At 40.8% G+C, this 144,179-nt stretch overlaps 1 protein-coding gene across 2 annotated transcripts; it reads right to left on the bottom strand.

Moving 5' to 3' along the window:
- Positions 1–3,614: 3,614 nt before the first annotated feature.
- On the bottom strand, positions 3,615–91,103 carry pard6gb (par-6 family cell polarity regulator gamma b). Of its 2 annotated transcripts, XM_034160938.1 has the most exons (3): positions 90,801–91,103; positions 80,691–80,913; positions 3,615–5,192 (listed from the first exon to the last, which is right to left on the bottom strand). In XM_034160938.1, the coding sequence occupies exons 1-3, from the start codon at positions 90,870–90,872 to the stop codon at positions 4,135–4,137; spliced, it is 1,353 nt and encodes a 450-aa protein (XP_034016829.1). In that variant the 5' UTR covers positions 90,873–91,103; the 3' UTR covers positions 3,615–4,134. The 2 variants fall into 2 exon arrangements, with proteins under 2 accessions (XP_034016829.1, XP_034016828.1); XM_034160937.1 differs by lacking the exons at positions 80,691–80,913; positions 90,801–91,103 and adding an exon at positions 45,889–46,151.
- Positions 91,104–144,179: the final 53,076 nt, after the last annotated feature.

A 144,179-nucleotide genomic window follows, 5' to 3' on the forward strand; every position in this document is an offset into this window, starting at 1 on the left:
AAAACTCTATTCAGTTATATTACGTGTCATTTTGTTGCCACAATTTTTTTTTAAGTAACCATTGGTCAAATAAAATAAAAAAAAAATAAATAAAAAAAAAGAGTGTTGCACATCATGTCCAATCAACTGAATTTACCCCAGGTGGACTCCAATTAAGCTGTAGAAACATCTCAAGGATGTAACGTTAAAAAATGAAGAGATGTGAATACTTTCTGAACGCACTGTACATCTGCTGACTATATTTATTTGCACTTGACATTTTTTAACTGTTTTTATGTTGAACACTACATTTTTCTTCTACTTAACGTGCTATATAATAAGATGATAATAAAAATAATATAGATTCAGCAAAAAATATTTACTTTTAATTTATTTAAATTCAAATTTGATGGTGTGTGATAGCTGCAGTAAGCCATTTCATGCAAAAAAAAACACATTTTTTTTTTTTTTTTTTAAAGTTATAGTTATTTATTAGCGAAAAGTCAGTCTGACACTTCGTTAAAAACAAATATGATTACAAAGGCTATTTATGTTTTTGAAATGCCATTTTCATTGTTGATTTCGGCCACCAGATGGCAGCCAAAGCTGCTAAATGTTTAAGAGCTTCAGTGGCGTGATGCAGAATTTCTGAATTAATTTAATAAAGGCATGAGCAAAAAACAACTTACCAACAAACTGAAAGTGTACGTAAGTAAATGCATTATAAATTCCATTTGGAATCGCCAGCGAATTAAGTTTTTTGAAGAGGAGCTGTTCCAGTTAACCTGCATTAAAATAAAACACACTGGGAAAAATTAGTCTAACAAATAACAAATTGGATTGGATCACTGGGATTCCTCTCAGCATTATTTTTTTTACCGCAAATAAATCTTCATATTTTAAATCAGCATTTAATCAGTAGCTCAGTGCTGCCAAGTTTTTAAAGGTTCCACCCAGGTTTCCATGAGAAAAATCTGTGCCACATATGAGGAGCAGACTTCACATTCCTGCTAAACCTTTAAAATCTACCCAGTGTTGCAGTATTGTGGGTCTGACTGTGGTGCAGGCTGCAGGCCGGGACCCAGAAATTTGACGTCAGTGATCTGTCAAGTCTTTGATGGTTTCTCAGTTAAAAAAAAAAAAAATAGCTGGTAAATGCTCAGTAATAGGTGCCACATTCCTGCTGCGGTCTAAGTGAAAGTGTTGAACTTCTCTCTGGGGAGATGAAGGTCTCGTGGTCAAGCAGTGGGCGTGACACCAGAGGAACCTCAGTTCAAACCCGTCTGGCCAGAAAATCACTGAGGGGCCTTGAGCAAGGTCCTTAATTCCCAAGTAGTTCCCGTTATGTAGTGGGCACCTTGCATGGCAGCATCAGTGTGTGTGTGTGTGTGTGTGAATGAGCTTCTGACAGATGAAAAAGCGCAATATAAATGCAGTCCATTTACCATCTCTCCAGCAACGTTCAAAAGGGTGGTGGCGTAACAGCTTGAATGTTGGACTGGGAAGCCAGAGACTCGGGTTCACTTCCCGATCGCAGCCACGCTCCCGACTGGCACTCTTAACATCAGTGCTGGGGAGGAGTGAGAGACACCTGCCATGGGCCCTTCTGGAAATAAGTCCTTCATTAAGACTTTCCTTGGTTACCCACTTTAAATAACAGAACCTCAACCTCAAATTTGTGGGTCATTGACCTTTGAGATCAAGAGTCACCTGGGAAAAGGTTATGGCATTAAGAGAACAGGTCACTGGACAGAGGTGTTTGCTGATGCAGATAAGACTCGACGACGACTCCTGGAGGAGTCATCAGTCCGTCACAGGCTACTGGGTGATTCTTTAACTACGGGCACTATTGGCGTTGTAAATGTAATTTCCACCACACCATTGCCTTACAATAGAAAGCGCCTTGGGGCAACTGTTTGTTGTGATTTGGCGCTATATACATGTGCTCTGATGTCACTGTTTATCTCCATAGAAACTACCCAAACAATCTTTCATACAAACTGTTTAAAGGGACATTACATTGTGGTGGAAATTACAGCAATAGTGTGGGACAACTACATTTTGTTTAAAAAAAATCGCAACAGTTGTATGACATTGAATACCCCAATTATGTTTTGATTATTTTACTGATATTTTATTCAGAGATATTTTAAAACATTAGAAAAAACGTTTCTTTACCATTCATTTTTATCATTGAAGATCAAAAGTCTGGGTGTGGGACAAGCACAAAACAGCAATATTTGCATTTAATGATGCTGAAAAAAGGTGAAAAAGTCATCATAGACTACTAGAACAAATTTCTTAACACACCTTCATTGTAAAGATAACTATAAAAGTGTGAAATTTCCCCTTTTTTCTGTTTTTCATACAATATGATCAAAGGACATAAGTGCCCGTAGTCTAAGAATCACCCTACTTCCTCAGCCAAGACCAGCACCCGTTCACAACAGAGGGGCGTGAGATGATGCAGAAGAAGCATTTTGGTCAAGCACACAGAGAGGCAGTGGCCAACCTGGAACTGAACCCTGGTTTACCTGCTATACTGTGAAAACACCAGCAACTCTGCACATTTGTAAGTCAGTGATGAAAACAAACATTTCAATTAAAGTGTGCAAATATTGACATCATAGCACCTTGGAAACATGTTATCCATGTTTTTTCATGATCAATTTCTATGTTGGATAACTTGTAACTCAGAATTAGCTAGCGCTGGCATTCTTTGTTGCCATGAAAACACAAAACTATAACCCATATCAATTATATTTTTTATTGATATCTTAGTGCCTTAATTTTATGGTTATTTGGTTATATGGTTAACATCTTGTGAAGCACCGGGCAAAAGGTGCGCTGAATATTTCATATAATGTTTGCTTGAATGAGCTTTACTTGTTAAAAAACTGTGCAATCTCACCAACCCTGCATTTAACATGTGCAGTTCACTGGACTGGGTGTGGCAAGGAGACACCTCTTGTTTGATAGAGGTAGGCCAAAATATGCAGAGCATCATGGGAAACTGTCAATATCAGAAACCTGGAAGAGAATAATCAACTGCATTTCAGTGTTTTATCATTTTCATCATAATGTACTAATGTGGCATGGTACTATGGGTCATATGTTCAGAGTCTCTGGAAGAGATCAGGTTTGTGTGTCTAACTAAGAGCACAGCATCAAACTGTAACACTTCCAATGATTTCACGTGCATGCACATTGCATAGAGATATACTGCATTGTGGGTGAAGACAAAACGTGTTTACTGTAAGCAGCAAAGGTAAACAACTCACAGCTGCAATCCCAGCAAATTATTTAGGTAATTTGCATACTTTTTTTGATAACTTCTGCAGTGTTTTTTTTTTTTTTTATTTGTTTCATTTCATTTTCATTCAGTGCAGGTGGTATGCAAGCTGCTGGATCAGATGGTAAGTCTATGTATTTATAAGTTTACATATTTTATATTTATTTATATATATATTATTTTCAGGGAGGTGCTGCCAGCTGCATACAGCAAAGCACAAAGAAGAAAAAAAATGCCATTGACCTCTAGTGGTGAATCCAGTCTATTGAAGATTACTAAGTTAATTACACAATTCAAATCTCAAAATCTAAAAAAGGAGAAAAAAAATTGCAATATTATACTATTATAAGACTTAGAATAATTTATTGGAACAGATACAAGATTTGATCACAATCATCAATGCATAAAACAACTATTAAAAATCATACTCTACACAGCATTTATCAGAAGGTAAGAAATATAGATTTACTCTTTAAAAAAAACATCCAAAAGCAACCCAAGTTGGTCCCAGTAATAAGAATGAAAGAATCTTAAAAGTGGTCACTAAAAAAAACATAGCAGGTTGTAGGCACATTCAGAACTCTACAGTGGACTCGCCTAAAACAGCTATTTGTTCTGATGCTTATTACATACATAGGTACAAATATTCTTGATGTAAGACAGAAAAACTTTAAGAATACAAAAAATATTTACAAAATCACCTGTTTTCTGGCTTGCAGATTACCATCATCAATTATGTTGTAAAAACAAACAGAAGTTACATAATTATCAAGGAAGAAACGGAGTCAAGCTCAAGTTCACCCAGCCTGGTGTTCCAGTTTAAGTCTTTGAGCAGCTGGGACGTTTCTGTGCATTTGAAAGTATTATAGGGTGATGACTGTGCCATCCTCCTCCACACCTCCCCGGGGCAGTGCCAGACTGTGTCGTGGATCTGTTTTCATGGAGCTGAGGATTTTGTGCAGGCTGCCGTTACTGTGGCGGAGGGCGGGGCTGCTGCCGTGATGCTGAGGCTGTAGGTGGAGGAGCTTGGGCTGTGGGTGTGGCTTATGGTGGAGGTTCAGGTCTCTGTGGAGCTGATGACTGAGGCTGCTATTGTGGAGGAGGTGCGACCCCCCGTTGATGCTCGACTGGGAGTGGAAGGACGCAGTGGAGATCACCGATGACGGACGCGTGGGAGGGCTGGGAGGTGCTGCAGAGCCTGCAGCCATTGTTGGAGTCAGCTGGTGTGTGCGAGACACGCTGGACGCGATGGACCTCTGAGATGGCCGCTTCAGGCTGCTCTCAATGACGATATCGGCCTCCTCGTCACTCTCCAGGTCATCTGGATACCCAGGTGCTTCTGGTGGCGTGATCCCCGCTGAAGCCACCGACAAACTCGGGTAACCTGTGGACCCGCTGCTGTCTGAAGACTGGCCTGAGCTGCCAGAGATCCTGCTGCTGCGGATCACATTATTGCGTTGGTTCACAGGCTTGACCGTCACGATTAAGTTGTGGCTGTTGGCGATCATCATATCAGTTACTTGATCTAAGGACTTCCCAGTCACTTCAATGCCGTTCACCTCCAGCACCTCATCATTAACCGCCAGCAGCCCCGTGCTCTCTGCCAGCCCACCAGGCACCAGTCGAGAAATGAAGATGCCTGGAACTTTCTCCAGCCCATGCGGGGTCACCCTGACACTCGTTCCGTCTCGAATGTAAAAGCCCAGAGGTTTGTCTGACCCGTGACGATACAGTCGAACCCGGCGGTGAGATTCTGGGAGGATGTCCACGTCAATAATGGAGGAGACTGGTCGGAAATCCTGCGGCATGCCGATGCGGATGTGCGGGCGCTTGCGGTTGACGTCGTTGTTGCGCAATGCCACCACCGCCTTTTTCCGGCGGGTTATTGTGTTGGTGCCAAAGTTAGCATAGTCAACTTCTTCTGCAAAACAAGAGAGAGAAACATTTAGAAATCAGATTAATCTCTATTTGTATTCATGTCATATGAGGTAAAAATTCTTTCATATATTCGGCATACAAATATTTAAAGGTGCAAAGACTAAAAGAAAGTAAAATATGAAGTTTGAGGATGATTTGTAAACATCTGTATTCACAAAGATGTCATTATACATGACGCTCAAATTTTTTTTAATTAAAAGTTGCACAAAGCCTGATGTTTAGAAACTTTAAACCTCACTTGAAAACTGATGTGAGTGTGTTAAACTGATTCACATGTTGCAGAGAGCAGCACATGAGTGCTGCTAATAAATAAAAGCTTTTACTGATGGTTTTAGAAATCATGAGTGCAGAGCATTTCTCAATGCACCGACGTATTTACCCACCTGACCGTTACAAAGGCAGCAGCTGCACACATTCACAAAGCACACAAACGTAATATCGTTGTCACAAAACATATAACTAAGGATGCAAAAAGAACTCTCAGAGCGTAAACCTCCGCCAACACTAGTTTCCAATTCCACAAAATTTTACCTTGGAAAAAATTTTCACAGTCAAAGTCCTGTTAGAAGTGGCTTTTTATAAGCAAAATTAGATTCAATCAAATCATAGTTTTTTGTGATGTTAAGTTTTTGTTTTTCCCCCCCCAACTTTCAGTTTTTTTGAATTCTTTTTCAGATTTTCACAGAACATTGGTTATCTCTGCTATGCACAATTTGTCATCGCTTTCTGGCGCTTGGTTTCCGAATGAAAACTGGAAGAGAAACAGGCATAAAATTGAAACCTCCATCCAATTTTGGTGGTGTAGGTAAATTCATAACAGAAAAATGAGAGTGACTGAGGTACTTTTGTTTGAGATATAATGCAAAATGTTCACAAAAATGAGCTTTTCAATATTAAATTCAAATGTCCATAAAATCCACAATCCAGATCAAACTGAGATCAAATTTTGTCAGGTGATAGTGATTGTCAGTCTGCACCTCATTTTCAAATATGAGAGTGATTGTGGCACATTTGATTAAGATATAATGTAAAATATACATTAAATGGTGACGGACAAAGACTGATCCAGATCTGATCCAGAGTACAGATTTTGTGGCCTTTTGAATTTAACATTGAAAACCTAATTATATGTATATTTTACATTATATCTTAATCAAACATTCCCCCAAAATAGGCAGCGAATCAGATGACCCTAGTCATGAGATCACATCAGATGTCATGTCCCACATGGAAGTGTCAGGAAAAAGATGCCGGCATTGATAAAAGGACTGACAACATCTTTAGGAATATTATTCTGATGGAGTGAAAAATTCAGAACTGGTTCTTGGTTCCCATCCCTACTGCTGACTGAGATCAAATAGAAGAGAAAATAACATGGAAAGAAGAGAGACTGTTAGTGTGGAAGTCACAGGAAAAGTATGGCGGCTCCAACCAGAGATTTTGAGCAATCAATGAAACAATAAAAACCTTTATAGGGAAGTGGATCACCACTGCTATGAGAGAATGATTTGATCCAAAGAAAACAGCTGGTGCTCTGCTTGATACAAGCAGGACTTGAGGACAGTGTGTAGCTTTGACAATGAGACAGCGGGAGGTGGAGGGGAAAGATATGGTGAATAAATACATAGATAGGAAATATGGACACAGCAAAAGCATGAGGTGACAGGAAGAGAAGGTCCTGCACTTCTGTCTGAATAACACTGAGTCATCTCATGCCGTTTGGGACACCTTCCTTATGAAACAATTGCGTGGGTGTGCACCTGCGGGTGAGCACACTGTAATTTTTGGCCTTGTCTTCAAAGTGCACAGCAGAACGGGAGGACACAAAGTAAACTCAGAACCAGATGGCTCATCTTTCGACCAACCTCAGAGGCCTGTGGACGTCAGCCATACAGCTCTTTCTAGCTTAGTCATCACCACCATGAGCACAACGTTAACTAAGCAATAGTGATGAAGTGAGATAGGAAGGTTCTGAGGAGAAAGAGGCACGCATGAAGATCTGTGTTTTTATTTGGATGATGTCTACTGCATTGGCAAATTGCAATGTCTGCAAAAAACAAAAAAACACCGCGATGGACAATCAACTGGGGGTGGGGGGGTGTACTTGCAATTACTAATTTATGGTAACTGGCCAAAATACAGTGCACCTCAGCCAATTTTCCCAAGCAAGTTTTGCTTGGCTGTGTACAAAGAAGCAGAGTCCTCCCATTCTGTAAAAATCTAGAAAATTCTTTTTTTTTTCCCCCAGAGTCAGAATTCACTTAAACTCCCTGCATAGGTCCAGCTTGAGCTCAGTCCTGGTGCATCTCCATGTAACTCCAGGCAGGAGGACTCTTTTTGATATCTTGGAATAAGGAAAATTGGACACAGAGTTGTGCAACACTGCCGAGCCTGCGTGGGGCAGCGCTGGGCCAAGTGGCACGACACTAAGCCAGAGCTTGTTCACCTCCGCACGTTAGCTCGTGGGCACCAGGTACAGCAGTGACGCAGCCATTTCACAAAAAAAATAAAAAATAATTACATTCACATCCTACGTTCTTGCATTTTCTGGCATTCATCAGTTCTCACTTTGATCTCTGGAGAAATCCTTGACCTGAACAAATAAGGTTTTTTTGTTGTTGTTGTTATTATAGCAGGGGCAATGCAGTTGGTGTGTATGCCACTACGGTGTCTGCAGCCATTGAAGACTGACAGTGGAATCATCCATCTGACCAACACTAATTTGCATAATGTCTTCTCACCATCAAGAAGAAAGAAGCAGCTCCTGGAGATCAGCAGTGACACACTGCAGCACAAATGAGAAAATTAAGACTAGAGGGGGAAAAGTGTTAAACATCTTTTCACTATGTGAAATAATGCATGGTCTCAAGCGCTCACAAGACAAAACCAGTGTTGTGCCAAATGCGCTGCATATCCAGGACAGACTGTGGAATTTATTCTGGATTAATTTTTTTCCTTCAGAGCATCATCCAATCAAATGACTTTGCACTGTAAATGACTGTATGATATTCTTCCTTTTCTGTGAATGACAACATAGAAGCTGCTTTGATTGATTCCAGACAAGGCTTGTGCTACAGGACTGGAATTTCTGCCACTAGTGCAAGTTTTCCTGATGGGAACCATATTGGAGGGAATCGCTGTGGAGTCTCATGCCAAGTCTTTGGTGTAACAACCTCCATCCACACCCTCACCTCAAAAGCTGAAACCACGGTGGTACCACAGAACACAGCACATCACCCGTGCATTTAGGAAATTAGATATCCTAAGTGTAAGACTATAATTATGTCATCTGTCTTACATTATTAGTATTATTATGAAAGATCCCTTAGGAAATCTGTGTTTGTGTAATTTGTTGAAAGAAATCTACAAAAAAAGGCAGGTATGTTTGATAAATCTTAGGGTAGCAACTGAAGAGGAAAGATTGAGGTTAAACTGAACAGGCTGAAGTTTGAGTTTTTAGCCCTTTGTGTTGGTGCCACCGGCCACAACTGGAACAACAATGATCCTCTGTTCCACTGTGAAAAAGATAGAAAGTGAAAACATGGCCATGTAGTTAAACTTGTGGTGGCTAAGATGGTATCAGGGAAGGCATCTCAAAATGGCCATTACCTTCTTTCCTGAACTTCAACACCATAGCGGAAGTCATATTTGTATCCTGGGAAAAAAATAAGATAACTCGGTAGTATTCTGAGGCTTTAGGCACGTACACTCTAAAAATTCAGTTAGTGAATGAACAAACAAATAAAATCAAGGAGTCCATCCCCTCTTAGTTTGGTAACACTATAACTTCAAAACAACAAACGCCATCATCTTGCAAGCCTCCACCTGAAAAGGACATAATGTTGCAGTTCCTCAGCTTCCCCCGGTTCTTTAGAGTTACCACAATGAATCCAGTACAGATCAGCTTTTTATTTGGTGCAAGACCCTTCCTGACGCAACTCCAGTTGCACATGGAGAACCACACACAGCCTCTAGTCTTCCCAAGTAGTCTCCCAGCCAAGTCATAATTAGGACCTACTCTGCTTAACCTCCGAGATCTGACGAGATCAGGTGTAAACAAAGCAGAATAGCTGCTACTAGGACATATAGTGAAGACATTTTTTTTTACAATCTAGTGAACTTTGATGCACCAGATTACTCAAAGATTCAACTTAATGATTCCTTATGTAGTACCCCATAGATGTATCTGCTCCCTTTTGCACAGTCAGCAGACGCTTGATGGAGGATGGAAAATTAGGAGCAGGTGTGGCTGTCTAACAGAGAAATGTACATGTAATGGCACTTTATCATAATTTAAATAATTTTTATTTTAATGCTAAATTTCTTTTCACTTTATATCTATTATTTTAATCATGATCCTTTTAGTTATGCTCTTAATTTCTATTATTATTTGTGTATTTTCTCATTTATAAAACACTTTGAACTGTCAGTGTATTAAATGTGCTATACAAATGAACTACAAGTACAAACAAGTAAAAACAAGCACTACAAGTACAAATACTACAAGTAAAAACAAATACAAACTTATTTGCTGATCGTTTCCACAGTGGCTACATTCGACAACATCAACAACAGTCAAACCTCCAGACAACCCTGTGGAAAGGATTTTGAATAAATTGATCTGTGAGACTAGACTACAACTGTAACAATTATCTGCCAACCAACTTGATAATCATTTTGATTCCTTTTTCAAATGTCCAATTTCTGTGATTTCAGCTTCTTTATTGAATGTTCTGTCTTTTTTTTGAACTCCACTCTGACAGCAAGGTGATCATCTTCAGATCTGGACAAAATAAAGACATCCGAGGAGGTCATCCTGGTTCTTGGGGGGGGGGGGGGGGGGGGGAACTGGCAGATTAATCTATAATGAAAATGATCTTTAGCTGCAGCCCTACAAAAACACTGTTAGGAGATGGCTGAGTGATGTATGGTATGAAATTTTGTCAGTGATAAACTTATTTTCTTGTTTAACAGCAGTTACACTGTAAAACTGCTGAAGGAATTCTGCAGCAGGCACTTCTTCCTTCTCTCTCTCTCTCTCTCTCTCTGCATCTCTAAACACGTGTGTGGCTTTGAGTTACATGTAGCTTGAAATCAGGTTTTTTTGGTCAGTTTCTTTCATTTCTAAAGTCTTGGACTGGTGCCTTCTAAGACCACCACAACTTGTAAATTAAGGCACATATGTACATCATAATTATCTCATTTAAATATTTCCATAATACTTCACATTCAAATAAGCGAATAAGAAATGTCAGTAAATTTACTGTTTTTGGGAGAACACGAGTCAGGTAAGAGGTAAAAAAAAGGCTGGAGCAATGCACTGTAGGTTACTGACCAGCAAACACTGCTATCATATTATGTTCTAGGAAAGGAACCTACCAAGTAAAGCTCTGGGGTTTAGAGCCAAAATGCATTTTAATCCAGGACAATGCCAGAAATATTACCCATGTAAAGTGAAAACAGACATTGTTCAGCTGGTTCAGGCTCATAAATGTCACTGGTGACTTCAAAGACGCTCTAAGAGAAGATGAGCTATCAGGTATCGGAGCTTTCTGCTTAATAACTCCTAATTCCGTCTCAAGACCTACACACACGCGACTAAATGACCATGTTCCAGGCAATCACACAAAGGTTATCGTAACAATTCCTGACAATCTTAATCCCTCCTACACTGAAGCATGATGGGTAAGCCACCATGACCCTGCTGACCAAAGGCTGTCAGGTCACATCAGACTGCAAGCCTATTGGAAAGGTTTAGACATTACTCAGCACTTCCACATGGTTTCCTAATACAAAATCTATTCTACTGCTCAGACTGTGCAATTGAAAAAGGAGAATATAAGTGAAACCCGTGCATGTACTGTGTATGCACGCACCAGCTGTTTGCATTTATCCTAAACTTCAATTTGTTCAAAAGGGAACGTCAGGGAAATCCCACTAGAAATCCAGCTAATAGGCTAAATGCTGACAGAGATGGAAAAAAAACACTGAACCACTTAAACAACAAACATCTGCGGTAAAGATGATCGGTGTGTAATATGAGCACTCCAACACAATATAGCGGATAAAGAAGAGAAGCGTCTCAATTTCTTTTCTTCTGCCACTGCAAACATCCAATCAATTATTCATCAGTTTTGCAAAACAGAGGAAAAACTACGCAAAAGCACATGTTATATTTTGGAGAAATGTGACTTAAACTGAAGACAAAATTCCACAGTGTCAGAAATCTTCCAAATAACTCACATCGGGTCAGGGGATAGAGGTCTGAGGTGAAACACAGGCTTTGGGATGACTTCTACATTATGTTCGACACTGATGTAGGTCTGCATGACATTTGTGGAATGTGGGGGGTAAACATAGCTGGAGATGTCTCCGAACAGGTTGAAGACATGCATATCCTCTCAAGACAGGGCGCGACCATTTTTCAAGCCGGTGAAGTAACGAGATCCCCATCGTCATGCTGCTAATGTTTTCAGTCTGCTGGGCAAACTGGGAAATAATTGTGTGTATTACAATTTAAAAGTCTGGAAACTGGGACTGAACACATTCTGACTCAAAAGTCTAATCCCTAATGCCATACATGATTAATATTGATATATTATTATCGCTTACTGAGGCGTTGCTGGGCCCGTAGCACAGATTTACATTTACGCTACCTGTAGATACCTGCCCGCAGTAATGGGCGGGTATCCCAATACCTGCCACCTGTGCATAAAGTGATGTCATATCATGGGCAACCCAAGAACTGTCCGCAGACGATAACATGAAAAGGCGAGAAGTATGTGTTGGTCCCAATATGGATATTCCGGATGATTTTATCATGGATAGTCCGACAATGAACAGCAGCCAAAGCAGCCAGCTTGATGAGGACGCGCTGGCAAATTTGGAGAGCAGCGCGGTACCAGTCAACACGACAGAAGTTAAAGTGAGCCAACTTTTTATGTACGCATTTGCTGGGTGTCGTGTGTTTTGAAATGACATTAAATATCGTTAATGTGTTTCCACGTGTTGTGTATCTCAGTAAGTGATAATAATGCAAATAACATGCAGTTCCTCGTCTAACTCGGGCGAATATCTGTCATTGTGGGCGACTGGGCATGGACGTTGGGCCTCTGAAAATACATACGGCCCTCCAAAAGCATGTTATTGTATTATTATTTACATAATGTATTGTAGTGGCACAGTGGTCAGCAGTCTTATCTCACACCAAGAAGGTCCTGAATTCAAGCCCACCAATACCCAGGTTCTTTCTGTGTGGGATTTGCGTGTTCCCTGTGTAGGTTTTTACTAGGTACTCCAGATTCCTCCCACAATCAGAACAAGCACATTAGCTTCTTTCTCTCCTTGTAGATGAGTTGGTATAAAACCTAAGCCAAATCTAGATGTGGACCCATACTGGATCCCCTGTATGGATTAAACTTTGAACAACTGAGGATCAGCCAAGAACAAAGTGATTTGATTTTTCCAAAGGAAGGAAGGCAAGGTTTAACATTTTGCCCAATGATATATAGGCAGAGCAGGTAGCTCGGTGGGCTAAGGAGTTTGGGTACCAATATACAGACACTGATTCAATTTCTGTTTACACTTACTTGTCTTTTTCCTTGGACAACAGATGAAAGATCAAAGAACAAGACACTTCACCTGGGTTGTTCCCAGTACACCCAGTTGTAATGAGGTGCAAGCCTTGGCTCAGGACGTAGCCTGTGATGGACTGGTGTCTGGTCCAAGTGACAACTACCAGTTGCTATCAGAGTAGGGTTTTCCCCTCTCTACCTTCAGAAAGATCTTGAAGACCAATCTCTTCCAAGAGCATCCACTCTCCTAACCCTCTAACACACCAAACTCTCTTACTTCACTGCCCACTTTACTTTTTCATCTCTTTGATTTGATACAGTAGTGAGTACCTAGCACTTACTCTGTTTTTTCTTTACTTAAGCTTGATTGTTTGTTCTGCATGTATAAGTCATTTTAAATAGAAGCTTCTGCTGAATGAGTAAATGCACTTCTTATATAAGGACTATTTGTAGGAACTGGTTAAAGATACACCTATAGTTACTATTAAGCACTAATAATGAACGTTTGACCTGGGCCTGGTTTCATAAAAGCAGTCTAATCTTTTGGTCTCCTAAACTTACTTAGTCGACTAAGGTTAGTTGCTAAACATTAGCTGTCTAACCTCCGTTTCACAGAGACAGCTAAAGTTGTAGATTAGCTGTCCAATGGGAGTTGACGATTTTTAACGGGCATAAGCAGCCTCGCAAGTGCTATTGCCAAGAAATGCCTCCAATGCATGAGAGTATTGTTTACTTCAGAGTTGGATGTCTGCTACAACCACAACAGAGTCTGCCGCACCTGAGGAGAAGGCCCCTACATTCTCCAAAGCGGAGGAAGCTCTCCTTTTGGAGGAATACGAGTGACGTAGGGGTGTTCTTGAGTGTTCCAAAGGAACAACATCGGCTCTAGCTGCCAAAAGATGTGCTTGGGGGGAGATCACAGTGTCCCTCAATAGGTAGCTGGACAAATCACCTGATGTGCAGGATAAGTGCCGAACTAACATCCTTCACGATTCGGCACAGTCAACTTGGAGATGTGGATGGTGTCGCCGATAACCTGTTAAAAGGTCCCACAGGTGTAAATCCTCAGCGCAATCAAAACCTGAAGAAGGGCTGGCAGGGCGTTGTTCCTCCTCATTTGATGGTTGATGCCTGGAGCTATGATGTCCACAATGTAGAGGATTGTAGACGGACAGAAGTGGTATCGCTCTTGAACCTCGGCGTCTGTAAACATCTCCAATGGATTATTCCAGTCCCGGAACACCCACTCCCACCGCAAGGCTCTCCTTCCTTCTTGCTTCATCAAGTGGTGGTACATGATAGCTGCCTTTTTCTTTTCTTTTTAGGTAAGACACTGAAGTTTTGATGGCTAAAAAAAACAAAAAACCATTAGCCTCCTCTGTAGCAGGCTAAAAATTTATTTGGCTAACCTGAAAATTTAGCAGATTAAGCACTTTGTGCAACGACAAACATCAAAAGATTAGTACGGTAAATGAGTTTAGTTGACTAAACAAGATTAGACCACTTCATGAAACCGGGCCCAGGAGTGATCTTAAAAGATGAAATTCTAGCAGTCTTGAACCAGTTTGAATTAAACATACTAGAATAGTTGTTTATTACCCAAAGGTAAAACGATTCCAACTGAAATGGTGTCACAGATGCAAAATGTAAGGAAACTCACTTCTTGATTTAAAATGTGACACTGGTAGGTAAAAAGTCTGGTGTTTCCAAACTTTTGAACAGTAATGCAAAAAAAAAACATTTAAAGAAACAAACTCTCTTTGCTCAAACCTATTCATTTGTCATATCAAATGAGGAAAACTATTCTTGCCGTCTACTTCAACCCACCTCTTATTAACCAAAGCTGTGAAAAGAACAGCCTTTAAAGTCCTGCTACTTTTCCATCATCTCCCATAAAAAACAGGAATCTTAAAAAGTTTTATGATCAGCCATTAGGGCCACTCCACACACTTGTTCCTGGCATTTCTTACAACTACTGACTCAAAATAACCAGAAACAGAGACGGAAAAGATGGCGGAAATCATCCTACACAAAACTGTACTTACATTTAGATTCCGGCTCTTCTAATCCTTTTTTATGCTTTGGTAATTCAGTGTACAATGTGATCTGATTACACTGGTCGTAGGATACCATTAGCAGGGATTACCGAGAGGAAACTGTCATTGCGTGCATGCGTGCACGCGTGTGCTCCTGCATGAGCATTGTTGTAAAATGGTACACCGTTACAGACAAATGCAAATATTTGCTGCTCCTCCACCCCATAGTGTGAATGTGCAGCACCGGAGCGGCAGCATTGCTGGAATGCTTTTGGTTCTCCCAGCGGCAAAGATGACAGCACAGAAGTTCAGGCTAATGTTGTTTAACGGGAGTGTTTGGGACTCGCTTCAGGTGTGACATTTCACACATGATTTTGCAGAGACTGCCCCACTACGTTAACCATGTTCAATGTTTATGGTGAACCCACATTGGCAGAAAGGGAACACTGTGAACACTAAGAGCACTGCCAGCATTGAAACAGTTTTTAATGATTAATCAGCACTGTGTGTGCGCTACTGTGCAGATATACATGGTGACGGCATGTACATGTTAATCTGTATGAATGGAAATCACTGTGCTTTGTGGGCATGAATTATAAGGGAACATATTTCATAAAAACAAAAAGATAGTTTAAAAGTACAGCCACAACACAAACAAAGCTGATTAGCTTCATTTCTGCAAAGGACATTCTGTTTTTTTTGGGAAAATTGGCATTTCATTAGTAAATATGCATGCTCTGTACATTTCTGGCAGCACTGATGGACACAATGTAACGGGTAGAGTACTGGACTGCATGAGGTGCGACCCCCTGGAACAGCAGTGACATGAAGGGCCAACATGGTGCAGGTTTTCCTTGCTGAACCATTAGATCAGGTGATTTTACAGAGGAGCGCTTCCCCTCAATTTAACGACTTTATCATCTGTGTAATCACCTGCTGCTGATTGTTTAGCAAAGAAAACCTGCACGGTCTTGGCTCTTAATGCTGTGGGCCAGCAACACGTCCATCTGATGTTTTCTGATGATGTTCAAACATTTATTTGTCCATCTTGATTATTTTTGGAATTTAAACGCTGTCCCCAGGGAAACACTGTGTTAACAAATGTGCTCCACATACAGGAAAAAAAACTGACTTATCTTCTGTTAGGACTTATACTCTGGAAACATGGTAAATCTATTTTTATTTTTTGTAACACTAGCAGCCATGATCAGTCACTTACAGTTTCACAAATGCTAAGCAGTTGAGCGCTATTGTCATATGACAGAAAGATCTCGACACCACTGTTCAGTCCAGCATCTTGAACACAGAGCAGCATACACTCAAACCACTACTGCACAACGCCACTGCACCCTGTGACCTCCATCTACAACTTACCGAGCTACTATGCAAGTGACATTCCTGGACCCCTCTGCGTCCCCAACCCCCATCATGTCTTTCAGCCAAGCGTGACAAAGTACTTCGGAGACTATAATCACTGGAGAGACGAGGCACAGAGAAAGTAGTGAATAGTGCTGGACCCTGCTGCCTTTTGCATTAGGTCACTGGAGGCTGTGGCAGTGGGCTTCATTCCTGGGACCCACAGACAGATACACACATACACACACAGCTGGAAGATCCCCACTTTCAAAACCCACCAGGAATATGGCATCAAGCAGAACGGGAAAAAACAGCACAAGACAGAGCAAATCCATGCAGGACAAAACGAAGCAGCAGCAGTACAGTAAGTACAGTATGCACCGAATCACTTTCTCTTCTTTTCTTTGTGGCCGTTAGCTAGTTATAATGAAATACAGGACCTGACCCTCTTATGTTTTCTCTTCAAAGCTTAAAGTCAGACATTGGCTGGTTTTAATAACTCTCCAATGGTTTTCCAGAACAAAGATTGAAATTCAGCAAAAGAGCAGAAGAACAACTCGCTACATTTATTTCCCACGTATACAAAATGTAACTACCTCGAGATGCAACTAAAGCAGCCAAGTGCAGTGCTGAGTTTTCCGGAGATGAGCTCAACTCCAAAAAGCTTGCATAAACTTGTGCCATTTTTCAACATATTTAAAAATTTTAAAGCTCTCTGTGAGACTCCTGGCCGTCTTGTGGTCCGCTCAGTGCAGGCTCAACACACTGGCATGTAATTTTCACACAAAGTATGGAAAGAACTCATCTGAAATATCAGGATTTGAGGACAGAGTGTACGCCTCACCTTCCCCCCTTCCCCATGCCGACCTGAGCCAAACATGGGCGGGAAAAGACTTTTCACTACTTTTGTTGAGTGGTGTGCCTGCTGGGTAGGATTCAGCACCAAAGATATTAGATTAGAGAGAACTTTATTGATCCCTTGGGAAGACTCCCTCAGTGAAACTGAGGTTCCAGTAGCATTGTATTGCAGCACACAGGGTAAGAAGCATACAGAGTATCAAAAGTGAAAGTAAAAAAGAAAAACAGATGTAAATATAAATACAAATACCAGACATACTGATCAACACTGGTTTACTGGCTAGTACTGTTCCTTTAATTCCTGACCTCTAAGCAACCAGGTGAGTGCTGCTCTGGGGCAATACCTGGTGACTTGTGTTACAGTTAATTGTTTTGTCTGTAAAATATGTTCCATGTATGTTCAAAAGTCTAGAGAAGGGGTAATCAGCTTGTTCCAGAAAGGGCCGAGTGGGTGTAGGTTTTCATTGCAACCACCCACCAGGTGATCTCACTGATTAACATCACTTTGAGCAGATGGAATCAGTTAATCAGTGAGATGACCTGATGGAGTTGGTGGTTGCAAAGAAAACCTGCATCCTCTCGGCCCTTTCTGGAACGAGTTGAATACCTCTGGTCTAGAGTATATGCACAAGAGTTAAATATCTGCACTTGGAGATCATCTTGTAATAAAATATGCGACACATTTTAATGGTCAGGCCCAGTTTTCCCGAACAAAACAAAAATAACCGAAGAAGCATCTTCCAAAGGGAGGTACATATACAGTATAAATGTAAGGAAAGAACCCAAAACAATCACTATTCTTGGAAGTCTTTTCCATTCTAAACTGGAGACAGCCGGGAAGTCTGTGTTTAGGAGCTGACCGCTGCCAAGACCTTCAGCTAACACCAACATGGGGAAAAAAAAAAAAAAAAGAGAATAAAGAAGAGCACTCTTTTTCACAAGCAAACATATTCACATTTTGCAGGGGTGGTTGAGGCAGGGCTGGGTGGAAATTTGGAGAATCACACGAATGTATGAGGTTATAATAGACAGCTCCAGTGAAGGTTTGGGTAGAAACTTGCTGGTAGGTTCTGTGATCTTAAATGTATTGTGTCTGGCACCTATAGGAGGGTACAATCAAATCAATCAATGGACTTTTACAAGGCACTTTGAAGAACATATTCAAAGTGCCTTAACCTATATACAGATGAGAACAAAATTATTAAGCTCACTAATGAAATTTAACCAAAATTTTCCCACGTTTTTTTTTTTTTTTTGTTTTTTTTTAACACAGCAAGGAATTTTCAACACAGCATTTCTAACATCATAGTCTTATTTTGGATGCTTCCATTTTACTTTGGACATAGAAACAAAATTGCACAAAAACTACCAGGGTCAAAATTATTAGCCCCCTCAAGAACTGACCTTTTTGTTGACCCATAGCACAAACAACTGCTGTGCAATGATGTGCTTTAACTTTATAATGCTCACAGCTTGTAAAATCAAGTTAAAACTGACGGTATCTTCCAATGTACACACAGTAAAAAAGCTTCAGTAAGAGTATGAGATGTCGCTTGAGAAAGAATCATAACAAAAACAAAAGAAATCAGTTTAGACTTGAGAAAAAGAATTGCTGATGCTTTTCAAGTGTTTCCATAGAGTTCCTAAGTGTCAATAACTGGAGTAAGAAGTGTCATTAAGAAATTCAAAGAGAGCCACACAGTACAGAACAAGCCCGGAAAAGGTAGATAGATAGAGGGAGACTCTGAAAAGAAAAGTACTTATCAAAACTAGTGAGTGATGTGTCTAAAGACCCCAGAACTACTGCCAAGACACTAGTGAGTAACTCAGCCAAGTGGGGAACTGTAGTCTCAAAGCAGACGATCATTGTAGCCCTGGTTAGGATTTGACTGTTTGAGGTCGCAGGCCACATATGGGTAAAGAGGTGGAGTGTAGCGAGGCCGTATGAGCTGGGTAGGATAAATGAAATCCGAACAGACACGTTCAGCAAACAGGCTAACCTCTGTTCAATTAACAATTAAAGAAAGATCAAAATTAATAGGTACGACTACATCGATGTGCGGCCCCTTGAATCGAACTAAATGTACTATGAACCAGTTGGTGATTTGATTATTTTGGCTTGCTGCTACTTGCGCATCATCAAACTCTCGTAAAAGTTTCAAAAGTCACGCAAGACTCTTGAGAGACTGGGCACAGGAACATTTAACCTTGCTAGGTAAAAAAAAAAAAAAAATATCTGGTAGTGGTAGGCGGTACAACCAGATAACTGTAACTGTTTGAACTTTATGTTCAGTTCACAATATGTTAATACTGTCACACCAATTCAGATTAGGAAAGTCATGCCGGCTATTTGTACTATGCTAAAACAGCAGACTTCTTCTACGCTTCACATTTCTGTATGTGGTGCCGACACCCCCCCCCAGTTGGTGAACAAAAGTCCAGCAGAGCCAGTGCCCATACTATGTTGCAGCACAGAAGCAGAAATTGAAGAGCCCTTTTATTCATGAAATATGAATTTGGAGGTAAGCAACACCACTTTGGGTTATTCTAATTCATCATGGAAAATCATTGGTCTCATGAAACAAAGAATATGACTGAACGCTTCTATCTCACCAAATCAAATTGTTCCATTATAAAAAAGTACTGTTCGTGAATCGTATCATCGCCCATGTATCTTGATACGCATCGTATTGTTTTCTAAGTGATGCACACCCAATTAACAGCAACAACAACAGCTGTATAGTTAAAAAGACTAGGTCTAAAACTTTAGCGTTCATTGTTGGGTTGCACTTCACATTCTGCTTGCTCTGTCCATTCCTTCCTCCCTGCAGTTTTTTTTCCTCTGGCAATCACTGCAGCGCACAGGGGCAGGCAGCACATCTGGGACAATGTTAAATGGAGTGACTTGTCTCTGCTCAGCTCTGGCCCGGTCTGTGTGGTTGAGTTTCGAAGGTTTAAAATTCTCTGCAGGTATCGCCTGCACCCGTCACATAAATACAGCCGACCCCACACACCACTAGCAACTTTATTCATACAGATACAGATGTCGGCCAAACTTAAAAGGGGGAAAAGAAGGTGGGTGAGCCAGACGTACAACAGGGGACGGGACTGTGAAACTTCAAAGACTGGCGATGAGAAGAGTGATGGGGTAAATGGAACTGGCATTCCTCTCCAATCCATCGAGTGTTGAGGAAAAAGTGCTGGTGGGGGTTCACCAACCTTGCTATTCTATACTTTCTCTTGAATATATTTAACTACTGCTTGTGGTTGGAATCCAGCTGCCTCTCTGCTGACCACGTGTATATTCCCAAAACAGAGACGACATGCTGCTGATTTACACACCACAAAACTTTCACTGCCATCTGGCTCACAGATACCAAAGTTGCCCTACTATAGAAATTTCATTGCTTAGTACCAATAAGAAGACATAATGAATTTCACTATAAATTGCAAAATAAAAAATAATGGATCCTTTCCTTATAAATATATACTGGATATATAAAGTTTTAACTAGGAATATGCACATTTTATGTAATTTCAAAGGAAATAATTGCAATAAAAACTCAAAATTTAAATATTAAACACATGCCACATTCTCAACCAACACTGAGGACATTTTAAGTTGTACTTTTTCATGAAATTCCTCATCTTGTTTTGGGAAGTCTATCTTTATTTGTTTGGTCCTGTTAGAATCTGCATCGCAGATAGTCACCGCACCGAGTTTGGTCTGCTTGCTGTTTCTTCCTGTAAAAATACCAAACTGCTGAAGAATGTTTTTATCTTTACCAACTTTTGCCAATGTCCTTGTGTGAAAGCAGCTCAGTAGACTGGTTTCCGTAAACTTAACCAGGTCCATACATGAGTAAAGTGACTTCAGGCTGTGTTGCCTGTTTTTGTGAGACACTTTCTTATCTTTTATCAGGTGTGGTTGACAGACAGCAAGCAGGCTAGGAGGATTAAGATTTCTCTCTCTCAGACACACACACACGGGAAAAAGAAATCTGACACAACATGAAAACTGCAATTGAGTAATTTGTCTTTTTTAAAAATAAATGGAAATTGGGTCAACTTGCCTTCATGGATTTATAATATAATACTGGACTGGGCCAAGAACATCCATCTCAAATTGGTCTTAATGCATTAACCTATTCTCCACAATAACAAATCAATTAATCCTTTGATTATTTTCTGATTAGTTGTTGCATCCATAAAATGTCAGAAAATGGTGAAAAATTTCTAATGTTTTCAGAGTCCAAGATGATGCCTTCAAATGTCTTGTCTTGTTCATAACCCAGAGATATTCAGTTTACTGCCACCGGAGTAAAGAAACTAGTAAAATAAACCAGTAGGTATTCACATTTAAGAATCTGAAATCAGACCATTTGGATTCAAAAAGAAAAGATTCAAAACAATTAACAGATTACAGGTGGCCACAGAAAATATGATCTCTGCAGATGAATTGTATATTTCAGCTTTATACAAGCGCACAAGTGCACAAGGCTGAAACCTGCCACAACTCAAACATTTACTTTGGGAAAGAGATATGATGTGAGATTTCATAGCTGCTGCATTTTGTGGACATTGCTTCTGTAGAGTACCATCACTGACCCTTTTTTCTGACACAATAAGGGTCAATGACAACAGCCCCCCACCACCCCCCGGTCTCCTGGTGAGGGCCTCTCGCTCCGTACATGTGACTGTGTAAATCCTTTACAAGTTTGAACAGGCCCCAGTTCCACTCTCAGCGGCATCCCTTACCCAGCCACACACCATCACAGAGATCTTCCCTTGTGTGGTGACACATATCCTCATCTGTTCCTGCTCCTGCATTGCTCCACTAACTCCATTTTCTTCTCTTCTCCGTAGTCAACCTACCCCTATCTAATATAGGCACACAGAGTCAAAACGGACTGTGGGAGTATTCCCCACGAGCTGTCAGTGTCCATTGTTTCTGTAAGTCTCTAGGACACATTTCATATCAGGACAAGAGTCAGCGCTCATTCGTCCCCTCCTCCATTCTTTTCCTTCCTCTCAAATCATGAACTGCTGAGCTGGCCTGACTCAAACACCAATTCATGGCCCACGTGTTTGGAAAAGAGGGGGTGGGTGGGATAAGGGCTAGTGTCTTCTCATGGTGTCTCTATTCCACCCAGACCTTTGTGAGTCAGCACAGGAGTGTATAAAAAAAAAAAAAAGTAAAAAGCATATTGTGCTTAAGAACAAGAGCTGAAGGTCAAAAGTCTGAGCAACTCTGCAGCATCATTCAATCATAGTGGATTTAATGCCAGACAGCAAACCAGACTACTAAACTTGCTGAGATTAACCTTTATGTGGTCTGACTAAAAAGTTATTTAATGCTGAAATGAGATACAGGAAACAGGCTTGAGCAAAGGATATCCAGTGCTAACATAACCCAACATCATGAGTACAGTAATGAGAAACACTCATTCTGAAATAATACCAGTCAGTAAGTAAAATTTATTTATATACAACCTTTCATCGACAGAATCATGAAATACAATACTAACATGCATCATGCAAGAAAATGCCAGGACTACAGTAAAACATGCACAATAATCCTAGAAAAGTTAAGATATGTAAAAGGACAAAATGATAAAGAAATACTACCCAAATGCCTGTCTGAACAAAAATGTCTTCAAAAGTTGTTGACAGTATACATTTTATGAAGACCGACGGGTAACTCATTACAAGGTTTAGGTGCTACAGTTTGAAAAGCACCACGTTTTTTATTAGTGGAACTCCAATAATCTTTGGGCTGAGGACCTTAACAGTGATGGGACCTATAAGTTTTTAAAAGGTCTGAGATATACTCAGGTGCTTGACACTGCTAAACTTAAAATGTTAAAATCAAAAGGTTTTTAATGATTTCTAAAATGGAAGCCAATACTGGTGTTGTTGTGTAGGTCTGTAATTTACAGGTGACGATGGATCAAGATGAGGTTTGTTCAGCTACGGTTCAACAGCTGCATACATGAAATGATTAGGAACACACCCAGTCATAAAAAACAGATTTAGTCAAGCTACCAAATAAGAACCAAATGAGTTAACATCATTTAAACATCAAGGGGACCAGATGATTGTTTTATATTACTCATAATGTCAGAGTAATATCCTCCAAGGACACAGAGGAAAAAGAATCAAAACCTTCATGGCTTTGAGAACCTATAATTGGGTGGCTGGACAATGGAGAACAGGTCGAGCAAACCTTTCTTACATTTTCCACAAAGTAATTAAGAAAGTGAAAAAACAAGCAAATAACAAAAAAGGTGCATATTTCCTTGATTTAACACCCATGCATTTATTTTTTCAAACCATGTCCCAGTGCCTAAACGACGCAGACCTTTATTTAAGGCCGGTGATTATTAACAAAATGCTGCTTGCTGTCTGCACTGTAATATGGTGTTAGGTTTCACACATAGCACTGGGTGTGGCGAACCAAAGAAAACCGCTTAGATCAGGGCACTCTGTATCGCTGTGTACCCTCTTCAAGCCAGTCTCCGTAGCCTGACATGCACCAACCAAAAACTGAAACTACACACAACGATGGAGACCTCAAGGGCTGTGACTGGTCGCTTTTCTGGTTTCACTCCTTCCTCTCCCATCATATTTGAAAAGTTTTTGCATTTAGATTTAGATCATGAATCAAGAGAAACATTTGGCAGAAAAAGTCCGCAAATATGACCAACTTTACAACATGGAGTCAAAAACTACAAAAACTGCAATTCATGGAGGGAAATTGCACGCAACGTTGGTTTGGAGGTTGATGCTTGTATAAAGAAGTGGAGCTAGTTGAGGGACAAACTGGCCCAGAAAAAAGGTGGTGGTGGTGGTGGTGGGGGGAGACAAGCAGGAACCATAGACTGTATATATACCAGGAACAGTGGCGGTGCAGGCGGAAAGAAAGTCCCGCCTTGTTCTCCATGTCGCGCCTCCTACTATTCCAGCAGTAAACTGCATTACGACACCCACCAACATGATGAAGAACTTTGAAAGGGTCACGCCCACATCATTGCGTGGCCACGGAGTTGCAGAAGCAGAAATCAGGCCCGGCGCTCATGTAAGGCAGGCCCTTATTTTTTTCAGACAAAGTTTTTACCCGGCCATCAAATGAGGCAGGCCCCTATACAAGGCCAGGCGTTTAATCGATACGGTACATGCATAGTACAAGAAACACAATTGATATCAAAACAAGACCTTTAAGTTTCTCTCATTAGATGATACCACATTACTGGTATATACAGCATGGGCATCCTTTGGCATATCATTAAAAACTGTTACAACATCCTTCAAATAAAGCCTATGAATCTCAAACTTGGACTTCCATAAGCATTCAAACTTTTGACATTCATGGTAAAAACTACGTATATATTTATTAATCCAAGGGGGTGATTTGTAAGAAGAAGACAATTTTGATATCATGGGTGCCACTTGCCTAATACAACAGTACATCTGCCATTGAACATCTGGACAATATGTTTCTCACATCGTCACAATCTGGGCACTGATGAAGAGTTAAATAAAATGGAGAATTTATCCACCACACACCAAAGTAATAAATCACCTACAAATGTGAAGTTCCATGGCATAATACCCACAGCAAAGCAGAGCTCAAAGAAAACACAACTGTGATCACTTAGAAGAAAATATTTCACTTGACATAAAAATATGGAGAACATGTGAAAATACCATGTCAAAAAGTATGTTATATTAAAAACATACAAACAACCTTCAGAACATCTTAATCGTTGAAGACAATTACGCCAAACTTACAGGCACAATAGTAATGAGTTACACACTTTAGATCCTACTTATTCTGTCAATATTACGGCACACTTAGTATGGGCTCTTACCAAACTCACAGGCACCTAGTGATTTATGGCAACTGACTGTACTGTAGCCAATCAAATGTGCTTGTATATTTATGTGTATGCTGTGGATAACAGTCAAACCAATAAGAAGCATGAATTTCTTATGCTTTTAAACTATTAATCTATGTGTGGCTATCCTTGTAAGATGTTACGTTAATTATAGAATACAATATAGACAAGAACCATGAAATTCATTAAAAAGAGCAAATAGAATATTTCATCATTTTAAAACAGTGGTTAAATCTGCCAACTGGCCACAGAAGGTTAATGACTAAAAGCCTGAAGCTCTGTTCCGTGCACCTAAAAAGCCGAGTAAAGAAAACCACCCAAATAACATCTGACTTCATCAGTGTGGTTAACCACAAGGGGTACCAATGAGAGTAACATCCCTGACGAACCAGTCAACTGCCCCTCCAGAAAGACCACATCAGGTTATTTTCAAGGAAAACACTGCAACCATCCTGCAAAAGGTTTCTCCTATCTACAAATAAGCCTTTGCAGAATTACCCAGTAGCAAAGGTCTGATCCAGCTCTTCCCTAAAGCACGGCCCATGACTCAGAACGAGACCCGTAATGTACAAAAAAAAAAAAAAGTAGTTAGAAGATTCATGCTGTTCATGACTGTACAGAACTGTCACCTGTTGCACAAGATATACTTCAAAGCTCAATTCTGACCACACTCCTCCCACTGCCCTGCATGCCACCACTGATGTTCTGTCAAAGCACCTTCAGCCAAATACTACTGTGGCACTCAGACTGTATAATCACCCCCTTCTGCAGGCTGAATACTTAACGAACAGAGTTATTTAGAATTATGTGCAATATTGTCAAACATCTGGTGCAAATGTCTTCCAGTCATTTTGCCTAAATTGTGGTACTTCTTGTAAAAATAAATAAATAAACAAAAACAACTGTTCACTGTTTCTATACTCTGGCAAAATAATTTCCGTCAGGATAAATAAAGTTGATCTTATCTCATTAATGATCGGCGAAAATAAAGTCCAAGACATTTTCAGTGATTTGAAAATCTTCACGTATCCATCCCTTCCTTTGTCCATTTAGTTACTGTTAAATTACTACAAGCACATTTTGACTGTCATTTCAACAGTATTGTGGTTGCAGAGACACCAAACGACAAAAAATTGCCACTACCAAAATATTTACATACCAGACTATATGTATTGGCTTCAAGTGCTGCAATGAAAATATCCATCACCTTCCCAACCTCTTCTGTACGCAATTCAAAACCTGAGTATGCTTGTTTGTAGGACAAAGTGTTCATATGTTTTGGTAATAATCTCTTGCAAGAAGCCTTGATGCTCAGTAGCACTGTTAAAAACAGACATTCTGTAAAATTAAACTACACAACTATTTGCCACAAATGGGGCAAATATTTGTGCAAGCCTTCTGATTGAAGTTAATGGTCTGTATACTGTTTTTCTTTACTAATTTATGACCACAAAAGCATGCAATGTAGCATAAATGATTCCTTTCTTGGAAACCAGCACAACACAAGCTGGATAAAAGCGAGCTCTGTGGTTCGTGGAGGCGACCTTTCCATTAGCATTTATGTATGGGGTGGACGATAGCTGTCGTGATGCAAAGCAAGGACTGTTCATTGTAATTATAGAATCTCCAAATATCCCTCTGTAGGGTCATGCTTAGGAAAGCATCCTCTCATGGTTTATCAGGTCTTTGCCAAAAAGCTGCATATTGCCACAGTCATCTGGCTTCATGCAAAATCACAAGGCCATTCAAATGAGCAGCATGTCATTTAATCCTAAGTATAACGTCAGCTGAAAGCTTAGCAAGGATACACCAGAATACAAAATATGATAAACTGTACATGAGCTAGAGAAGGACAAGGAGGGAAAGCACCTTTCATATTCAGGACAACTGCATTCTTTAAGCGCCAGCGCACACTTTCACAAAGTGAGCTTAAAAAAAGAATCTTCTCCAAGTCCACATAATCCTCCACAAGCTTGCAGCCGTGTTCTGTCACTTATATGTGTGTGAATTAGCGTGAGTATTCCCATGCTGGCACGTACCCACACGTAGTGCAATGTCTGGCCTTGTCCCTCAAGTAACGCCTGTAATTAAGGAGGAACTGCAATGTGAAGTCTCACAGCAAACTGTTTCTGCACAAACCAGCAACTCCTCCCTCAAAAACCCACTAACACCCACCCAACATCCATATCCCAAAATCCTCACGCTCTTCCTCCAGGTTGCTGATGGTTGGGGTCTAAACGTGGCTTGGGAATTTTCCACTGCCTGCTCATATGGATTTGTTCAAGACAAAACCTGATAACTGATAAGATGGGCACTCAGCTTCATCCACACATTGTTCAAACAGTGAAATAAAAAAATGAAAATCCTCATTTTGTCATGCCAAAGCAGAGCAGAAAGGACATCTTTTTAAACGCTGATGTATTTTGTCGCAGCAGGCAACAACAGCAGCAGCATCTCATTTCTTGTTATGAGACAGCACTGATAAAGGAACAGCAGTGACGAGAACTTTATCGATCTTCTTCATTGTCCTCGTTTAACTGGTTCAGCTGCTGAGATGAGGAAAACAAATGATCCTCTGAGTGGATCCAAAGTGGTGCAGACTTTTCTAGCAGACAATGTTATTCAGACAGTGATTTCTGCAGATACTAACATGGCATGTTTAATGCCATAGGCACATTTTTGTATGATCAAAGCTGTCCAACTTTGCCCGACACACAAATGTCACTCCAGTATTTCTCAAAATTTAATGGGAAACATCAGCACATGTCTTTCGAATGCAGTGAATTTGGATTTTTGGGGAAACTGGAAAAATTCTGAATGTGATATTTCTATTAGAGGAAACATTTAATGTCTCAGTTATCCATAAAAATCCATGAGTGTGACATTTAAAGGTGCATTATTCTCAAGTAAAACATCAAATTGAGAGAAGAAAATAGAGAAGCCCCATGTAGGTCCTAAGTCCCATTAGCACCGGGGCTTATCCATGGATTCAACAGTGTGAAGCGGATGAAAGCCTCAGACCGCCCCTGGATGAGATGCCAGTCCATCTCAGGTTAAGCAGCTCTTATACCTGGCTGGGTACAGCACAGTTTTCCATCGTTGTGCCTTTGCACAGCTCATTTGTATCTCGGGGGGGGATACAATGCTGCCTGGCACAGATCGTAACAATCTGGGGAAGCTCACGTCCGGTTTGAAAAAGTTAGAAATTTTAAGGTGTTTTGTCTCCCGACCACCTTGTACATCTCTGAGCAGACATGTCTCATGTCTGCATCCCATTTTCAGGCAGAACACAAAAGAATCACTGGGAAATATTAGGAGTTGAGGATGTAGAGTGCCCCACACCTTCCCCGTGGCATACTGAGTTGAGCGCAGGAGGCACCCAAGGGGACAGGCGTCCAAACTGCACAGAAAAAGGAAAAAAAACGAACAAGAAACACTTTCCCCAAATTTGCAGCATGGTGTGCCTGCTTGGGAGGACTCTAAGCCAAATGTAGCCAGGTGGGAGCTGCTTTGGAGCAATAAGAGATGGTACACAGAGTTTTACCTCAAGCTGTTATGACCCCAACTTGGCCAGGTGAGAAAGCAGCTTTACTTTACCAGACAAGGCTGGTATCCATTTTCAGCTGGATGGACTGTGACGAAGGAATGGAAGCATCTTGTCTGAATGGCATGGACAGGGAGTCCGTGCCATTCAGTGACTGGGAATCAAATCCAGGTTTATATTGGTAGCCCATACTGTCCCGCTGACGTACCTGCATTATTCTCACGCATCAAAATAAGGTTTGAGATATATATATATTTTGCATGCTTTTTTTTTTTTTTTTTTTACAGCCCATTGTGTTCTGCGTCCTTATATCACGGTCCGCCACCGGTCGGCATCACCGGATTGCTCTCATTGCCTCCGATGCACTTACTGAGTCTGCGGGCCACTCACACCGCCCTCCTGTCCGCTGTGCGGAGCTGCGCCAAATCTGGCAACAGGTCCAGAGACTACGCTCGCTGTTTTGATGTGGATGTTGACCGCAGCCGCAGAGCTCCGTGGCCACCGAGAGAGGACTTGGATTCTTTGCGGGTCCCGCATCCGTACCTCCGAAGGCAGTGAGCGAAGGGAGTTCTGCGTGTGTCTGTTTATAATCTTCTCGCCCAGAAGAAAAAAAGAGTGTTTATACAGGAGAGAAAAGTGAGAAAATGTTAATGCCTGTTTGAGAAAAGTGTATAAAGTGTGTAGTGAGAGGTTTTACAGACTTAAAACAACTATAATAATTGCAAAAAATAGCGCTGACTACTTCGTGGATTTCGCTTATCGCGGGTTATTTTTAGAACGCAACTCCCGCGATAAACGAGGGACCACTGTATACACACACACACACACAAAAAACCCTGGGAAACATGCACATGATAGCCGACTTGAGTTCTAATAATAGTCTAAAACAAAGCCTTCCTCCCTGACCCATAAACACAAGACACAAGCAAACAAACACAAGAACAAAACCCTCACATAAAAACAGGCAAAGTCACAATTCTTTTTCATCCAAGTTAGGGGGAAAGCGGTGGTCTAGTGGTTTAGCGTTGCGCTTGAGGCTCCTCGATTCAAACCCCATCCGGACCAGAAAAAAAAAAAAAAAAAAAAAAAAAAAAATCCACTTAGGACACTTGGGCAAGGTCCTTAATCCCCAACAGTGGGGCAGATATGTACAAAAATTGCCCAACATGTTCACGTGCAGCAGAAAGTACGCAAATTTGCATACAAAATCTTTGAAGTATGCTGATTTTAGATTTTGCTGGATCCAAGAGCTTTCTCCAAGGGATCCAGAAGCAACATGAGAATTAAAGATGGCTGCCAATATTATTGGTTCATTAGATTGCATACTCCAATCTTTGACACCTCATCACCTTTGAATGTCAGTCGGACAGTTTGTCAGTAGGAGTCAGGATAGCTCAGTGGTTAGAGTGTTAGTCCACTAATCCAGGTAAAATGTAGGCTCTCCTGGGAAACCAGTTCAAAAGAACTTAAGCAGAAGTCCTGTGTAAACATGCTAACAATGTGAACCAGGTTTTAATCTGTTGGTTTTGATGAAATCCAAATTACATGCAGCAGCATTTTGATGGCAAAGAATATAATTGAGTACATTTACGGGTAAATTAGGCAGATATTTTACACTTAAGACTGGCTGACATGCCTTAACTCACAGCACGTCATTTTTCTCAATTTTCAGGTGGCTGTTCCTATGTGAAATGCTTGTTAAAGAGTCCATTTCAGGTTGTTGATAATACAATAATATTTTTGAAGGCAACAGAAGCTTTGAATAACAATAGGCCTGACACTCTTCATTGCAATAATTTCTTATGTTCTTTATTTTTCAGGACTTATCAGGTATCTGGTGGCAGGTGGAATGTAGAGTAGAATTAAATTAACTGTATTATGAATTAATAGCAAATGTATTAATTATTCTATATTAATAACTTATTAATTCAGCATATGAAAATACTCGTGTACCAAAATTCAGTAACCTGTGTCCCAAGATAGTGACTATCAATGTTTCAACATAGCAGCCATACTGGAATTCAAGATCGTAGTTCAATGGTTAGACCTCTTGGATCCGACAATTTTTGAATTCAGCAATTGAAAATACACCTGTATGCAAAATTTTACACTTTCTGTCCGAAGTGAACATCTTTTTCCACATACTGCCCCACTACAAGTTGCTCCCAGTGTGTAGTGAGTGCCTTCCATGGCAGCACCCTGACATCTGTGTGCGAGTGTGTCTGTGTGAATGGGCGAATGTGAGGCAACATTGTGGCCTAGTCACACGGCAGACGACGATTCCTGAACGAAGGGAAAAAGTAAAAAAAAGTCACATTTCATTGAGAAAAGGTGGATGAAAGAGCTTTATCACTGAACAGCCTGCGAAGCAAGAGCGCAAAAGGGACGAAAGAGGAACTTAACAAAACCGAAGCTCACGATCGACACTTTAAAAAAAATGTGCCTGGAGTCACAGCTGGAGCAGTGTGTGTCTGCATCTCTGAGTTCCAGGACTCGGCTGCTGGGACGGAGCTCATAGCACCTGAGTCCTGGAGAAACTGCAAACAGAAGCTGTGGAGATCTGTGTGCACGTCAGTGGACCACCTGCTCTGGTTCCTCGTCCAGAACAAGAGAGGGATCATCTCCATCATCATCAGAATCCTCACTGTCTGTCAACACGCTGCGCGCTCCGGCTTGTTCCAATTAAAAAGAAAGAAAAAAGTGTGCTCTGATCACTGCTGTATCACAGTATTGTTCTATATTTTATAACAGAAAACTGTCAAAAGGGAGAATATAAATATAAAGATGATTGAATATCAGAGCAGTAAATTAATCAGTGTGTGTGAACGCACACACTGACTCACATGTGCAGTTATTCCACCAGCTGATCACTGATCCACAACGTGAATTCTACCTTCCAGAACAGCTCTTTATATCATCATTTTGATTCAACTACCAGTTGCCACATGTACAGAAGGACTGGATTGTCATTCCTACACTCATATTGTTATATTTAATACAAAATAATAAGCGCACGCAGAATGCTGCATTCACGTACAGTCGGAAATTGCACAACTTTTTTGCTGTTTCAAATTCAACAGTTGCTTGTGGCAAAATAATTAATTATATCCACACAAAAGATTAATTCTGGCCTATGTAAGGTGCCTGAGCCCATTGAAGCTGACCCCCCAAACAAAAAAAAAAATCCAAGCAAGCAGGCTGAGTTTGTCAGGTAATTTCCAACGGTACATGAAGCAGCAGCAGCCTCAGTGCTCACAAACCGGCTTCTGCACTGTGTGAAAACATTCAGCTGCTCCAGTGAAGTCAAATTAAACAATAACGTTACAAAAACTAAACAAACGATTAAAAAACTTCAAGAACAACAGCAAAACAAAACAGACAAATTGAGGTTTTCGTTGCCCTTCATTCAACTTTTTCAACAGTTTAAAAATCCTGACGAAGTGCCAGCTGCAGGAACTAAGCTGCACAAAGGTTAAACGATGCCAAAGAAAGTCAATCAAAGTCCAGATTTCTTGTTTCGTCAGGGCTTTGTTGCCCTTCGTTAAGTGCCGTGTGACTGGGCCATTGAAAAGTGCTATATAAATGCAGTCCATTTACCATTTACACACACACACACAAAAATAAGTAGTCTGGTATTATTGAAAAGGTGGATGCTGCTGAGGGTGGCCATAGCAGCTTAGGAGGTTGTTTTGCCTCTAGAGAATTGGCAATATTCACCACATCCAGGGTACAATTACAGAGTTCTGTCTCTACAATTAAAATGCAATGCAAGGTCAATTTCTACTTAGCTGGCATCTTGGAGAATTAAAGGAGCTCTGTATGAATTTTAAAAACTAGCAAAAAAAAAAAAAAAAACCAAACATCTGAAGTACTTGAGTAAAAAGACAAAAGAACCCACTCACAGTAACAGATTTTGGCATAAATATCAGAAATAATGTAGACTCAAGGTTTTAATGAGGTTACAACAAAAACAAGCTGGGAAAAAAGAACATCAAAAAGTGCAAGATGGGAGTTCTACTTCTAGGAGGACCCTGAGACAGACACTCCTGTCCCATAAGTGGAAACGTCATTGTGGGGGAGTAGGGACACAGTTCAAAGCAGGGTCGTAAACCAAATGAAGGCAGGGACTTAGGAAACACAAACAGCAATATAGGTTTGCCAGACACAATAGCCCTTACAAGTTTAATTAAAACACTAGGCCTCCGCCCTCAGAATGAGATGATGTGTGTGTGGGAGGGAGGCAGCGAGCATAAAGACAATCACACCACAAGGATTAAAAAAAGGTCATGCATGTGTATTTATAGCTATGTTGGGGAAAGAAACAAAAAATCTGCGTGTAAAAGAGTGTTTATAGATTACAAATTACAGGTAAAGTTCCACGTATCTCCATTCTAGACAATTCAAAGGCATAATGACCCTTGTCTGGTGACCTGCTTTGTGGATGTGGTGTGGATTTGTGCTGGTACATAATTATTGGTAATTGCTTTACTGATCTAACATTTGCAAGCAAAAAAAAAGTGCATAATAAAACACACAAGAGTTAATATGCAAAGTTTAACAACCAATAAAAACAAATTAAAAATCAAATAAGCAAAGAGACACATATCGTACAATATATATATATTTTTTAACCGACACTTGTTAAAACCATGTTAACTGTAAGCAACAGAAAAAAATACAAGTCCAAAGAACTGGACTTTCTATGTATCTACAGGCAGATCATTTCAAAATGGACCAGAAACAGTCTGCCCACTGCTCCTTAATTTTAAGAATACCAAGTAGATCTGCATCCTGAGAGCACAACGAAAAATGCAAGAGGGTGCACGTGTACAACCATTCAGAGCCTTATAGGTCAACAACAGAACTTTAAAATCTGCACACTCACAGGAAGCCAGTGCTGGGAAGCAATTTCCTTCTTTAGCAGCCATATTATGAATCCCCTGAAGGTCAAAGCACACCAAGATTTTAACTCTTTTGATGTGATGGCTAGTGACGATGTTGAAATCATATTTTCACAATCTAACAGGACCAACAACAATCATCACAGTCTTCTTTGAGTTCCAAAGTAAAATTAGATGACATCCAGCTTTTCATTGCAGTCACATATGTCTCAACTTTGGCAATCTGTGAGACATTACCTAATACAGACACATGTACATCTACAGGTCATAGGAATAACAGTGAAAGCCAATCACATCCAAGTACAATCTGACCAAGAGGTGCAACATAATGAGAGAGCACCAGCAGTGCTAGACCAGAACCCTGGAGCACCCCGCACTTAATTGTGAAAAGTGTAGAGCCGTTTAAGGTGGCCACAAAAGATTTAGATAATCGACTAGTCACTCATATTTTTGCCATTAGTCGACTATTCGGATCATACGTATATTGCGGTTTAATGCACCAGTATGCAGCAGCTCTTATATAACCATCATTAGCTTCAAGCTTCAAGTGTTAAAGGTATTTGCTAACTAAAAATCAAGACAATTAAAATGAAAGTCATTCAACTTTTACTTGGTAACAAATTGTTCATGTGCTAACTAAAATAAAGAATTAAGATCATAGTTCATTCAAGGTTACTTGGTAACAAGTCATTCATTGAAGAGGAACATATTTTTTTAGCACTGTAACGTAGTGTTATAGAACATTAGCATTATCACATTTCCTATTCAAATATGACATCGCTGTTATAACATTACAGCAAACACATATGTGTTCTAAGGCTAATGAAATGGTCATTGTTAATGTTAACGTTTACAGCTACGTTAGTAGCTCACTACAGACATTGATGTTAGCGGCTAACTAGCCAGTTAGTTTACAGAGACGACTCTCGCTTTGTCAGAATCAGCCACAATGTGTTTCCTTCTTAGATGCTCCTGTACTCGCCGTTGTACTGCTGTGGAAGGCAAGTTCTGCCTTGCAGATTTTGCACTCCAAGTTTTTCCTCTTTAATTTGGTTAAAATGCTCCCAAACTTTTGAGCTTCGTTGCTGGCGAGCCATGACATGGGTTGGGCATAACTTCTCCGGTGACATCACGGCTGACCCGGATTACCACTGCTGCACATGTGCGTCAAGAACAAAGTCAGCGGATCGTACAGCAGCGGTATGAGAGAAAAACAAGCTTAAAAAAAAAAAAAAAAAAAAAGATTACGTCGATTATTAAATTATCGTTACTATTTTGATAGTTGACGTAATCGTGACTAGTCTACTAATCGTGGCAGCTCTAGTGCCATTAAAACACACTGCGATCAGCCTGACAAGTAAGATCACACACGTGAAAGGACTAAAACAGAATGATAAAAACTGAATTCTCTCCGGCAAATACAGCAGTCAGCTGTATCACAGACTGCACTTGGACCCAATGAGCAACACATTTTTGGATTGATGTGTTTGGAATGCTGACTGCAAACGTAAGATCCATCTCGCCATCCACATATTTCACAGCTTAAAAAGAAAAGAAATTGTAAATAGGCCTATAATCAAAGCAGTTTAATGCTAACAACATTCCTGACTGGTAAAGATCAACAGCATTTAGTTCCTCTAGCGCCCATCACAATCTTAGATTTTGTACACTGTCAATTTAGTACCAAATGACATGATTCACCCCATGACACAAGCCGGCTGAGGAGGCTTTGCACAAGGAGAGGCAGCTGCACTCAGACATGCCTGCCTGTTCCGTCCTGTTCCTGGCAGGCACCAGACATCTCCATCACACTTTAACTATGGCTGGCATTGTCTGAAGACGGAGAGAAAAGGCCACACACAGGTTTTACTGAGAAGCCCACACAGGCTACTTAAACATTTTACGGCACAGAAACGTTTTCCAAAGTGAAGACATGGATTTATTTGGCATGGCACAAGAAAAAAGTGCACTCACAATAGCACAAATACACAGCATGTGAAAAACTTCCACGAGTCTAGACCATAAACGCCTCATTTGCCTGTTCTGCTGCCCTATGAATGAAACACAGAATCAAAGTAAAAGTGTGTGGAAACAACTCTGTAAAACCTAAAAAAAAAAAAACTGATGGAAGGCATTTCGGGCTCATACGTGACTTTTTCTTGTCTGCTTGCACAGGCTTATCTCTTTCTCACTGCAGTCCTGTCATTACTTTTAACTGAAACAAGAGAATAGCATGAATAAAGGATAAAGACAAACTCAACCCTGGCCAGCCATCCGACCTTATTATTTTTTCAAAAACCATATGGATTTGAATCACGTGTGATTACATCAGACATGCTTGAACCCTCGTGGGCATGCAAGAGTTTTTTCACGCCTGTCGGTTACGTCATTCGCCTGTGGGCAGTCTTTGAGTGAGGAGTCGTCCACCCTCTCATTGATTTTTTCATTGTTTAGGAATGTCTCAGAGACTGCTGCTTTGTTTGATCAAAATTTTTTCAAAACTGTAAGGCACAACTGAGTGGACACCATTCGATAAATTCAGCTGGTTTTCGGCAAAAATTTTAACGGCTGATGAGAGATTTTGGTCTGGTAGTGTCGCTTTAAGGACGGCCCACGGTGCCTGACGGCGAGCTGCGCTTTGAGGTGGCAGCATCTCGCCGTTTCAAGTTGAAAACTTCCACATTTCAGGCTCTGTTGACCCAGTAAGTTGTCAGAGAACAGAGAACTTTCAGAAGAAGTCGGCATGAGGAGTTTATTCGGACATTCCATTGTTAACGGACATTTGTAATGAAAGAACGTGCGGGCAGAGTCGCATGTCGGGCCGGACCCGACCGCGGGGGGTCGCAACAGGAAAAACACCTCCGTTGGAAATCTTAACGGGCAAGTTGGAACATGCCCAAGCTGTTAAACAATTTCTCAGTTACTCACTTGTTGAAAGCCATCAAAAGCCGCCTGAATTTTACAAATGGTTTTCAACACGGAGGTGTTTTTCCTGTCGCAGCGCACACAGATTCGCCGAGTCGTCACGGAAAGGACTCGGCGAATTTGTGCGCATGTCTTTCATTAAAAAATGTCCTTAAACAGTGGAATGTCCGCATAAAGTCCTCATGGTGGCCTCTTCTGAATCTTCTCTGTTCTCTCATGACGTCCTGGGTGAATTAAGCCTTAAATTAGGATGTTTTCAGGTCGAAACAGGCCGACGACGGCGCCTGGAAGCGCTGCGCGACGTCCCGCTCCGTGGGAAGTCCTTACACCGACAGAAACACCCCATAATCTCTCATCAGCTGTTAATCTTTTCACCGAAAACCAGCTTAATTTCTCGAATGGTGTCCACTCAGATATTCCTCACAGGTCCAGAAAAAATTTTGATGAAGCAACGCGCGCCGTCTCGAGCAGCATGTGAAAAAGGAATTCAGGCGAGAGGGCGGGACCACATCTCACTCAAGGCCTGCCCACAAGGAAATGACGTCACCGACACGCATGAAAAAACTCACGCATGCGCACGAGCGTTCAAGCATGACTGGTGTAATCGCACGTCATTCAAATCCATATAGTTTTTTAAAAAAATAAAAAGGTAGGATAGTTTTCTAATAGACCTCGTATTTGTGTGTTTATCTATTATTTTGCTTTGTTATTTGTTTTGGTATTAAGTAATTACTTTACTTAAATGGTTATATTCTGAGTTTGATATACTTTTAGTCTGTTATTTGTCTAAACGCGCATGTCGAACTGGGTTGAACTGGTTTTACCATTTAGAACAAGAGATTGAAGTTACAATATAAATCATATGTCCCATTATCACGTGGGTTATGGGCAGGGGGCTGGACCACCCTTGAATGCCCACAGGGACCAATAAGGGAAGGATTTTGCAAAATGAGGTCCGCCTTTGTCATGCCCATGTTGTGCTTTATAAAAACTGTTTTAGCCCACTGATCGAGGTTCTGAACGAATGGATCTCCTGCGAGAGAGATGTTCTTCAGAATCCAGGCCTGTTTTTCCATTGTGACTTTGAATGAATTTAAAGTGCGAAACAATTTGACTTTGTAAGGGACAGTATTACAATAAGAACCGGGTAGAATTAAAAGTAGCAAGCTGGCGATCATGTAATTGTAAGGAAAACCAATAAAATAAAAATGGCAGTGATGGACTGACAATTGCTGGTTTCTCCTTCAAAATGTAGCCATCAATGTATGGGTCCTCTTAAGCCCTAGGGCCTATTTCACCAAAATCACATACCCATACATTATGATTTATTTCTCAGCTTGTACAAGGACAAAAATGCAAAACTTTGGATCAGCTAAAAGACAGGTCCCTAGGGATGTTGTGGATGCAAAAAATTGAAAGTAATAATACTTGGTAGGAGTAAATGAGGTATTTTTTGCACAAAAATGAATTCTGATTTATGTTTTTATTTGCTTGGCGTTTGAGCTGTGGTTAGTTGATATGTGACTGAAGTGGAGACTTTTGTAGAGGAGACTTTGCTTGACATTTTGATGTATAAAAAGTGTATGTTGGTGTCAGCATTGGTTAGTTATGAGCGTTCAAATGTTCCAAAACGGGGCCCCAAATTTGGAAACGCTCAGGTTTAAGAGGTTAATGAGCCAATTCACTTCACCATTGCCGTTATGGCAAACCTTGAGGCCTTGCTGAAGAAACCACACACACACACTTAATGATTCTGATGTTCTGTGCATGCACCAGAGACAAGAGTATAAAGAAGCAAAACAATGAAGCAGTGCCTTTTCAAGGACAAAAATAGTTGTGCCGGTATGCGGAAAGCATTCCTTGTTTCAGTCATGGCATTTAGTTGTTTCGATTGCATGCAACTTTGCAATCGACTGAATTGCATCCACAAAGCAATGAAACACGCAGACACAGTACAGAATATATTCTGATGTATCTATATTAAAATCAAGTTATCTGTTGTAATCTTGTATTAGTGGTCCAAATTAGCTTGCACAGGTAAACCCAAAACATTTGGAAATGTCAAGAAAAAAGGTGCATTAAAAGCATAATGATGCAAAGTTCCATCATTGAATATGGATATGATGTGAATGTGCACATGCAGAAACAGGACAAAAAGTCAATCCTGCATGTTTCCAATAAACAGAGGCATCTTCATATGGTGACACGGAATGCATGACAGGAAGAATTTATCTGTCAAGTGTTCCTGTTATAATGTGTAATTTGTTGCGTCTCTGTACACAGTCTGTCAAGATAGGTTCTGCAAAAACACATTTATAACTTTAAGTATAGGGCCAAGAGTTTTCACCGGCACCACTATAATTTTATTTATCAGTTTTCAAGTAGGGGATTCATAATATGGCATTACCAATACAATCAAAATTCACACTGTTTAGAAAAAAAAATTAATAAAAACTTCCCCTGAAGGGAAAATACCAAGAGAACAGATGACTTTGAACTACCTTCGCCAGCACCGGTAAAGACCAATACAGTCTGTGACAGTGATGTCACAGATCACATGGGGACTTCCCCAGACTTGCGTGAAGCATTATGGGAAGCACACGATGCCAGCCAATCAGAGTAGAGAGGTACAGCCTCTCTGGCTCGTCCTCCAACATCGTGGAAAACATTCCGCAGCAGGTATGTGTAAATCTAAGACGGCTCTCATATATGTAAAAGCCTGCAAGAAATAAACACTTCTAAAATAAAAAACACTGTTTTTGTAATCTGATAATAACTCTGGAGTGATTTACAAGACATTTCACGGATGTAAGCATCCCATCAGGTAACTTTCGGTCTTTTAAAAGCTCATGCATGCATGCACGCACCCACGCACACACGTCCTACTGTAGACTGTGTTAAAAAGAAAAACATTTGTTATGGAATTTCCAAGATAAATGTTCTCTTGATTAAAATGCGTTGTAATTTTACAACATGTTTCAAAAATAAACCGACATTATAATACTTGGATTTCAGGAGAAACTAAATTTGCCAGTTTAGTGAAATGTGGGTGGCCCTACAGCTTTAAAGAACATAAGAAAAACATGTCTGCTGAGCATGGATCCTCAGGAAAAGGCTGTGATGCATTAAAGTCTTGCATCGTGTCACAGCAGCTACAGAATTAAAAAAAAAAAAAAAAAAAAAAAAATCCACACCTTTTTGCCTGCTGGCTGCATTGCTTTATCTCCACATAAATACGCAGCCAAAGGCCTTTGGCTGCACTCACAGTTCTGTCCAAATGTCAGAGGTATTCTGGGTACTTTTATTTGTGCTGCAGTGCCTCATCTCCTTGATTATCTGACCCTGCAGCTTTCACAGGTGTGGATAACCGCTGGGGTAATGAAGCTGTAATCGCAGTCACTCAGAATTCTAGATATGAAGTAATGTAGACACAACCGTGTCTCCTCTGTTAATATCAACTATCAGAACATTTGTCAAACTGGGATTATCTCTTTGTTGAAGTTCGATCTGTGTGCATGCCACTGGTACCGTCTACAACAACAACTAGAATCTCACCCAAAACTAATCTCACAAAAAAAAGTTTTTTTTCTTCCCAAGGATGACAAAATAGCATACGTGCATGGACAGGGAGGGGGGAAAAAACCCCCCCCCAAAAAAAAAAAAAAAATCAATGTATATGCCTTATGTGATTTTTTTTTTTTAACTCGATCTTGCTGTACTTGTTTTAGATTGTGCACATGCTTACAGCAGACTGTCATCTACATTACTACAGTCATTACTAGTGCAGAAAATGAGCAGTTGGCTGACAACGCCTCACAATTTTCTTTGACTAAAATTTTCTGACTGCAACAGTCTTTTGTCATGTTAACACATCTACACACTGACTTCTTTTACATTGTGTTTATTGTTTCTAATATCAGTCAGCGTCTATGACAGAGCAATAAAGTACATAATAATACAGATTTACAGCAGTCTTCTCTGTCAGGATTACCTACATCCTAATTTGCATGTTTCTGCACACGTGTGAACATTTTAGAACAACTTCATATTTCTCGGGTGTTTTTCAGCAGTGTGTCCGGTCAGGTGCCAGCACAACAATCCAAATCTTTTTTGTTTGACTGAACTATTACAATCAAGCACCCACCACACACTCAGTCACACAAGTAGCCCAGCTCCAGATGCTGAGGTGGCTTGTCAACTCCACGCCGACCACAAATCTTCTAAAGAGGCGCGATAAGGTGACTTTCCGGACAGCATTTTACAGTTTCTACAGTTTTATTTATTTCATAAATGCCCTGATAGTGGGAGTTTTATGGAGGATAGGTCATAAGCCTGATCCATAACTGAATCCTTTGTTTAATCCGAGGGTTATATGTTGCTTGTTCTGCAGTACCTCTGCTCTGTCACAGGGCTCAGTTTGCCAATAAATACAATCTATAGGTCAACACAATGCAGCAAAACCTGTAAGTTTTTTGTAACCATAAATGCAATCAGCAATCTGTAGGAAACAATTAAGTTTGTGATTTTACTGCAGTTTCATTTTGGCATTAAATTATCAAACACTTATGTCACTGACCTGTAATTTAAAAGTTTTTTTTTCCTCCAGCATATAATATATAAATATTAAAGAATTGGTACTGAATTCTGTATTGCAGTTAAAAAGACTCAAGTCAATGCCAACTGACCTGAGTCTCTTAATAGAGACTCAGATTAAATATTTGGACTCTGTAGCTGTTTAAACGTTAACGCACCACCCAGCACATGGACATCACAAGTTTAAGTCAACCACAAAAACTGCTGTTGACACTGGTAGAATTTAATATCTCCTCTCACCATTTTTTTGTGTGTGTCTTCATCACATTTTTAAGCAGCTCTGACTTCAGCACAGTTTTCCTGAGCAGCAGCCTGACGTGGCTCTGGTGTGTCCTGGGAGGAAGTCGACACACTGCTCAGCATCCTTTAGCATAAGTCAGGACGGCTGATTTCACTCGGTGGGAGATTTGAAAATGCTCAAAATTTTCAGAGTTTTACTGGACGGACCGGCTGCTTCAGTCACCTTGTGATCAGTGCAGACACCTCAACATAAGTTGTCATAATCAAACCGTGGAGCAGAGGGCCCTGAGATATCACTCATTAACCACAGAGTGCATATAAGGTTTATCCAGAGTTGCACCTAGACTGGACTAGTCTGTCCTGAGCTGAGTGTGGACACTTGATGGTGCTGGGAGAAAAGAAACAAAACTTCTCCCATCTTTTGCTAATTTGTGTGCCTACTTGAGTAGACCTGATGCCACGGTCTGTCACGGCACAAAACGGAACCACACTCGGCCGGTGTCCGCAGACCGAATGGTCCCCCCTAAAAATCGGTCTGCCCTGCCTTCACTGCGCATGTGTCATTAGCCGCGGTTCAGGGATTATCAACTGCACTCCAGTCATCATCTAGCTCAGCGACAGATATCTGAAGCTTTTGTACAACAGTCATTCCCACATAAATTCAGCATTATTTCATCATAAAAGATGGAGGAAGCGATCAGAGCGCCGTAGCTACACAAGCTGCTAGCTGATGCATTCACTACGCGTCAGTCATTTCAAAGCATCACCAAGTATTGCCTCATTTCTGCTAAAACTGACTTTAGAATGAGTTAGAGGTTTGACGCATGCGCAGTGGAGGCAGGACGAACCAGTTTTTAGGAGCGGCCCTTTCGATCTGCAACACCGAGTGTAACAGCAGTTTCACTCCTTCATATGCAGACATTTGTGGCCGTCTAGCGCTAGAAACTCTTTCACGCCTACCCTTTCTTTATGTCTCTACTTGTGTATGATCTTCAACTTGTAAAGTCCTTTCTAATGTACAATGAGCATTTGTTTCCAAGGTGTAACATTGCCATTTTAAAGAGACATAAACATACGATATAAAAACCTTTATTGGGATGCTCCCATCGGGAACAGGCTAAATTAATGTTATTTTTTAAGCACTAATATGCATATGAAAGACCAGTCCAATTTAAGCATGCTAAAATGTTCTCAGAGTCAAGACTGAATCACTGTGTTAAATTGTGAAAGTCTTTTCTTTCATCTCGGGTGGCTGGGCAACACACTGAATACCCACTGGTGACCTGTGCTGGTGGGTTGGTACTGTCTGACACAGTCATTACCGCATTCACATGCTTTCTCTACAGGCGACGTAATGGTGGCAGGTCTGCTCATCGCAGACATGAGGTGCTTTCACAGTGGCAACACATTTCTCTTTGTCCGGCCACCAACAATAGCCTGCAGTGAAGCTGAGGATGATCACACTACTGTAGCGTCAATAGTCACAACAACACACATTCCTTACCCGCACATCACCATGACAGTGTTTTAACACCACAACAAAAACTAAGCACCTTCCTACAACAAAGAGAAATCAATCTGCTGCTTTCAGCAATAAACAACATCCCAGGTGACAGAGACAATTTGGACTCTACCTTCCGCCAGGTGTACAGTTGTGCACAGCACAAGTGTCACTGCAATTTTCCACCTGACAGAGATATCATTTTTTTACCCAGCACCCATGTCATCTAGATGACAATACCACTGATGCTCATGTAAGCGCCTTGGTCTTAAAACGAGGTCCTGTCAGGCACTGAACTGGCACATTCAAATCATCCATCATAAGAAAGCTCTCAGGAGCCTCAGACCACCAGTAAAACATCCAAATTATGTGCACATCCAATTTGAATCTGTTTCCATGTTGCAATTCTGTACAGTCAAAAGTCTCATGAAATCATTTTTAACCCCAAATCAGTTTCAAGTCTCACTTGCAGTTTGAAATGTAATTCAAATCACATTTTTTGCAAATCTGTTTTGGTATGAATGCTCATATTGAATTCTGGGGTGTGTCCGTGACTTTTCATGCTACACAAAGTTCGCCAGAGCCGGGGGGGCGGACTGCAGAAACGCAGCGGTTTGGGTTGAGAGCGGATTCTGCCATGCTGAATTAGCAACCAGAGAGAGACCAGCCAATGTCATCACATTTACAGCTGCCACAAATGACTATTTTGATGGTTGACTAGTCAACGATTATTTTTGCGATTAGTCGACTAGTCGGATCATACATAAATTGCAGCTTATCGCATTTTATCGATAGATACCATTATAGATTCCGCTTATCAATCCGATTCCTCCTATCGATACCTCCTGTGAATTTTCTGTGTGCTAAAAGTAGGCTTTACAGGTTTTCTATGTCAACATTTTATTGAGTGTTAAAGTAAATAAATATGAAATTGGTCACTGGATCCTTGATCTCTGGACATAGACAGAAAAAAAATCTGTAGTTTGTCAAAAAACATTTCCTTTCAGACATTAACGGCAAGGACGTCACTCCATACATCTGAGCTGAGCTGGCTGCTGGAGTCTGCAGGTCTGCAGCCATACAGTCTTGGGCCAGGACGTCTCATTTTGGGAGGAAAAAAAAAAACATTTGATTGATTGCAGTTCTTGTTTGTATTATAACGTTTGGAAAGAGGTGTCATTTGATTTAAATGGTGATTTGCTTTGAAGTTATTAATTCCAAGTGGACTTTATCTTTCTAACTTGACCTGGCGGCGCAGCGTTTGGAGCAACGGAACAGAGGACAATTCTCTTTTCTTTCTCACAACAAGACAAGACTCCCAGTTAGTCACTTTAATCCGCACAAAACTGACTCACGATTGACATATATTTAATGGTTCTGAGAGGGGATAAAGAAGCGGAGTTGCCGCTTCTAAAGAGGAGTGAAGCAAAGATCCAACGAAGCAGTGGCTCGAAGCACTGCTTCATTGGTTCAAGGGTCAAAGCAAATGACTCGTCGACTACTAAATTAGTTGACGATTTCAACAGTCGACGTAGTCGTGACTAGTCGAGGCAGCCCTAGTCACGTTGCCGCTCTACTCTGATTGGCTATCACTCCTCCTCCCCACCAAAAAAAAAAAAAAAAAAAGAAAAAAAAAAAGCAGATTTGCAGGATACATAACATAAAAATAGGAAACCTCTTAAAATAGGCCAAGGTTAGCCATCTTTAAATTTGTCCGAGGTCTGTGCCCCAAGAATGTTCCCTGTGAATTTAAAGACTCTGGCAGTACTAGGATGCTGACCACAGACGGACAGACGCAAAGCCTTTGCAATACCCGATGGCCATATTTTGATGGCTTTGGGTAATAAACTGAAAGCTCAGTCCACCACACTGTGGGAAGCTTTATAGTTCAACCACTGAGGAACACTGACAACATCCTGGAGTGTATGTGTTCATTACACAACCCGGCCAGGCGCAATTCCAAAGAAAAATGGGGTATGAATAGATGTGAAGGGTGATAGATTCATTGGTATGCTCCCTAGCTGGCTGGCAGACAGACAAGACCCACTCCAGAGTTTTGGATCAACGAGAAAGAGATTGTGAGAGTAAGAGAAGAGGACTGGTTCCCATTCAGGGTACCGTGGTGCTAACTTTGAATAAATACACAATCCCATGCATGCACGCACAAACGGAGGCAGCTCAGTGAGGAGTCGCTCCCTTCTCATGCAGATCTTTTGTCTCTCAGTAATGTCTGGTATGCTGGGATACAGGCTTTGCTCAATGACCTGATTTCTACAGGGGCTGCCAAACCACCAAACTGTGTGTATGTGTGTGCGCGTTTGTGTTCATCTGCCTGCAAACCCTTCCTTTGGATAAGACATGGGACTTTACCAGGCAGACATAGACTGGTCCAATAAGACAGCAGGAAGCACACAATACATCAATGACTTGCATGAAGTAAACAAAAAAGGCCTTTAGTTCTCAAAGCAGAAACAAGCATGCAAGTGGATAAGAGGAAACCTGTTTTGATTTCAGTCAGCACAGTAATTATGACCCAAGGCACAGCTAATAGGGCACTGCAGTCTCATCTGAACCCTGCGTGATTTGACCACTTATGGGGACCTGCACTCCATTGTGCATAACTTCACACGGGAAAATGATGTAGTTTTGTTTTTGGCTGCAATCACCATAAGTGTTTTTTTTTTTTTCAGTTCCCGGTGGAGAAGGGAAGACAAAGCAAGTGGGAGATATTGTGTCGGAAAGTGTTAGCGTACACAGCTAACCAGAGTAGCTCCGTTCTCTCGCCTGCAAAACCGCCTCCACATGTTTGTGCTCCGGGTCATAAACAAACCGCAACATGTCCGCTTTCCACCGCATCGTCACTTTTTCTTTGCGTGTAATTTGCCCAAAAACCCATTGAAAATGCCGTGTTCCCCCCTCCCCCAGGAAGTAGAGAAATTACATTATATGTATCATATTTAATCTTTTTAGCACCCGCCCTCAAACTAGACTGCGGTACCCTATTTAATAATTATTTTAAAACAAAAGTGGAATGTTATCGGTTTAGCATTTGCACAATATTTGATGGTATGACAACTCCCCCATAACCACCCAAAGTAGCCACCAAATGCAGGCTCAAAAGCAGCACACTCTGAAATCACTCTTTAAATTAAGTTGCAAAGAAAGACGCTTTTAAAGTTTTTTTTAAACCAGTTTCATTTGTAACTGTTGATGTGTGGTGACACCGCTCCAGGCACTTCCCCTGACATCCTACCTTGTTTCTGGATGAAGATCCTGAGCAGCGGATGAGCCGTTGACACTGCCTTGCAGAAATTGTCATCATTGTTGATCGGTAGAAGGTCCCCGTGGATGTCCGCGTAACCAATCATCACCTCCATGTTGGCAATGCGGTGAATGTGCAGAATGAGCTTGTAGAACTCTTCAAACTTTCCGGGCTTGAGCCTGTTGACGGAGAACCGGCGGAATTCTGCTCCATACTAGAAACAATGAAAGAGAAAATAATTAAAGGCCATTCACTATAACAAGCAAAGAGCAAGTACAAATTACGATGTCTCAACCATGACATTTTTCCAACTGTAATAATCTCAATTTTTCCTTTTTTTGATAACAAATAATACACAGTGCTGGTCAAAATTAAACTTGGTTTTCAATAACTTAATTTAGACCATTGTAGAAAATGCATGTAAAAAGAACGAAGTTGCATAGCCATAATATTTAATACAATGTCCAATTACTGAACAGCAATCACTAAAATAAATAATAAAATACATGCAGGTCATAGTTACTGGCACCAGTTTGATTAATTAAAATCAGCTCCAAAACAAAATACTAAAACAAACAGTTGTTCACCTCAAAAGTCCACCTGATCTGAAATAGCCAATCAATGACGGTGTCGCAGACCGAATGGTCCACCCCTAAAAATTGATCTGCCCTGCCTCCCCTGCGCATGCGTCATTTAGGAGCTCAGTCACTCGTCTGAGACAGAGTCTCTTCACCCAAAGCGATCAAATGGATTAATGGAATTATTAACCATCAGATGACAAAGTAAAACCTCTAAAATCAGTTTTAAGCAGAAACGAGGCGATACTTGGCGACGCTTTGCAATGACTGACGTGCAATGAACACATCAGCTAGCAGCTTGTGTAGCTGCGGCACTCTGATCGCTTCCTCAGTCTTTAATTATGAAATAATGCTGAATTTATGTGGAAATGATTGTTGTACATAAGCTTCAGATATCTGTCGCTGAGAGAGATGATGACTGAAGCGCAGTTTGAAGCAGAAATGAAGTGATAATCTGTGAACCGCGGCTAATGATGCTTGCGCAGTGAAGGCAGGGCGGACAGTTTGGTGTGCGACACTGGCTTTACTGCAGCCATCTGCCTAGTTTGAAAAACTGAAAATCTTTTGCTGCCCACCCAAATTTGTAAGCACACTTTATTCAACACATGAAGTAAGACAAGTACTTACATTTAAAGCAAACACGCATTTAATTTTAAATTTTATTTCAAATTTGAGAGTTTTTTTTTTTTTTTTAGGTTTTATTTATTTTAAAATGACCTCCCATATGCAGTACATTCACAGCACACCAGGGGGCCACAGCCCACACTTTGGGAATAACTGCTTCACTGCACAAAAGGGCTGATGATTTCTAGTTTTTTTTTTTTTTTTTTTTACATTGGCAAAGGATAAAAGATCTGCTTGCAAGCATCAGAAATCAGACATCAAATCAGAAGCTCAGACATCAAAAACATAAGTGCAAAGGTTACAAACATTCATTCTTACTGAAATTACTCCTGGCAGTGATAGGGCGAAAGGCGGGGTAGACCCGGGCTGGACGCTAGTCTATCGCAGGTCCGACACATATAGACAGACAAACGCTTTCACACGCTCACTCTCACCGACAGTCAATTTAGAGCCATCTATTCACCTAACATGCATGTCACTGGAAGTGTGAGGAAGCTGGAGGACCAGTAGGGAACCCATGCAAATGTGGGGAAACACAGAGCCGCCACACAGAAACAAAGCGAACCGGGGATCTTCTAACTGTGAGAAAACAGTGCTAACCTCTAAGCCCCTGTGCTGCCCCTTGGACTTTTTCTGAAATATTTTCATTCATTTTCTGCTGCTTATCTGGGTCACTGTGGCAACAGACCAAGCAACTCTTCCCACACTTCCCATGAAATATTTTGATTATAAAACGGATTCATTTGCATTTATTTCAGAATGCATTCAGAATTTTAATGTTTCCCACAATCCCCCTGCGTGTCCCAAAATGCACCGCGGCACCAGCAGAGTTCCAGCGTCTCACAGTGCATGTAAACAATGGCAAAGCGAGGATGTGGATGGCGCTAATTCAGCATGTTCACGAGCGATTATGATGATGACACGTTCTCTCAAGTTGAGAGGGTTATCTAGAAGGGTGTAGCATCTGTGATGAACTTCTGCTGTGCCCCGATGTTGTCTTGTTGTCCACACTTCACGAGGTGTGTTTACACTGTGCCCTAAACCAGAACTCTGCTGAAAATGACCTCTCGCATGAGTCACAGACAGTGAACCGGCGCGAGATTTTGAAAATTCATTGGGCTAATCTCACCCACCACTTCATGCATCTGACTGAAATGTGGCACAGTGGCCCTGTGTGGCTTGGACACATGCACACTTGTATTTCATCATAATCAAACCAGAATCCTAATGGTTATTGGCGTTCAAACAAACCCACTTTTTTTTTGCTGCTGCATGTACAGATTTCCAACAACCTACTTGCGCATATCAACACAACACCCTAACAACCATGTAAGTTAGTTATTGTGATGCTAAAAAAACAACAACACTTCATAATTAGAACAGCATTCCTCATTTAGCACATGGCTTCATCTCAGGCTGAGAAAATGCAAACTCTGAGTTACCACCAGGTGCCACTACTACTGAAATGTACCAGTGTGTCCCCCCAAAAAGAGACTTTACAAAAAATATTTCACTACTGAACTCAGTCCAAGCCATGTTGTTGTTGCTCTTTGGCCTTATGCAACACATAGCATAGCAGGAAGGCTAAAATAAATGGTTTTAATAACACTGTATCACACTCTTACGAAGTCTTAAACACACACAACATTTAGCTGCGTATTTGACCAAAACAACGGGAAACGAGTGGACAATGCAGGTGGATGAGTAAGCTGCCTCAGTACGTATAATGGCACCGTCAGAGATCCTGACCATCCGTCCATCCTTTCCGCTCAAGATCCTAAACTGGAATAATTGTGCTGCAGCATTCCCCGCTAGGTCACAAAAAACAAACAAAAACCCACCAATGAGGACGCAGCTGAAGGTCATGTGCGACTTGTATACAAGCATGGAAAGGGACGCGGGGAGGAGTGATAGAACAGCAGCGAGGCACAAAAGCCTGACTCTATAAACCACAACAACAGAAAATTGCAGTAGCAGTGCTGTCTGAATCACAGCGGTAATTTGTAGACTTGGTGCTGTTTTTGTTGCTGTAATCTGCAGCTCACAGCTGCAGAGGAGATGAGTGGAAAGAGGATCAGGCGTACTGAAGTCCTGACACGATGTCACACACTAGAATAAAAGAAAACGACCGGGGGACACTGTATCGCTGCTCTGTAATTAGAAGCTGACGTATGAATATAAGAGGAGGCGTGTTTGTAGATTAAGGGGTTGCCAGGCGGGTGTGAGTTTGCAGCCAAATTCACATCTTTGCAAACGTGTGGAAGTGATAAGTTGATCAACAGAAAATATCTATTAAAGACAATGAAGTTAATCTGCTCAGACTTCTAAAATATGACTTGTTACACTTCCTATTTTAAGTTGTTGCAATTTAAATATAACTGACGTTTGAGGGTAAATGATGATTTGATTGATCAGCAACTTAACCTATGACGAAAGGAGCTGCAGCATTAGTTTAAGGCAAACCGGCGTTTCCGAGAATAGAACTCCAGCTAATAAAACTGAAGCTTAATTAGTCGAATACGCTTGACAAACAGGTTTGTCAGTAAGCCGGAACTGCAGCTGGAATTTGGGAAGGTAAAAACCAAACAAAGCAAAGTGAACAGTGAAAGATTTTCAACGTTACATTTATCTCATCACTGCGCTATAATACACTTGTACATATCAGCAACGAGCTTCGCTACAGATCTGAATTTCAATGTTGTTGTGGTACTGCACTTGGTGCAGAGTGTGAACAATCCGGTTCACAAGAAGAACTCGGCCCTCGGGCGTGAGCAAGTCTGAACACGGAACGATTAATCACAGGACCAGTCGCAAAAAACTAAAGAGGATACACTTGCCTTCCTGGCCTATCAGTGCAGTGTGAAGCCAACAGGTTGAAACAAGTCTTGAGATACTTATTGCTGCCTCTTTCATACACACAAGCTGTGACACTGCAGGTATTAAACCAACTGCGTTTTGATTTTTAAACCGTGCATCACTGATGCTTCAAAACTGTTGAAGCACAGCAGCATTTTTACAAAAAACAATCATGATACAGTAGGAACGCTTAATTATGGCACAACTCAAAATCACAAATATTACGGCCAAAACTGACATCACAACTATCCGATACAATTTCTCATTGACTTTTGATGTATACTGCGTTCATTCAATTTCAAAATAAAAACTTGCCATTTTAACAGTGGATTTCCTTTAAATATAACTTCAAATTTAAATATCATTAAAGCTATAAACAAGCAGAAGTAAAAACCCCCTGGAACAGCAGTGACATGAAGGGCCAACATGGTGCAGGTTTTCCTTGCTGAACCATTAGATCAGGTGATTTTACAGAGGAGCGCTTCCCCTCAATTTAACGACTTTATCATCTGTGTAATCACCTGCTGCTGATTGTTTAGCAAAGAAAACCTGCACGGTCTTGGCTCTTAATGCTGTGGGCCAGCAACACGTCCATCTGATGTTTTCTGATGATGTTCAAACATTTATTTGTCCATCTTGATTATTTTTGGAATTTAAACGCTGTCCCCAGGGAAACACTGTGTTAACAAATGTGCTCCACATACAGGAAAAAAAACTGACTTATCTTCTGTTAGGACTTATACTCTGGAAACATGGTAAATCTATTTTTATTTTTTGTAACACTAGCAGCCATGATCAGTCACTTACAGTTTCACAAATGCTAAGCAGTTGAGCGCTATTGTCATATGACAGAAAGATCTCGACACCACTGTTCAGTCCAGCATCTTGAACACAGAGCAGCATACACTCAAACCACTACTGCACAATGCCACTGCACCCTGTGACCTCCATCTACAACTTACCGAGCTACTATGCAAGTGACATTCCTGGACCCCTCTGCGTCCCCAACCCCCATCATGTCTTTCAGCCAAGCGTGACAAAGTACTTCGGAGACTATAATCACTGGAGAGACGAGGCACAGAGAAAGTAGTGAATAGTGCTGGACCCTGCTGCCTTTTGCATTAGGTCACTGGAGGCTGTGGCAGTGGGCTTCATTCCTGGGACCCACAGACAGATACACACATACACACACAGCTGGAAGATCCCCACTTTCAAAACCCACCAGGAATATGGCATCAAGCAGAACGGGAAAAAACAGCACAAGACAGAGCAAATCCATGCAGGACAAAACGAAGCAGCAGCAGTACAGTAAGTACAGTATGCACCGAATCACTTTCTCTTCTTTTCTTTGTGGCCGTTAGCTAGTTAGCTAGTTATAATGAAATACAGGACCTGACCCTCTTATGTTTTCTCTTCAAAGCTTAAAGTCAGACATTGGCTGGTTTTAATAACTCTCCAATGGTTTTCCAGAACAAAGATTGAAATTCAGCAAAAGAGCAGAAGAACAACTCGCTACATTTATTTCCCACGTATACAAAATGTAACTACCTCGAGATGCAACTAAAGCAGCCAAGTGCAGTGCTGAGTTTTCCGGAGATGAGCTCAACTCCAAAAAGCTTGCATAAACTTGTGCCATTTTTCAACATATTTAAAAATTTTAAAGCTCTCTGTGAGACTCCTGGCCGTCTTGTGGTCCGCTCAGTGCAGGCTCAACACACTGGCATGTAATTTTCACACAAAGTATGGAAAGAACTCATCTGAAATATCAGGATTTGAGGACAGAGTGTACGCCTCACCTTCCCCCTTCCCCATGCCGACCTGAGCCAAACATGGGCGGGAAAAGACTTTTCACTACTTTTGTTGAGTGGTGTGCCTGCTGGGTAGGATTCAGCACCAAAGATATATTAGATTAGAGAGAACTTTATTGATCCCTTGGGAAGACTCCCTCAGTGAAACTGAGGTTCCAGTAGCATTGTATTGCAGCACACAGGGTAAGAAGCATACAGAGTATCAAAAGTGAAAGTAAAAAAGAAAAACAGATGTAAATATAAATACAAATACCAGACATACTGATCAACACTGGTTTACTGGCTAGTACTGTTCCTTTAATTCCTGACCTCTAAGCAACCAGGTGAGTGCTGCTCTGGGGCAATACCTGGTGACTTGTGTTACAGTTAATTGTTTTGTCTGTAAAATATGTTCCCATGTATGTTCAAAAGTCTAGAGAAGGGGTAATCAGCTTGTTCCAGAAAGGGCCGAGTGGGTGTAGGTTTTCATTGCAACCACCCACCAGGTGATCTCACTGATTAACATCACTTTGAGCAGATGGAATCAGTTAATCAGTGAGATGACCTGATGGAGTTGGTGGTTGCAAAGAAAACCTGCATCCTCTCGGCCCTTTCTGGAACGAGTTGAATACCTCTGGTCTAGAGTATATGCACAAGAGTTAAATATCTGCACTTGGAGATCATCTTGTAATAAATATGCGACACATTTTAATGGTCAGGCCCAGTTTTCCCGAACAAAACAAAAATAACCGAAGAAGCATCTTCCAAAGGGAGGTACATATACAGTATAAATGTAAGGAAAGAACCCAAAACAATCACTATTCTTGGAAGTCTTTTCCATTCTAAACTGGAGACAGCCGGGAAGTCTGTGTTTAGGAGCTGACCGCTGCCAAGACCTTCAGCTAACACCAACATGGGGAAAAAAAAAAAAAAAAGAGAATAAAGAAGAGCACTCTTTTTCACAAGCAAACATATTTCACATTTTTGCAGGGGTGGTTGAGGCAGGGCTGGGTGGAAATTTGGAGAATCACACGAAATGTATGAGGTTATAATAGACAGCTCCAGTGAAGGTTTGGGTAGAAACTTGCTGGTAGGTTCTGTGATCTTAAATGTATTGTGTCTGGCACCTATAGGAGGGTACAATCAAATCAATCAATGGACTTTTACAAGGCACTTTGAAGAACATATTCAAAGTGCCTTAACCTATATACAGATGAGAACAAAATTATTAAGCTCACTAATGAAATTTAACCAAAATTTTCCCATGTGGTTTTTTTTTTTTTTTTTTTTTTTAACACAGCAAGGAATTTTCAACACAGCATTTCTAAACATCATAGTCTTATTTGGATGCTTCCATTTTACTTTGGACATAGAAACAAAATTGCACAAAAACTACCAGGGTCAAAATTATTAGCCCCCTCAAGAACTGACCTTTTTGTTGACCCATAGCACAAACAACTGCCTGTGCAATGATGTGCTTTAACTTTATAATGCTCACAGCTTGTAAATCAAGTTAAAATGACGGTATCTTCAATGTACACACAGTAAAAAAGCTTCAGTAAGAGTATTGAGATGTCGCTGAGAAAGAAATCATAACAAAAACAAAAGAAATCAGTTTAGACTTGAGAAAAAGAATTGCTGATGCTTTTAAAGTGTTTCCATAGAGTTCCTAAGTGTCAATAACTGGAGTAAGAAGTGTCATAAGAAATTCAAAGAGAGCCACAAGTACAGAACAAGCCCGGAAAAGGTAGATAGATAGAGGGAGACTCTGAAAAGAAAGTACTTATCAAAACTAGTGAGTGATGTGTCTAAAGACCCCCAGAACTACTGCCAAGACACTCGTGAGTAACTCAGCCAACGTGGGGAAACTGTAGTCTCAAAGCAGACGACATTGTAGCCCTGGTTAGGATTTGACTGTTTGAGGTCGCAGGCCACATATGGGTAAAGAGGTGGAGTGTAGGCGAGGCCGTATGAGCTGGGTAGGATAAATGAAATCCGAACAGACACGTTCAGCAAACAGGCTAACCTCTGTTCAATTAACAATTAAAGAAAGATCAAAAATTAATAGGTACGACTACATCGATGTGCGGCCCCTTGAATCGAACTAAATGTACTATGAACCAGTTGGTGATTTGATTATTTTTGGCTTGCTGCTACTTGCGCATCATCAAACTCTCGTAAAAGTTCAAAAGTCAACGCAAGACTCTTGAGAGACTGGGCACAGGAACATTTAACCTTGCTAGGTAAAAAAAAAAAAAAAATATCTGGTAGTGGTAGGCGGTACACCAGATAACTGTAACTGTTTGAACTTTATGTTCAGTTCACAATATGTTAATACTGTCACACCAATTCAGATTAGGAAAGTCATGCCGTGCTATTTGTACTATGCTAACAACAGCAGACTTCTTCTACGCTTCACTTTCTGTATGTGGTGCCGACACCCCCCCCAGTGGTGAACAAAAGTCCAGCAGAGCCAGTGCCAATATGTTGCAGCACAGAAGCAGAAATTTGAAGAGCCCTGATTATTCATGAAATATGAATTTGGAGGTAAGCAACACCACTTTTGGGTTATTCTAATTCATCATGGAAAATCATTGTCTACATGAAACAAAGAATATGACTGAACTGCTTCATATCTCACCAAATCAAATTGTTCCATTATAAAAAAGTACTGTTCGTGAATCGTATCATCGCCCATGTATCTTGATACGCATCGTATTGTTTTCTAAGTGATGCACACCCAATTAACAGCAACAACAACAGCTGTAATAGTTAAAAAAGACTAGGTCTAAAACTTTAGCGTTCATTGTGGGTTGCACTTCACATTCTGCTTGCTCTGTCCATTCCTTTCCTCCCTGCAGTTTTTTTTCCTCTGGCAATCACTGCAGCGCACAGGGGCAGGCAGCACATCTGGGACAAGTTAAATGGAGCTGACTTGTCTCTGCTCAGCTCTGGCCCGGTCTGTGTGGTTGAGTTTCGAAGGTTTAAAATTCTCTGCAGGTATCGCCTGCACCCGTCACATAAATACAGCCGACCCCACACACCACTAGCAACTTTATTCATACAGATACAGATGTCGGCCAAACTTAAAAGGGGGAAAAGAAGGTGGGTGAGCCAGACGTACAACAGGGGACGGGACTGTGAAACTTCAAAGACTGGCGATGAGAAGAGTGATGGGGTAAATGGAACTGGCATTCCTCTCCAATCCATCGAGTGTTGAGGAAAAAGTGCTGGTGGGGGTTCACCAACCTTGCTATTCTATACTTTCTCTTGAATATATTTAACTACTGCTTGTGGTTGGAATCCAGCTGCCTCTCTGCTGACCACGTGTATATTCCCAAAACAGAGACGACATGCTGCTGATTTACACACCACAAAACTTTCACTGCCATCTGGCTCACAGATACCAAAGTTGCCCTACTATAGAAATTTCATTGCTTAGTACCAATAAGAAGACATAATGAATTTCACTATAAATTGCAAAATAAAAAATAATGGATCCTTTCCTTATAAATATATACTGGATATATAAAGTTTTAACTAGGAATATGCACATTTTATGTAATTTCAAAGGAAATAATTGCAATAAAAACTCAAAATTTAAATATTAAACACATGCCACATTCTCAACCAACACTGAGGACATTTTAAGTTGTACTTTTTCATGAAATTCCTCATCTTGTTTTGGGAAGTCTATCTTTATTTTGTTTTGTCCTGTTAGAATCTGCATCGCAGATAGTCACCGCACCGAGTTTGGTCTGCTTGCTGTTTCTTCCTGTAAAAATACCAAACTGCTGAAGAATGTTTTTATCTTTACCAACTTTTGCCAATGTCCTTGTGTGAAAGCAGCTCAGTAGACTGGTTTCCGTAAACTTAACCAGGTCCATACATGAGTAAAGTGACTTCAGGCTGTGTTGCCTGTTTTTGGAGACCACTTTCTTATCTTTTATCAGGTGTGGTGACAGACAGCAAGCAGGCTAGGAGGATTAAGATTGCTCTCTCTCAGACCACACACACCGGGAAAAAGAAATCTGACACAACATGAAAACTGCAATTGAGTAATTTGTCTTTTTTAAAAATAAATGGAAATTGGGTCAACTTGCCTTCATGGATTTATAATATAATACTGGACTGGGCCAAGAACATCCATCTCAAATTGGTCTTAATGCATTAACCTATTCTCCACAATAACAAATCAATTAATCCTTTGATTATTTTCTTGATTAGTTGTTGCATCCATAAAATGTCAGAAAATGGTGAAAAATTTCTAATGTTTTTCAGAGTCCAAGATGATGCCTTCAAATGTCTTGTCTTGTTCATAACCCAGAGATATTCAGTTTACTGCCACCGGAGTAAAGAAACTAGTAAAATAAACCAGTAGGTATTCACATTTAAGAATCTGAAATCAGACCATTTGGATTCAAAAAGAAAAGATTCAAAACAATTAACAGATTACAGGTGGCCACAGAAAATATGATCTCTGCAGATGAATTGTATATTTCAGCTTTATACAAGCGCACAAGTGCACAAGGCTGAAACCTGCCACAACTCAAACATTTACTTTGGGAAAGAGATATGATGTGAGATTTCATAGCTGCTGCATTTTGTGGACATTGCTTCTGTAGAGTACCATCACTGACCCTTTTTTCTGACACAATAAGGGTCAATGACAACAGCCCCCCACCACCCCCCGGTCTCCTGGTGAGGGCCTCTCGCTCCGTACATGTGACTGTGTAAATCCTTTACAAGTTTGAACAGGCCCCAGTTCCACTCTCAGCGGCATCCCTTACCCAGCCACACACCATCACAGAGATCTTCCCTTGTGTGGTGACACATATCCTCATCTGTTCCTGCTCCTGCATTGCTCCACTAACTCCATTTTCTTCTCTTCTCCGTAGTCAACCTACCCCTATCTAATATAGGCACACAGAGTCAAAACGGACTGTGGGAGTATTCCCCACGAGCTGTCAGTGTCCATTGTTTCTGTAAGTCTCTAGGACACATTTCATATCAGGACAAGAGTCAGCGCTCATTCGTCCCCTCCTCCATTCTTTTCCTTCCTCTCAAATCATGAACTGCTGAGCTGGCCTGACTCAAACACCAATTCATGGCCCACGTGTTTGGAAAAGAGGGGGTGGGTGGATAAGGGCTAGTGTCTTCTCATGGTGTCTCTATTCCACCCAGACCTTTGTGAGTCAGCACAGGAGTGTATAAAAAAAAAAAAAGTAAAAGCATATTGTGCTTAAGAACAAGAGCTGAAGGTCAAAAGTCTGAGCAACTCTGCAGCATCATTCAATCATAGTGGATTTAATGCCAGACAGCAAACCAGACTACTAAACTTGCTGAGATTAACCTTTATGTGGTCTGACTAAAAAGTTATTTAATGCTGAAATGAGATACAGGAACAGGCTTGAGCAAGGATATCCAGTGCTAACATAACCCAACATCATGAGTACAGTAATGAGAAACACTCATTCTGAAATAATACCAGTCAGTAAGTAAAATTTATTTATATACAACCTTTCATCGACAGAATCATGAAATACAATACTAACATGCATCATGCAAGAAAATGCCAGGACTACAGTAAAACATGCACAATAATCCTAGAAAAGTTAAGATATGTAAAAGGACAAAATGATAAAGAAATACTACCCAAATGCCTGTCTGAACAAAAATGTCTTCAAAAGTTGTTGACAGTATACATTTTATGAAGACCGACGGGTAACTCATTACAAGGTTTAGGTGCTACAGTTTGAAAAGCACCACGTTTTTATTAGTGGAACTCCAATAATCTTTGGGCTGAGGACCTTAACAGTGATGGGACTATAAGTTTTTAAAAGGTCTGAGATATACTCAGGTGCTTGACACTGCTAAACTTAAAATGTTAAAATCAAAAGGTTTTTAATGATTTCTAAAATGGAAAGCCAATACTGGTGTTGTTGTGTAGGTCTGTAATTTACAGGTGACGATGGATCAAGATGAGGTTTGTTCAGCTACGGTTCAACAGCTGCATACATGAAATGATTAGGAACACACCCAGTCATAAAAAACAGATTTAGTCAAGCTACAAATAAGAACCAAATGAGTTAACATCATTTAAACATCAAGGGGACCAGATGATTGTTTTATATTACTCATAATGTCAGAGTAATATCCTCCAAGGACACAGAGGAAAAAGAATCAAAACCTTCATGGCTTGAGAACCTATAATTGGGTGGCTGGACAATGGAGAACAGGTCGAGCAAACCTTTCTTGCATTTTCCACAAAGTAATTAAGAAAGTGAAAAAACAAGCAAATACAAAAAAGGTGCATATTTCCTTGATTTAACACCCATGCATTTATTTTTTCAAACCATGTCCCAGTGCCTAAACGACGCAGACCTTTATTTAAGGCCGGTGATTATTAACAAAATGCTGCTTGCTGTCTGCACTGTAATATGGTGTTAGGTTTCACACATAGCACTGGGTGTGCGAACCAAAGAAAACCGCTTAGATCAGGGCACTCTGTATCGCTGTGTACCCTCTTCAAGCCAGTCTCCGTAGCCTGACATGCACCAACCAAAAACTGAAACTACACACAACGATGGAGACCTCAAGGGCTGTGACTGGTCGCTTTTCTGGTTTCACTCCTTCCTCTCCCATCATATTTGAAAAGTTTTTGCATTTAGATTTAGATCATGAATCAAGAGAAACATTTGGCAGAAAAAGTCCGCAAATATGACCAACTTTACAACATGGAGTCAAAAACTACAAAAACTGCAATTCATGGAGGGAAATTGCACGCAACGTTGGTTTGGAGGTTGATGCTTGTATAAAGAAGTGGAGCTAGTTGAGGGACAAACTGGCCCAGAAAAAAGGTGGTGGTGGTGGTGGTGGGGGGAGACAAGCAGGAACCATAGACTGTATATATACCAGGAACAGTGGCGGTGCAGGCGGAAAGAAAGTCCCGCCTTGTTCTCCATGTCGCGCCTCCTACTATTCCAGCAGTAAACTGCATTACGACACCCACCAACATGATGAAGAACTTTGAAAGGGTCACGCCCACATCATTGCGTGGCCACGGAGTTGCAGAAGCAGAAATCAGGCCCGGCGCTCATGTAAGGCAGGCCCTTATTTTTTTTCAGACAAAGTTTTTACCCGGCCATCAAATGAGGCAGGCCCCTATACAAGGCCAGGCGTTTAATCGATACGGTACATGCATAGGTACAAGAAACACAATTGATATCAAACAAGACCTTTAAGTTTCTCTCATTAGATGATACCACATTACTGGTATATACAGCATGGGCATCCTTTGGCATATCATTAAAAACTGTTACAACATCCTTCAAATAAAGCCTATGAATCTCAAACTTGGACTTCCATAAGCATTCAAACTTTTGACATTCATGGTAAAAACTACGTATATATTTATTAATCCAAGGGGGTGATTTGTAAGAAGAAGACAATTTTGATATCATGGGTGCCACTTTGCCTAATACAACAGTACATCTGCCATTGAACATCTGGACAAATGTTTCCACATCGTCACAATCTGGCACTGATGAAGAGTTAAATAAAATGGAGAATTTATCCACCACACACCAAGTAATAAATCACCTACAAATGTGAAGTTCCATGGCATAATACCCACAGCAAAGCAGAGCTCAAAGAAAACACAACTGTGATCACTTAGAAGAAAATATTTCACTTGAACATAAAAATATGGAGAACATGTGAAAATACCATGTCAAAAGTATGTTATATTAAAAACATACAAACAACCTTCAGAACATCTTAATCGTTGAAGACAATTACGCCAAACTTACAGGCACAATAGTAATGAGTTACACACTTTAGATCCTACTTATTCTGTCAATATTACGGCAACTTAGTATGGGCTCTTACCAAACTCACAGCACCTAGTGATTTATGGCAACTGACTTACTGTAGCCAATCAAATGTGCTTGTATATTTATGTGTATGCTGTGGATAACAGTCAAACCAATAAGAAGCATGAATTTCTTATTCTTTTAAACTATTAATCTATGTGTGGCTATCCTTGTAAGATGTTACTTTAATTTATAGAATACAAATATAGACAAGAACCATGAAATTCAATTAAAAAAGAGCAAAATATGAATATTTCATCATGTTAAAACAGTGGTTAAATCTGCCAACTGGCCACAGAAGGGTTAATGACTTAAAGCCTGAAGCTCCTGTTCCTGCACTAAAAAAGAAGTAAAGAAAACAACAAAATAACATCTGACTTCCTCAGTGTGGTTACACCACAAGGGGATACAATGAGAGTAAACATCCCTGAAGAACCAGTCAACGCCCCTCAGAAAGACCACATCAGGTTATTTCAAGGAAAACACTGCAACCATCCTGCAAAAGGTTTCTCATATACAAATAAGCCTTTGCAGAATTACCCAGTAGCAAAGGTCTGATCAGCTCTTCCCTAAAAGCACGGCCCATGACTCAGAAAGAGACACGTAATGTACAAAAAAAAAAAAAAGTAGTTAGAAGAGTTCATGCTGTTCATGACTGTACAGAACTGTCACTGTTTGCACAAGATATACTTCAAAGCTCAACTTCTGACAACACCTCCCACTGCCTGCATGCCACACTGATGTTCTGTCAAAGCACCTTCAGCCAAATACTACTGTGGCACTCAGACTGTATAATTCACCCCCTTCTGCAGGCTGAATACTTAACGAACAGAGTTATTTAGAATTATGTGCAATATTGTCAAACATCTGGTGCAAATGTCTTCCAGTCATTTTGCCTAAATTGTGGTACTTCTTGTAAAAATAAATAAATAAACAAACAACAACTGTTCACTGTTTCTATACTCTGGCAAAATAATTTCCGTCAGGATAAATAAAGTTGATCTTATCTCATTAATGATCGGCGAAAATAAAGTCCAAGACATTTTCAGTGATTTGAAAATCTTCACGTATCCATCCCTTCCTTTGTCCATTTAGTTACTGTTAAATTACTACAAGCACATTTTGACTGTCATTTCAACAGTATTGTGGTGGTGCAGAGACACCAAACGACAAAAAATTGCCACTACCAAAATATTTACATACCAGACTATATGTATTGGCTTCAAGTGCTGCAATGAAAATATCCATCACCTTCCCAACCTCTTCTGTACGCAATTCAAAACCTGAGTATGCTTGTTTGTAGGACAAAGTGTTCATATGTTTTGGTAATAATCTCTTGCAAGAATCCTTGATGCTCAGTAGCACTGTTAAAAACAGACATTTCTGTAAAATTAAACTACACAACTATTTGCCACAAATGGGCAAATATTTGTGCAAGCCTTTCTGATTGAAGTTAATGGTCTGTATACGTTTTCTTTACTAATTTATGACCACAAAAGCATGCAATGTAGCATAAATGATCCTTTCTTGGAAACCAGCACAACACAGCTGGATAAAAGCGAGCTCTGTGGTTCTGGAGGCGACCTTTCCATTAGCATTTATGTATGGGGTGGACGAGCTGTCGTGATGCAAAGCAAGACTGTTCATTGTAATTATAGAATCTCCAAATATCCCTCTGTAGGGTCATGCTTAGGAAAGCATCCTTCTCATGGTTTATCAGGTCTTTGCCAAAAAGCTGCATATTGCCACAGTCATCTGGCTTCATGCAAAATCACAAGGCCATTCAAATGAGCAGCATGTCATTTAATCCTAAAGTATAACGTCAGCTGAAAGCTTAGCAAGGATACACCAGAATACAAAATATGATAAACTGTACATGAGCTAGAGAAGGACAAGGAGGGAAAGCACCTTTCATATTCAGGGACAACTGCATTCTTTAAGCGCCAGCGCACACTTTCACAAAGTGAGCTTAAAAAAAGAATCTTCTCAAAGTCCACAAATCCTCCACAAGCTTGCAGCCGTGTTCTGTCACTTATATGTGTGTGAATTAGCGTGAGTATTCCCATGCTGGCACGTACCCACACGTAGTGCATGTCTGGCCTTGTCCCTCAAGTAACGCTGTAATTAAGGAGGAACTGCAATGTGAAGTCTCACAGCAAACTGTTTCTGCACAAACCAGCAACTCCTCCCTCAAAAACCCACTAACACCCACCCAACATCCATATTCCCAAAATCCTCACGCTCTTCCTCCAGGTTGCTGATGGTTTGGGTCTAAACTTGGCTTGGGAATTTTCCACTGCCATGCTCATATGGATTTGTTCAAGAAAAAACCTGATAACTGATAAGATGGGCACTCACTTCATCCCACACATTGTTCAAACAAGTGAAATAAAAAATGAAAATCCTCATTTTGTCAGCCAAAGCAGAGCAGAAAGGACATCTTTTAAACGCTGATTATTTTGTAGCAGCAGCAACAACAGCAGCAGCATCTCATTTCTTGTTATGAGACAGCACTGATAAAGGAACAGCAGTGACGAGAACTTTATCGATCTTCTTCATTGTCCTCGTTTAACTGGTTCAGCTGACTGAGATGAGGAAAACAAATGATCCTCTGAGTGGATCCAAAGTGGTGCAGACTTTTCTAGCAGACAATGTTATTCAGACAGTGATTTCTGCAGATACTAACATGGCATGTTTAATGCCATAGGGCACATTTTTGTATGATCAAAGCTGTCCAACTTTGCCAGACACACAAATGTCAACTCCAGTATTTCTCAAAATTAATGGGAAACATCAGCACATGTCTTTCGAATGCAGTGAATTTTGGATTTTTGGGGAAACTGGAAAAATTCTGAATGTGATATTTCTATTAGAGGAAACATTTAATGTCTCAGTTATCCATAAAAATCCATGAGTGTGACATTTAAAGGTGCATTATTCTCAAGTAAAACATCAAATTGAGAGAAGAAAATAGAGAAGCCCCATGTAGGTCCTAAGTCCCATTAGCACCGGGGCTTATCCATGGATTCAACAGTGTGAAGCGGATGAAAGCCTCAGACCGCCCCTGGATGAGATGCCAGTCCATCTCAGGTTAAGCAGCTCTTATACCTGGCTGGGTACAGCACAGTTTTCCATCGTTGTGCCTTTGCACAGCTCATTTGTATCTCGGGGGGAGGATACAATGCTGCCTGGCACAGATCGTAACAATCTGGGGAAGCTCACGTCCGGTTTGAAAAAGTTAGAAATTTTAAGGTGTTTTGTCTCCCGACCACCTTGTACATCTCTGAGCAGACATGTCTCATGTCTGCATCCCATTTTCAGGCAGAACACAAAAAGAATCACTGGGAAATATTAGGAGTTGAGGATGTAGAGTGCCCCACACCTTCCCCGTGGCATACTGAGTTGAGCGCAGGAGGCACCCAAGGGGACAGGCGTCCAAACTGCACAGAAAAAGGAAAAAAACGAACAAGAAAACACTTTCCCCAAATTTGCAGCATGGTGTGCCTGCTTGGGAGGACTCTAAGCCAAATGTAGCCAGGTGGGAGCTGCTTTGGAGCAATAAGAGATGGTACACAGAGTTTTACCTCAAGCTGTTATGACCCCAACTTGGCCAGGTGAGAAAGCAGCTTTACTTTACCAGACAAGGCTGGTATCCATTTTCAGCTGGATGGACTGTGACGAAGGAATGGAAGCATCTTGTCTGAATGGCATGGACAGGGAGTCCGTGCCATTCAGTGACTGGGAATCAAATCCAGGTTTATATATTGGTAGCCCATCTACTGTCCCGCTGACGTACCTGCATTATTCTCACGCATCAAAATAAGGTTTGAGATATATATATATAATTTTGCATGCTTTTTTTTTTTTTTTTTTTTTTACAGCCCATTGTGTTCTGCGTCCTTATCAGGCGGACCGGTCGCGACACCGGTCGGCATCACCGTGATTGCTCTCATTGCCTCCGATGCACTTACTGAGTCTGCGGGCCACTCACACCGCCCTCCTGTCCGCTGTGCGGAGCTGCGCCAAATCTGGCAACAGGTCCAGAGACTACGCTCGCTGTTTTGATGTGGATGTTGACCGCAGCCGCAGAGCTCCGTGGCCACCGAGAGAGGACTTGGATTCTTTGCGGGTCCCGCATCCGTACCTCCGAAGGCAGTGAGCGAAGGGAGAGTTCTGCGTGTGTCTGTTTATAATCTTCTCGCCCAGAAGAAAAAAAGAGAGTGTTTATACAGGAGAGAAAAGTGAGAAAATGTTAATGCCTGTTTGAGAAAAGTGTATAAAGTGTGTAGTGAGAGGTTTTACAGACTTAAAACAACTATAATAATTGCAAAAAATAGCGCTGACTACTTCGTGGATTTCGCTTATCGCGGGTTATTTTTAGAACGCAACTCCCGCGATAAACGAGGGACCACTGTATACACACACACACACACAAAAAACCCTGGGAAACATGCACATGATAGCCGACTTGAGTTCTAATAATAGTCTAAAACAAAGCCTTCCTCCCTGACCCATAAACACAAGACACAAGCAAACAAACACAAGAACAAAACCCTCACATAAAAACAGGCAAAGTCACAATTCTTTTTCATCCAAGTTAGGGGGAAAGCGGTGGTCTAGTGGTTTAGCGTTGCGCTTGAGGCTCCTCGATTCAAACCCCATCCGGACCAGAAAAAAAAAAAAAAAAAAAAAAAAAAAAAAATCCACTTAGGACACTTGGGCAAGGTCCTTAATCCCCAACAGTGGGGCAGATATGTACAAAAATTGCCCAACATGTTCACGTGCAGCAGAAAGTACGCAAATTTGCATACAAAATCTTTGAAGTATGCTGATTTTAGATTTTGCTGGATCCAAGAGCTTTCTCCAAGGGATCCAGAAGCAACATGAGAATTAAGATGGCTGCCAATATTATTGGTTCATTAGATTGCATACTCCAATCTTTGACACCTCATCACCTTTGAATGTCAGTCGGACAGTTTGTCAGTAGGAGTCAGGATAGCTCAGTGGTTAGAGTGTTAGTCCACTAATCCAGGTAAAATGTAGGCTCTCCTGGGAAACCAGTTCAAAAGAACTTAAGCAGAAGTCCTGTGTAAACATGCTAACAATGTGAACCAGGTTTTAATCTGTTGGTTTTGATGAAATCCAAATTACATGCAGCAGCATTTTGATGGCAAAGAATATAATTGAGTACATTTACGGGTAAATTAGGCAGATATTTTACACTTAAGACTGGCTGACATGCCTTAACTCACAGCACGTCATTTTTCTCAATTTTCAGGTGGCTGTTCCTATGTGAAATGCTTGTTAAAGAGTCCATTTCAGGTTGTTGATAATACAATAATATTTTTGAAGGCAACAGAAGCTTTGAATACAATAGGCCTGACACTCTTCATTGCAATAATTTCTTATGTTCTTTATTTTTCAGGACTTATCAGGTATCTGGTGGCAGGTGGAATGTAGAGTAGAATTAAATTAACTGTATTATGAATTAATAACAAATGTATTAATTATTCTATATTAATAACTTATTAATTCAGCATATGAAAATACTCTTGTGTACCAAAATTCAGTAACCTGTGTCCCAAGATAGTGACTATCAATGTTTCAACATAGCAGCCATACTGGAATTCAAGATCGTAGTTCAATGGTTAGACCTCTTGGATCCGACAATTTTTGAATTCAGCAATTGAAAATACACCTGTATGCAAAATTTTACACTTTCTGTCCGAAGTGAACATCTTTTTCCACATACTGCCCCACTACAAGTTGCTCCCAGTGTGTAGTGAGTGCCTTCCATGGCAGCACCCTGACATCTGTGTGCGAGTGTGTCTGTGTGAATGGGCGAATGTGAGGCAACATTGTGGCCTAGTCACACGGCAGACGACGATTCCTGAACGAAGGGAAAAAGTAAAAAAAAGTCACATTTCATTGAGAAAAGGTGGATGAAAGAGCTTTATCACTGAACAGCCTGCGAAGCAAGAGCGCAAAAGGGACGAAAGAGGAACTTAACAAAACCGAAGCTCACGATCGACACTTTAAACAAAATGTGCCTGGAGTCACAGCTGGAGCAGTGTGTGTCTGCATCTCTGAGTTCCAGGACTCGGCGCTGGGACGGAGCTCATAGCACCTGAGTCCTGGAGAAACTGCAAACAGAAGCTGTGGAGATCTGTGTGCACGTCAGTGGACCACCTGCTCTGGTTCCTCGTCCAGAACAAGAGAGGGATCATCTCCATCATCATCAGAATCCTCACTGTCTGTCAACACGCTGCGCGCTCCGTCTTGTTCCAATTAAAAAGAAAGAAAAAAGTGTGGTCTGATCACTGCTGTATCACAGTATTATGTTCTATATTGATTTATAACAGAAAACTGTCAAAAGGGAGAATAAATATAAATATAAAGATGATTGAATATATCAGAGCAGTAAATTAATCAGTGTGTGTGAACGCACACACTGACTCACATGTGCAGTTATTCCACCAGCTGATCACTGATCCACAACGTGAATTCTACCTTCCAGAACAGCTCTTTATATCATCATTTGATTCAACTACCAGTTGCCACATGTACAGAAGGACTGGATTGTCATTCCTACACTCATATTGTTATATTTAATACAAAATAATAAGCGCACGCAGAATGCTGCATTCACGTACCGTCGGAAATTGCACAACTTTTTTGCTGTTTCAAATTCAACAGTTGCTTGTGGCAAAATAATTAATTATATCCACACAAAAGATTAATTCTGGCCTATGTAAGGTGCCTGAGCCCATTGAAGCTGACCCCCCAAACAAAAAAAAAAATCCAAGCAAGCAGGCTGAGTTTGTCAGGTAATTTCCAACGGTACATGAAGCAGCAGCAGCCTCAGCGCTCACAAACCGGCTTCTGCACTGTGTGAAAACATTCAGCTGCTCCAGTGAAGTCAAATTAAACAATAACGTTACAAAAACTAAACAAACGATTAAAAAACTTCAAGAACAACAGCAAAACAAAACAGACAAATTGAGGTTTTCGTTGCCCTTCATTCAACTTTTTCAACAGTTTAAAAATCCTGATGAAGTGCCAGCTGCAGGAACTAAGCTGCACAAAGGTTAAACGATGCCAAAGAAAGTCAATCAAAGTCCAGATTTCTTGTTTCGTCAGGGCTTTGTTGCCCTTCGTTAAGTGCCGTGTGACTGGGCCATTGAAAAGTGCTATATAAATGCAGTCCATTTACCATTTACACACACACACACAAAAATAAGTAGTCTGGTATTATTGAAAAGGTGGATGCTGCTGAGGGGTGGCCATAGCAGCTTAGGAGGTTGTTTGCCTCTAGAGAATTGGCAATATTCACCACATCCAGGGTACAATTTACAGAGTTTCTGTCTCTACAATTAAAATGCAATGCAAGGTCAATTTCTACTTAGCTGGCATCTTGGAGAATTAAAAGGAGCTCTGTATGAATTTTAAAAACTAGCAAAAAAAAAAAAAAAAACCAAACATCTGAAGTACTTGAGTAAAAAGACAAAGAACCCACTCACAGTAACAGATTTTGGCATAAATATCAGAAATAATGTAGACTCAAGGTTTTAATGAGGTTACAACAAAAACAAGCTGGGAAAAAAGAACATCAAAAAGTGCAAGATGGGAGTTCTACTTCTAGGAGGACCCTGAGACAGACACTCCTGTCCCATAAGTGGAAACGTCATTGTGGGGGAGTAGGGACACAGTTCAAAGCAGGGTCGTAAACCAAAATGAAGGCAGGGACTTAGGAAACACAAACAGCAATATAGGTTTGCCAGACACAATAGCCCTTACAAGTTTAATTAAAACACTAGGCCTCCGCCCTCAGATGAGATGATGTGTGTGTGGGAGGGAGGCAGCGAGCATAAAGACAATCACACACAAGGATTAAAAAAAGGTCATGCATGTGTATTTATAGCTATGTTGGGGAAAGAAACAAAAAATCTGCGTGTAAAAGAGTGTTTATAGATTACAAAATTACAGGTAAAGTTCCACGTATCTCCATTCTAGACAATTCAAAGGCATAATGACCCTTGTCTGGTGACCTGCTTTGTGGATGTGGTGTGGATTTGTGCTGGTACATAATTATTGGTAATTGCTTTACTGATCTAACATTTGCAAGCAAAAAAAAAAGTGCATAATAAAACACACAAGAGTTAATATGCAAAGTTTAACAACCAATAAAAACAAATTAAAAATCAAATAAGCAAAGAGACACATATCGTACAATATATATATTTTTTTTAACCGACACTTGTTAAAACCATGTTAACTGTAAGCAACAGAAAAAAATACAAGTCCAAAGAACTGGACTTTCTATGTATCTACAGGCAGATCATTTCAAAATGGACCAGAAACAGTCTGCCCACTGCTCCTTAATTTTAAGAATACCAAGTAGATCTGCATCCTGAGAGCACAACGAAAAATGCAAGAGGGTGCACGTGTACAACCATTCAGAGCCTTATAGGTCAACAACAGAACTTTAAAATCTGCACACTCACAGGAAGCCAGTGCTGGGAAGCAATTTCCTTCTTTAGCAGCCATATTATGAATCCCCTGAAGGTCAAAAGCACACCAAGATTTTTAACTCTTTTGATGTGATGGCTAGTGACGATGTTGAAATCATATTTTCACAATCTAACAGGACCAACAACAATCATCACAGTCTTCTTTGAGTTCCAAAGTAAAATTAGATGACATCCAGCTTTTCATTGCAGTCACATATGTCTCAACTTTGGCAATCTGTGAGACATTACCTAAATACAGACACATGTACATCTACAGGTCATAGGAATAACAGTGAAAGCCAATCACATCCAAGTACAATCTGACCAAGAGGTGCAACATAATGAGAGAGCACCAGCAGTGCTAGACCAGAACCCTGGAGCACCCCGCACTTAATTGTGAAAAGTGTAGAGCCGTTTAAGGTGGCCACAAAAGATTTAGATAATCGACTAGTCACTCATTATTTTTGCCATTAGTCGACTATTCGGATCATACGTATATTGCGGTTTAATGCACCAGTATGCAGCAGCTCTTATATAACCATCATTAGCTTCAAGCTTCAAGTGTTAAAGGTATTTGCTAACTAAAAATCAAGACAATTAAAATGAAAGTTCATTCAACTTTTACTTGGTAACAAAATTGTTCATGTGCTAACTAAAAATAAAGAATTAAGATCATAGTTCATTCAAGGTTTACTTGGTAACAAAGTCATTCATTGAAGAGGAACATATTTTTTTAGCACTGTAACGTAGTGTTATAGAACATTAGCATTATCACATTTCCTATTCAAATATGACATCGCTGTTATAACATTACAGCAAACACATATGTGTTCTAAGGCTAATGAAATTGTCATTGTTAATGTTAACGTTTACAGCTACGTTAGTAGCTCACTACAGACATTGATGTTAGCGGCTAACTAGCCAGTTAGTTTACAGAGACGACTCTCGCTTTGTCAGAATCAGCCACAATGTGTTTCCTTCTTAGATGCTCCTGTATCGCCGTTGTACTGCTGTGGAAGGCAAGTTCTGCCTTGCAGATTTTGCACTCCAAGTTTTTCCTCTTTAATTTGGTTAAAATGCTCCCAAACTTTTGAGCTTCGTTGCTGGCGAGCCATGACATGGGTTGGGCATAACTTCTCCGGTGACATCACGGCTGACCCGGATTACCACTGCTGCACATGTGCGTCAAGAACAAAGTCAGCGGATCGTACAGCAGCGGTTATGAGAGAAAAACAAAGCTTAAAAAAAAAAAAAAAAAAAAAGATTACGTCGATTATTAAATTAATCGTTTACTATTTTGATAGTTGACGTAATCGTGACTAGTCTACTAATCGTGGCAGCTCTAGTGCCATTAAAACACACTGCGATCAGCCTGACAAGTAAGATCACACACGTGAAAGGACTAAAACAGAATGATAAAAACTGAATTCTCTCCGGCAAAATACAGCAGTCAGCTGTATCACAGACTGCACTTGGACCCAATGAGCAACACATTTTTGGATTGATGTGTTTGGAATGCTGACTGCAAACGTAAGATCCATCTCGCCATCCACATATTTCACAGCTTAAAAAGAAAAGAAATTGTAAATAGGCCTATAATCAAAGCAGTTTTAATGCTAACAACATTCCTGACTGGTAAAAGATCAACAGCATTTAGTTCCTCTAGCGCCCATCACAATCTTAGATTTTGTACACTGTCAATTTAGTACCAAATGACATGATTCACCCCATGACACAAGCCGGCTGAGGAGGCTTTGCACAAGGAGAGGCAGCTGCACTCAGACATGCCTGCCTGTTCCGTCCTGTTCCTGGCAGGCACCAGACATCTCCATCACACTTTAACTATGGCTGGCATTGTCTGAAGACGGAGAGAAAAGGCCACACACAGGTTTTACTGAGAAGCCCACACAGGCTACTTAAACATTTTACGGCACAGAAACGTTTTCCAAAGTGAAGACATGGATTTATTTGGCATGGCACAAGAAAAAAGTGCACTCACAATAGCACAAATACACAGCATGTGAAAAACTTCCACGAGTCTAGACCATAAACGCCTCATTTGCCTGTTCTGCTGCCCTATGAATGAAACACAGAATCAAAGTAAAAGTGTGTGGAAACAACTCTGTAAAACCTAAAAAAAAAAAAAACTGATGGAAGGCATTTCGGGCTCATACGTGACTTTTTCTTGTCTGCTTGCACAGGCTTATCTCTTTCTCACTGCAGTCCTGTCATTACTTTTAACTGAAACAAGAGAATAGCATGAATAAAGGATAAAGACAAACTCAACCTGGCCAGCCATCCGACCTTATTATTTTTTTCAAAAACCATATGGATTTGAATCACGTGTGATTACATCAGACATGCTTGAACCCTCGTGGGCATGCAAGAGTTTTTTCACGCCTGTCGGTTACGTCATTCGCCTGTGGGCAGTCTTTGAGTGAGGAGTCGTCCACCCTCTCATTGATTTTTCATTGTTTAGGAATGTCTCAGAGACTGCTGCTTTGTTTGATCAAAATTTTTTCAAAACTGTAAGGCACAACTGAGTGGACACCATTCGATAAATTCAGCTGGTTTTCGGCAAAAATTTTAACGGCTGATGAGAGATTTTGGTCTGGTAGTGTCGCTTTAAGGACGGCCCACGGTGCCTGACGGCGAGCTGCGCTTTGAGGTGGCAGCATCTCGCCGTTTCAAGTTGAAAACTTCCACATTTCAGGCTCTGTTGACCCAGTAAGTTGTCAGAGAACAGAGAACTTTCAGAAGAAGTCGGCATGAGGAGTTTATTCGGACATTCCATTGTTAACGGACATTTTGTAATGAAAGAACGTGCGGGCAGAGTCGCATGTCGGGCCGGACCCGACCGCGGGGGGTCGCAACAGGAAAAACACCTCCGTTGGAAATCTTAACGGGCAAGTTGGAACATGCCCAAGCTGTTAAACAATTTCTCAGTTACTCACTTGTTGAAAGCCATCAAAAGCCGCCTGAATTTTACAAATGGTTTTCAACACGGAGGTGTTTTTCCTGTCGCAGCGCACACAGATTCGCCGAGTCGTCACGGAAAGGACTCGGCGAATTTGTGCGCATGTCTTTCATTAAAAAATGTCCTTAAACAGTGGAATGTCCGCATAAAGTCCTCATGGTGGCCTCTTCTGAATCTTCTCTGTTCTCTCATGACGTCCTGGGTGAATTAAGCCTTAAATTAGGATGTTTTCAGGTCGAAACAGGCCGACGACGGCGCCTGGAAGCGCTGCGCGACGTCCCGCTCCGTGGGAAGTCCTTACACCGACAGAAACACCCCATAATCTCTCATCAGCTGTTAATCTTTCACCGAAAACCAGCTTAATTTCTCGAATGGTGTCCACTCAGATATTCCTCACAGGTCCAGAAAAAATTTTGATGAAGCAACGCGCGCCGTCTCGAGCAGCATGTGAAAAAGGAATTCAGGCGAGAGGGCGGGACCACATCTCACTCAAGGCCTGCCCACAAGGAAATGACGTCACCGACACGCATGAAAAAACTCACGCATGCGCACGAGCGTTCAAGCATGACTGGTGTAATCGCACGTCATTCAAATCCATATAGTTTTTTAAAAAAATAAAAAGGTAGGATAGTTTTCTAATAGACCTCGTATTTGTGTGTTTATCTATTATTTTGCTTTGTTATTTGTTTTGGTATTAAGTAATTACTTTACTTAAATGGTTATATTCTGAGTTTGATATACTTTTAGTCTGTTATTTGTCTAAACGCGCATGTCGAACTGGGTTGAACTGGTTTTACCATTTAGAACAAAGAGATTGAAGTTACAATATAAATCATATGTCCCATTATCACGTGGGTTATGGGCAGGGGGCTGGACCACCCTTGAATGCCCACAGGGACCAATAAGGGAAGGATTTTGCAAAATGAGGTCCGCCTTTGTCATGCCCATGTTGTGCTTTATAAAAACTGTTTTAGCCCACTGATCGAGGTTCTGAACGAATGGATCTCCTGCGAGAGAGATGTTCTTCAGAATCCAGGCCTGTTTTTCCATTGTGACTTTGAATGAATTTAAAGTGCGAAACAATTTGACTTTGTAAGGGACAGTATTACAATAAGAACCGGGTAGAATTAAAAGTAGCAAGCTGGCGATCATGTAATTGTAAGGAAAACCAATAAAATAAAAATGGCAGTGATGGACTGACAATTGCTGGTTTCTCCTTCAAAATGTAGCCATCAATGTATGGGTCCTCTTAAGCCCTAGGGCCTATTTCACCAAAATCACATACCCATACATTATGATTTATTTCTCAGCTTGTACAAGGACAAAAATGCAAAACTTTGGATCAGCTAAAAGACAGGTCCCTAGGGGATGTTGTGGATGCAAAAAATTGAAAGTAAATAATACTTGGTAGGAGTAAATGAGGTATTTTTTGCACAAAAATGAATTCTGATTTATGTTTTTATTTGCTTGGCGTTTGAGCTGTGGTTAGTTGATATGTGACTGAAGTGGAGACTTTTGTAGAGGAGACTTTGCTTGACATTTTGATGTATAAAAAGTGTATGTTGGTGTCAGCATTGGTTAGTTATGAGCGTTCAAATGTTCCAAAACGGGGCCCCAAATTTGGAAACGCTCAGGTTTAAGAGGTTAATGAGCCAATTCACTTCACCATTGCCGTTATGGCAAACCTTGAGGCCTTGCTGAAGAAACCACACACACACACTTAATGATTCTGATGTTCTGTGCATGCACCAGAGACAAGAGTATAAAGAAGCAAAACAATGAAGCAGTGCCTTTTCAAGGACAAAAATAGTTGTGCCGGTATGCGGAAAAGCATTCCTTGTTTCAGTCATGGCATTTACGTTGTTCGATTGCATGCAACTTTGCAATCGGACTGAATTGCATCCACAAAGCAATGAAACACGCAGACACAGTACAGAATATATTCTGATGTATCTATATTAAAATCAAGTTATCTGTTGTAATCTTGTATTAGTGGTCCAAATTAGCTTGCACAGGTAAACCCAAAACATTTGGAAATGTCAAGAAAAAGGTGCATTAAAAAGCATAATGATGCAAAGTTCCATCATTGAATATGGATATGATGTGAATGTGCACATGCAGAAACAGGACAAAAAGTCAATCCTGCATGTTTCCAATAAACAGAGGCATCTTCATATGGTGACACGGAATGCATGACAGGAAGAATTTATCTGTCAAGTGTTCCTGTTATAATGTGTAATTTGTTGCGTCTCTGTACACAGTCTGTCAAGATAGGTTCTGCAAAAACACATTTATAACTTTAAGTATAGGGCCAAGAGTTTTCACCGGCACCACTATAATTTTATTTATCAGTTTTCAAGTAGGGGATTCATAATATGGCATTACCAATACAATCAAAATTCACACTGTTTAGAAAAAAAATTAATAAAAACTTCCCCTGAAGGGAAAATACCAAGAGAACAGATGACTTTGAACTACCTTCGCCAGCACCGGTAAAGACCAATACAGTCTGTGACAGTGATGTCACAGATCACATGGGGACTTCCCCAGACTTGCGTGAAGCATTATGGGAAGCACACGATGCCAGCCAATCAGAGTAGAGAGGTACAGCCTCTCTGGCTCGTCCTCCAACATCGTGGAAAACATTCCGCAGCAGGTATGTGTAAATCTAAGACGGCTCTCATATATGTAAAAGCCTGCAAGAAATAAACACTTCTAAAATAAAAAACACTGTTTTTGTAATCTGATAATAACTCTGGAGTGATTTACAAGACATTTCACGGATGTAAGCATCCCATCAAGGTAACTTTCGGTCTTTTAAAAGCTCATGCATGCATGCACGCACCCACGCACACACGTCCTACTGTAGACTGTGTTAAAAAGAAAAACATTTGTTATGGAATTTCCAAGATAAATGTTCTCTTGATTAAAATGCGTTGTAATTTTACAACATGTTTCAAAAATAAACCGACATTATAATACTTGGATTTCAGGAGAAACTAAATTTTGCCAGTTTAGTGAAATGTGGGTGGCCCTACAGCTTTAAAGAAACATAAGAAAAACATGTCTGCTGAGCATGGATCCTCAGGAAAAGGCTGTGATGCATTAAAGTCTTGCATCGTGTCACAGCAGCTACAGAATTAAAAAAAAAAAAAAAAAAAAAAAAATCACACCTTTTTGCCTGCTGGCTGCATTGCTTTGATCTCCACATAAATACGCAGCCAAAGGCCTTTGGCTGCACTCACAGTTCTGTCCAAATGTCAGAGGTATTCTGGGTACTTTTATTTGTGCTGCAGTGCCTCATCTCCTTGATTATCTGACCCTGCAGCTTTCACAGGTGTGGATAACCGCTGGGGTAATGAAGCTGTAATCGCAGTCACTCAGAATTCTAGATATGAAGTAATGTAGACACAACCGTGTCTCCTCTGTTAATATCAACTATCAGAACATTTGTCAAACTGGGATTATCTCTTTGTTGAAGTTCGATCTGTGTGCATGCCACTGGTACCGTCTACAACAACAACAACAACTAGAATCTCACCCAAAACTAATCTCACAAAAAAAAGTTTTTTTTCTTCCCAAGGATGACAAAATAGCATACGTGCATGGACAGGGAGGGGGGAAAAAAACCAAAAAAAAAAAAAAAAAAAATCAATGTATATGCCTTATGTGATTTTTTTTTTTTAACTCGATCTTGCTGTACTTGTTTTAGATTGTGCACATGCTTACAGCAGACTGTCATCTACATTACTACAGTCATTACTAGTGCAGAAAATGAGCAGTTGGCTGACAACGCCTCACAATTTTCTTTGACTAAATTTTCTGACTGCAACAGTCTTTTGTCATGTTAACACATCTACACACTGACTTCTTTTACATTGTGTTTATTGTTTCTAATATCAGTCAGCGTCTATGACAGAGCAATAAAGTACATAATAATACAGATTTACAGCAGTCTTCTCTGTCAGGATTACCTACATCCTAATTTGCATGTTTCTGCACACGTGTGAACATTTTAGAACAACTTCATATTTCTCGGGTGTTTTTCAGCAGTGTGTCCGGTCAGGTGCCAGCACAACAAATCCAAATCTTTTTTGTTTGACTGAACTATTACAATCAAGCACCCACCACACACTCAGTCACACAAGTAGCCCAGCTCCAGATGCTGAGGTGGCTTGTCAACTCCACGCCGACCACAAATCTTCTAAAGAGGCGCGATAAGGTGACTTTCCGGACAGCATTTTACAGTTTCTACAGTTTTATTTATTTCATAAATGCCCTGATAGTGGGAGTTTTATGGAGGATAGGTCATAAGCCTGATCCATAACTGAATCCTTTGTTTAATCCGAGGGTTATATGTTGCTTGTTCTGCAGTACCTCTGCTCTGTCACAGGGCTCAGTTTGCCAATAAATACAATCTATAGGTCAACACAATGCAGCAAAACCTGTAAGTTTTTTGTAACCATAAATGCAATCAGCAATCTGTAGGAAACAATTAAGTTTGTGATTTTACTGCAGTTTCATTTTGGCATTAAATTATCAAACACTTATGTCACTGACCTGTAATTTAAAAGTTTTTTTTTCCTCCAGCATACGGCACATTTAAAAACTTTAGTACTTTAATTAAAGAATTGGTACTGAATTCTGTATTGCAGTTAAAAAGACTCAAGTCAATGCCAACTGACCTGAGTCTCTTAATAGAGACTCAGATTAAATATTTGGACTCTGTAGCTGTTTAAACGTTAACGCACCACCCAGCACATGGACATCACAAGTTTAAGTCAACCACAAAAACTGCTGTTGACACTGGTAGAATTTAATATCTCCTCTCACCATTTTTTTTGTGTGTCTTCATCACATTTTTAAGCAGCTCTGACTTCAGCACAGTTTTCCTGAGCAGCAGCCTGACGTGGCTCTGGTGTGTCCTGGGAGGAAGTCGACACACTGCTCAGCATCCTTTAGCATAAGTCAGGAACGGCTGATTTCACTCGTGGGAGATTTGAAAATGCTCAAAATTTTCAGGAGTTTTACTGGACGTACGGCTGCTTCAGTCACCTTGTGATCAGTGCAGACACCTCAACATAAAGTTGTCATATCAACCGTGGAGCAGAGGGCCCTGAGATATCACTCATTAACCACAGAGTGCATATAAGGTTTATCCAGAGTTGCACCTAGAAGGACTAGTCTGTCCTGAGCTGATGTGTGGACACTTGATGGTGCTGGGAGAAAAGAAACAAAACTTCTCCCATCTTTTGCCTAATTTGTGTGCCTACTGAGTAGACCTGATGCCACTGGTCTGTCCACGGCACAAAACGGAAACCACACTCGGCCGGTGTCGCAGACCGAATGGTCCCCCCTAAAAATCGGTCTGCCCTGCCTTCACTGCGCATGTGTCATTAGCCGCAGGTTCGGGATTTCAACTGCACTCCAGTCATCATCTAGCTCAGCGAAAGCTATCTGAACGATTTTGTACAACAGTCCTTCCCACAAAATCGCATATTTCATCATAAAAGATGGAGGAAGCGATCAGAGCGCCGTAGCTACACAAGCTGCTAGCTGATGCATTCACTACGCGTCAGTCATTTCAAAGCATCACCAAGTATTGCCTCATTTCTGCTAAAAACTGACTTTAGAATAGTTAGAGGTTTGACGCATGCGCTAGTGGAGGCAGGACGAACCGTTTTTAGGAGCGGCCCTTTCGATCTGCAACACCGAGTGTAACAGCAGTTTCACTCCTTCATATGCAGACATTTGTGGCCGTCTAGCGCTAGAAACTCTTTCACGCCTACCCTTTCTTTTATGTCTCTACTTGTGTATGATCTTCAACTTTGTAAAGTCCTTTCTAATGTACAATGAGCATTTGTTTCCAAGGTGTAACATTGCCATTTTAAAAGAGACATAAAATACGATATAAAACCTTTATGGGATGCTCCCATCAGGGAAACAGGCTAAATTAATGTTATTTTTTAAGCACTAATATGCATATGAAAGACCAGTCCAATTTAAGCATGCTAAAATGTTCTCAGAGTCAAGACTGAATCACTGTGTTAAATTTGTGAAAAGTCTTTTCTTTCATCTCGGGTGGCTGGGCAACACACTGAATGACCCACTGGTGACCTGTGCTGGTGGGTTGGTACTGTCTGACACAGTCATTACCGCATTCACATGCTTTCTCTACAGGCGACGTAATGGTGGCAGGTCTGCTCATCGCAGACATGAGGTGCTTTCACAGTGGCAACACATTTCTCTTTGTCCGGCCACCAACAATAGCCTGCAGTGAAGCTGAGGATGATCACACTACTGTAGCGTCAATAGTCACAACAACACACATTCCTTACCCGCACATCACCATGACAGTGTTTTAACACCACAACAAAAACTAAGCACCTTCCTACAACAAAGAGAAATCAATCTGCTGCTTTCAGCAATAAACAACATCCCAGGTGACAGAGACAATTTGGACTCTACCTTCCGCCAGGTGTACAGTTGTGCACAGCACAAGTGTCACTGCAATTTTCCACCTGACAGAGATATCATTTTTTTTACCCAGCACCCATGTCATCTAGATGACAATACCACTGATGCTCATGTAAGCGCCTTGGTCTTAAAACGAGGTCCTGTCAGGCACTGAACTGGCACATTCAAATCATCCATCATAAGAAAGCTCTCAGGAGCCTCAGACCACCAGTAAAACATCCAAATTATGTGCACATCCAATTTGAATCTGTTTCCCATGTTGCAATTCTGTACAGTCAAAAGTCTCATGAAATCATTTTTAACCCCAAATCAGTTTCAAGTCTCACTTGCAGTTTGAAATGTAATTCAAATCACATTTTTTGCAAATCTGTTTTGGTATGAATGCTCATATTGAATTCTGGGTGTGTCCGTGACTTTTCATGCTACACAAAGTTCGCCAGAGCCGGGGGGGCGGACTGCAGAAACGCAGCGGTTTGGGTTGAGAGCGGATTCTGCCATGCTGAATTAGCAACCAGAGAGAGACCAGCCAATGTCATCACATTTACAGCTGCCACAAATGACTATTTTGATGGTTGACTAGTCAACGATTATTTTTGCGATTAGTCGACTAGTCGGATCATACATAAATTGCAGCTTATCGCATTTTATCGATAGATACCATTATAGATTCCGCTTATCAATCCGATTCCTCCTATCGATACCTCCTGTGAATTTTCTGTGTGCTAAAAGTAGGCTTTACAGGTTTTCTATGTCAACATTTTATTGAGTGTTAAAGTAAATAAATATGAAATTGGTCACTGGATCCTTGATCTCTGGACATAGACAGAAAAAAAATCTGTAGTTTGTCAAAAACATTTCCTTTCAGACATTAACGGCAAGGACGTCACTCCATACATCTGAGCTGAGCTGGCTGCTGGAGTCTGCAGGTCTGCAGCCATACAGTCTTGGGCCAGGACGTCTCATTTTGGGAGGAAAAAAAACATTTTGATTGATTGCAGTTTCTTGTTGTATTATAACGTTTGGAAAGAGGTGTCATTTGATTTAAATGGTGATTTGCTTTGAAGTTATTAATTCCAAGTGGACTTTATCTTTCTAACTTGACCTGGCGGCGCAGCGTTTGGAGCAACGGAACAGAGGACAATTCTCTTTTCTTTCTCACAACAAGACAAGACTCCCAGTTAGTCACTTTAATCCGCACAAAACTGACTCACGATTGACATATTTTAATGGTTCTGAGAGGGGATAAGAAGCGGAGTTGCCGCTTCTAAAGAGGAGTGAAGCAAAGATCCAACGAAGCAGTGGCTCGAAGCACTGCTTCATTGGTTCAAGGGTCAAAGCAAATGACTCGTCGACTACTAAATTAGTTGACGATTTCAACAGTCGACGTAGTCGTGACTAGTCGAGGCAGCCCTAGTCACGTTGCCGCTCTACTCTGATTGGCTATCACTCCTCCTCCCCACCAAAAAAAAAAAAAAAAAAAAAGAAAAAAAAAAAAGCAGATTTGCAGGATACATAACATAAAAATAGGAAACCTCTTAAAATAGGCCAAGGTTAGCCATCTTTAAATTTGTCCGAGGTCTGTGCCCCAAGAATGTTCCCTGTGAATTTAAAGACTCTGGCAGTACTAGGATGCTGACCACAGACGGACAGACGCAAAGCCTTTGCAATACCCGATGGCCATATTTTGATGGCTTTGGGTAATAAACTGAAAGCTCAGTCCACCACACTGTGGGAAGCTTTATAGTTCAACCACTGAGGAACACTGACAACATCCTGGAGTGTATGTGTTCATTACACAACCCGGCCAGGCGCAATTCCAAAGAAAAATGGGGTATGAATAGATGTGAAGGGTGATAGATTCATTGGTATGCTCCCTAGCTGGCTGGCAGACAGACAAGACCCACTCCAGAGTTTTGGATCAACGAGAAAGAGATTGTGAGAGTAAGAGAAGAGGACTGGTTCCCATTCAGGGTACCGTGGTGCTAACTTTGAATAAATACACAATCCCATGCATGCACGCACAAACGGAGGCAGCTCAGTGAGGAGTCGCTCCCTTCTCATGCAGATCTTTTGTCTCTCAGTAATGTCTGGTATGCTGGGATACAGGCTTTGCTCAATGACCTGATTTCTACAGGGGCTGCCAAACCACCAAACTGTGTGTATGTGTGTGCGCGTTTGTGTTCATCTGCCTGCAAACCCTTCCTTTGGATAAGACATGGGACTTTACCAGGCAGACATAGACTGGTCCAATAAGACAGCAGGAAGCACACAATACATCAATGACTTGCATGAAGTAAACAAAAAAGGCCTTTAGTTCTCAAAGCAGAAACAAGCATGCAAGTGGATAAGAGGAAACCTGTTTTGATTTCAGTCAGCACAGTAATTATGACCCAAGGCACAGCTAATAGGGCACTGCAGTCTCATCTGAACCCTGCGTGATTTGACCACTTATGGGGACCTGCACTCCATTGTGCATAACTTCACACGGGAAAATGATGTAGTTTTGTTTTTGGCTGCAATCACCATAAGTGTTTTTTTTTTTTTCAGTTCCCGGTGGAGAAGGGAAGACAAAGCAAGTGGGAGATATTGTGTCGGAAAGTGTTAGCGTACACAGCTAACCAGAGTAGCTCCGTTCTCTCGCCTGCAAAACCGCCTCCACATGTTTGTGCTCCGGGTCATAAACAAACCGCAACATGTCCGCTTTCCACCGCATCGTCACTTTTTCTTTGCGTGTAATTTGCCCAAAAACCCATTGAAAATGCCGTGTTCCCCCCTCCCCCAGGAAGTAGAGAAATTACATTATATGTATCATATTTAATCTTTTTAGCACCCGCCCTCAAACTAGACTGCGGTACCCTATTTAATAATTATTTTAAAACAAAAGTGGAATGTTATCGGTTTAGCATTTGCACAATATTTGATGGTATGACAACTCCCCCATAACCACCCAAAGTAGCCACCAAATGCAGGCTCAAAAGCAGCACACTCTGAAATCACTCTTTAAATTAAGTTGCAAAGAAAGACGCTTTTAAAGTTTTTTTTAAACCAGTTTCATTTGTAACTGTTGATGTGTGGTGACACCGCTCCAGGCACTTCCCCTGACATCCTACCTTGTTTCTGGATGAAGATCCTGAGCAGCGGATGAGCCGTTGACACTGCCTTGCAGAAATTGTCATCATTGTTGATCGGTAGAAGGTCCCCGTGGATGTCCGCGTAACCAATCATCACCTCCATGTTGGCAATGCGGTGAATGTGCAGAATGAGCTTGTAGAACTCTTCAAACTTTCCGGGCTTGAGCCTGTTGACGGAGAACCGGCGGAATTCTGCTCCATACTAGAAACAATGAAAGAGAAAATAATTAAAGGCCATTCACTATAACAAGCAAAGAGCAAGTACAAATTACGATGTCTCAACCATGACATTTTCCAACTGTAATAATCTCAATTTTTCCTTTTTTTGATAACAAATAATACACAGTGCTGGTCAAAATTAAACTTGGTTTTCAATAACTTAATTTAGACCATTGTAGAAAATGCATGTAAAAAGAACGAAGTTGCATAGCCATAATATTTAATACAATGTCCAATTACTGAACAGCAATCACTAAAATAAATAAATAAAATACATGCAGGTCATAGTTACTGGCACCAGTTTGATTAATTAAAATCAGCTCCAAAACAAAATACTAAAACAAACAGTTGTTCACCTCAAAAGTCCACCTGATCTGAAATAGCCAATCAATGACGGTGTCGCAGACCGAATGGTCCACCCCTAAAAATTGATCTGCCCTGCCTCCCCTGCGCATGCGTCATTTAGGAGCTCAGTCACTCGTCTGAGACAGAGTCTCTTCACCCAAAGCGATCAAATGGATTAATGGAATTATTAACCATCAGATGACAAAGTAAAACCTCTAAAATCAGTTTTAAGCAGAAACGAGGCGATACTTGGCGACGCTTTGCAATGACTGACGTGCAATGAACACATCAGCTAGCAGCTTGTGTAGCTGCGGCACTCTGATCGCTTCCTCAGTCTTTAATTATGAAATAATGCTGAATTTATGTGGAAATGATTGTTGTACATAAGCTTCAGATATCTGTCGCTGAGAGAGATGATGACTGAAGCGCAGTTTGAAGCAGAAATGAAGTGATAATCTGTGAACCGCGGCTAATGATGCTTGCGCAGTGAAGGCAGGGCGGACAGTTTGGTGTGCGACACTGGCTTTACTGCAGCCATCTGCCTAGTTTGAAAAACTGAAAATCTTTTGCTGCCCACCCAAATTTGTAAGCACACTTTTATTCAACACATGAAGTAAGACAAGTACTTACATTTAAAGCAAACACGCATTTAATTTTAAATTTTATTTCAAATTTGAGAGTTTTTTTTTTTTTTTTTAGGTTTTATTTATTTTAAAATGACCTCCCATATGCAGTACATTCACAGCACACCAGGGGGCCACAGCCCACACTTTGGGAATAACTGCTTCACTGCACAAAAGGGCTGATGATTTCTAGTTTTTTTTTTTTTTTTTTACATTGGCAAAGGATAAAAGATCTGCTTGCAAGCATCAGAAATCAGACATCAAATCAGAAGCTCAGACATCAAAAACATAAGTGCAAAGGTTACAAACATTCATTCTTACTGAAATTACTCCTGGCAGTGATAGGGCGAAAGGCGGGGTAGACCCCGGGCTGGACGCTAGTCTATCGCAGGTCCGACACATATAGACAGACAAACGCTTTCACACGCTCACTCTCACCGACAGTCAATTTAGAGCCATCTATTCACCTAACATGCATGTCACTGGAAGTGTGAGGAAGCTGGAGGACCAGTAGGGAACCCATGCAAATGTGGGGAAACACAGAGCCGCCACACAGAAACAAAGCGAACCGGGGATCTTCTAACTGTGAGAAAACAGTGCTAACCTCTAAGCCCCTGTGCTGCCTCTTGGACTTTTTCTGAAATATTTTCATTCATTTTCTGCTGCTTATCTGGGTCACTGTGGCAACAGACCAAGCAACTCTTCCCACACTTCCCATGAAATATTTTGATTATATAAAACGGATTCATTTGCATTTATTTCAGAATGCATTCAGAATTTTAATGTTTCCCACAATCCCCCTGCGTGTCCCAAAATGCACCGCGGCACCAGCAGAGTTCCAGCGTCTCACAGTGCATGTAAACAATGGCAAAGCGAGGATGTGGATGGCGCTAATTCAGCATGTTCACGAGCGATTATGATGATGACACGTTCTCTCAAGTTGAGAGGGTTATCTAGAAGAGGTGTAGCATCTGTGATGAACTTCTGCTGTGCCCCGATGTTGTCTTGTTGTCCACACTTCACGAGGTGTGTTTACACTGTGCCCTAAACCAGAACTCTGCTGAAAATGACCTCTCGCATGAGTCACAGACAGTGAACCGGCGCGAGATTTTGAAAATTCATTGGGCTAATCTCACCCACCACTTCATGCATCTGACTGAAATGTGGCACAGTGGCCCTGTGTGGCTTGGACACATGCACACTTGTATTTCATCATAATCAAACCAGAATCCTAATGGTTATTGGCGTTCAAACAAACCCACTTTTTTTTTGCTGCTGCATGTACAGATTTCCAACAACCTACTTGCGCATATCAACACAACACCCTAACAACCATGTAAGTTAGTTATTGTGATGCTAAAAAAAACAACAACACTTCATAATTAGAACAGCATTCCTCATTTAGCACATGGCTTCATCTCAGGCTGAGAAAATGCAAACTCTGAGTTACCACCAGGTGCCACTACTACTGACAAATGTACCAGTGTGTCCCCCCAAAAAGAGACTTTACAAAAAATATTTCACTACTGAACTCAGTCCAAGCCATGTTGTTGTTGCTCTTTGGCCTTATGCAACACATAGCATAGCAGGAAGGCTAAAATAAATGGTTTTAATAACACTGTATCACACTCTTACGAAGTCTTAAACACACACACACATTTAGCTGCGTATTTGACCAACAAAACAACGGGAAACGAGTGGACAATGCAGGTGGATGAGTAAGCTGCCTCAGTACGTATAATGGCACCGTCAGAGATCCTGACCATCCGTCCATCCTTTCCGCTCAAGATCCTAAACTGGAATAATTGTGCTGCAGCATTCCCCGCTAGGTCACAAAAAACAAACAAAAACCCACCAATGAGGACGCAGCTGAAGGTCATCGTGCGACTTGTATACAAGCATGGAAAGGGACGCGAGGGAGGAGTGATAGAACAGCAGCGAGGCACAAAAGCCTGACTCTATAAACCACAACAACAGAAAATTGCAGTAGCAGTGCTGTCTGAATCACAGCGGTAATTTGTAGACTTGGTGCTGTTTTTGTTGCTGTAATCTGCAGCTCACAGCTGCAGAGGAGATGAGTGGAAAGAGGATCAGGCGTACTGAAGTCCTGACACGATGTCACACACTAGAATAAAAGAAAACGACCGGGGGACACTGTATCGCTGCTCTGTAATTAGAAGCTGACGTATGAATATAAGAGGAGGCGTGTTTGTAGATTAAGGGGTTGCCAGGCGGGTGTGAGTTTGCAGCCAAATTCACATCTTTGCAAACGTGTGGAAGTGATAAGTTGATCAACAGAAAAATATCTATTAAAGACAATGAAGTTAATCTGCTCAGACTTCTAAAATATGACTTGTTACACTTCCTATTTTAAGTTGTTGCAATTTAAATATAACTGACGTTTGAGGGTAAATGATGATTTGATTGATCAGCAACTTAACCTATGACGAAAGGAGCTGCAGCATTAGTTTAAGGCAAACCGGCGTTTCCGAGAATAGAACTCCAGCTAATAAAACTGAAGCTTAATTAGTCGAATACGCTTGACAAACAGGTTTGTCAGTAAGCCGGAACTGCAGCTGGAATTTGGGAAGGTAAAAACCAAACAAAGCAAAGTGAACAGTGAAAGATTTTCAACGTTACATTTATCTCATCACTGCGCTATAATACACTTGTACATATCAGCAACGAGCTTCGCTACAGATCTGAATTTCAATGTTGTTGTGGTACTGCACTTGGTGCAGAGTGTGAACAATCCGGTTCACAAGAAGAACTCGGCCCTCGGGCGTGAGCAAGTCTGAACACGGAACGATTAATCACAGGACCAGTCGCAAAAAACTAAAGATGAGGATACACTTGCCTTCCTGGCCTATCAGTGCAGTGTGAAGCCAACAGGTTGAAACAAGTCTTGAGATACTTATTGCTGCCTCTTTCATACACACAAGCTGTGACACTGCAGGTATTAAACCAACTGCGTTTTGATTTTTAAACCGTGCATCACTGATGCTTCAAAACTGTTGAAGCACAGCAGCATTTTTACAAAAAACAATCATGATACAGTAGGAACGCTTAATTATGGCACAACTCAAAATCACAAATATTACGGCCAAAACTGACATCACAACTATCCGATACAATTTCTCATTGACTTTTGATGTATACTGCGTTCATTCAATTTCAAAAATAAAAACTTGCCATTTTAACAGTGGATTTCCTTTAAATATAACTTCAAATTTAAATATCATTAAAGCTATAAACAAGCAGAAGTAAAAATATAACTCCTGGCCAGCCCACAAATGGGTAAAGAAGGTGGAGGGTGAACCACACTCAGGATGAATGAAGCCCAAACAAGCTGCCCCTCCTTCCCCCCAATCTGGAAGTTAAAAAATAAATAAATAGTTTAAAACTATGGCCAGCATATTGGCTGAGCAACAGCCAGTGGAGCCAAAAAGAGTTTAAGGCAAAGAGGAAATACTGCTGATGCTCGTCACATATTAGCATTTTAAAACCTGCACGAGGGCAGAGAGAGTGGAAAACCATTCCACGCTGCCCCTCACACTCCATCAACTGTCTGTGATAAGAAATTTAAGTGAGTAACACCAGGCACCTCCAGAACGATCCCAGATAATCTGATCAATGAACAGTTTCAGTCTTTTATAGAAAAAGCAAACATCAATCAGTGAGCACAAAATGCACAGCTGATTAAAGGCGTACTGCCTTTCTGTTTTTACCATCTACTTTAAGTCATAAAAAAGGGGTTTCGTCTACACTACTATGAATTTTGTACCTTAGTATTCAAATAAAGGATTCATAGATTATATTATCAATATGATAAAAAAAACCCTGTTTGGAAACATTTTAAATTTTTGACCCATGTGGGTTAAAATACAGCTCCCACTTTCTGTGCTGATGTCATAGACGTGGGTGGGGTTTGACCCTTGAATGACACGGCTACACTACATCCGCTATTGTTGGCATCATGGGAGAGAAAAGTGGCAGACCTTAAATTGTGACTGAAAATGCCAGAATCTATGTAAAACTGAAGCAGAAAGAAAGCACTGGACAGAAATGGTGAACCCAGGCAAGATCACACTGGGAAGAGCTCAGGATAAAAAAAGAAATCAACATATTTCAAACAAAGGTTTAGCTGGATATCTGCAGGACAGGTAGGACAACACTCATCCAGGCCAACTGTGACAACTGTCAACACTAACGTTAGGCCCCATAAAAAAACATTAGTTTATCATGCTTGACATCAGAAAAAAGTGGTGACGGAAGGCAATTTTTTTTTTTTCTTAGAAACAGGTACATAAAATGTCATTTCAAACCTGAAAAATGACACATACAGCACCTGCATACCAAGTGAAGAACTGAAAAGATCAGACATTTTTAAAATAAATCTTATTTCCATGTTGAATACAGTTGTGTACTGCATGATAGTAGCGTGATAAACATGCGTACTGTGTGCACGTGAGACGGCACACACAGTACGCATGTTGTCATTGACAACATGCGTACTGTGTGCACGTGAGACGGCACACACAGTACGCATGTTGTCATTGACAACAAGTCCCATGTTCCAGGCCTGGCTCGGTAAACTTCCGCCGTCTTCGGCCAAAGCATACTTGCCACCTAGCAGGTGTGCCAGTTCTTGCACCAGCTGTACCGCCATCAATGAAATTCACCAATAAATAAATAAATAAATAAAAAATTGATGCGGGCGGATTTTGGCATGCGGGCAGGAATGATAAACTAATGTGCGTTTTATTTATTTATTTATTTATTTGCTATGGGGCCTTAGTTACAGTTACAACATTTTTACTTGGTTTATCAAAATAAGTCAGTGGAAAGATTAACATTTTATTGCAGCTTTATTAGTCTCTGTATGTAGTTGATTCATTGGAACCATGCACTGCAAAAACTGATGTCTAAGAATGTAAAAAAAAAAGAGACTTGTTTAAAGAAAATTTGACTTAATTTTTGTCTAAATAGAAAAATAATCTTGTCAAGCATTTTTTATATAAGAAAAAATGTCTTATTTTGGGAAAATGTACCTCACATTTTTTCCAGCTCATATCAAGCTGTATTTAACCAGTAACAAGGCAATGGATTTCAAATCATTCAAGCAAAGGAACAAGACTGTTTTCCTTATTTTAAGACAGAAGCTAATCCTAAAGTAAGAAATCTGTCTAGTTTTAAGGCACATTTTGATTATTCAGTGCCTAGACATTTTGCTACTTTTGAGAATTCTAACCAAGTAAAGTTTTCTTACCCCATTGGCAGATTTTCTTTTTTTTTTTTTTTTTGCTTAAAACAAGACAATTTGGCTGGATTTCAGATTATTTGGCTTATTTTGAAAGGCACAGTTTTTGCAGTGTGTGCTTCCGCCTTCATTTTGCCTACGAGATGTCGGCATCATCGCGATTGCTCTCACTGCCTCGGATGCGCTTACTGAGTCTGCGGGCTTGGTAAACGCAGCAGCGGGCCACTCACACCGCCCTCCTGTCTGCTGTGCGGAGCTGCGCCAAATCTGGCAACAGGTCCAGAGACTACACTCGCTGTTTTGATTGGGATGTTGACCGCAGCCGCAGAGCTCCGTGGCCACCGAGAGAGGACTTGGATTCTTTGCGGGTCCCGCATCCGTACCTCCGGAGGCAGTGAGCGAAGGGAGAACACGCGCATTGTGTTCTGCGTGTGTCTGTTTACAATCTTCTCACCCAGAAGAAAAAAGAGAGTGTTTACACAGGAGAGAAAATGTTAATGCCTGTTTGGGAAAGGTGTATAAAGTGTGTAGTGAAGGGTTTTACAGCCTTAAAACATCTATAACAATTGTAAAAAAATAACGCTGACTACTTCGCGGAGTTTGCTTATCGCGGGTTATTTTTAGAACGTAACTCCCACGATGAACGAGGGACCACTGTATACCACAGGAAAAAAAAGTACTTTATAATAATCCTACTTCAACACAAAGTAAGTTTTGACAATTTTAGAAATTATTCAACACACTAACTGGCACAGTTTCCAAAATCTGTCCGTCTGCTAAACCTGCTTATTTCCAGTTAAGGGTAGTTTCAAAATTTGGGTGGCACATCATGGGGCTGAAACCTAACATGTTTGATGTTCAGCTCGTACTACACCAAAACCAGAGTAACAACAAAATCCTTAATGGGTTACAACTGCTGTGGTTTCTATTTGCTCCAAAAAGGGAAACACGTGAGGACATATGACAGTGAGTCAGCACTGCGGTGGTGACGTGAGGATTGTGACGCTGTTACACCTGCCCATCCACGCCACACACTCCCTGACGTCACCTACAATCGCTGCAGCTACATGAACGCACATGTCCCCCTGTGGGCCAAACACAAAACGGACCCGACTCCAGTATGAAAGCAAAGTCCCTTTGAAGATGAAGCTCATTTGTACAATTGTTCTCCCACTGTTTTTTAATCTACATTACCATCATCTCTGGAGTCCTCACGTCTGCCAGCTGAACACAGGAAGCAAAAAATAAAACTTAAGGAGACCTCTGGGCTGAATGAGTCACAATGTACCAATAGCAGCATGTGCCTCTGCTTTGATGAAATTTAATGTTGTTTCCACGGTTCCTGTATACAACAACTGAATAAAAGTTTTCTCAGACAACCCTTTACTGAGTAATGAATTTTTTATATTTTTTTTTCTGCTGAAGGATTACTTGAAATGTTTCTATTTCCATCTTGAAAAAAAACATGCTGGAATTATCAGCCTTATCAAGAGAGGAAACATCGGTGTTAATCAGGATCCAGATGTGGATTGTAAATCTTTTCTTTCTTTTGAGGCAGAGATTTATTCCTCATTACGATCGCGCTCTCAGATCATTTTGGACCATCTCCATGAGACAACCATATCAAAAGCAAGAACCTATTCCTGATAACTTGGTATGGATCGGTTCCCAGATGTGAATTTTGGCTAGTTTATTCTTATGTTTACATGGCAAAATTGAACCTGGTGTTTAGCCAGACAAGAAAATACTTCTAATCAAAACAATGCCTGGTTTAAAGCAGTTTAAAATCCAACCAACATCCTTTTGTGAAAAACCTACGCCAACAACCGCACCAAAATGTGCCCGACAATTCCAAAGCTACAAACCGTGCCAAATTTACAGTATGACTTCAGGGTTTTGACTAGGTTCTGTTTGACTGAAGGAACATGTACATGTTCCATGCAAAATGTAAATGTGCACAAGCTCAGAATATTTTACATTCCTGAAACTGACTGCCATTTCTGGAAAGGCATTTCACATTTAAACCTGATGTCTCAGCTGCACAGGAACCCTGTAGATTACATTCTTTTAAGTGGTTTAGGGCAGAGCTGGTACGATTTAAATCAGCTGATTTAAATTATGATTTAAGTCACTGTAAAAAAAATAAAATAAATAAATTTTATTTTTTTAGAAATCAATATTTAAAACATCACCAAAATATGAAATACCATTAATTAATGGTACATGTATGTGCACTTTTATGTTTTAGCAGGTCAATGAAGATTATAACCAATGATATTTGTATAGTCTCATTAAGAAGAGTGAAATAAATAAATATGAAAAAAGTCAATTTAAAATCAATAAAAGTTGATTTAAGTTGAAAAAAAAAAACTTTTTTTTTTTAACCAGCCCTGGTTTAGGGTAAGTTTTAGTGTTAGATTAAGGGTTCATTTTTCAGAAATGCATAACAAATTTGGAAATTTAAATAATACTTCCACATCTGGTCCATAGCTTTGTGCACTTCTGGGTGTCTTCTTACACAGTCAAGGTCCAATTCTAGAACATTTCACATTTGTGTACTGTGTGGAACGCGTTCTCTGCCGTATGAGAACCGCATTATTTTTGCAGTCCTGACCATGACTGCCACTTCTAGAAGGGTGCTGCACACTTTCAGTGTCAGAAGAAGGATCTAAACCTGATGTCTCAACTGCCAATCAAGTGTGTAGAAATTACTTTATTTTACACGTTTTAAAGTTGGGGTTAAGAAAAGGGTAAGAGCTTGCCTTTTCTAAAATGCATATAAAATTGGGAGAAGTCAATGCTTTGCCTAGTTCTGGAAGTACTGCACAGTAGCAGAATTCCAATATGGTACAGGTGCAGTTGTGGAATATGTATGAATCGCATACAACACAGAACATCAGCGCATCACATTCACAGTTTTAAAAAAAGGGGCTAACATTTAACACCAATGTTTTTGAAAGGTCACCAGTAACGTTAAAGGCATGCACTGGCTTCAGGTATGAAAAATGGAATGCCTCCGATTGGCATCACGATAAACCCAGTGCCATCAAAACTGTTAACCCCAACCCTAACGCTAGGGACTTGAAATACTTCCCCTCGTGCATTTACAAACATTTGCTGTAGTTCTGCGTTTCTCAGACCATACCTGTGGAATTCACGATTTTGGGATACGTCTCCCGAGCCACTTTGACACTTAAAAAGTGCCAATTGTTAAAAAAAAAAATCTTAATATCTATTCATGAATTCATGCAGACATGGATGCTGACTAATTAAAAGTGAATTATTGTTACAAACTATATACATAATTTAACTCCACTGCAACATCCCACAAATGTTCTTTGGCGTTGGGATGCTCACTCAGTGCCAGTCTAGTTGAACGTGTGGGACACGAGATGAGGTTTTGCATAAATATTTTGTAAATATCACATCTACGTGAGACAGAATTGAGTGGACACTAATCTCAATGTACTTCTTAGTTATCCAGAGAAGACTGAAACTATGCATGTCGACTCAAACTGCAGAGATGGACGTAAAATTAAAACAATAATAAAGAAAATTACAAAAAAAAAAAAAAAAAAAAAAACCTGCTCTGCCTGGTGACAGTGAAGGCAGCAAACGCTTTTATTTTCCATTAAAACTCACCTTGCTTTTTACTTCAACAGCGTTACAATCCATACTTCGCAGAGGTTGTGATTTATTAAAACTCCGATTCATTTTTGTGGTTGCAGTAAAAATAAATAAATAAATAAAAAAAAAAATATATAAAAATAAAAAAGAAAAGAGAAAAACCTTGAGTGGTTTTTGCCCACAGAATCAGGGGCTCCGCTCCGCTTTAAAAATCCTCTTGCTTCGCTTCCTGCGGAGAACTTTGTGTTTTTTTAGTTCCCTCTTTCTCCTCCTGGAAGATTGTTCTTAACCGCCGCAAACTGAGGGAGAACAGAGAAGAAACAACTCGACGCGTTAACTCAACAGACTGAGAAGTTTTGAAATGACATCAGCCCTCAAGAAAAAAAAAAAAAAAAAAAAAAAAAAAAAAACGCATGCTGCATTCAAGTGATCCTCGTAAAGTCTAGTACCTTCAGTAGTATCTTGATAGGTCTAGGACAAAACTTAAAAAGAAAACCACTGATAATAACTTAAATGGGTTATTTCTCCTGACATTAAATTTCATCTTATAGTTCCCAGATCGTTTTCTCCACCACATGTTAATAATTTACTTTGCCCATACAGCTTGAACTCTGAAACTCAAATTACTCGAGGGCTGCCAAAGAATGCTTCATTTTGGGTGTGCTGAGTCCATCCAAAGCACTTGAAATGTGAATCCTGAAGATGAAACGTGTGCATTTTGTCATTGCAAATATACATATTTATTCAAGGTATTTAAATACATTATATTGTGATTTTGCCGGATGTTTGTAATTGAACAGGCTTGAAAGAGTTCAAAATTTAAGTATATTTTTTAAAATCTGGATCATACTTGGAAATAGTCAATACTGAAGGATTACGAAAAATAAATGATTAGGAGGCCATTCTTGAAAGTAACTGTGCCAGTTTTATCCATCCACATGCTTCAAAGTATAGATTAGCAGCAGAAAAATTGCAACAATGAAAAACAGTATAGACGATTCCAAAATTTATTTTAAACCCACTGTTTGTTTTGTCCAGTTCTGCTGTCTGTTTACACTTGCTGTGTAGTTTTGCTGGTGCATTTATTTATTCAATCATTGTCTTTTGCCATTTTTTTTCTATTTCTTATCTAAAATGTGCTTTTATACACGAATCTTTTGCCATGATTTTTTATTATTTATTTTTATTATTTTATTATTTATTTTATTTTTTTATTATTTTGAAAACATGATCTCGGGATACAGAAATGTCACAAGCTTTCAAAGTTAGGACTAATACTACATCATAAAATAAAGAATTTCCATTATGTGAGAATTATAGATTTCCGACAGCACCTGAAGGAAGCATTACGTCCTCCGGGACGCCAGAGGTCGCGTTTTCCGCCCAAGGTTCAGAAAGCAGACAAGGGGAAATAAAAAACTTTTCTATCATTTTTAGGTGATGATTATTGTTGTTATTCTGAAATTATGCACACACAAACAAAACATACAAACCATAAGATATGAAGGGATATAAGCGATTGGAGGGGACAACAGAAATTTTAACCCCTAAATTTTAGGGGTTAAAAGGTCAGATTTATCAACCAATCGCAGTCATGATTTTGCATTATAGGTTCAGGAGGTTATTTATACTCAGATGGGTTAATCCACAGTGTGGACATCTGAGCTGCTGATGGGGAGAAAAAAAAACACGAGCAGGCCACATGTTCAACTTCACAGAACATGACTTTCCTATAATAGTAAACCTCACATTATTCTTACTCTCAGTCATGATTTAATAGTATGTTTACACCTTGTGCAAGACAAGCAATGTGGAGGTCTGTGATTATTCTCATTTTGAATGTAAATTAAAAGTCGGAAACACGTGCTAAAATGAGACTCAGATTTAAATCACAAACACTGATTAATCTGATTGCGACACCAGTTGAAACAAACTGACATAACCAGTTTGATGTGGACAGGTGCACATAGGCATGATTTTACAGCAGCTGGTTAACATATAAAGTTTGCAGACTGTAATTTTGATTGCCCCTTTACAGCATCCGTGAAGCTGTTTGTTTACACCAGCTGCTGCAGAGTGCCACGCCCCCTCCGCCTGTTTATTTACTCACTGCAGGAATGTGTTGACTGCTGACAAACACTCACATACTTTCACTGACTACACACTGATGCTCAGGTCACTTTTCTATGCAATGACACCAATTTGCAATATTTTTTAAGTATTATGTCTAAACTGGGTACCATACCATGTTTTGTTTACAGTTGCATTATTAATGTAATATCACAAGATAACATCTTATATTTTGTCTACAATTTATACAGGCTATCTGTGAATAGATGCTGGTGATTTGACTCTGTGAAAAAAACAGAAAAAAGGTGAACTATTGTAAACATAAAGGTATCACACTGAATTAAAATGATGCGCTAATAGCATAGGCTGCAAGTAAGATATTTAGCCCTCAAGCACAGAGCGCCCCCTAAAGGTCGACAGATGAAATTGCACACACTACAATTTATTTATTGGTCTGTTTTCTACAGTTGTGACATTTTGTACATGTGTAATTGGAAGAATACCACATAATCAAAGGATTTTACAACATCTACGAAGAGACAATGCATCAGGGATGATTTTAAAACACTTTTACAAAATAAATAAATAAAAACTAGACACATTTACTTATATATGTAGGAGAGTGAAAAAATAGCAGCAAATAACAGAAATAGCAGAAACAGGAGAAAATAGAAATAATCAAGTAACGTACAAGCACCTCAAATACTCGTATATCTGTAAGTAAAATGATTAAGTAGATTATATATTTAGTTACTTTTCACCACTGTTTTGGGATCAGTGCTCGCTGACTTTTGGACACAAAATCTTTTTTTTTGCTTTTGCTCCCCCCGTTTTTCTCTACTTACTTTCACTGTGTCTTTTTCTGCTATGTCAACAGCTAAATTTATGATATTACAACGATCTAAAAATAATAAAGCTTTATTCCCAAGTTTAGAAATTTACCTCTATTTCCATTTTCTTTTTTTATTTAAAATATTAAATGTAAAATTCACAATTAATTTATTGTGTGAAGTATAAAACATGTATAGAAATACAATAAAAACACACATCATTAGTCATAAAAAGCATCATAGTAAAAATTAATAAAATAACAGTGTAAACTCATAAATATCACATTAAAAATCATCATCAAACACTAAAAAAAAAAAAAAAATCAATCATCAATCACAATAAAAATCAAATACCATAAAATCCTCATGGTATTTTTTTTAAGTAATGACACTTGGTGCATTAACCACATGACTCTAGAAAAAAACAATTCTGAGGTCATATCTCCATCTTTGCACCTCAAACATACACGAGTGACCTCTCAAACCTGAATAGACTCTATTTTGGAAGAAATTTCAGGTGTGTTTCTCAAAACCATAAACCATCTTATGAACCTCAATCATGTCTCTATAAACATTTCTATTTTCAAGAGTAGTAAATTTCAATTGTTTTAATCTCTCCTCATAAGATAAATCAACCGATTCTGGTACAACTGGTAAAAGCTGCAATATACTGCAATATGCTGCAGTATACCTAAAATATCAAACTTTTTGAGTTGCACGTACACTCAAAAAGATTTTTTTTTACACCCGTAATGCAGCAATAGTACATATGACCAGCAGGGGTCAGCACATACCTAAAAAAGAGATTCAATAGCTCGAGTAGGATCTTGAAAGCGCAAAAGTCATATTCAGGAAAAAACAAAATCAACAAATATTTGCTTTGCAGAAATGTAACACTGCAGTTTTTAAATACGCAAAAGGGATTTCAGTGAGTCAGAGAAACAGCGTGATCATGTTTCCAGACCTCCTCTCTCTCTCCGTCCACATGATGTCAACAGACATTTGTCATTTGAAGCCCGAAAGCTAACCTCAGTAGCACCATAATATTTATTCTGAGGCCACTGAGTGACAGAGAAAAGCTGTAAGAGGGCCGCTGAGTGTGCAACTCACACACGACACTTATTCTCTGCTACCAAAGCTGCCTTCTCCGTTTTTAAGATTGAGCTTCAACTACATGAGTTTTTTGATCATGTGAAAAAGTGTGCGGCAAACAGACGCTTGATTTATGACGTAAATCATTTATTCTAATCCAATTACACTTTTTCAGCAAATCTGATTGGTTAATCGTGTGTGAGATTTCAAACCGTATAATATTGGATGTAAGGTTGCAAAATATTTGACCGTTTCACATTTAATGTATTACAATGTGCCCTGACTGGCCGCGCTTGCTGCTACGCAGATGTCAACAGTGGTGCTATTAGCTGAGCGCGAGAGAAAGTCGCGTACTGATGATGATGATGCCGAAATGAGTGAATTTAAGCTACAATACGAAAGTATTGATGTGGATTCTGATACAGAATTACCATTTCACATTTGACAGATTTTCACATTTGATGGATTACTCCGCGCCCTGACCGCAGTTGGAGCGACGCTGCCTCGACGGTAAGCCTCGCCTACTGAATTACCTACAGAAAAAAATGATGGAATTGGATTAGAATGGGAATAACCCCCTTGTGTCTGATGATTTGCGGATGTTCATGCTTGAGTACGGTCGCAAATATCCATTTTAAAGCTCAGTTTGCGACCGTATAACCAGCATGAACGTACGCAAATCATCAGACACAACAGAGTTATTCCCTAATATGCATCATAATCTCTCACATATATATGAGACAAGCCCAAGGCTCAAGGGCCAAATGTCTGTTCACTAAACCAGTTTCTTAATTTCAGATGTAACAGCGAATTAGCAAAGCTAACTTTTTTGACACAGATTAGCTTTTCAGTTAGCTTTTCACTTTTGCTCCTAGTAGTTAGATTGCATCTAACTGTAATTAGGATGGTTTAAATGCAGAGGACAAATTTTGTTGTATGAACGTACAATGTCGGTGCTCGGCAGTAAGTCAGACTCGTTTCCGGTGGAGATTGGCCTCTGCCAGGGCTGCGCCTTGTCACCAATCCTCTTTGTGATATTCATGGACAGGATATCGAGGCGTAGTCGGGGGGAGGAGGGTTTCTGGTTTGATGGGCTCAGGGTCTCATCACTGCTTTTTGCAGATGATGTGGTCCCGTTGGCTTCATCGGCCGGTGACCTCCAAGACTCACTGGATCGGTTCACAGCCGAGTGTGAAGCGGCTGGGATGAGGATCAGCACCTCTAAATCTGAGGCCATGGTTCTTAGCAGCAAACCGATGGATTGCCTACTCCGGGTAGGGAATACGGTCCTGCCCCAAGTGAAGGAGTTCAAGTACCTCGGGGTCTTGTTCACGAGTGAGGGGATGATGGAGCGTGAGATTGGCCGGAGAATCGGCGCAGCAGGGGCGGTATTGCATTTGCTCTACCGTACTGTTGTGATGAAAAGGGAGCTGACCCAAAAGGCGAAGCTCTCGATCTACTGGTCAATCTTTGTTCCTACTCTCACCTATGGTCATGAGTGTTGGGTCATGACTGAAAGAACTAGATTGCGGGTACAAACGGCTGAAATGGGCTTCTTCAGGAGGGTGGCTGGTGTCTCTCTTAGAGATAGGGTGAGAGGTTTGGTCATCTGTGGGAGGCTCGGAGTAGAGTCGCTGCTCCTTCGCGTTGAAAGGAGCCAGCTGAGGTGGTTCGGGCATCTGGTAAGGATGCCTCCTGGGCGCCTTCCAAGGGAGGTGTTCCAGGCACGTCCATCTGGGAGGAGACCCTGGGGAAGACCCAGGACTAGGTGGAAAGATTATATCTCCACACTGGCCTGGGAACACCTCGGGATCCTCCAGTCAGAGGTGATCAATGTGGCACAGGAGAGGGAAGTCTGGGGTCCCCTGCTGGAGCTGTTGCCCCACGACCCGAACCCGGATGATGAACGTATAATGGCAATAAATAAAATTATTATTATTAAAACCAATAGTGGACCAATTAGTTTCCACTCAGTTTAGTTTTACTCATTTTAAGTAAGCTAACTTAAAAAAAAAAATTACAGTCAAAACTGTTTGTAAAGCCTAAAATCATATGTGTATTCCTGTTGGACCTCATACACTAATCCAATAAATGAACTCAACATGTCTCCTGAAGGCAACAAGCATCATTTCAAGAAGATGGAGAAACAGCCAGAGTAAATGCATTTATTATCTTATTCAAAATGTTTATGTGCATTTATATTTCTTAATCTTTCTTATTCGTTTAATACCTTCTGTACTGTGAATAAACTCTATGTTGAATTGAAACTACTGTTTATTTTCAGTTGTTAATTTAATTATTTGTATTCATCTTGATCCTGGCACGCTAAAGCTTTTTGGGAACCTCCATGTTTACGCTTCAGCATATCAAAAATTCTACTCTTTAGCTCTGTTTTTCAGGGTGTTTGAAGAAAAAAAGTAGCTGTAATACATAAAGTTCGCCATTAGCAGCTATCGGATTTGTGTTATCACATTTACCTTTTCAGTTAGTGGATTAGCCGTTACAGAAGCTAACTTTTAGGGTAGCAGCTGTGCACACCACTGGATAAGTTAGTTTTGGCTCAACCCAAATCTCATGCCATTTCATGATGGTATCATGAAAAGTAAATTGATCTATCAGTTTGTGATACTGTCACGAAAATGTGTGATGGGAGCATAAATTCATCATGAAATGTGGGGTGATGCGGGGGGCATCTGTGGGAATTATGGTTAACGAAAGGGGTTAGAAATAGTTAAAAAAAAACACGTCACGAAAATGTGACTCATTTTGTGACGGGAGCACATACTCGTAAAAAAGTGCAAGACTGGGCTATGTGGAGCCCCACACAGTGTATTTGTATCTCATGCAACACCCCTCTTTCAACAAAGGGGGCACTATGTGGGCAAATTGTTGCCTGTTGAGGGAATGCCAACACACCTTTGTTAAAATTCCTCTTCCTGCATAGTCCATGAGCCAGTCGTCAATTTTGACCTAATCGGTACCACTTAAATGAAAGAAACAACACTTAGAATCCAGCCTCAGTGTATCATGTCTACACAAAAATGTATGATAACCATCCCAGGGTGGTAGCTGTACCCAGGTAGGGGTCAATGAAGAATTACACAGAGGTCAAACTTTAAAAATGCGCCAATCATGTTGAAAACTATATCACATTACTTGGCAAAATTAAATGGCAAAAATGGTGACAAAGATCAGTTTCAGTTTGTACAGGGGTCAAAAGTTAAAGTTGCGGAAATTTCAGTAAAAAATGATGCAAATTATTGTTTGAAATAAAAGGATTAATAAATGGAATAGTTTTGATTGTGTTGAATGTTTGGTCTCCAAAGTAAAGGACAAACAAGGTCAACATCCATTGGATTCTATGACATGTGACATATGTTACCTAGTAACATGATAACTAATCATGACAAATGGTGCAAACTATTCCTTATTAGAACCCTATTAACCCAAATACTAATTTGCATCCTTTTTTTACTGAAATTGGAGCAACTTTAAATTTTGACCCCTGTACAAACTGAACTTGACCTTTGACCTTTCTTTCTCTTTTTGCTCTGTATGCATCACTCCGCATTTAATCATTAGTGATCGATCTCTGCCCCCTTCCACAGCATGTCTTTTTCCTGGTTCTTTCCCTCAGCCCCAACCAGTCTCAGCAGAAGACTGCCCCTCCCTGAGCCTGGTTCTGCTGGAGGTTTCTTCCTGTTAAAAGGGAGTTTTTCCTTCCCACTGTAGCCAAGTGCTTGCTCACAGGGGGTCGTTTTGACCGTTGGGGTTTTTCATAATTATTGTATGGCCTTGCCTTACAATATAAAGCACCTTGGGGCAACTGTTTGTTGTGATTTGGCGCTATATAAAAAAAAAGTTGATTGAGTTGATTGATTGTCACCATTTTTGCTGTTTTTATACCATAACTCCAGAACATTCCATCATAGATAGTCCAAACTATACCTTTTTGGAATCGTTATGATGAGACAAACAATGTGATATAGTTTTCAACATGATTGGAGCATTTTTAAAGTTTGACCTTTGTGTAATTCCTCACTAACCCCTACCTGGCTACAGCTACCACCCTGGAATGGCTATCATACATTTTTGTGTAGGCCATGATACACTGAGGCTGGATTCTAAGTGTCGTTTCGTCCCCTTAAGTGGTACCGAAAACCTGCTTGGCCCATGGACTAGCACCTTGAGGCAGCAGCGTTGTGCTTTGGCGCTATACAAATACAATAAATGGAATTCCTGAAAACACACCTCACTCTTTTTTTTTTTGCTTTAGTTTGCTTCTTCACCCTTAGAGTGTTTAACTGCTGCAAGTTAAGGTTGAACCCACTCATTCACATGCGCATCTTTTCCTCTGTCATGTTTCCATGTAATCATCTGCAATGCAATAAATGACTAAACAAGGAAGGCAGGCAGGTGAAAAGGTCAACGATTAGGGAGGCTGTGTGAATCACTGGATTTCCCCGTCATAAAATGCAATAAAGTACACGGCAGACTTTACAGTCTTGAGTAGCAGCGTGTGGTTTTAATCCAGCTCCATATGTTTGAATTCAGGTGGTCCTCTGGTTGTAATGTGAGGGGAGAAGATTACAGTGAGATGAAGAGATATTCAAAGTAATCCTCTGTGTGTGTGTAGAGACAGAGAGACATCCGGAACGGGTTAGATGTGCCAGCCTATAAAGTCACCCAGACAGACTGATTCAACCCTCCACTCTGTTCTGCTCCACTCGCTCTGTGATTAAAGAGAAGGAGGGCACGCACAAACGGCATGCCTTCACGTGCACAGTCTCAGCATTCAGGTCACATAGTTGTGTGGTAACATAAGCAAAGCTGCAGACGTCGTTCCACGATGCCATTACAGTCCCATTCGTCTACTTGATGGCCCAAGATGAAAGGCTGGAAAAATGAAAAATCTTTTTTTTTTTTTTTTTTGTTTTATCTTGCAGTCACTGTGATCTGTGTCATTATGTGAGAAAGTGTTCAAGAGAGGAACAAATGTTGATAGAAACCAACAAACACCTGAGGGAACACTATATTAAAAAAGGACAGTGTCTGTTTCTTTGCTTTTTTTTTTTTTTTTTTTTTTTTTTTTTTTTTACTGCTTTTGTCAGCAGTAGCACATGGTTGTTTAAAATAACCTGTAGAAATTTGATCCAAATTAAAAGAAACTTCATGGAATGAATGAGGGTCAACCAAGAACAAAGTGATTTGATTTTGAGAAAAAAAAAAAAATCCAGTATAATTCAAGGTCAAAAGCCAAGGTCACCTACATATGTAGGTGATATTTATAATTATTATTTCTTGAAATTGGTCAAAGACACACTTATGGTCATTATTAAACACTAATATGAAGCCACATATCAGCGTGGGACGCCACCTGAACCTGTCAGTCCATGCTGGGAGACCACTTCGGAACACCAGGCGCTGTGCATGTGCTGGTGCATGTAGAACTAGAGTTGTGTCTTTGTTGCTGTGTCATAGAGTTGGATCTGTACTGAATCCACTAGTGCAAATGGGGAGGGGGTGGGGGGCTGCTGAAGTAGAAAAACAAACCACCAAAATTAAGCCATATTTCACATTTCTACTGGTCGCATGACCTTTGACCTCGAACGGTCTAACTCAAGGTCAGAACTGTTTCACTCAAATAGTTTGCAGCTAACGTGGATTAAACATGGTGGAAGGATAAAGTGATTTAACTTTGGACAGAGTTGATCAAATCATATGAAGAGTTCAGATGTAAAACCCTGTAAGTCCCAAACTTTTCATTTTATTTATGGACATCTGCACATTTTTAAAGTGTTTTCCTTTAAATACCCAGTTTAAAAAGAATGGACTTACAGGGTTTTGCATCTGAACTTTTAAGACTTTAAGAGACCCCTCCCACCCAGGCAACTGCCTTTTTAAACGTCTCCCTTCTCACAAGAGACTTTGATGTGTTAAGACAAGAACAATCAGATTCCAGAATAGTACGTATCCCAAAGCTGTCCACCTCTCCAACTCCTTTGGAGTAAGATTGACCTTACTGTTAAGGACACTTTTTGTTAAAGGAAGCTAAGTGAAGGTTACACCGTGGCACTTTATCCATAATTATAGTTTTATTTAATAATTTTTTACTGTCTGTTATTTGCATTTATTTAATTTCTTTTTGATTGGATCTCCCATTTTGATGTATTCTGGTTGAGTGCTTCTTTTTTCATTATTATTACTGTCCATGTTGTGTGAACTCTGAGACAAATTCCAGTCAACCTCTGTTGAAACGTGAATCTTTTCATATATATTTTGCCATCACTGACTGAATCCTAAAAATTGCAGCACAGTGGCTTAGCGGTTAGCACTGTTGCCTCAGAGTTAGAAGGTCATGAGATTGATTCCCACCTGTGGCCTTTCTGTGTGGAGTTTGCGTCGTCTTCCCGTGTTTGTGTGGGTTCCCTCCAGGTGCTCCGGCTTCCTCCCACATCCAAAGACATGCAGGTTAGGTGGAGTGGAAACTTTAAATTGTGTGTGCGGGTGTGAATGTGTTTGTCTATATGTAGCTCTGCGACACACTGGCGCCCTGTCCAGGGTGTACCCCGCCTCACGCCCTATAATTGCTGACATAGGCTGCAAACTACCCGTGACCCTTAATTGGAGTAAGCGGTTGAAGATGAGTGAGTGAATTAGAAAGAATTTGCATGAATCTGTGTCAAACGTAAGGTGCTGGAGTACCCTTGTTTTTCCTTCCTTGCTTTCTTGACATATGAGACAATGCATCCCTTCTCCACCAGAGGGTGGTGTTTACACACAGGCACGTATGAACATGCAGTCTGGCACGTAGGCACACCTTTAAAATCCCTGCCGCTCTCTCCCTCTCCCTTTCATTTGGCTGAACCTTGACCCCTCCTGCACTCACACACTTTGACACAGTGCCACCTCTCACACATTGCCGCCTGCTCAGTTTCAATCTGGCGTGGACACCAACCTCTTCTGGGACTCACGTGAAGCGGTAAGGAGCTGCACGATGATCTGGACTCTGTCACAGTGTCTTGGAAACAATGACGGTGAGCTGCACACCAGAAGAAGTCATTGAACCAAAGCAACACGTTCAGATCTGCTCAAACTGAATGTAACCTATTTTATTCTTCTTCCAAAAAAAAAAAAAAAACTTTCTACGCCACTTTGAATTCTGGGTAAGGACTATAAACATTCAGCTGTATCTGATTCCAGGTGACAGACAATCCCCTCATCATCCTCCTTCCTCTCTTATGCTGCGCTGTGATGTGGAGCTGCTCCTACTTCTTTTTTTTCTTTTTCTTCCTCCCCGTAGAATGAAAACATCAGACATCTGCTCTGGGGGTCAAGGGTCAAATCTCAGGGTGGTAATGAGGATGGCGTCGCTAGGGGTATGTAAGAGGGCCGTGTGTGCATGCACGCTCCTTGCCAAGCGTGTCTGCTTCCTGAGTGAGCATTAAACATTAACGAGTCGGCTCCGAGAGGAAGACAGAAAGGAGCTGCTGCACTTTTACCTGCAGGTGCACACGCAAGAAGACAGAAGACACGGAAAGCTTTTCCTCTTCTTTATTGACTCTGCTTTTCAACATTCTCTCCATCAGTCGAGCTGAGAAGGAAAAATAAACAAAGATGCTGTGATGGCTGTGCACGTGCTCCATCAGAGTTGCTCGATAATACAAAAATAAATAAATCCCGGCATTTGTGCCAGTTATTTTTTCTGGATTTGTGCTAAAATATGAAGAATGACAAGACTAGTAATAGGTTTCCTCTGTCCTCTGCATCAGAGCTGCCTAATTGGCTGGAAGTCACAACGGGCCAATGGCGTGACACTCTGCAGAGCTCACAACTAAAGTGAGTCTCTGCGTTCGTGCTGTCGCCATGGAGACGCAAAGGATGTTGGGATTAATGGAATACATGGGTGATTCTTAGACTACGGGCACTTTTATGTCCCTGATCATATTTTATGAAAAAAAGAAAAAAGGGGAAATTTCACACTTTTATAGTTATCTTTACAATGAAAGTGTTTTAAGAAATTTGTCCTAGTAGTCTATGATGACTTTTTCACCTTTTTTCAGCATCATTATATGCAAATATTGCCATTTTGTGCTTGTCCCACACCCAGACTTATGATCTTCAATGATAAAAATGAATAGTAAACAAACGTTTTTTCTAATGTTTTAAAATATCTCTGAATAAAATATCAGTAAAATAATCAAAACATAATTGGGGTATTCAATGTCATACAACTGTTGTGATTTTTTAAGCGAAATGTAGTTGTCCCACACTATTGCCGTAATTTCCACCACAACAATAATGTCCCTTTAAACAGTTTGTATGAAAGGTTGTGTGGGTAGTTTCTATGGAGATAAACAGTAACATCAGAGCACATGTATATAGCGCCAAATCACAACAAACAGTTGCCCCAAGGCGCTTTATACTGTAAGGCAATGGTGTGGTGGAAATTACATTTACAAGGCCAATAGTGCCCGTAGTTAAAGAATCACCCACATATGTCATCATCTGTAGGTATGACGTGACCTTTTTGATTGCTGCTCCTGACCAACCACAGGGTGGTTTAATCAGAAAATATCGCACATCCCTGCACATGAGATACACGCTGTCCGCTTCCCTTGTCAGGAATGACGACAAAAAGAATGCGTCGGAACAAACTTCCCAACCTCGCAGCTTTAATTGTACAATGACAGCAGTGGTTTTCCAGACCCTAGGTTCTGTTTTTAGATGTTTTGAGTGGCATATGCCACTTGGGCCAGCCAAAAGTCAATGTAATTGGTGCGTTATTGATTGAGAATGCAAACATCACTAACATGTTATTGGATGAGGCGATAACAGTTTTTTTGCTGTGGCTAAACAGGCAAAAACGTCATTAGAGGTATCTGGTTGCACAGACAGTTTCCATGTGGAGCTAAATCTGCACGTTTACCACTGTAAATGTAAACAAACTGTTTAAAATAGCCGATTATACAGCTGGCTGCTTACCTTAGCCTAGCCATCCTCCAAAGTTCCTGCTGTGCACTAAGGCATTACAAGTGGGCTGATGATTATTCTTACAGAATGATCATATGGTGACAAAATGGGCAACAGTTTCCACAAGTGACAATGGCTGACTGAGACATCTGTCAATCACACAGACATGCCCCTGAACTTAACACTTCCTCAAGCCTTCATGGTGTGCATTTTTTCAAACCGCCACTAAGATGTATATAAGGATTATGATTCAAACTGATTTTGTATTTCATTGAACAAGTTTTATGTCCAGATGAATGCATCACCATCAGATCACACTGCAGCAGCTCAACCACACTGGTTGCACCGTGACAGATCTTTATATTTGTATAGAGTATTTAAAAATGTCAATGACGTTTAAAACAGTGTAATAGGCTACAGATCTTCTGATTTTAAAGTTAGACCTGGTTACATTCAAATACATTTTGTGCAAATATACAAAAATTATTTTGGTGGAACAGACCAGTGGCATCATTACTTTTTTATGTGGTTATTAATCACCTACTCAAAAAACTGGAGACAGTTTTAGTTCCTGACTTGGTGCTGAACTCTGTGCATGACTGGTCATAGATTCTGAACAAACTGGTACAACCACAGTTAAAGATATAAGTCACGCTGTGATCACAGTTTCCTTCCTTGTGGAATCGAGGGAAAAGAATTTTCTTAAGGACAGGAAAATATTTCATAAAAGTCACTCTTTTGTTTTCATGCTACACAATGCCTTGTGGTCACAAACATGACAAAATTTTTGCAGACAGCAACAGCAGTTCATGCACCACCACATGTGTATACATGCATATACACGCAGCTGGACATAAATTATTTGTGTTTGGGTGATTCTTTAACTACGGGCACTATTGGCCTTGTAAATGTAATTTCCACCACACCATTGCCTTATAATATAAAGCGCCTTGGGGCAACTGTTTGTTGTGATTTGGCGCTATATACATGTGCTCTGATGTCACTGTTTATCTCCATAGAAACTACTCAAACAATCTTTCATACAAACTGTTTAAAGGGACATTACAGTGTTGTGGTGGAAATTACGACAGTGTGGGACAACTACATTTTGTTTAAAAAAAATCACAACAGTTGTATGACATTGAATACCCCAATTATGTTTTGATTATTTTACTGATATTTTATTCAGAGATATTTTAAAACATTAGAAAAAAAAGTTTTTTTACCATTCATTTTTATCATTGAAGATCAAAAGTCTGGGTGTGGGACAAGCACAAAACGGCAATATTTGCATATAATGATGCTGAAAAAAGGTGAAAAAGTCATCACAGACTACTAGAACAAATTTCTTTAAACACTTTCATTGTAAAGATAACTATAAAAGTGTGAAATTTCCCCTTTTTTCTGTTTTTCATACAATATGATCAAAGGACATAATAAGTGCCCGTAGTCTAAGAATCACCCGTTTATCGAATTCAACAAAATGCAGCAGATAGATGTTTATTTTAGAGATGTGGGGATGGACTGGTTGTCTCCCTAGGTGGTTGCCATCCAGAACCCAAGGAGGTTCTGTGGCATTGTGAATGGGATGAAGAAAGCGTTGTACCACCTCATACTCCCAGACGTGACTTGAATCAGTGTGAACTTGGCTGTTTTACAGAACTACAGTGTTAGATTGTGTGGACTTAAGATAAAACATTTGTGAAACACAATTTTGATTCATTTTTTAAAGAATAACTCAAATTAATGAACGGACTGTTTTGGTCTGATTTGCAAACAAAAACCATGAAATTTTGAGGCAGTCTGGAGAAAAGCAGTAAAAAAAATTTAAACCTTCATTGCCTTTTATTAAACAACAACTGAAACACTGACATAAATGAAAAATTGTCAACAGTTTGCAAGAAATTGTATTGTTTGTTAAAAGCAAAAATGTAAGGTTCACCAAAATAAATGAACTTGCATTAATAGAAAAAAAAGTTTTCACTTAATATACTCAACAAAAATATAAACGCAACACTTTTGGTTTTGCTCCCATTTTGTATGAGATGAACTCAAAGATCTAAAACTTTTTCCACATATACAATATTACCATTTCTCTCAAATATTGTTCACAAACCAGTCTGAATCTGTGATAGTGAGCACTTCTCCTTTGTTGAGATAATCCATCCCACCTCACAGGTGTGCCATATCAAGATGCTGATTAGACACCATGATTAGTGCACAGGTGTGCCTTAGACTGCCCACAATAAAAGGCCACTCTGAAAGGTGCAGTTTTGTTTTATTGGGGGGGATACCAGTCAGTATCTGGTGTGACCACCATTTGCCTCATGCAGTGCAACACATCTCCTTCGCATCATCCGTGAAGAGAACACCTCTCCAACGTGCCAAACGGCAGCAAATGTGAGCATTTGCCCACTCATATCGGTTACAACGACGAACTGGAGTCAGGTCGAGACCCCGATGAGGACGACGAGCATGCAGATGAGCTTCCCTGAGACAGTTTCTGACAGTTTGTGCAGAAATTCTTTGGTTATGCAAACCGATTGTTCCAGTAGCTGTCCGAGTGGATGGTCTCAGATGATCTTGGAGGTGAACATGCTGGATGTGGAGGTCCTGGGCTGGTGTAGTTACACGTGGTCTGCGGTTGTGAGGCTGGTTGGATGTACTGCCAAATTCTCTGAAACGCCTTTGGAGACGGCTTATGGTAGAGAAATGAACATTCAATACACGAGCAACAGTTCTGGTTGACATTCCTGCTGTCAGCATGCCAATTGCACGCTCCCTCAAATCTTGCGACATCTGTGGCATTGTGCTGTGTGATAAAACTGCACCTTTCAGAGTGGCCTTTTATTGTGGGCAGTCTAAGGCACACCTGTGCACTAATCATGGTGTCTAATCAGCATCTTGATATGGCACACCTGTGAGGTGGGATGGATTATCTCAACAAAGGAGAAGTGCTCACTATCACAGATTCAGACTGGTTTGTGAACAATATTTGAGAGAAATGGTAATATTGTATATGTGGAAAAAGTTTTAGATCTTTGAGTTCATCTCATACAAAATGGGAGCAAAACCAAAAGTGTTGCGTTTATATTTTTGTTGAGTGTAGATATGTATTAAACAAAAAGTATATACATATTTTGTGTACTTTTTGTTTTTTTTAATATATATATATATATATATATGGTCTCTAAGACTGTTTCTAAACCTTTTACTTTACATAGGAAAGAACTAGCTGCTGGCCACGCCCCCTTTCCCTTCATTGCTGAGTGTCTTTCCATGTGGGTGTGTCATACCGCATGCAAATCATCTCCATGGGCATGTCTCACAGAGAAAGCAAAAATCCAAATATCAACTTCCGTGACAAATGTCACAAAACCTGAAAATGAGTTGTTTCAATGCTCAATTTTCACTTATAGCAAGGTTATTTTTACATGCACATATCATGTCATATCATTGTGGACTTTTGGGGTTGTTTAACAGGAAACACCATCTGTAACTGTAACTGAACGATTCAGACCAAATTTGCACGCTGTAACCCCTTTAATGACCCTATTTGATTTTATATGCAAACCCGCAAATGTGCATCTTTTATCCTCCTTTGGAATTCTAGAGAAAAATGTTTCATGTTGACGGTATAACATGATGAAACATTCTCCTCAGCTGATCTTTGTTGGCAGAGCAGAATTTCCCCACAGAGACGGCCGGTCGGACGGACAGGGAGCTGCAGACACAGCATAGAGTTTATGCGAGGGGTCTGCAGCGTGAGCACGTCCCACACGGCTGCTTGATTGAAAGAAAACAACATCAATCTAGTGCAGGCCCTAAGGCCTTTAAATAACCGGCAGGCTGTTTAGAGCACAGACCCCAACCGCCCTGCTGCCGCCTTTGGACACACACACAGTGACACAACTCCACACACAAAGGTCACATTCATGTATTAACATACATATATATATATCAATAAATGCATATTTCTTCTCAGTAATGTACCGTTTAAATCTTTTTTTGCGTCTCCTCTCGTCCCTCCTCCACACTCCTTCTGCCCAAATGTATTGTTGTCATTTTCATTCATCGCCCCCATTATGCTAAAATATCAAGGTTAGCGTGTGCCACCTCCCGCACACACACACACACACACACATTGCAGTGAGGGGAAGGCACTGCTGACTCTGAATACAAGAATTAGTCAAGCATGCGTTTTAGGTCTTTGGCTCTCGTGCTCCTGCCCCCCTCTGTTTGCTGTGCACGGCATTAAAGGGGTTGAGTTACACACGTTTTCAGCACACTCATAGAAGATCAACAAAAGGCTTTGCTTATTTTTGTTGTCCTTGATTTATTATTTGTTTTGTTAATAGAGTGAGAGAAAATTTCAAATGATGTTCTTTTTACAACATGTTAGAAGGTGGGTGGGCGCGGTCGGGTGGAGCCTCTTTTGGTCCCTCATTACCTCGTTGGATAGATCATATCTTCTGATATATGCGAGGCTCAGCTGCTGTGGGGGGACTGAATAGGAGTGTCTGGATCTGATTTGGACACTTTAAAGGGGTGTTGTAATACCTTGAAAGAATTCTCAGTAGGTGTGGGATGAACTTACGGTTATTTCATATATGACTGGGTGTGAACTGGCTTCGATATGTGTACAAGCTAAATGGGAACTTTTAAACTTGGGAAGTAATATTTGCTGGATGATGAGGTATCTTGGTAAACAGGTACATCTGGGTTGGGGTGATCTTTGGGAAACCTACTTGAGTGACTGCTTCGGTATATCCATAAAATCATTGATTTACTAGCGCAGTCTATTTCACTGAGACTTGTTATTGTCATTTCTTCAACTATCTTATCATTGAAAATACTGTACTACATATGTTTGTTTCGCTGCAGCATTTTTGTCACTGCATTTGTATGTTGTTCCCCCCCAATGAGTCTGGTCTGCTTGAGTTTTCTTCATATAACAATGGTCAACACGATTTTCTTGCATGGGTTTTTTCAACAGATTTTGGGTAATTTGGGGGTGCTGAATCTGAATCTGGTGTTAGTTTTTGCCAATCACATCATGTTTTTGAGATATGAAAAGCAATGAAGCAAAAGCTGCAGTCTCGCACACCTCTTCAGTGCCGTAAACGATATTACGATTCTTGTTCACATTTCGCGAACCTGGTTTAAAAACTATGCTCTTGAAACTGCTTTTGTGCATTATTAGTGGCATCAAAGTGAGTGAATGAACAACTTTTGCGTAATCGATGCAGATTGCAAAAACAAAAAACAAAAATGTGATGTGATAGAAGAAATCTGAGCTCAGATTCAGATTTAGTTCCCCAAAATTACCCTAAATCAGTTCTCAAAGTCCATGCAAGAAATTAAATTTTTGTGTGTGTGTTGGCCAGTGTAATCAAAAATTTGTAGTAGGAGTACTAGGACCACCCTCATTGCACCCCTCCCCCATTTGTACCCTCTATAATAATAATAATAATAATAATAATAATAATAATAATAATAATGCCATCTAAAATATCTGGCTTAGGCCAGTTTTTAATTTTTGGGAAGTTACTGATTGTATTTTGGGATGGTAGAACCAAAAAAGAGGTGCTCCCAGCTCCCCTGTTATTATGACCGTTGCCAATGTACACATTCATGACCTGGGAAAAGTCTTGTGTATAGAGTTTTGGGGCAACGCGATTTTCTGTATCAATAAATTGAATTGACAGTTTAAAACAAAAGTTGAGGTTGTATTTAAATTTTTAAGGTATGGCAATATTCTTATGGATTTATTAATCTGTGGATTCAGACTTATTTTGGTTTCTGCGGTGTTTTAGTTTACACATGAATATACACCTGGCTAGAAGAGGGCAGTGGAGGACTATGCAGCGTTCACTTTCCCCCAAGAAATATCTTATTTTTACCCTCTTTGGACCTCCTCTCCCAAATTTAAAGTCCTCACTGAACCCCCCCAAACCGATTCTATCCTTCTTAACCCCCTCCCATCCTTAAAGCAGCGCCCCGAGAGAACAGAGGTAACCCCCCCCAACACCCCCCTCACTCCTCCTCCAGCTCCTCTTTCTGTGTTTGTTTGCTGAAGGGCGGCTCTCTAGACTTTTTGTTTGGAATTACGAGGCCTCAAAGTGTAACGCCTCATACTCAGAACAAAACACAAACTGATGATCAAAATCAGTTTACAAGGACGGGGAACATCTGGGTGTACAGCTAGAAATTAAGGTGTTTTTTGTTTTTTACTTGGACAGCAGTTCTTAATTTCTTTTTGGGCTAAATGCTCCCCCATCCCCCGACCAGGGTTTGAACCCTCTTATCTCTCCTGATTGTTGACTGTCGGTTTGTTTATACTTGTTAACAATGCATTCCTTTTCAAAGGCATAAAGGTAACATAATTTAGAATCTTCCAAGGACTTTTCTTTGGAAAAACAAATAGTTAAGAATCCTCGGACTTTTAAAATGCACTGTGCAGCTGTGTGTAGAATATAATGTGCAAGGTCAACATTTTGTCAGTTATTTTATTGCAGAAGAAAATGTTCAACACTCACCTGAACTATTTATTTATTTATTTTTTACTAGAGCATTTGCACCTAAGAAAAAAGCTAAGATGAGCTAAAGCAAAAGGTCGACCACTGTTGGGTCGGTGCTTGTGTTTGTTTCGTTAAAAAATGGTTGCACAGCATTTATTGTTTGTTTCAACAATACAAACAAAAGTTAAAAATACTACTGCTGTTACTACGTGTAACACATCTTAAGAGTTGATCTGTTTCACTTCTATTAAAGGTGATATATTACTAGTATGTTTTTTAGCAAGCTTTTCCAGTCAAGACATGGCTCGGGTTCAAGTTAACTTTCCTCTAATGCATCAAGTCTGTATTTGTAGAAACAACACAATTATAATGAAAATTCATTCATTCATTCATCTTCGACCACTTAGTCCAATTAAGGGTCGCGGGGGGCTGGAGCCTATCCCAGCAGTCATAGGGCGCAAGGCGGGGTACACCCAGGACAGGACGCCAGTCTGTCGCAGGGCCACAAACAGACAAACAAACACAGACACACCCACACACACACACCTACAGACAATTTCAAAGATTCCAATCCACCTAACCCGCATGTCTTTGGATGTGGGAGGAAACCGGAGCACCCGGAGGAAACCCACACAAATACGGGGAGAACAGGCAAACTCCACACAGAAAGGCCCCGGGAATTGAACCCACGACCTTCTCGCTATGAGGGAACAGTGCTAACCACTAATCCACCGTGCTGCCTATAATGAAAATGTAAATTTTTGAGATGTCTGTGACATACATCACAAAATTATATATATATATATATATATACACACAATAGTGTTCAGAATAATAGTAGTGCTATGTGACTAAAAAGATTAATCCAGGTTTTGAGTATATTTCTTATTGTTACATGGGAAACAAGGTACCAGTAGATTCAGTAGTTTCTCACAAATCCAACAAGACCAAGCATTCATGATATGCACACTCTTAAGACTATGAAATTGGGCTATTAGTAAAAAAAAAAAGTAGAAAAGGGGGTGTTCACAATAATAGTAGCATCTGCTGTTGACGCTACAAACTAAAAACTATTATGTTCAAACTGCTTTTTTAGCAATCCTGTGAATCACTAAACTAGTATTTAGTTGTATAACCACAGTTTTTCATGATTTCTTCACATCTGCGAGGCATTACTTTTGTTGGTTTGGAACCAAGATTTTGCTCATTTACTAGTGTGCTTGGGGTCATTGTCTTGTTGAAACACACATTTCAAGGACATGTCCTCTTCAGCATAAGGCAACATGACCTCTTTCAAGTATTTTGACATATCCACACTGATCCATGATACCTGGTATGCAATATGTAGGCCCAACACCATAGTAGGAGAAACATGCCCATATCATGATGCTTGCACCACCATGCTTCACTGTCTTCACTGTGAACTGTGGCTTGAATTCAGAGTATGGGGGTCATCTCACAAACTGTCTGCGGCCCTTGGACCCAAAAAGAACAATTTTACTCTCATCAGTCCACAAAATATTCCTCCATTTCTCTTTAGGCCAGTTGATGTGTTCTTTGGCAAATTGTAACCTCTTCTGCACATGTCTTGTATTTAACAGAGGGACTTTGCGGGGGATTCTTGCAAATAAATTAGCTTCACACAGGCATCTTCTAACTGTCACAGCACTTACAGGTAACTCCAGACTGTCTTTGATCATCCTGGAGCTGATCAATGGGTGAGCCTTTGCCATTCTGGTTATTCTTCTATCCATTTTGATGGTTGTTTTCCATTTTCTTCCACGCATCTCTGGTTTATTTTTTGTCCATTTTAAATCATTGGAGATCATTGTAGATGAACAGCCTATAAAACTACGTTGTTCTTCTGAACAATGTCTTGAACGTCCCATTTTCCTCAGGCTTTCAAAGAGAAAAGCATGTTCAACAGGTGCTGGCTTCATCCTTATGTAGCGGGATGAAAGTCCCGGGTCCCAATTGAAAAGACGTTCATGCTAGCTTGGCTAACAGGGAGTTCCCCTTTGGCTGACCTAGTAGAGGAACGGTCTTTTGGTGCGAGCCGCGTGGGTTCGATCCCCCACCGTCGTCCCGGCCACGAAGGTCCTGCTGCTTCAATCTGGCGTCACGAACAGGATGTGGGTCACAGAGTATGCTAACATTCACCTGTGACTTCGGGACGAAGTCAAAAATGGTGGGGAGATGTGTAGCGGGATGAAAGTCCCGGGTCCCAATTGAAAAGACGTTCCCGCTAGCTTGGCTAACAGGGAGTTCCCCTTTGGCTGACTTGGTAGAGGAACGGTCTTTTGGTGCGAGCCGCGTGGGTTCGATCCCCCACCATCGTCCCGGCCACAAAGGTCCTGCTGCTTCAATCACATAGGGGACACCTGATTCACACCTGTTTGTTCCCCCAAACTGACAAACTCACTGACTGTATGCCACACTACTGTTATTGTGAACACCCCCTTTTCTACTTTTTTTACTAATAGCCTAATTTCATAGCCTTAAGAGTGTGTATATCATGAATGCTTGGTCTTGTTGGATTTGTGAGAATCTACTGAATCTACTGGTATCTTGTTTCCCATGTAACAATAAGAAATATACTCAAAACCTGGATTAATCTTTTTAGTCACATGGCACTACTATTATTCTGAACACTACTGTATATGACTATTTTGGATACAAATATAAAAATACATTCTTAGGACACCAGTTGATCTGCTCTCAAAAAGTTGAAATAACTAATTTTGTCAATGCGTTCAGCAAAATTGCATGTTAGTAAAAGGCATACATGATTAGAAGAAAATATTTTAACTTAAAGACATGTAACTTACGTGTCATGATGCGTGGAGGCGTGGCTCAGAAAGTGGATGGACACATATGTAGACACACTGACAAAGGCGTAGGCGTAATAAAAGGCTTTAACACGAATTCAGTTAGAGGTACAGTACACAGGGAAAGCAGTCAGTGAGGCGAGGCAACAGGCAGATGTAAGGCAAAGGTGTGGTAAAAAAAAAAACAAGCAGGGTTCAGAAACATGAGAGAGACGATGTTCCGAGGGCTGCGGCAAAAGTGAGATCCGAAAAAACAAAGCGAGGTAAACAGGACTATGACAAAAAGGCTGGGACGAAGACACACAGTACAATGAACTGGCAGTGGAAGATAACACACACAAGACTTAAATCCATGGCAGATAATCAAGGTATAATGTGACACAGGTGCAAGGAACATTCAGGAAGGGGGCATGGACGGACGAGACAAAGATGAGGAAAGATGGGTGAATGACAAGAGACTTCAGTTACAAATGGGGCGAGACAATGACACTAACAAAATGGGGCGTGGACAGTGACATTACCTACAACCAACAATAAACAAATTAACATACCTAAACACAGATAGGAAAACCAAAAGTCAAATAAAACATCCAGACAAAAAGAACAAAGGAAATGAACTATAAAGCAATTATCAAGGCAACAAAGGCTGAAACAGAAACTAGAACGGAACTCAACACATGGCTAACTTATGATAAACAGAAAATAAAACCAGTGACTAAAATATAACAAACTGGTGATTAAAAAAAAAAAAGACCAAAAGGGATCAATGAAAGAAAGACGGAATGGATGCAGACAAGGCACAAAACCACAACACAGACCCAGGCAGGGGCAAACCATGACATTATGTAAAGAAAAAACAAAAAGTTAACATAAAATGTACAACTCACATTCTTTTATTTATTTGAGTGTGTAATAACATTCTAATGTGATCTTTAATATGAGCCCCTTACAGTTTTTACTCATCAGAACAGCACCAGATGTGGAAAGTTTTATTTCATTCTTAATTTTTTTTTTTACAGAAACAAACAATTGTCATGCACATAATTAGCATTTTTGCACCGCTGCCTCATTTTCACTGCAGATGTGGTGCTGGTTAAGACGATGCCGTGCATCTCTGTCGTGCAGCCCGCTGGACAGAGATGGACAATCCACATGTGTGTGCACTCACGTAAACGTGCACAAACATGCAAACACTGTGCTAGTGAAAAGGCTGCAGACTATGCAGAAAAAAACATTTTTTGTTGTTTTTGTTCTTGTTGTTGACTTGGAACATAATGTAGAACAGTCCAGATCTTCTCCTCCTCCACACGCTGATGTTACGGGGTGTTGCCAGCTGAAGACAGATGAGATAGGTCTGGTTAGGATTACTGCACCCCCAAACTTGTGGCGCCGTTCCAACAATCTGACTTTGCCTTCTCGTCTCGGTATCCTTGGTCCACACCTGTTCCGAACTTTAGCCCTGTCTATTAGATTTCCTTTGAACCCATTTTTTGTTAAAACTGTGGATGTTTTGTGGCAGCTGATGCAGGTTCAGAGTATCACAATATGTGCAGCGGTGAAGTTACAGGAGCTCGGTGAGAACGCTCCGTGCCCTTCAAAGCTCCCAGCAGGCTGAATTTATTCGATCGAGAGCCTCCAGGAAACAATCTCCATTGTTCTGAAGGTTCCACCCTGAAAGACATCGGGGGTCCTGTGTCTCATAAAAGCGACTACGTCGACAGCGTCTTGGCATGCACTGCAGTATGTGGTTTAGGATCATTTGGAGCAGGTTGGACATGGTGCTATCGAAATGCAGATGTAGGAACAGCAATCAAAGAAACCAGCGGAGTGTTCTGAGTGTGACATTAAAGTGAACAGTGTAAATGAAACCAAGGAAATCCTGCATGCACGAAATATAGCATTCGACTGTACACACTCATTCAGAACACATCATCATTATTATAGAAGCACAAGCACACCACTGTTTTTCTTCTGTTTTATGCATTAAACTAATTAATATTATCACTGTATCTCTGCTAGTGTTTTCACCTGTGTCTGTTTGCTTCTTACTAAAACATTTTTGGACCAGTTTTAATGGAACATGATTGAGTACTGGAGCCCAGGCCAAGAAAGAATTCTTTGGCGCCAGTAAGATCCAGCGTTTTACTTATTATTTATTAACCTTTTGTTAATATTTCTATAAAAGAGATTTTCTAGATCTAAATCTGAACTCTTCAAGCATTTTTATTACTACAAAAATCAAAAGTGAGGGTTGTTTTGTGATATGCTGATGAAACTAATCAATTAGCTATTTATAAACCCCATTTTTAATCAATAAATGAAAACTAAAATGATGCCCATCTCTGTAGGTGTATTTGCCCAAAACATGACAACATGAATATGCTGATGACACCTTCATAGTAAAGTGACTGCAAAAATACAACAATTGCAGTGAGATCACAAGAATTAATATATTTTAAAAGGTGAAAAGCAGTTGTAAATTTTTACTGATATTTATTTGTAAATGTGAGATATCGAGCAGCTTTTTGCTGCTTAAAAGTTTATGTACACTGAAAAAGAGAATTGTTGGAACAATGATAATAAAAAAAAAATCTCAATTGCCAACACTCGAACCAATTAGATGGTCTAAAGTAACCTAAATAATATTTACAACAACTTGTTAACTTAATTTGAACAATTAATTTGCATGTTACCAATTTAATCATTTTCAGTTTTTTTTCCAAGTGTACATTAAATGTGCATAAAAACAGGACAATATTACGTACGCTCCACTGATTGCCGCTTTAGTAGTCACTATTGCCAAATACTACACTGCTGATTCCCTCCCCAAGTAGAATATGTAAAATTAAATACATAAATACAATTAAATATGAAGCATGGCCCAAGGAGTTCATTTGATGTTAAGACCCACAAATGTTTTTTACAGGGTGCAGCAGTAAATCTCTGTCTCAGACTGAATCTACCACATGCACATGGTTACAATTCAAGAATTTAGAATTATAAAACTGTGCAGCTGTTGAAGAATTCTACACTTTTTTGTGCACAGATAAATAAGCTGCTTGCTCATGGTAGAGGCAGACATATGCACTCTGAATTTTTCTTATCTTCTGCTTTAAAAGAAAAATTATTGCAGAAAAACAAGTTTTATGTGTGGACACCCCGGTGAAGACTTTTTAAAAACCAAAACCACGAGGATGTCTTCATGTCTGCATCTGTTTGCACATTCACACACACACACACACACACACACACACACACACACACACACACACACACACACACACACACACACACACACACACACACACACACACACACACACACATGCACTCACACAGCTTTTTCTCACTTCTGCTGCAGCTGACCACATGCACATGAGCTGCCACGAAAGGAAGCAGTTGCTTTTTAGACTTTATGGTTTCACGTGTCTGTTCCATTTGCGTGTGCACGTTCAGGATTAAAGGAGGTCCTGCTCGAGGTAAAAGGCAGACATGGTTATAGCCCCTCTATTGTCACTCTGCTGTTCTATCTCCTTCCTGCCTCCGTCTTTTCTTTCTCCATCTCCCTCCCCAGTGGCTCAGTGATGGATGGCAGACTGCAGGGGTGAAGGTGGAGGAGGGTGTGATCAACACTCAGAGTGTGTGTGTGTGTGTGTGTGTGTGTGTGTGTAAGTTCCCTCCAGGAATGGAGGTTATGTGGGCACGATGAAACCTGTAATGACGAAATGACTCACTAATCACAGCGATTAGCAGGTTGATGAGGGGGAGGCAGCGTGGACGCTTCAGCTTTGAAAACAAGCTGAAGATGCTGGAGCACCAGTGGCGGTTCTAATGATGGCTTCAAGGGGCCGGAGCCCCACAATAACTCCCAGCCTCCCTTTGAGCTTGAATAGTTGTGGTACCTCTCTATACATTTCATAGTTGGTGTAAAAACGACAAATACTAAGAGAACAAGACTGCACCTCAACACCTGACCATATGGAAGCGCTGTTGGACAAAACAGCTCTGAAAGTCGTCCAGAAGCGACTCCCTCTTCTGCCATTCGCTCATGAAAGTAGATAAAAAATTAATGGGGAATTCTCTTCAACTGTCTCTGACAAACTTATGCTGAAACCCTAAACAGAAAAAATAAACTTTTTTTGTCTTACTTTTGAGACCGATCATGCAAATTAATTAATTAATTTGTGGTTCATATTGGCCCCAAACTGTGTGAGTTAAACAGTTATGGCCTTTCAAGATTACCCAAGGTCAAAATTTGTCCGACCAATAGTATACAAATAATGAATTTTTGAGTTCAATTGTACGAATATTTCATGAGGTGAAATATTAAAAAAAATATCAAATGACAAGGATCTATTTTAGCTGTTATATAAAACAAATAATGAATGTTTTTACATTCTTTCAATGGAACAAATATTTAATTCGATGAAAGCTGGAACATACCATTCAACGAGGTGAATTGAATGGTATGTTCCAGCTTTCATCGAATTAAATATTTGTTCCATTGAAAGAATGTAAAAACATTCATTATTTGTTTTATATAACAGCTAAAATAGATCCTTGTCATTTGATATTTTATTAATTTAGAAACAACAGAAGGGGGACTTACACTTTGGTGTTCCACTGTAACATGTAGTCGGGTGATGCTGTGCACTGACTTTGGATTTCCACAAAAAAAAAAGACTTTGTGTAGTTCCTCAGTCCAGCCAAAAATCACATCAGCGTTTCATGTGAACAGGTCTTCATGCATCCAGATGGCTGACAGCAAAGTGGATTTTGTGTGTGTGTATGTGTGTGTGTGTGTGTGTAGCAGCGTCAGTTAGCTCAATCAAATCGTGTCGTTGTCCCCCGCACGCGCACACACGCAACCTTGCACTTGTGCGTGCGTGTACTACTAAAAAAAGACTGTGTATGTCCTCAGTGCAGCGAAAAAAAAATCATGTCAGAAATGAGTCCAGCTTTTCTTCTTTCTTCCTGCTAACAGCCTCCAGGCAGCACAGTGGATTTGTTCTGTGTGTGCATGCGCAGAGTGCAATTATACCAAACATATGGAACCAAATTTGCACTCGAAATGGAACCAAGCCGCACTCTAAATGCAATGCAACACAAATGGGATGAAGTAATCCATGTCAGGTGACATACAAAGCACCAAGCAAATGACAAGGATCCACTCAGCCATTATATAATGTTTAATAGTAAGTAAAAGTGTATCTTTAACCGGTTCCTCAAAACAGCCATTCTAAATATCCCCTATAATTAAGACGTCCTGAGTCCCACTGGTGCCAGTGCTTGTCCCTGGATTCTGTACCCGGGTGATTCTTAGACTACGGGCACTTATTATGTCCTTTGATCATATTGTATGAAAAACAGAAAAAAGGGGAAATTTCACACTTTTATAGTTATCTTTACAATGAAAGTGTGGTAAGAAATTTGTTCTAGTATATCACATCACTTTATCATTGGCTGACCCACTATCACTCCACCAACTTTGGTCCAAACCGAATTAAAACTCAGAATTATCTTGGTTTCAAACAAACACACACATGGGTGATTCTTAGACTACGGGCACTTTTATGTCCCTTGATCATATTTTATGAAAAAAGAAAAAAGGGGAAATTTCACACTTTTATAGTTATCTTTACAATGAAAGTGTTTGAAGAAATTTGTCCTAGTAGTCTATGATGACTTTTTCACCTTTTTTCAGCATCAATATATGCAAGTATTGCTGTTTTGTGCTTGTCCCACACCCAGACTTATGATCTTCAATGATAAAAATGAATAGTAAACAAACGTTTTTTCTAATGTTTTAAAATATCTCTGAATAAAATATCAGTAAAATAATCAAAACATAATTGGGGTATTCAATGTCATACAACTGTTGTGATTTTTTTTAAACAAAATGTAGTTGTCCCACACTATTTCTGTAATTTCCACCACAACAATAATGTCCCTTTAAAAAGTTTGTATGAAAGATTGTGTGGGTAGTTTCTATGGAGATAAACAGTAACATCAGAGCACATGTATATAGCGCCAAATCACAACAAACAGTTGCCCCAAGGCACTTTATATTGTAAGGCAATGGTGTGGTGGAAATTACATTTACAAGGCCAATAGTGCCCGTAGTTAAAGAATCACCCACATATGCACGCACACAAGCATACAGGATAATTAACACAGAGAGCTCATCCTGGTCACAAATTATCCTGTGATAGCCAATAGATTCATGTAACTTTAGCTTGGACCATCGAAGGCTTCAAATTTGTACATTTATGCAGGTCACTGGGTAGGATACTGCGTAGGTCGTGACCTCGAAGAAGGTCATTAGATTCAGCAGGTTAGAATAATAGTTCAACATTTGATTCTAAATGTCTGAACTTCCACTGACATTATTTGAACCAGTGTACAGTAGTCTTGACTGTATTGTTTTGTCAAGAAACCACAGTAAAAAACAAATGTAACTGATAATAGCGATACCAATGAAAATGATGTTTTCATTGGTATCGCTATTATCAGTTACTTTTTTTCATTTTAATGGACACAAACCGTGATTGTATCGAGCACAATGAAATGCACTCGGCCTTTCTAAAAGACAGGTTCTTCCACTTTGTGCCCCCCCACCCAGTTTAAATAGTCTAGAGCCGCCAGTGTTCACCAAACACAAAATTGACCACACTCATTTAAACACTCGTGATTTACACACACACACACACACACACACACACACGAAAACACTTCAGTGCCGGCCCAGATTTAATAATTCAGAAACACACATGACACTCATATGTGCTCACGCACGCATACACACATGCGCATGCATAAAATTAATTCATTGAGCTCATTTAATGGTCTGTGGGTTTATGCTCTCACGTGTCATCATCACTTATAATAGACATAAAACCGTAGCACATTACACTTCAATTAGCCATTTAATACGTCCCATTAAACGACTCCTATTTCAACCAGTGTATAATAACAGTTTGAAAAGTGATATAGGATTTTATGGGCTGTTCTCAGTAAATCTATATGATGAGGGAGCTAAGGCGTCTTATGGCAGCTGGAATAAATGTGGTGAGACCAAACACTAAGGGTTTAACACGTCGTCCAGGCCAGGCTGTTGAGTGTCTGTGGACTCCAGCAGCTCGATGAAGTCAAGATGAAATTCTTTAAGGTTTACAGTTTTTATGCATAAAGTTCAACAGGGTCTCTGGAGGAAAAGAAATGCTTTTATGGTGCTGCACAGCTAACCAAAAACATCAGCTTGGCGATGAATGCACATGTCAGAGGTGTAAATTTGCAACTTTTGCCCATGATGTCACTTTTTGATATAAAAAAAAAAACACTCTTCAATGATCCAACAGGCAGTCAGATTAAGCGTGCTTTAAAGATTAAAGGTATAGTGCCTTTGTTAAAACCATTTAAGTCATACAAAAGCTTCTCTTTGGCACCACTATAATTTAATGTGTCTGTATTCGAATAAAGGATTCTGAATCTTGTGTTGCCGATGTTCACAAATTCACCTTGTCTGCAAAGCAGTTTAGCATTTTGACACATGTGGGTTAAAATAGTGACAAAATAGCATGACACACTTCCTGTAGGGATGTCATAGATGACGTGGGGTGCTTTTCCCATCCTTGATTTGCAAATTTAGTTAGCATCAGTATCTTCGAACCAGAGAAATCCAATAGGAACTCAATTGCAACTGAAAGTGAGCAATAAATAAAAGTAAAACTGATGCATGTGTAGGTGACCAGAGATCTGCTTGGGAATCACTTTGGATAAAATTTGGACATACTTCACACAAAAGCTTTGTTGGATATGTGCTGGACCGGTAAGACAACACACAGGTCAACCGTGTCAGCTGTCAATTACTTATTGACAACATTTTTTTTCTTTGTTTGCCATAATGAGTCAGTGTGGAGACTAATTTGTTATCATAAATGTTAAATTTCAAAATTGAGAAATAAACTCACGATATAGTATTTGCCAAAGAACCCCCTAAAATAAATCAAATAAATACTTTACCAACAGCAAATCTGCTGTAGTTTTTTTGATTCACTCCAAGAATGATTGGATTTTAACTTGATGTAAATTTGGTCAAGTTTGTGAAAAATTTAAGGGACTAAAGGACAAGTTTAAAAGACAGCATCAGTTATATTGAAACAATGAAACACAGTGATATGGCCTCAGACAACTGCATCAAATTAACTCAATCTGTGTTTTTTCCAAACTGTAAGACTGCATAGTGTAGTTATTATCATGTTCTCACATTTTACAATGACAACATATGCCGATGGTGAGACTAACTTCTGCAGCAACTATTAACACCTCTGTCTTATACACGCTGCACACTGCATCCTGTGTGTTTGTGTAAATAGGTGTCAAAACACCGATGAGTCTCTCCCACACCTTAAACACACCGCTGCACGCACGCACACATGCACAAAAGAAACATGCAGGTCATGCAGCCATTGTGAGTGGCTTGCACAACAAGCTGCACGCAGCATCGACGAAGCACAGATGGGGGGGAAACAAACAAACAACCAACAACCATATTCACCACGTCAAATTACGCCGCTCTTAAAGTAAATGCAGCTTTTTGCTTGACTGTACATTTCTGCAGCTCTCATTTGGTGATTTCTGTTTTCTCACATGCCTACAAGCCTTTATGTAGCAACAAAGAAGGTGTGATCAATTGATGACAGCCTGCAGGCAGCATTTATGAACATCTCGCCTAATGACAGGTAGCACATATTTGCATGCACGTGCACAAATACAGAACAATATATCGATAAAGCAGATGGACCAAGCCTGAATATTTGCCTTTCTCACGTTCTAATCACCAGGCAGTCACAACATCTGTATGCAGCAGAACATTTCCCACACATTTTATTTCTGCAGCCAGGATCCTGACACTGCCTGATCAATACAAAGTGCCACTCCAAGCCCTCCTAATGTTGTTGTTATTGATGCTTTTAATAATTTAGATGTAATTTGGCTTCAGCTTATGAAAACACACACATCAAGCCAAAGCGGCACGCGATGCAATGCAATTCAGTGTAATGCAAGGATTGTAGCTCGTTTCCACCTGAGGCTGTTGCAATTTGTATGCCCAGCGCCCACGATCTTTAAATAGCATGTACACTCGTGTTCATACAGGTGTGTTGGTCTGTGTGGCCTGGCACAGAGCTGCCACGTTCATATCATCGATCGCCAGAAATGCATCGATGCACAGACTCTCTGCACTATGATGCAAAACAGCGAATAATAGAACCATGAAACTGAATTTGTATCTATCTAAAAAGCAAGAAGCGTCTGTGTGTATGTGGCTCGCATATCTGTCTGACTGTTTGTCAGCTTGACCTCAGCTTTCGGATATGGCTTGCACATAGCACAGTGATGTGCATCTTTTATTATGAAAATTTTGGGGATTCATTTTCAAAACCTTTATTTTGAAACCTTTATTTTGATTAACATTGCAACATTCATACTTCCAACATGGCGTGGTTCAGTAACGTTACTGGTAGCAAAGTTAAACAACATCAGATGGTTCGTGCTGCTTGCACCGTTTCACAACAAAATGTTTAATGCCATCATCCCAGCTAATACTTTTACTGTGAAAGGCATGCTGTCAGTGTTCCTTGTGCCTGAGTTCAACTTGACAACACTGAGGAGACGTTAGCTAAAATCTGTTTGTTGCTAACACCAATAAATTTCCCACTATTTGTACAACGTTTCAGTAAATACATTAGCTGAATAAAATCTTATATTTGCTGTGAGTTCAAGTTTAAATAAACTGTGTTCAGGAGGTGGGATACTGATTTTCTCTTTCAAATATTCTAAATGTTCTGTTTAATTTTGTCTGACTTTTTTCCAATAACCTGTTTAATAGGAATCCTTTAATTTTCATATAATTGATAATAAAAATGATTTGTTTCAAATATGAAATACTATAGTCAAATGGTAATATATCATAAGTACACCTCTTTCTACATCCCACCTTCAAACATAGCCTCATACAACCATGCATGAAAAATCTTCTTAAGCTCCCAATTTTCTATAGGAATAGAAACTTCCTACAGGCACTGCACTAGTATATATAACAAAACAAAAATGTACCAATGGAAAGAAGCAGCTTTACTGATTCTGGCTTGCAACATATTTTAATGGTGATTTTCTCCCTCCTTACAGCTATGTAGTAAACACAGGAATAAACAGGGTCACGGCTTTAATCATTGTCTGAAAGGAAAGCATATATTATTAACAATACATCTTTAATATACATAACAACCCATGCTTTGATACAAAAATACATTACAAACTTTAATAACACTTCAGTTTTTAACAGAAAAATATGCAGCAAATGTTCGGTTAAGGATGAGCAGTTTTTTACTTACCTTCAAGAGTACTGCACACAGCAAACGCAGCAGCTGGGAATTATGACTATATGTGTCAACAATAAGCAGTCTTGTTTTAACAGTTTTGAAAGTGTCACATTTAGTAGTACTAAGGAACTCCTTTGTTTAATTTCTCATTCATTCATGGAACTAACACTGTGATTTAACACAATTATTATGAAGGTGTGACAGACACCATCATGGTGTAAATCTGGCTAAAGCTAATCCCACAACTTTATCACTTTACAGTGACATGCCTTAACACTAAATTTAACACTGACAACACGTCTCAGAAGTTCCATTCAATCAAGATTACATTTTTGAGTTCCATCTCAAAGTCCAGCCAAAACAGTGGGAGCTTACTGGCACAGCCATGCGTGATGTCCAACGAATACTACACAGTAAAATCACCAGTGTAAAACACACTGACAGTGTTAAATTAACACTCACAGTGAATATATGGTCCCACTCTGACCAGAATGGGACCATATGTACACTGACAGTGTTTTAACACTGGTGATATTACTGTGTACGTCAAACATAGCTGTGCCAACAGGCATTTTAAAAAAGCAATATTCACATAGGGGTAATTCAGCTGTCACAGCACCTTCGAGTGCCATGTCACTGTTGCCAGCTGATTCCTGTAGATCTGCTTCCTCACCAGAAAATACTCCACATCCACTTAATACTGCAGTGTTGCATCTCTGTCATACTCCAGGTTAAAGGGAATCACAGGTGACCATCTGATTGGCTGCAACACACACTGGATTGGACAAATCCAACCCCTTTACGCCTAGTTTTTGTACCCTATAAATAGCAAATAGAACTTGGACATACCCAAACAGCATTTGCACCACTCGTTGTGCATCCACATCAAGATAGGGCCCTATGAACAACAGACATCTGGAGTTTCACATTAAAACAGTGCAGATGTAAGCTGAGAAACTTTTCTTTTTGTTTTGTTTTTTTGGGGGGGGCGGTTGCACGCACATTGTTGCATGTGATCTCATAGGGCCTCACAAGAAATTTACCAGAGGCAAATCTGCCACACAGTCCCATGCTTGAGTGGCATCAGATGGGTTATGAGCGTTGAGACGTACCTGCAGGTAGCAAACAAATTCATTTATGGGCAGACTGTCAAGCGTAAAGTTTATTTCGCCCGTCACTGCAAAGACGCTGTTAATGCATCCATCGTGGCTCCAACGCTGCAAGTGAATAATGTCGCTGGTGATGGCTATCTGCAGAGGCTGAGCAAAAACAATTCAGCACTCGCACGTCCCCTGTGGAAAAGACGATAAGAACTGGGCCGTTTGGGGGCTGCAGTCAAGCCGGGGATTCTGTTTGTGTTTGATGTCATTTGCTAAGAGGATACCAAGGGATAAGTTTATTTAGATGGAAATCAGACACTGTGTTTAGGCTTAAAGAAGACGTCTGACAGTTTACTACAGAAGACGATTCCTCAGGCGTCATTTTGTCATCATCTAGTTTGAGCAAAGTTTGTTTCTCTGTCTGTTCCCCAACAATCCCAGGTCCTCTGAATCTTCCTGAAAGGTTTTGGAAAAGGTCATGGTGATGATATTCACCCTCATGTCCACCAAATTTGGCACACATACATAGGTAAGTTCTGGAATTGCCCAGGCAACATCAAATTTACCAAAAGTTAATCGTTGGGATCAATGTCATTTGAGTAAAAGGTCAAAATGTATTTATTTATTTTTTAATTTACACCAAACTGGGGACACAAATGGAGGTGGGCTCTGGATTTGTACAGGTAAGAACAAATTTGCCAAAGGTCAATAACTGGGGCAAAGGTTATGCTTGTCTGTCTAATGATTGGCCAACTCCTCCCAGGTCCTTTTGTCGATTTCCAAACTTGGTATGCCAATGAAGGTTGACCCAAAAATGGTCCTGGAAAAAAAAAAATCATTTTAGCAAAGATTTTCAACCTGATTTGGACCAAATGTGGTACACACATAGGCAGACTGCAAAATTGCCCTGGCAAGTTCAGTCGTAGGTCAATTCATTGGGTAATGGCCACGGGTACTATCACCTATTAGTAAAAAGAAAAGTGAGTTGGTAAAATCTCCTGCAAAGACACAGTGGAATAGTTTTTGTTTGTTTGTTTTAATATGTTGTCACCACAATAGGAAGTAACACATTCTCCTTACAGCCGATACAAACTTCATATTGAGCTCTTTGAATAGCCTAAAATATCAGCTCTGCTCACTGCTGTAGATAATTCACTTTTGTAGTGCTTATTTGCTCTTTCAAATCAGATATATGTAATAACAGGCAGTGAGGAACTGAAACCTCTCTTTCCCACATTTATGCAGCAATTATTGGAACATCACAGCCAGTATGTGCTGTTCTTTGGGGGGGGGGGGGGGGTTCTCAGAACCAGATTCTAAATCGCGATTGCACAGGATGAGAAACCCGAACAGGTCAGGTCAGGAGTGGGAGCATTCAATAGTATTAGTTGATGCCACATCCAGCACATTACAGAACCGCCTTTCCATTTAAAAATTAAAATAGAACGCAGCCCCAGTGTACCATCCTCCTGACTTCTTAATTTGCACAGACATGCAGAAGGTACACACAAACATGAATAGAGAGGTAGTAACAGGACTTAAGCTGTGTTCTCAGTTCACTGCCTTCCCTGGAGGACATTTTCAGCAGCCGCTGCCTCAGCAGAGCAGCCAACGTACTGAAGGACCACGCTCACCCTGTACATAATCTCTTTAATCTGCTGCTGTGTGGCAAGCGCTTCGATCAAATCTCGTCCAATCAGACTTAAAGGCAGAGGTATTGCTTTGTACATAAAAACAGATATGACATGTAAAATTGTAGAAGAAATGACAATTATAGATGATGTCATAGAAATTGTGACAGTGAAAATTGTACATGAAACAACTAAAAATATTCTAATCAGTTGTGTATACAGAGCACCAGACTCATGTGTTGTGAAATTTACAGATAAAATAATAGAATTATTCCATCAAATCAAAAACAAAATGCTCTTTATGTGTGGAGATTTTAATGTTAATGTGGAAAGCTCCAGTTGCCAAAGAGTAAGTGATTTTGTGAATTCAATGAATAGCTTGGGTTTATTCCCCTTGATAACAAAACCAACCAGAATTACATCGCAAAGTGCAACTGTAATTGACAATATATTCACAAATAGAACAGATGAAATTATTAAGAATGGGATATTGATGACAGATCTCAGTGATCATTTACCAGTTTTTTTCAATATTTAAATATAAAAATAGGTACAAAAAAAAACTGTTATAAACTTTAAAAGAGATAAGTCATTAAAAGCCTTAGAGGCATTAAATTATGATCTTCAATCAATCAATCAATCAATTTATTTTTATATAGCGCCAAATCACAACAAACAGTTGCCCCAAGGTGCTTTATATTGTAAGGCAAAAGCCATACAATAATTATGTAAAACCCCAACGGTCAAAACGACCCCCTGTGAGCAAGCACTTGGCTACAGTGGGAAGGAAAAACTCCCTTTTAACAGGAAGAAACCTCCAGCAGAACCAGGCTCAGGGAGGGGCAGTCTTCTGCTGGGACTGGTTGGGGTTGAGGGAGAGAACCAGGAAAAAGACATGCTGTGGAGGGGAGCAGAGATCGATCACTAATGATTAAATGCAGAGTGGTGCATCTTAAAAATCAAAATTGGGAAGAGGTTTATGTCGGTGACATTAATGTAGCATATAGTTCATTCATGAAAATACTGATGAAATCATATAATAAAAATTGTAAATTAATAAAAACTAGTAAGAAAAGAGTAAATAAACCATGGCTGACCAAGGGAATAAAAAACGCTTGTGTAAAGAAAAACTATTTATATAAGTGCTTTTTAAAAATGCAAACAAAGGAAACAGAACACAGATACAAAAAATATAAAAATAAACTATTGACAATAATTAGGAAGCAAAAAAAAAAAAAGATTATTATAGTGAACAATTGAATAAGAGTAAAGATAATATGAGGGCAACATGGGGAATTATAAAAAGTGTGATGGAAAGTGACGGAGTGAAATCAACTTTTCCGAATTACCTTGTCAAGGAAAATAAAGAGATAAATGATATAAAAGAAGCTGTAAATGAGTTTAATGATTATTTCTCAAAGGTGGGATCAAATCTGGTGGGAAATAAACCAATAGTAGAAGATAAATTAAATATAATTGTAAATACGGTCAATAGTATTTTCCTTGACAATGTGGAAAAAGATGAAATAAGGAATATTGTAAAAAAACTGTGTAAGCAAAAGATCAACTGACTGTGAAGATTTAGACATGATGACTGTAAAAAGTATAATAGAAACTGTTATTGAACCATTCACTTACATTTGTAATCTGTCTCTGTCAACAGGAATTTTCCCAGATGAAATGAAAATTGCCAAGGTAGTCCCATTATATAAAAATGGAGACAAACATAACGTTTCAAATTACAGGCCAGTGTCATTGCTTCCACAGTTTTCTAAAATTATGGAAAAGGTTTTTGTGACAAGGTTGATAAATTAATTGAGAAACATATTTTAAATAATGCTCAGTATGGATTTAGAACAAAACATTTGACAGCTATGGCAATTATGGAATTAACAGAGAAAATATCAACAGCAATAGATAATAAGGATTATATGGTAAGTGTTTTTATTGACTTGAAAAAAGCTTTTGATGTTATCGATCATTCAAGATTGCTTCACAAGTTACAACAATATGGAATAAGAGGGACTGCACATCAGTGGGTAAAATGCTACTTAGAAAATAGAAAACAGTTTGTTCAGATAAATAATACTAAATCAGAATTGTGTAATATTATGTGTGGAGTACCACAAGGGTCGGTACTTGGACCCAAACTGTTTATTTTGTATATCAATGATTTTGTGAATATATCTAATGTACTTGGTAGTATTTTATTTGCTGACAATACAACATTATTTTACTCTGGATCAGATATACAGGAAGTAGCACAAGTGATAAATACAGAGTTGGAAAAAGTAAAATATTGGTTTGATATAAACAGATTGTCACTTAATCTTAATAAAACAAATGTCATATTGTTTAATGACAGAGTTAAAAAAAATGATGTGTCATTAAAAATAGATGGAATGGACATTCAAAGGGTAAAAGAAACGAATTTTTTAGGAGTTATGATTGATGAAGATTTTACATGGAAGTCACACATAAATTACATAAAAGGAAATATAGCGAAAGCCATTGCTGTTTTGCATAAAGTTAAATATTCATTAAATAGTTATGAATTATTAACATTGTACAATTCATTGATTGTTCCATATTTGACTTATTGTGTAGAAATCTGGGGATCAACATGTACAACTTATACACAACCTTTATTTATTTTGCAGAAAAGAGCTTTAAAAGTGATTGGCAACAGTCGATTTGAGATCCATCTAATCCATTGTTCATTAAGTATAGAGTACTTAAATTTCATGATTTAGTTGATTTGAAATTACTACAAATAATGTACCAAGCGAATAACAATACCTTACCAATAAACATTCAAAATATGTTTGAAAAAGAGTAAGTAGTTATAATTTGAAGGGCATAGAAGTCTTTAAAAAACAAGATTCAGAACCAAGATAAAGGAACGGAGTATTGCAGTGAATGGTGTAAAATTATGGAACACCCTCAACAAAGAAATCAAAGAATCAAGGATGCTTAAATTATTTAAAAAACGTATTAAACTTGATGTATTTCGTAAGTATGAAACTATGAAATAAGTCAGTGGGCTGTGACAAAGCCAAAAGTGTAATCTGTTAATAATGTTTAGAATGTTTGAAGTTTAAAATGTAATCTATTAGGGATCTAGTCTTTTAAATAATGGTTAAAATTAGGAAAGAAGTTGGTGGCATGTGACAAAGTCATAGAAATGTAATGATGTCGATTGATGATGCTTTGCAAGATTGTATTGTAAAAAAAGGGGCAGAATATATAAGACTTGTTCTTCCAAACTGCTCCTTTTCGTTCAATGGTTTGTAATGTTTTGTTAATTTTGCTTTTCTGTTTTCTTTTAAATGAATAAAGACAGCTTCTATACCACAGCCATACGTGAACACTGCTAATCACTGAACACAAGTACCAGGTACGAACTCGTAACATCAGCATTACAACAGTTATGCTTCTGTCATGTATAATTCCACTGCTTTAACCTGACTGAGACACTCAATAGAAATAGATACCTGCACTACTGCACACTGAACATAAATAGATACCTGCACACCGTACATAAATAGATACCTGTACTACTGCACACTGTACATAGATACCTGCATTAATGTACACTGTACATAAATAGATGCCTGTACTACTGCACACTAGCTGTAAATAGCTCTCTGCACTCCTACACACTGGACATATATACTCACCCACACTACTGCATAATGGGTGTAAATAGATGTCGGCACTACTGCACACTAGATGTAAATAATTATCTGTACTACTAAACACTGCATGTAAATACACACCAGCACTACTGCACACTGAACATAAATAGCTACCTGCACTACTGCACACTGGGTGTAAATAGATATCTGCACTACTGCATACTGGATGTAAACATACCTGCACTACATCACACAAATAGATGCCTGCACTACTGCACACTGGGTGTAAATAGATATCTGCACTACTACACACTGGATGTAAATACTCACCTGCACTACTGTACACTGGGTGTAAGATGCTACTCATGATACTGCACACTAGATGCAACCAGATGGCTGCACTGCTGCACACTGAAAGTAAATAGTTACTCGCACTACTGCACACTAGTATCAGGGTTTGAGTTTTGTTTTCTGTTTTATTTTGATCTTTGTTCTGTTAGTTATTTTGCCATTTCATTGGTTTTGGTTTGTTTATTCTCGTTTTTTTCTGCTTGGGTCTGTCTGTACCTGTTTCTCTTGTCTCTCTCTTTCCATGCACACCTGTTTCTGATTTGCTGATTACCAACTGGGGTTATATAAGCTCACTGGGAGTGTTTGTCCCTCGCCAGTTTGTCGTGCCTTGTGCCTTCATTCCAGCTCTGTTCCTGCATTCGCATTCCTGCCTGCCTCATAGTATGTACCTGACCTCCAGCCTGTTGCCTCGACCACGCCGTCTTCCTGATGTTTTTTTGTACTGCTGCTTTTTCTGGACTGCTTACCTCTGCTATCCAACTCAGTAAATACTTTTAAAAACCAGAGCGGTTTGTACGAGCCATGCATTTGTGTCCTGCAATTCCTGACCATCCAGCCTGATAACTGGATGCAAATAGATACCTGCACTACTGCACACTGAGCGTAAATAGCTATCCACACTACTGCACACTGGATGTAACTAGCCATCTGCATCACTGGATGTAAATACTCACCCACACTACTGCATACTGGATGTTTTAGACATCTGCACTCCTACACACTGGTTATAAATATTGACCCGCACTACTGCACACTGAACGGAACTAGCTACCCACACTACTGCACACTGAACGTAAATGCTATCAACACTACTACATACTGGATGTAACTAACCATCTGCACGACTGTACACTGGATGTAAACACACACACACACTACTGCACACTGAACATTAATCAACACCTACACTACTGCACACTGGATGTAAATCAATACCTGCATAACTGCACACTGGATGTAAACACACAGCTGCACTACTGCACACTGAACATAAATCAATACCTGCACTACTGCACACTGGATGTAAATACCCACCTGCACTATCTCCCTGCCAAGTCTTCATGTTGCACAACTTCATTCTTGTATGTGTGTTTGGACAAATACCTTTATGCGCACACGCACACAGTTGATCCACTGTCGATTTTGCAAGCTGTCCCGCCTATAAAGAATGCCGAGGTCTGTAATTTTTATCGCAGGTACACTTTAACTGTGAGAGATATAATGTTATGTGTTGGACGCAGGACGGAGAACCGACCAGCGTTTGAAGGACCCAGTATGAAATAAGCAGAGCATGGTACAAAGGATAACAAAATTTAATAAACATAACAGTGACGTGCTAAAGTATAACAAATGAGTGCGCGGACTGGCGAGGTGGGTATACGGTGCGCTCCCAGCTGCACAAACGGTCCAGAGCCAGAAACAGTTCGGACCCAAGGACCCCGCCGACACCCCCCAGGTGGCCGAGTCTGTGAAAGAAGAAACCATCATGTGAGTCCACACTCCACACACAGAGAGACCACTCAAAGGTGTACATAAACAGCAAACACTTCCTGGCTTAATTACTAATCAGCTTCCCACCCTGCAGGCATGGAACACCCTGTTCACAAACTCAAACTGCAGTGGAAGCTGATTAAACGACTAACATAACAGCTCAATATAACAAGGTGTGAGGGACACCACATTTACTGACTGTACTAATGTTAGTCACAAAACCTAACGTACCTCAGGAAGTGTGCTGACGAGCGTGAGACCTCACCCCCTCCTCTTTCACAGACCATGGCATCAAACCTGGACGTTCTCTGCATCCATAATGATGAGATGGCTCTCAAGACAACGATCTCACCCGTCTGGTCACAAGGTCGAGTCTCTGGCAAATACACACTGTGTACTCCAGACTTAAATGCCACCATTCTCCAATCCATGTAGATGCACCACAGCTGTGAGTCCTGACGAGCTGCACATGATCAGCCTCAGGTGATCAGGGTGAGGTCCTGATAACTCAGCCACACAGCCACTCAGTCCTAAACGCGTGCCACCTGGAAGGAAAAACAAAAGACAGAAACAGAAGACAGAAACAAAAGACAGCCAGGCACCCCCAACCATACAACACATAATCTAAAAAAAGAATTAGAGAATCACATTGTATAAATAATTAATTTGCATTTTATTGCATGAAATAAGTATAAGTATTTCCACTTTTGGGGAAAGTGTAGTGACACGGACCCACAACAGGGGGCGCAAATGAACGGTCAATAGATGAGCCAAAAAGTAACAATTTAATGTTGTGAATGGGCACAACGATTATACAGACAATCACAGAATCTGATAGCAGTCAATACACAAAGGTGACGTGTGGGCAGGCTCGAGGATAGAAGACGTCTGTCCTGAGAAGAGCTGGAACCACACGATTTCCACCGCCACAGAACCTGGTGAATACTGGAGCCGCCAAGTCCCGAATTCCCAGGTGATCACCGTCCCCGACTGTCGGATCTGGTACTGCTGGCGAGGAGCACAAACAGTGAGATGTGGGTGTGTGCACACCCAGTAACAAAAACAGTCAGAAGGTGGAAAGTCACCTCCACCTCTAATCACACACATGTGCAGCTCCTGTTAAACCACTTATCTGGTTTGGGTGTGAAGCGTAGCCGTCGCTGTTCACACCAAACGCCAATCCAGCAGATAAGGCACACCACAGGAAAACGGCTGCAAAAGGGTTCAGACTATTATTTAGTTTTAAGTCAGCAGAGAAATTACCTTCACAGGTAGATGATATCTCGGCAGCGAGGTGGAGATGACGTCCGGTTTTTATGGAGTGGATTGATGAAGTGGAGATGGGTGACAGCTGTCATGAGTTGATGAGGGACAGCTGTCAACCCCGGCTGTGTCCGTGGCGGCAGCGCCCTCTCGTGCCTGAAGCCCGCACTTCAGGCAGGGCGCCCTCTGGTGGTGGGCCAGCAGTACCTCCTCTTCTGGCGGCCCACACAACAGGACCCCCCCCTCAACGGGCGCCTCCTGGCGCCCGACCAGGCTTGTTCGGGTGACAGTGGTAGAAGTCGGCCAGGAGGGCCGGGTCCAGGATGAAGCTCCTCTTCACCCAGGAGCGTTCCTCTGGTCCATACCCCTCCCAGTCCACCAAATACTGAAACCCCCGGTCCTTACGGCGGACGTCCAGGAGCCTGCGCACTGTCCATGCAGGCTCCCCGTCGATGATCCGGGCAGGAGGCGGCGCCGGTCCAGGAGTGCAGAGGGTGGAGGTGTGGTATGGCTTGACACGTGAGACATGAAAGACCGGGTGGATCCGCAGTGAAGCTGGTAGCTTCAGCTTCACTGCGGCCGGACCGAGGACTTTGAGGATCTGGAATGGTCCAATGTAGCATTCCTTCAGCTTAGGGGAGTCCACTTGTAAGGGGATGTCCTTCGTTGATAGCCATACCTCCTGCCCGGGCTGGTAAGCAGGGGCCGGGGAACGCCGGCGGTCTGCATGGGCCTTAGCCCTCGTCTGGGCCTTCAACAAGGCAGAGCAGGCGGTACACCACACCTGTCGGCATCTTCGCAGGTGGGCCTGGACCGAGGGCACACCGACCTCTCCCTCCACCACGGGGAACAGTGGGGGCTGATACCCCAGACACACTTCGAACTGGGAGAGGCCGGTGGCAGAGGACACCTGGCTGTTATGGGCGTACTCGATCCAGGCCAGATGGTCACTCCAGGCCGACGCGTGCGCGGACGTGATGCAGCGGAGAGCCTGTTCAAGTTCTTGGTTGGCCCGCTCTGCCTGTCCGTTCGTCTGAGGATGATACCCAGACGAGAGGCTCACGCTGGCCCCCGGTTCCCTGCAGAAACTCCTCCACACCTGTGAGGAGAACTGAGGACCACGGTCCGAGACGATGTCCGCTGGTATCCCATGCAGACGCACGACGTCGCGGACCAGGAGGTCTGCTGTCTCCTGGGCCGTTGGGAGCTTCGGGAGGACCACGAAGTGGGCCGCCTTGGAGAATCGGTCCACTATCGTGAAGATGGTCGTCATGCCCTGGGACGGTGGGAGACCCGTGACAAAGTCCAGGCCAATGTGGGACCAGGGGCGACGAGGCACCGGTAGAGGCTGCAGAAGTCCTTGTGTCTTCGTGTGGTCTGCCTTGCTCCTGGCACAGGTGGTACAGGCCTGGACATACTCCCGGATGTCGGCCTCCACAGACACCCACCAGAAGCGCTGCCGGGCAACTGCCACGGTCCTTCGCACCCCTGGATGACAGGAGAGCTTGGAACCGTGACAGAAGTCCAAGACTGCAGCTCTGGCCTCTGGTGGGATGTATAAACGGTTCTTCGGACCGGTTCCTGGGTCCGGGCTCCGTGCCAGGGCCTCCCGGACGGTCTTCTCCACGTCCCAGGTGAGGGTGGCCACGATAGTGGACTCAGGAATGATCAACTCCGGTGGATCCGACAGCTCCGTCTTGACTTCATCTTCGTGTACCCGGGACAAGGCATCCGATCTCTGGTTCTTGGTCCCGGGGCGATAGGTGATCCGGAAGTCAAAACGCCCGAAGAACAGTGACCAGTGGGCTTGCCTGGGGTTCAGCCGCTTGGCGGTCCTGATATACTCCAGGTTCCGATGGTCAGTGAAAACCGTGAACGGCACAGACGCTCCCTCCAACAGGTGTCTCCACTCCTCAAGAGCCTCTTTCACCGCAAGGAGTTCTCGATTGCCGACGTCATAGTTCCGTTCAGCTGGGGTCAACCTGCGAGAAAAGTAGGCACACGGGTGAAGAACCTTATCTGTCTCTCCGCTCTGGGAAAGCACGGCTCCTATCCCTGAGTCAGAGGCGTCCACTTCAACCACAAACTGGCAGCTAGGGTCGGGCTGCACCAGAACTGGTGCAGACGAGAACCGGCGTTTCAACTCCTTGAACGCGGCTTCGCACCGATCCGACCAGGTGAAGGGGACTTTTGGAGAGGTTAGGGCTGTCAGGGGGCTAACTACCTGACTGTAGCCCTTAATGAACCTCCTGTAGAAATTTGCAAAGCCGAGGAACTGTTGCAGCTTCCTACGGCTTGTTGGTTGGGGCCAATCTCTCACCGCCGCAACCTTGGCCGGATCGGGGCGACGGAGTTGGAGGAGATGATGAACCCCAGGAAGGACAAAGAGGTGCAGTGAAACTCACTTCTCGCCCTTCACAAACAGCCGGTTCTCCAACAACCGCTGCAGGACCTGACGTACATGCTGGACATGAGTCTCAGGGTCCGGGGAAAAGATGAGTATGTCATCCAGATATACGAAGACGAATCGGTGCAGGAAGTCCCGCAAGACGTCGTTTACCAATGCTTGGAACGTCGCGGGGGCGTTAGTGAGGCCGAACGGCATGACCAGGTACTCAAAATGACCTAATGGGGTGTTGAATGCCGTCTTCCATTCATCTCCCTTCCGGATCCGAACCAGGTGGTACGCATTCCTAAGGTCCAGTTTGGTGAAAATTTGGGCTCCATGCAGGGGCGTGAACACTGAATCCAACAGGGGTAAAGGGTATCGATTACGAACCGTTATGTCGTTCAGTCCTCTGTAATCAATGCATGGACGGAGTCCGCCATCTTTCTTGCCCACAAAAAAGAAACCTGCACCCATCGGGGAGGTGGAATTCCGGATCAGCCCGGCAGCTAATGAGTCCCGGATGTAGGTCTCTATTGATTCGTGCTCAGGACGTGAGAGATTGTACAGCCTGCTGGACGGGAACTCAACACCCGGGACCAAATCAATGGCACAATCTTACGGATGGTGCGGGGGAAGGGTGAGCGCCAGATCCTTGCTGAAGACGTCAGCAAGATTGTGGTACTCAACCGGCACCGCCGTCAGATTGGGAGGGACTTTAACCTCCTCATTAGCATTTACACCGGGAGGAACCGAGGATCCTAAACAATTCCGGTGGCAGGTTTCGCTCCACTGAGCCACAACCCCAGACGGCCAATCAATCCGGGGATTGTGTTTAATCATCCATGGGAAGCCCAAAATCATGCAGGAGGTAGAAGGAGTTACAAAAAACTCAATCTCCTCCCGGTGATTCCCAGACACTACCAGGGTTACAGGTAGTGTCTCATGTGTGATAAAAGGGAGAAGAGTGCCATCTAGTGCTCGCACCTTCACTGGCGAAGAAAGCGCCACCAGAGGGAGCCCTACCTCCCTTGCCCATCTGCTATCCAGCAGATTCCCTTCTGACCCCGTGTCCACCAGTGCTGGGGCTTGAAGGGTTAAATCCCCGCTCAGGATTGTAACTGGGAGTCGTGTTGAAAGAAGTGTATGACCCACATGAATGTTTTGACCCCCCCCCTCAGCCCAGTCTCTAAGGGCGGGCGTTTGTGTTTTGACCGTTTGAGGCAGTCTCTCTGCTGATGCTCACTCGAGCCGCAGACAAAGCACTCCCCGCGGACCAGCCACCTCTGTCTGAATGTGGCCCTGCTCGTGTCCCTAGCATCGTCAGCAGGGGGAGCTGTAGCCACACGGAACGCTGTGGCTGTGGAGCGTGGGGAAGACGGCTCCCTTTCGGACCCGGGAGGAAGAGGGACAGCTTGTGCCTGACCACGCCCTTCGCCTCGCTCCCGTCGGCGTTCTTCTAACCGATTGTCCAATCGTATAACCAAATCGATAAGCTCAGCCAAATCCCGCGGTTCCTCCTTAGCCACCAGGTGCTCCTTCAGGACCGACGACAGTCCATTTATGAAGGCGGCGCAGAGCGCAGTCATATTCCAGCCAGATCTCACAGCCGTGATGCGGAAGTCGACTGCATATTCGGCTGCGCTCCGGCGCCCCTGTCTCATTGACAGCAGCACGGTAGACGCAGTTTCACCTGTTAGGGTGATCAAAAACAGTTCTGAGCTCCCTCACAAACCCAGTATAAGAGGCAAGGAGCCGTGAACTTTGTTCCCAAAGCGCTGTAGCCCAAGCGCGTGCCTTACCTCAAAGCAAATTAATCACATAAGCCACCTTGCTGGCGTCATACGCGTACATCATGGGACGCTGTGCAAAGACGAGCGAACACTGCATAAGCAAGTCCGCGCATGTCTCCACACAACCTCAGTACGGCTCTGGGGGGCTTATGTATGCTTCAGGGGATGGTTGGGGGGGGGGTCGTTGAATGACCAGTGGAATGTCTGTATGCGGCACCGGGTCGGCAGGAGGAGGAGCTGCAGCAGCGCCCTGAGCGCGCGCTTCCACCTGCGCGGTGAGAGCCTCCATCCTGCTATTAAGGATGATGTTTTGCTCGGTCATCAGGTCCATCCGAGCGGTAAAGGCGGTGAGGATGTGCTGCAACTCACCAATCACGCCTCCAGCCGATGCCTGTGCACCCTGCTCTTCCACTGGCTGTCCAACAGATGGTTGACGCCCCTCGGGATCCATGACATTGGCCGAGATATCCTGTTAGGGAAAGTGTAGTGACAAGGACCCACAACAGGGGGCGCAAATGAACGGTCAATAGATGAGCCAAAAGGTAACAATTTAATGTTGTGAATGGGTACAACGATTATACAGACAATCACAGAATCTCATAGCAGTCAATACACAAAGGTGACGTGTGGGCAGGCTCGAGGATAGAAGACGTCTGTCCTGAGAAGAGCCGGGACCACACGATTTCCACCGCCACAGAACCTGGTGAATACTGGAGCCGCCAAGTCCCGAATTCCCAGGTGATCACCATCCCCGACTGTCGGATCTGGTACTGCTGGCGAGAAGCACAAACAGTGAGATGTGGGTGTGTGCACACCCAGTAACAAAAACAGTCAGAAGGTGGAAAGTCACCTCTACCTCTAATCACACACACATGCAGCTCCTGTTAAACCACTTATCTGGTTTGGGTGTGAAGCGTAGCCGTCGCTGTTCACACCAAATGCCAATCCAGCAGATAAGGCACACCACAGGAAAACGGCTGCAAAAGGGTTCAGACTATTATTTAGTTTTAAGTCAGCAGAGAAATTACCTTCACAGGTAGATGATATCTCGGCAGCGAGATGGAGATGACGTCCGGCTTTTATGGAGTGGATTGGTGAAGTGGAGATGGGTGACAGCTGTCATGAGTTGATGAGTGACAGCTGTCAACCCCGGCTGTGTACGTGGCGGCAGCGCCCTCTCGTGCCTGAAGCCCGCACTTCAGGCAGGGCGCCCTCTGGTGGTGGGCCAGCAGTACCTCCTCTTCTGGCGGCCCACACAACATTCTGGCTCTCACAGACCTCTTAGTTTGTCTTTAAGAAGCCCTCCTATTCTGCACTCTTTTCCTGTATTAACTGCACCTGTTTGAACTTGTTACCTGTATAAAAGACACCTGTTCACATACTCAGTCACTCACACTCAAACCCATCGACCATGGCCAAGACCAAAGAGATGTCTAAGGACACCAGGGACAAAATTGTAGACCTGCACCTGGCTGGGATGGGCTGAATTTTTTTTTTTATTCTGTCTCTCACAGTCGGAGTGTACCAATAATAAAAATTACAGACCTCTCCATTTATTGTTGGTGGGAAAACTTGCAAAATTGACACTGGATCAAATACAGTACTTACTTGCCTCACTGTGTGTGAGTATATAAATATACAAGGGTAGGCTGAACAGCTCTAAGGCTTCCCATGAAGGAGTAATGCATTAATTGCATCATAGTGAGCCTTAGAACTTTTCAGCCTACCCTCGTGTATATATATATATATATATATATGCACCAGTTATTGCACTGTGATTTTACAGTGTGCTTATTACTGTAAAAATATTACAACCGTTAAATTACATTCAGCAGCTGTGGTAGCCAAAAATACAGTAAAACAATTCAATGAGATTTCAACAGCCATATAAATTTTTACAGTGTACATTCTTAATTCTAAACTGATGCAAAAAAGTGCCCCATCTGGACAGTTTTGTCTGGTAATGATGCAGGACACAGCGAAATAGTAGCGTGGAGGGTGACGCATGATCAGAAAAAAGCGACAAAAGTGTATTATCTGTCCCGTCTCACCAAGTACTTAATTTTAAATTGACATCTTGAAAATAAATCTGTGTAATGTGTGTACAGATAATATTCAACAGTTTCATGCTGAAATAATTCTGCTCTGAACACTAAATGCACTGTTGCTGCTTTCTATCATCGTCCTTCAACCTCTCTCTGACATCCTCCAGGTTAGTGACGTCTCCACAACACTATTTTCTCGAGGATTTATGTCAAGTCATTGCAAGACATAAAAAGTTTAAAATGATGGATCCAGACATATATTACAAGCGCTGCACTTGTCAGATGTGATCTTGCTGCCCTGTATTTGTTGATGAAAGGCAGAGGCTGGCTGAGGGAAGTAAATCTAATTCCTGCTCAAATTGAGGAGACTGTCAGAGCAAAGCGGAGCTGACACAGTCACAGGAAAAACCGATCAGATCCACTTGTGATGAGAGAGAGAGAGAGAGAGAGAGAAAGGTACCCGGATATGTCTGTCTCTGTTACAACTACACGTCTCCACAAATAAACAAACTATAAGGCATCATTTCTGTCATGCTTCTAAAGGAGCTTTGTCAATTATAATATGAGTGAATGCAAGAAAAAGTAGTTTGTTCCACGATGGCATCTGCAGATCATTGCTGCAAAAAGTACAGCCGAGTCTGTCAACATTTACCAATTAACTGAAGAAAACTACAGTGAAGATAAATGAATAAATTCTATTTTAGCTTTGCAATCAATTGTTTGTTCATTATGTCTGAACAGCTGCCAAGGCAGTGTGTTACAAAACAAGGCACCAAATGAAAATCGTACTTAAAGAAATTGTCTCCGAGCATTGGCGGCTCCAGAGTTTTGTTGTTGTTGGTGACGTTCAATGGGAAGATGATTAATGTTAGGCAACAAATTACTTTGTAACCATACGAAACTTCACAGGCAAAACTTCAACTTCAGAGTTGGTTTTTCAATTTTAAAGTGTTATATTAATACTTACAAGTGTTAAACATTGTACAGTGCTGGAGGTGTTTCCTGGAATTCAATTCTACTCTCTGCAAGTGGAGTACAACTCTGTGAATGTGTAAGTTTAACCTTGTCCATGAGGTGATTTAGACATGAGGAAAAGAGAGTTCATGTGAGTATTTAAAGACGTCAAGTCATAAGCATAAGGTTGTCAGTTCAAACCCAACCTGAAACATTCACCTGCAGTATTCCATAAACAATGCCCAAACAATTACACTAAAATTCCGTGTTAAAGTAAGCTCTACATTGTTTCAAATACACATCCTGCATGTCATAAATTAATGTCAAGAATGTCAGAAATGTTATATTTTTAATGCTACTAGTAGTGTAGAACCAGTGAGAATACATGAACTGAGCAATAATGTAAATTTTAAAACTAAGGGAGCTGATTTGACACTCTCAATTTTGCTGTGTGAGATGACAAGGCAAATTTTCAATTCATTTCAATTTCAATTTATTTTCATTTATATAGCACCAAATCACAACAAAGTTGCCTCAAGGCGCTTCACACAAGTAAGGTCTAACCTTACCAACCCCCAGAGCAAGAACACAGGCGACAGTGGTAAGAAAAAACTCCCTTTGATGAGCTGAGGAAGAAACCTCAAGCAGAACAGACTCAAACGGGCGACCCTCTGCTTGGGCCATGCTACTGACACAATCAGTGGAATTCTCTCCCTTACAGCATCAAGAACTCTGATTCTATTGGAAGCTTCAAGAACAAATTGAAAAATTTACTGAAAGATACTCAATTCTGTAACCACTGATTTTAAAAATATTATGTAAAATATGACTGTGTGAATGTGTTTGTGTGGATGTGAATGTATATGTCTGTGTGGGTGATTTACATCTCTACAGCTTTGAGCTTATGTTTTTTGTGATGTTTTATTATTTATGTTTTAATTGTGACCTGCCAAGGGACTGCAGATGTAAATTAGCTTTAAGCTAACTCTGGTACAATGCATCAAATGGAAACATTTATGTTCTTTATTGTACATGGTCCCTTTACAAATAAATTAATAAAAAAAAATACAAAATGAATATACAGGAAATTTTGCTTGTGCACAGAAAGGGGGTTTCAGTTTAATTGTGAAAAGCGTTCATGATACGAAGATAAAAATATCAACTGCACCTCATAGTTTGGGATGTATACAATCTGCAGATTATTTGCAATGTTTACATAATGGTGTGAAGCACAGATGTATTGTGACTTGCTTTTAAAGTGATAATTGTGTAAATGTTGATGGAAACACAGAGATCACTTAAATCAAAGCATGAGTGAACTGTGACTTCACGTGAAAGGAGCCTGTTAAAAGTAGACAGTGTGTCGCCTCGCACTGCTTATGCTCCGTTACACACAGCCTGTGAAGATTGACACATTTCAAAGTCCAAGTACAGAAATAATTACCAAGAAATATCAGGAAGACGACATGTGCACACTGATGTTGCTGAATGTGTGTCGTGCCGTCCTCAGCTGAGGACTGAAATGTTCACTGTCCTCAGAAAAAAAAAAAATCTTGTCCCAACTTTTGTCAAGTGGCATTTTGTCTTGAAAGTGCTACAGAAATAAAATGGTTGTAATTATTATTATTAGCCTCTTACCAGACAGTAGAGACACTCATATGTTTTTTAAAGAATGTGAAGTTATAAACTCAAGTCTGTTCTGTGTTTGTGTTCTTTTTTAATTACATAGTACTGTTCATATTGCAATTTAATAAAACATACATTTTATTTTAAAATGTTATTTAAACATTAGAAAACTTTTCATTGTTCTTTATGTTCTTTTTAAAAATGGAAAGTTATATTTGTATGCCACTTCTTTATTTATACTCAACAAAAATATAAACGCAACACTTTTGGTTTTGCTCCCATTTTGTATGAGATGAACTCAAAGATCTAAAACTTTTTCCACATACACAATATCACCATTTCCCTCAAATATTGTTCACAAACCAGTCTAAATCTGTGATAGTGAGCACTTCTCCTTTGCTGAGATAATCCATCCCACCTCACAGGTGTGCCATATCAAGATGCTGATTAGACACCATGATTAGTGCACAGGTGTGCCTTAGACTGTCCACAATAAAAGGCCACTCTGAAAGGTGCAGTTTTGTTTTATTGGGGGGGGGGGGGGGGATACCAGTCAGTATCTGGTGTGACTACCATTTGCCTCATGCAGTGCAACACATCTCCTTCGCATAGAGTTGATCAGGTTGTCAATTGTGGCCTGTGGAATGCTGGTCCACTCCTCTTCAATGGCTGTGCGAAGTTGCGACGACGAACTGGAGTCAGGTCGAGACCCCGATGAGGACGATGAGCATGCAGATGAGCTTCCCTGAGACGGTTTCTGACAGTTTGTGCAGAAATTCTTTGGTTATGCAAACTGATTGTTTCAGCAGCTGTCCGAGTGGCTGGTCTCAGACGATCTTGGAGGTGAACATGCTGGATGTGGAGGTCCTGGGCTGGTGTGGTTACACGTGGTCTGCGGTTGTGAGGCTGGTTGGATGTACTGCCAAATTCTCTGAAACGCCTTTTGAGACGGCTTATGGTAGAGAAATGAACATTCAATACACGAGCAACAGCTCTGGTTGACATTCCTGCTGTCAACATGCCAATTGCACGCTCCCTCAAATCTTGCGACATCTGTGGCATTGTGCTGTGTGATAAAACTGCACCTTTCAGAGTGGCCTTTTATTGTGGGCAGTCTAAAGCACACCTGTGCACTAATCATGGTGTCTAATCAGCATCTTGATATGGCACACCTGTGAGGTGGGATGGATTATCTCAGCAAAGGAGAAGTGCTCACTATCACAGATTTAGACTGGTTTGTGAACAATATTTGAGGGAAATGGTGATATTGTGTATGTGGAAAAAGTTTTAGATCTTTGAGTTCATCTCATACAAAATGGGAGCAAAACCAAAAGTGTTGCGTTTATATTTTTGTTGAGTGTATTTAGCTGATCTGAAAAACAATCTGATCTGTGACTTAAAAAATGTTGAAATGTCCAAATTAATAATGAACTCTTGAAATTTAAATGTTTTTTTAAACAGTTTTAAGGCCATATCTTGACACTCTATAGCACATGGTCTGAAGCGCATAGCAGAAGTGTGTTTGGAGTGCGTCAAACTCCACTTTGCTGTTTATATGATAACAGAGGACAAAGTAATGTTGGGTTGTGTTGTATTTAGTCTTTTAATTAATCACAGGTGAATTTTTGGGTGTTATGTGAAATAAACTAATCAGATTGTCATGTCTCATTCCATTTAAGAGCTACGAGAGCTTTAAGATAAGATTAACCAGAGTACAAAAACAGTAAACAATGTTTTGTTTTTTTACAATAAGTACAACAAATTTACTCTATTACTGAATAAGTCTGAATAACTCTGTTCATTATGTATTCATCCTGCAGAAGGGGGAGGAATTATACAGTCTGATTGTCACAGGTAGGAAAGACCTCCTGTAGCATTCTGTGGTGCACCTCTGTGGTCTCACTCTGTGACTGAAGGTGGGAGATGTCCAGGACACTGAGCAGCTTCCTCAGCATCCTCCTTTCTGACACCTCCACCACAGACTCCAGCTCCACCTGCAGGACAGAGCCAGCTCTCCTGATGAGCTTGTTGAGTTTGTTAACCTCCTGCATTGCTGTTTAGATGGCGGACTCAGTAGGTCACAGACCTACTGGCAATTCTGTATTCTGGCAAGTCTGTCATATATCCTGCAAAGTTTAAGTAGAAAGAAGAACACAGTAATACGTACAGAAAAATGTGAGCTTAAATGAAAACAACCTGAAATTCATCTTATTCACCTCAGATTTTCTCATTGTTGTACGTGGGGGACACGGTGCAAATCACATTTGTGCCACCTGTACGCCTTTTCTTTTTATAACATGGTGTCACCTTTGTCACCCAGCTCGCCTGACTGTCACCCGAACGCTACCCGAAGACACCTCGTGTCACCTGTTAGTCTGACACGTCTGTGGCACAGCTGGGTGTCTTGTGTTACCGTGGAAA

Source organism: Thalassophryne amazonica, chromosome 20 (genome assembly GCF_902500255.1).
Source record: "Thalassophryne amazonica chromosome 20, fThaAma1.1, whole genome shotgun sequence".
NCBI classification, from domain to species: Eukaryota; Metazoa; Chordata; class Actinopteri; order Batrachoidiformes; family Batrachoididae; genus Thalassophryne; species Thalassophryne amazonica.

What these genes read in the sequence shown, in the direction of transcription:
- pard6gb (XM_034160938.1), bottom strand. Translation starts at nt 90,872, where the DNA reads ATGAATCGGAGTTTTAATAAATCACAACCTCTGCGAAGTATGGATTGT. An exon ending in CTGTTGAAGTAAAAAGCAAG is followed by an intron (nt 80,914 to 90,800) that starts GTGAGTTTTAAT and finishes CATTGTTTCTAG; the next exon opens with TATGGAGCAGAATTCCGCCG. An exon ending in GATCTTCATCCAGAAACAAG is followed by an intron (nt 5,193 to 80,690) that starts GTAGGATGTCAG and finishes CTTGTTTTGCAG; the next exon opens with AAGAAGTTGACTATGCTAAC.